Here is a 140,043-nt window from a genome sequence, read left to right as displayed (position 1 = left end):
GGTGATCTCCGCATTCTTTCTTTGACTATCTGCTTTAGTGTCCTCATCCACAGCCATCTGATTAGGATCTGTGCAGGCAGCCGATGCTGAACCTAATCCAATTGGCATATTAACCAAACTTCCCCATTCTGGCTGCAACAACTCTCGCACATTTTCCACAGAGGCACTCTCGGCTTCCATATCTGGCTTTGTGCAAGAACTCTGCAAGAGACAGAAAACATGCAGTTTCTACATTAATTTCGTAGTTTATATGTCTAAGCACAAGATGAAACACAAACTATCTCATGAATCTTTGTTTTCACCCATTTCGATACATGCAGTTCCTTCATCAGGGTGGCAGAAGAACTTATGATTTTAAAACATCAGCCTTTTAAATTAACTTATGGTAACCGATTGCTTTTGAAACAGTGTAGCAAACTGAGGAACCAGCTGAGGTAGCATAAATAACCTAACTTTCAATTAAAGCATGTTGTGCTCCTAATCAAATTGACGTAAACCAGACATTAAATTTACTTTTGTATAACCTCCATTGCCTGAACCTTTTATTCGGAAAAAGTTACAATTCAAATGAATGGTTCCCTTAAGCGTTCAACAAGTTAAAATAGTGAAACTTGCAGTTTAAAAATAAGGTACGGTTTCATCATTTCTGGTAACAAGACCCTCAAAATATGAGTCATAAAAATGAGATTAATCACATAATTTGTATTGATTTTAGTAATTATGCAGCATAATATGGTACTGGAGATGCACAGGATGTGCTTTAGCTTCAATTTTTATTCAAACACCAATTAAAGCATTTGCTACATCACACACCACTAAACTAAAGAACTAACCTGAGAACCACCCCCTTTCTCAGTGAACTCTTTATTGTTTTGAATACAAGCCCTGTCACCACTTGCACGATTACTAGCAGCATTATTCTGAGAAGTAGCTTCAGCCTTATCCTGTCCAACACTTTCCTCTCGGGAAACATTTCCTCTAGCAAGGGACTGATAGAACCATAGAAATGAATCGAGGTTCAGTTAGGGTGCAAACTCGCATAAATTTCAAAGCGACAAAACAACATAAATAACAAGGGAAATAGGCATACAGATTGTCTTCTCCATACATGCTGCCACAAATTTCTCAATTCATTTCTTCTTATGGGCTTAACCAGATAGTCAGCAGCACCTTGCAACATGCATTTATAAACTGTACTAATTGAATCTTGTGAAGACATCACTGCAAAATCACCAGCAACAATGTCAATTTTAGGTTCTGAAAACTAAAAATTCCCGAGAACACAAAATTTTTGGAAATTCATATCATACTTATAACTGGTATGTTTTTGCAAACATCATGCTCCATAATAAGAGTAAGAAGGGCATATCCAGATATTAAAGGTAAATCGACTTCTGTCAAAATGAGATCTATATCGCAGGGTCTTCGTTTCAGCATCTCCCATGCCTTTAAGCCATCAGGAACAGCCACAACTGCTCAAACAAAACAAATCCATCTTTAGTTTTGTGAATACATACCAACATAAGTGAATATATACAAAATCATATAATGAGCTTAATCAAATAAATAATTATTAACCATATCCTCTAAAATCTACTAATTAACAAGATTGACAAGCCATTGAACTCAAGACTGAAAAAACAGAAATACCAAATTCTACAAAACAGAAAAAACAATCTAGCCACTGAACTCAAGATTAACTCAAAAACTATAAACTTTCATATTAAAAACACCCTACATAAGGAACCAAATTCACAAACAAGAACACAAAACTGAATAAAAGAACAATTAAACCAAAATAAGAAAAACAAAAACTGACCTTTGTAGCTACATTTCCTGAGCAAAGCAGCAATAATTTGTCGAGTAGAATCATCAGCTTCAACCAGCAATACCCTTAACGCCATTCTTGGCAAAAGCTTCTCCCATGTCACCACCGCCCTATTTCCCCTTCTCTTCTTCTTCTTCACTGATTCCTCCATTTCTTCATTTCTTTCTGTTTCACTTTCAGTCATCATCATTTCTAAATCCTCACTACTGATCACAGCTTCTCCCATAATAATCTCTGAAAATACACTCTCTTTTTTCTTGTTTTTAGAATCTTGGCTTGTGCAAAATCTTTTTCTCTGCTATAACAAAGGAAAAAATATCTAAAATATCTACAGCCTCTAATAATATTTCAAACTTTAAATCTTACGGTTCTAAATACAATCTCAATTTGCATCCTATGGTTTAAGAATATTCCCACCCCTACTTGCTTGCAAAATATCTCAATTCCCTTCTATGGGTCCATATTATGCCACGTCAGCTATAGATATAATTCGTGCATTATAATTTATTTATTCTGTGAATACATAAAATAATGTTAACATTATTTATGAATTTTTATTTTTACATTATTTTTCTGATATTTAAAAAAAAAAGGTGTTTGTGGAAAGAAGTAAACCAACACGATCTACCAGATTGGTGTTTAGCGTTTGTATCATTTAGAGTATATCTCATCAGTTATATTAAATTTATATACTATATTGCTGTTAATTTTATTTATCAAATCAATGAATTATAATTTGAATAATATAAGCGCTTACTAATCTTTTGTTAAGATTGTAGATTTAATTCTCTCACAACAGTAAAAAAAACCTTTAAAAATATTTAACATACAAAATCGGTTAAATTACTATAAATTGTAAGTTAATATTTAATTAAATTATAGTGTTAAATATTATTTTGATAATATATTAATGTGATTAGCTCTAAGCACGTATATTTTATATATTTTTTCCTATAAAATAAAAATTTAATATCAAAAGGCGTTAGCCTATTGGTGAATATATTTTTCTTTTTGTGGTGGTTAAGTTGTGGTTGGAATTTAAAGACCCCATCCAGCCAAAAAAAATGGATATATACTGTTAAGAAAAGGCTGTGTTTTAGATATTTTGTGATATTTATGTGTGGGACCCGGTTGAGTCTTAGTAATAATAGGTCCCACTTGGTTAGATATTTATTTTGAATAATGATTTTTTATGGCGAAATTTGCATTTCCTGGACAAGAGTATGACACGTGTGATGGCACTAAATAATACTGGAATTTTTATTGGGAACAAAGGATCAATTTACCCCTTGAACTTGGCACGAAGTATCAAATAAGTCCAACCTCGCAAAACCGGATCAAATCACTCCAGAACTATGCAAAACCGGATCGGTTTCACCCTTTTGACCAAAAAAGAGAGTGTAATAACCTAATTTTAAAAATTAAGTATAATTAACTCTAACTAATCTTAATTAAAACACTAATTAATCCTATTTAATTTAAATTTTAATTACTATAAAATTAAGGGTTTTTTCTACTCTTTTGCCTAATTAAGTCCAATCATAATCTTACTTAATCTAATTAACCTAATTAAACATAACCTAATTAACCATACCCAGCCACCAGCCGCCTCCACCACTTTCTTCACCCAACTATGATCAGACCACCATCAACCACCGCCTACTTCATCAACAACCAATAAGAGCTTTAACAAATATAAGATGGACAAGTAGTAATGAAAAAAAAAATCACCCATTCAAAAAGATGAACAGATGCAATCAGATTCACATTTAAAGATATGAACAATACATCACTACAACTCAAGAAACAAAATCATTCATTTACATTTATTACATAAAACAGAAATTATCCACCAATACTTGCCGCCTTCACCCACCTGACATCTTCTGTGGCATCAGATCTAATCCAAGCCATCACCACCGCAGCACCATCGTCCCTGCCGGACAAGCAGGAGAAACAGTAGCGTCCTTGCCGGACAAGCAGCAGCAACAATATCAGTCTTCAATTCCAGCAGCGGTGGATGAACGGTAGCAGCAACGATCTTCGCCTCCGACAGAAGCAATTGACAAAGAATGAAGAAAAGAGAAGCAGTGGGTCTTCGTCCACCGGAGCAGCAGTTGTGTTCTTTTGTTCACCAGAGCAGAAACGACAGGTCTTCGTTCACCGGAGTAGCAGCTGCATTTCTTTGAACGACGATGGAGGGTAGGTGAAGAAGAATGTTCGAGTTTGAAAATGAACTGGGTTAAGTTTTTTTTTTTATATAATAATTAGGTTTAGTTTGTAAATGAAAAGGGTATAATAAGATCCCTCACTTTGTATCTAAAAAATAATTTAATTTGTAAAGTTTAAAAATATAAAGGACGCAATTGAAATTTAAAAATGATTTGATGTCAGTTTGAAAGATAAAATAAAAAATAAGGGACTATTTTAAACTTTTTACAATTGAAAACCGGAGAGTGTGTTCACTCTCGGTGGTGAGAGTGGGGAAGGGGGTATTTGATACATTTTTGCATAGTTCTGGGGTGATTTGATCCACTTTCGCGAGGTTGGACCTATTTGATCTTTTGTGCCAAGTTCAGGGGGGGTTTTGAACCTTCACTCTTTTTATTGGTGTGTAGTAGCTTTGAAGTTATCATAACGTGTTCTTTTTTAGTGCAAATTGCAAATATAATCAATGTTAAACCAAGTGCTTTCTTTTCTTATATTTTTTGTCAAAAATAGGAGGCCACCCCCATTATACAAGTATAAAACAAGTTCATATTTCATGTTAGAGGTAGAATTCGAATGGTTTAGGTAGGGCGGCTAATTCGTGTCGCCATCTATAAGGCTGTGCAAAAACTGAAGTAAATCGAATTATGTAGTCGAACCGGACCAAAATTGCAATTACAGATTGGTTTTTTGATGAATATAGTTTGGTTTGATTTGTAATTAGATAAAAGTTTGGTTTTCTGTTTTTAGTTTGGTTTGAACATTTTAAAAATCGAAAAAACCGAACATTCAAATAAAAGATAAAAAATAGTATAAATTTATATAAATTTATATTTTTTTGTTTTTATTCTTTTTATTATAGTTGATATATAAGTCAATAAATTGCATACAACATATAAATACGCTAATAAATTATATAAAAACATTTATTAGACACTAATTATATAATATATGGATTAATTTTATGATAATAAAATTAAGGTCTAATTACTTAAAAACCACTCACCTTGTAACTTTTTTTCATTTATACCATGATCTAGGAAAATTTTCAATTGTACCCTATTTTTGATTTTTATGTTTCATCTTTACCCTAATGAGTTGAATTGACCAATTTTCTTTTGAAAAAGAGTTTAAATTAATCCTTCATTTTTAACCTATATTCTAATAAAATATTAATGTTAATCATTTATGTATCTTGTTTTTAATATTTTCATCTTTAAATCAATTAAATTATCAAAAAATTTATTTTTGGGGTATAAACGAAACATAAAAATCGAAAATAGGGTACAATTAAAAATTTTCCTAGGTCATGATATAAAACGAAAAAAAGTTATAAGGTGAGTGGTTTTTAAGTAATTAGGCCTAAAATTAAAAAACAGAGAAAGTAATAAAATTCGGTTTTTAACCGAACCAAACCAAATTTTTTGGTTCGGTTTGGTTTAAGGCAAAATTAGAATTCAGTCTGGTTCGGTTTGAAACTTTTACCGAATTTTGGTGTTCGGTTTATTCGGTTCGATAACCCAACCGACCGAATGAACAGCCTACCCATCTATATTCATTTAACTAGAGGTATATGTATGTATATATACTGTATACACCGTTAAATTTAATTATAATATATCCAGTGGCGGAACCACGGGAGGGTCAGGAGGGTCGGCCGACCCTCCTCGCCGGCGAAAGACTGAGGGACTGGTGCTACTCTCGACTGGTCCCCTGTTGTTCTCGACCCTATCGTGTAACAGGCTTGGCAGCTGATGCAGGCTGCCGGCCAAGAGTGATTCATGCAGCGGGCTTTAGTCCGGGCTCCATATATAATTTTGTGTATGTAAAAATAGATAACGAACTGCAGATGACTCAGTGGATGAGGCTTATTATTCCTATCTATGTCTTTTTTAACTATTATTTTTTTCTTTATTTTAGCTCCTTAATTTAAGACAAAACTAGAAAAATTAAATCTGCAGAAAATATTTAGGTTTTACCCCTTCTTTTCTCCCTCTATTCTTATATATTTTTCAAAACCCTAATTCTAAAATTGAATCACATTCATTCAATTAATCACTTTCCACCACTTAATTCTTAAACCCATTAATATTTCTACTCAATTATCAAAATTATTTTGATTTTTTTCAATTTTAACTTAGTTTTTTCATTTGGTGAATTGATAATTTTTTTGTTAATTTTTATGTGAAATTTCGACCCTCCTGCAAAAAATTTCTGGTTCCGCCACTGAATATATCATATTATAAAATTAAATTTTATTTATTAATATTTAGTGAAGTAATTTTTCAAACCAATTAGTAAATTTCATTTGATTTTAGATTTAATGTAATCCCATTAAATTGATAAATTTAATGGTAAATTTACTAACGAAATACAAGGTGATCGACCTAGTTTATCTTATAAGAGCAAATATTGAAATATAATATAGTCTATAGGCAAGATATTGAAATATAATATAGTCTATAGAGATGCGTATATTAGGGGTGAATGAGGTGGTAGATTTTGGTCCGATCAAAAAAAATTTGAAGCCTTTGCGGATTGAGTAGCTAAAGATTTCTTGTTTTGGCCAAGATCATAGAATATTAAACATCTTCAATTTTATGTATTTGTTTTGTTGAAGTTTATTGTTGTTTATGACTATTTGCTCTTCCAGGTGTATTTTCTGTTTGGTTCGATCAAGGTTTTGTTGATTTGAGTAATCACTGATACCAACTCTTGATGAATCCATATTTTTTTAATGTGTTTTTTTTTTGTTCAAGTTTCTCTCAATATGATTCAAGCTTGTATATCACGGTTTTACTGTTTCAAAAAGTTTTTACGATGACTCGGGTTTGCTTATCGTGGTTTATACTTGAAGAGTCAGAGTTGTCTTAGATATATGCAGTTATAAAAAATCCTTTTAGGTGTGTAAGTCGATTTGTTCAATAATTTTGTGTATATTATAGCTTGTTAATTGTCAGATAATCAAAATTATTCTGATCTCCTAGTTTATGTTCGGTTCATACAATTTTACACCAGTTTTTCTATTCATACATAGGCCGTAGAAGCTATTTTCTTTGGGAAATTGCAGAAAATACTCCGTTCTTTAAAAATATTTGTAAAAATACTCCGTTTTTGTAAAATTATTTTTTTACCTTTTTTCCGAAAATTTATTTTTTTACTCTGAAAATTTGTAAAAATACTCTGTAGACTGTTTGAAACTATATTTGAAGCTGTTTTTTAGAAACCATTTGAAACTCTATATGAAACTGTTTTTGAAAACGGTTTCAAATTATTTTTTAATAAACAGTTATAAACCGTTTGAAATCCTATTATAAACTATTTTTGAAACGGTTTATAAAACAGTTTCAAATTGTATTTTTCTTTTGAAACCGTTTGAAACTGTATGCGAAAAGTTTTGTAAAACAGTTTCAAATTGTGTTTTTTGAAACTGTTTACAACTATTTGAAATTGCGGAGTAAAAAAAATAAATATTTAAATTTTTTAGGTACGTTTGCAAACTTTCAGTTTATGAGTTAAATTTTGCAATTATTTTTAGTTTTTTAGGTATTTTGCTAAACTTTCCATTTCCTTTGCCAGGTATGAAGTGACTGATTCGATAGGACCGGGACCGAAGATTCTGAAGAAGCACTCTAGAGGGTTCATCTTCAAGTTGTATTACCTGAGCTATGAAATAATATGAAATGTAATAGTCATTCTTTACTATTTACTTTTTGAGAAAGGTACTTATTTCACAAAATCATAATATAGCAATTCCGTGGAGTTAATATTCTATGAATCAAAAGTATGAAACAATTATCTTATAAGGAGTAGCTATTCTATGCCGGACATATTCCATCAACCAAATATAACCTTACATTTATAACAAGTTATATTTAAATAAATTGAATCACGGTTGCTACCTTCAAAAAGAAAAATTGAAATCATAGTACGTCATATAGGGTACAAGTATTTCTCCTCATTCAAGTTTTATACAGACTAACGAACATGTGTTTAGCTATAGTAAAGTGTTAAAGTAACTAGTTTTCTCCAAGTTCAAGCATTTGAGATTTGTGAATGAAATAACTTAAATGCTAAAATCTTCCTAAACTGTACAAAGGCCTATAATCTATAGTTACAAACCTACTCAACAAAGAATATGATTAACCTGCATTGTATTCTCCTAACTCTTCATAACACGAAGAAGAAACAATCAATCCGTAGTCTTGAGATCTAATATATGAGCCTAGCTAGTCAACAACATGAATGGCTACTGCTCGGTTTCTGCAGATGGTGGCTGCCCTTGACGAACAAATTGTCCTTTCACTCTCGGTCGCTGCTCTGCAAGCTTTTTTCTACTCTCATATCGCACCTGTATTCAAAATTTGTTTCAGCAAATGCACCATATGCGCTTTCTAAAATATGTTAGATACTCGTGATCTATGTTGCATGGAAATAGAAACGTTGAAATCGGACACTGAAATGAAAAATGGCATAACACTGTTTTTTACAAGAATTATAAATATAAACTTTCGGGATTTCAGAGGCATTTCAAGTTTCTGGGTAAAGCAGCTTGTGATTATTTATAGTCTAGAAGTAATATTATCCATAAGTAGAAGCTATGCATAGCTATAAATTGTTGCTGTTATAGTGATTATGATGAACTGAAAAGAATGATGATCATACAAACATGATACTAGTGAAGATGAAAGCGTTACCTTCTTTTCATAGCATCTATCTTTCCGCTTCAAGCGGAACTTATTTAGAGCCGCTTCTCTTTGGATGGATCGATGCGAATTGGCATTATGTAAAAGAAAGCCATCATTTATTCTCTCAACAGCAGTTCTGACTTTAGCAACCTGATCAATATTGCTATTGCTCCCAGAAGTGCTTCCATAACCCATATTAAGATGGCTTGCAGTACTATTATAGAAGCAGCTTGTTGCACTCTGATCAGCGGTATGAGAAATATGGCCTTGATCGTCAAAAGAATCCAACACCTTATCATGCTTTCGCAGATTGGAGGTGTCATTTTCTTGTTGAACTAATCGATCATAGAGATGCTCGGAATTACTTTTGAAATTGGATAGCCGGAATGGATTCACTTCACAGTTGGGCTCTGGCTGGCTGCCTGAACTTCGACTGGGTATTGTTGACGCACCAGACTGTTTAGAAACAACTGGAGGAACAGTAGAACCATTGCTGGTGCAAATATTATTGCATCCTGCACCTTCGACTGAAATCTGGAGGGGAATTACTCTTTGTTGAGCGCAAGAAATTGCAGCTTCAGACTCTTTTCTTGGACAAATAGCTAGAGATTCCATAGGTCTTTCAGTACTTGATGGTGGACCAGGTGCATCAGAGTTATAGCCACTGATATTGCTGGAAAATTTTCTTTCGGAATAAGCTCCAAGTTCTTTCTGATTAGAATTACTTGCCCAATTTGTATGCACATTCTCTAATGGACGGTTATTATACCTGCATGAAGCATCTTTAAATGTCTTATTAACTGAAAATATATTCTTTAACTAATGCCTAACACTAAAAGAGGATTTCATTAAGAAAAAAAACTTACGGTGTAAATGCTGAAGCATTAGAATGCCTAAGAGGGCGTCTGTCTTCTGCATTTTGAATCTCAAAGCCACTTTGATGGCATCTTGCCAAGCAGAGATCCAGTTGTGGAAAAATATCAAACTTTCTTTTCGTATTATCAACAGAAAAGTTAATACTGGCAGAAGTTCCCATGAAATCAATAGCTTCTCTTGAAGATTTGACTAAGAAATGACTTCCATCACAGCTCTTGCGGGTGATATCGGCATTCTTTCTTTGACTATCTGCTTCAGCATCCTCATCCACAGCCATTCGATTAGGATCCGTGCAGGCAGCTGATGCTGAACCTAATTCAATTGGCATATTTACCAAACTTCCCCATGCTGGCTGCAAAAAGTCTCGCACATTCTCCGTAGAAGCACTCTCAGCTTCCATATCTGGCTTTATGCAAGAACTCTGCAAGAGACAGGAAGGAAACATGCAGTGTCTACGTGAATTTCAAGTAGCTAATCAAAACTGAAGGAAAATTCTTTCAACCACGAGAGGTGTTACAAAATAAATTAGAACTTCTAAGCACAAGATGAAACACAAACTATCTCAAAAAGTAAGGCGACCAATGGCTTTCAAATCAGCATAGAAAACTGAGGAACTGATTGAGGTAGCATAAATAACTTTCAATTAAAGCATGTTATGCACCTAATCAAATTGACATAAACCAGACATAAAGTTTACTTTTGTATAATCTCCATTGCCTTAAACTTTTAACCGGAAAAACGTTACAATTAAAATCCATGGCTCCCTTAAGCTTCCAACAAGTTAAAATAGTGGAACTTGCAGTTTAATAAGTAAAATACGATTTCATCATTTCCGGTGACAAGCCGCTCAAAATGCTTGTCATAAGAAGAGATTAATCACAGAAATTGTATTGATTTTAGTTATTATGCTTCAACTTTTATTCATGCACCAAGTAAAGCATTTACTACATCACACGCACCACTAAACTAAAGAACTCCTGTCACCACTAGCATGATCACTGGCAGCATTATTCTCAGAAGTAGCTTCAACCTTATCCTGTCCAACACTTTCCTCTCGGGGAACATTTCCTCTAGCAAGAGACTGATGAAACCATAGAAATAAATTGAGAGTTCAGTTTGAGTACATAAATTTCAAAGTGAGAAAATTAACAAGTGAGGGAAATAGGCATACAGATTGTCTTCTCCATACATGCTGCCACAAATTTCTCAGTTCATTTCTCCTTATGGGCTTAACCAGATAGTCAGCAGCACCTCGCAACATGCATTTATAAACTGTACTAATCGAATCTTGTGAGGACATCACTGCAAAATCACCAGAAACAATGTCAACTTTATGTTCCGAAACAATCACTGACGAAAATTAGATATTCCCGAAAAGTGAAAACACGGAAATCTGGAATTTCATATCATACTTATAACTGGTATGTTTTTGCAAACATCATGCTCCATAATAAGAGTAAGAAGCGCATATCCAGATATTAAAGGTAAATCCACTTCCGTCAGAATGAGATCTATATTATTTGGCCTTCGTTTCAGCATCTCCCACGCCTTTAAACCATCAGGAACAGCCACAACTGCTCAAACAAACAAAGCCATGTTTAGTTTGGTAAATATATACCAACATAAGTTAATGCTACTTGAGACATAAAGATTGCACATATCAATTCAATACATAAACAGAATTCTCAGTTTAACAAGGTATACAAAAATACTACTACACAAAATCATGCAATGATCTTAGATCAGATGCTTATAACAAAATTAAGGGAATGGAAATATGAACTAAGTTAAGCAAATCATGCTCACCCCTTCAAACTCCAAAAAGTAATTAACAAACCATATCCTCTAGAATCTCCTGATTAACAATATTGAACTCAAGATTGAAATTTGTTTAAAAAAAACTCAAATTTACCAAATTCTCCAAAACATAGAAGACAAACTAGCCATTGAACTCAAGATTGACACAAAAACTATAGCTTTCATACATAAAAACACTCTTCATAAGGAACCCAGTTCACAAAAAAGAACACAAAACTGAATTAAACAACAATTAAACCAAAATATGAAGAAGAAAAACTGACCTTTGTAGCTACATTTCCTGAGTAAAGCAGTAATAATTTGCCGAGTAGAATCATCAGCTTCAACCAACAACACCCTTAACACCATTCTTGGCAACAGCTTCTCCCACGTCATCCCCAACTTATTTCCCCTTCTCTTCTTCTTCTTCACTGATTCCTCCATTTCTTCATTTCTTTCTGTTTCACTCTCAGTCACCATTTCCAAATCCTCACTGCTAATCACAACTTCCCCCATTAAAATCTCTGAAAACACACTCTTTTTCTTCTTCTTAGCTTATGCACAAAAATATTGAATTTTTTTCTAAAGTGTATGGTAAAAAGTAGAAGCAAATTAAAATATCTAAAATATCCAGGGCCTATAAAAATATTTGAGACTTTAAATCTTACGGCTGTAATGCAAAGTCAATTTGTATCCTATGGTTTCAAGAATATTTTATTTAGTTGCGAAATATCTCGATGCCTCCTGTTCTATCGGTCCATGTTATGCCACGTCAGCCATTCATTCTATCTTCTATACGAGAGCATACACTCCACTATGTGGGGTTAAAAACATCGGCTTAGTGAAATTTAGTTGACTTATTCCCTTAAAAAACCCTCACCTTTTACCCCCAATTCGTTTGCACCCTCACGTTGCAAAACCACCAAATATACCCAAATTACGACATTTCACTTTCAATTGTACCCTCAAACATTAAATTGATATCTTTTCACTTGAAAAAATAGGTTTATTTTTGTTTTAAATAAAATATTAAGTCATATTTCAAAATATATGCTAAAATTTAAAGTATTGATTTGAACATTTTTCAAGTGAAAAGAGGTCAATTTAATGCTTGAGGGTGCAATTGAAAGTGAAAGGTCGTAATTTGGGTATATTTGGTGGTTTTACAACGTGAGGGTGCAAATGAATTGGGGGTAAAAGGTAGGGGGATTTTAAGGGGATAAGCCAATTTAGTTTAATTTTAGGAAATGTTATTTTTTTGAGTTATCGCATTTAAATAATTTATTATCGGTTGATACTTCAATATAGTTTTTTGATTTAAAATTTTTGTGTGAAATTAAAATATGAACCATATTATTTTTTTAATAAACAAAATGACCACTTATATTTGCCATATTACATCCGTATTTCAGTTCTATATCAACTTTTTGATCAGGTTTTATTAAAATATAACCGTTAATTAACAAATTAAATTTTAATTTTTTTAAAAAAAATATACTGATTCGTAATATCTTTTACCCCATTATGTGTTCCATACACAAAATTATGAACTTCGTCCCAATTTTTAATATTTTTTTATTTACAATATTATAAAATTAAAATTTATCTTAAAAATTAATTATATTATAATAAATATTATATGACTCAATTAATAATTATTTAAAAAATGAATAATATATATAGCAATTTAAACATGCTTGTTAAAATTTGTCATATTATTATTTCATCATAAACGTCTGAAAATTAAAAATTAAATTTATAAAAAACATAACATGTTTTGTCGTTGTAAATATTTTTTATAATATACATAGTAAAATTACCTTTATATAAAGATAATATAATGGACATAATCTGTCTAAATATTTCTCAATAATAAGAATAATCACCACTGATTTATATCAAAAGGCTTCGGTTTATTGGTGAATATTTTTTTCTTTTTGTGGTGGTTAAGTTGTGGTTGATATTTAAAGACCTAAGCCAACCAAAGAAAATGGATATATACTGTTAAAAAAAGGCTGTGTTTTAGATATTTTTTGTGGGACCTGCTTAGGTAGTACTATTGGGTCCCACTTGGCTAGATATTTATTTTGATTTATAGTAATCCCTCCGTCCCAATAGAGTTTTCCACTTTGTGAATTTTTTTTGTCCCAAAATACTTGTCCACTTTCAAAAAGTAACTAACTTTTACATTCAATTTTCCTATATCACCCCTATTTAAAATTCACTAGTGAGTAAATTGAAAGTGGACCCTATATTAAATAGGGGTATGACAAGAAAAGTAAAGAAAATTTTGTAAAACCCATGAACAATAATTGCTTTTCTTAAACTGTGTGATAAAGTCAAAGTGGACAACTCTATTGGGACGGAGGGAGTAGTATTTTTTTTAAGGAGATTATCGGATCCCATGGACAACACTTTGACACGCGTGATTGCAACTATAAAATACTGCAATTTTCATTGGTCTATGTAGCTTTGAACTTATCATCAATTGACGTGTTCTTTTAGCGCAAATTGCAATTTGGTGGGATAAACCTCCTCAAAATCTCTTTAAAATATTAACTCAAAGTCTCTTTCTAATCCACGTGGACTCCTCTCTTACGATCATATTCATTTTATTTACTTATGGTGATCATTTATATTATCAACTATTTTTTGAAATAGAAACCTTCTACATTTATAAGTAGATTGTAACAAGTTACATAAGCTCATTATGTAAAATTAGTTATTTTTGGAGTTCAAATTCACATTAATACTCGCCATCTCTTTTATAAAAAAAATGAGGACAAAGATGAAAGTTTTAAATAAAAAATTATTATTTTTTGCTCTCCCCTCTCTCTCAAATAGAAAACCCTAACCGTCAAGTGTTTTTCCTTTGTTTTTCGCTTCGGCTGTCGTTAATGGTTTATTTTTGCCGTTGGCGGTAGCCATTTTTTTTATTGATTTAGAATTAAATAAATGACCGACTCCTTTTCATCTTTTTCATTTTGGTTAGTAAATCTTTCGACGAGACGCATCAATTTCAATAGATATACAAATAAAAAATCAGAGATGGATCAACCCCTTTCAAGATTGAAGATGAAATCGTTATAGGTTATATTAGTTTTTTTATTTTGATAACTATTTTACAGTGATTGTCTTTCTTTTTTGAAAGTTTTGCTGTTCTTTCTATATGAAAAATTTGTTGTTTTTTATGAAGAGTTTGTGAGTCTTCTGTTAGACAAAAGGATTGGATCTTATTGTGTTAGAGCGGTTATGTAATTTTGTTTTTGTTTTATAAGGCGATTTGCGAATCAAGGTTTATATCTTGTTCCGTGTCAGGTCATTAGAAACGGTTATACCCTTTCTAAATTCTTACACCTGTAACTGCTCTTTATTATTAATGAAAGATTATTTGATTGTCAAAAAAAAAAAATTATAGTTATTTCAATTTTTATATAAAACGAGGCTCTAAAAGTTTCAATTTTTATCAAATAAAATGAGATAAAAAATATATTAATATGTTTTTATAATATTGTTTAGGATTTACAACAATAAAATTTCTTACTATTTTATAAAAAAAAATTAAAATTTTTAGCTAGATAAAACTGCTCCATCAACTCGAGCATACTAAAAAATTTCTCTATCTAAAATTTGTGTTCTCCCTTTTCTATAAAAAAACTTCATATTTTCTTCATTTTTTTGAGGATGGGAGAATATAATTTTTTCGGCTAATATTAACTTTCTTCTTTTGTTCACCTAGCTTTATTATTGTAGAAATATGTCTTTTTATTAAAAATGGCTGAAACAAGTGCATTTAATGCTTGCAGATCCGTAACATTACTTCCTCAATAAATTCGTAGCTAATAGTGCAGATTTAAAAATTTGAATGATTTGGAGTCTAAGTTTTCTCAAGGAGATGCTAATCCTGTTTTAGACATTTAAGAGCTGCTAAATAAAACTCACTGACATTTGGTAGTGTATAATACTCACTTATTGGAAATATGAGGTGACTTCAGCAATTTATTCAGTAATGCAAATGCAGTGCTTTTGAATCATATCATATGCTCTTTGGAATATTTTCCAACTTATCAAAATGTTTCAAACTGTTTTGTTTTGTGCATTTTTCTAACAAGTAGGAAGTCTAAGTTTCACATATTGATATTGTAACTTATCCCCCTCTTTTCATTCTTAAAAATGTCATGTTTGTAACTTTTTTTATTAAATCTCATCTTAGCAAGTCAATTAACTAAATGAATTTTTTTTTAAAAATACTAGTAAGTTTGTGATTATGCATCCATTTCAGCGTTGAACTATCGAAAAACAATTTAATGTTGCGATATATAATATATATCGGAAGAAAAATTATGTATTAAAAGTCGTATCCCAACTACGGCCAAACATGTAAGGCCATCGGTTTTCCTTTCAATTGGTTTGACCGGTTCAGTTATTGGTTTAATTACCGGTTCAATCTAGGACACCTGATTCAATTCGGTACAATTCGGTTCGACTGGATTTCTGGTGTTTAGAATCAATGGGACCAGACAATTGGCCAATTTATGGTTCAACTATCTAATCACCGGTTAATTTAAAAAAAAAAACTATCTAATCACCGGTCCAAACCATGAAATGATATTCTTGGATAGTCCATAATTGAGTACTGGAAATGGATATGCTCGTAACCAAACATCATATGACTAGATTAGAACAGTGTCAGTGTGTGGGCTCTACCTCTCGTCTTCTTACTACGGATTTCTTATTGATTGAATCTGGACGAACATTCAGTCCTGGACCCCCCCACCCTTCTCATTATCCTTATCCCTTCATTTTTTCCTATTATTAAACACAAACGAGAAAATCTTTCCTAATTTTCTTTCCATCCAAACACACCATTAACCGATTCTTGAGAATTTGAAGATGACAACTCTTTTTGGGCCATTAAAAACAAGCTTCTACCATCACTCCTTATCAGCAAAGGCCACGACTACTACTACCTCATGTTCTTCTTGTTCCTCAATCTGTATTGTGGGTACCAAAAAGCTTCCATTTTCGGTGACATTGTCTGATAAAGGCAGTTTCTTGAACCCACTGGTATTGGGTGGCAACGTCAAGTATTTAGACTGTAAAAGGAGGAGAACAAATGGTGTTCGAATGTCATGGGATGGTCCACTATCCTCTGTTAAACTCATTGTTCAAGGCAAAAACTTGGAGGTTTTTTATTTACTCTAAATGTCTAATCTTGGTGTTTTATTTGTGGTTTCTTGGATTTTGATGATAATATTTAATAGGGTAGTGATGATTCACATAAAAGCATAGTCATTTTGTGTAAATCATTAATTGCAAATCTTTGTTCTTCATATATGCTCTTCAATGTATATATATTAGGTGGTTGTTTTTTGCAGTTGACAGATACTTTGAAAACTCATGTCGAAGATAAGGTGGGAAAGGCAGTTCAAAAGCATAGTCATTTTGTGCGAGAAGTTGATGTTAGACTGTCAGTTAGAGGTGGAGAGTTTGGGAAAGGGCCGAGGATTCGGAGATGCGAGGTACATCCTGCATTTAATAGCACAGACACTTCATTTAATCAATGTGTTCTGTTTCGGACATGAAACTTCATTTTTTATGTAGAAAACCTTAAAATAACGCTGTGTTGCCTTGTCTGTGTCCTAGTGTCCGTGCTACCTAGGTTGTAGCTTTCAATGGTATGGTTTTGATGTGGTGTTTTATGTTTAGGTGACTTTGTTTACAAAGAAGCATGGAGTGATTCGGGCAGAGGAAGTGGCTGAGACAACATATGCAAGTATTGATTTGGTCTCGTCAATCATTCAAAGGAAACTGAGGAAGATAAAAGAGAAGGATTCGGACCATGGCCGTCACATGAAAGGGTTTAATAGGCTGAAGGTGAGGGAGGCTGTGATTGAACCTGTGAAGGATGATATAGATGAGGTAGATGGTCTACCCCAAGATGACAATGAGGACTATATTGATAAGGTTTGTTCTTACAAACTTCCACTTTGTCAAAATGTTGAGTTTCTATTATGCATTGTCCTTCTTAATATATGCTTTTCTAGTTGGCTAATATATCATTTAGTCCTCAATTTGTTAATAAAGTCAAGTTACATATTCCACTTAAATATCTATTTGCCCTCTGAATTTGGACACGATGGGCAATTAATGCCACTATTTTATCAATTAGCCCATTGAGGCTGTCAATTAGATCAAACATATCAATTTGAAAAACAACCATTGGGGGCTAATTGAGCCAAAATTTGGATTCAGTGATCCAAATTTAAACTAATTGATAAAAATTAACAAGTTCAGGGGTCTAGTTGATAAAAAAAATTAGTTTTGGTGTTAATTGTCTGTTGTATATGAGTTTAGGAGGCAAATTCTCATATTCAAGTCTTTCTAGTCTTCCATAATTTTGGTGATCTGGTGTCTTCTCATAGTTCGGTAGCAGCAGTTTGTCCATTGAATCACTCCTTCTCTGATCTAAACATCTAATGTACTATATATTTAACCCCTAAGTTGTTTTTTAGCAGCATAAATTGAAATACTAGTTTTCATCAGTGACTTTTTGATATCATGGCTTGGCACATGACATCTATGTTTAATGCAACTGCGAGAACAAGATGGTTGCGGTCGGTCTCTCCATGTTATATGTCGACATAGTTTAATTGCTCTATATGAATTTGCAGGTTGTGCGAACCAAATATTTTGATATGCCACCTTTGACTGTTTCCGAGGCCATCGAGCAATTAGAGAATCTTGATCACGATTTCTTTGGTTTTCGGAATGAAGATACTGGTAAAGATTCTACCTAATACTCTGCAATCTGCAGTCACTTACATGAGAGATAAATTGTTTCTTGCGTTATTTCAGGTGAGATAAACATTCTCTACAGACGAAAGGCTGGGGGTTATGGCGTAATCGTACCTAAAGGAAACGGTGAGAATGAGAAAGTGGAGCCTGTGGTGATTGAACCAGCTAAAGAGCCATCCTTGGCAGAATAGATGAGCCTCGTAATGGAAGTTTTTTGCAAATTAGTGTGGACATGCCTATTTTGATGGCGATGATGGTGTATATAAGGCCGAAGGAAGCAGCGGAGACAGCATTGTATAGGATTTTGAGATTGAGTATCCACAGATTAATATGATGTTTGATGATATGTTTTTATGAGTAATTAGTTGTTCCGCTGCACCTGATATTCAGTGGCATCTAAATCTTTTTAAGATTCACTAATTAACCGAGCAGATTATTATGAGATGAAATATTTTGATATCAGTTACTTGAGCTTGTAAATAGGAATGCAAAAGTCGAACCAAACTAAATATCCGATCCAAACCGAAAAAGTCAGTTTGGTTCGGTAAGACTACAAAATTCAGTTTTTTGGTTTGGTTTTGAAAGAAAAAACAATTTAATTCAGTTTACTTCAATTAGAATCAAATGTATACGCCTTACTTGTAAATATGTTAAAAATCAGAAATTCTGAATTTTATCTTGAAAGATAGTAGATTCAACCGAACATCATTCAATCCCTCAGCAGATTTTTGAGAAATTCAATTTCTCCCAAAAATCATGGATATCAACAACTGGGGGATAGATTATACAAGGTAGTTAAAGGAAAAAGCCTTGAAACCGCAATAAAGCAATTCTCAAATGATAAAATGGAGGCAAGTAGGCTTGTTATGAATGGAACAATTCATGCCAAATTAGAAGAATTTACAACTACTCAGTTCAGTCTGTAAATCAAGAATATGACTTTTTCTTCTTCTGGGCTGAAAATCTATCAGCAGAGACACTTAAGAGCTTATTAATGGACATTTTTTCTCCTATAACATTCCTATTAACTTCAAATCTATGCTTAATCCTGTCATCAAGTTTATACCCAAGAAACGCAGGAAATGCCAATAGTTCGTCAACTTCTCGACCCATTCCTTCAACCAAATACTCCATTTTCTCCTGCAATGAACGATAGCTATATTGCAGTATCTGAGGATGCTTCTTACTCATAGCAAATATGTCATCAGGAGAAAACCCGTAACTCAAGAATAGCTCGACCACCTTCTGCAAATTTTCGCAGCTGGTTCTCGTTACAGCTCCGAGTGCAACAGCCAGTTCTTTGTTTTTATATCCATATCCGATCTTCGCCAAAACTACGAGTTTATGTGCGATGTTCTCCCTAAAGGAAAGCGCTAGAAACAATGGAGCTCTAGTCAAGAACTTAAATATCTCATCAGAACTCAAATCACATTGCTTGAGAAATTGTATTCGAGGACGCAATTTTCTCTCCCTGCTAGCACTAACTACATTTGGGAACACAAGAAAAATCTTGAATATTTGAGAATCAGTTAGTCCAGCAAATGATCTCAAGCACTCTACATGATCTTTAGTGTGCTCTACACTGTAACTCAAAAGAGCAGGAAGTTTACGCAACAGAATACCCGTAGCTTCTTCATCTCCACCACTGATTTCTTTAAGAAACTCTATTCTCGGAATCAACTGAGTATCCAAGTCGAAGTTCAGAATCATTGGCCGTCTAACAATTATATCAATCCCACCAAAGCGAGATAAGAAGCTAATTGTTCTATCAATTTCTTGAATTGACTTAAGGCACATTGCTTTAGTTAAATTCACATTGTTGAGAATGTGAACAATCTTTTCCTTCGGAACTCCATGACTAATAAGCAGGCTAACCTTTTGACCAAAACCAACTAAGAATCTTGGTTCGGTCGCAGCAAAAAGGCGTTTGAGCTGCGCTGGCTCGACATTTCCATGCAAACTATTTAAAACAAAATGCAAAAATATATGAACTTCTTCTGCTGTTAGTAGATACGGGCATTTGATAATCAAACGAGACAGTTCAACACCTTTAATGCCAGCACTCTCTATAAGAGAGACACGGGCCTGTATAGAGTCGAAACTTGCAGCTCCCAGAGACGGATTGTGCTCCAAAAGATATTCAGTTTCTTTCTCATTGAGTCCACATTCACCGAAGAACGAGTACAGAAAACCTGAAAATACGAACAGACATGTCATAATGTTTGAAAATGCAATGCCCACAACATGCTCGATGAATTGCCTAAGAGAATGCCATTAACTCACTTGTTATGTATGGGTGATTAGGAAGAGAATCGACACAACTGCATTGGACAGAAAAGTTTCCGACGAGGCGCGAATCTGTGGGAAACAAGAATGACCTGAGGTCTGATTTTGAAGTTCTATAATTAGCAGAATTTGAAATAGTTGAGCGGTGATGATGGTGGTCGGAGATTAATGGGAGTGAAGTAATAGATAGTTGAAGTTTTGTGGGATAAGAGACTAGTGTCTGTGAAATGACAGGAGTGGAAGTATGATAAATCGAAGACATAATCTAACGGCTTTCTGTGAGTTGAAGAAACTAAGCTGTTAGTTTACTGTGGTTACAAAATTAGCAAGCAGCATGAAGGAAATGTTTGTTGTTTGAACTTTGAACTTCTATAATTAAATTCCACTCGGTTCTATCCAATTATCTATAGATATTCAATCTTTTAATTTAAAAATAAAAACAAAAAATATTAACATCAAGAATAATAACTCAAGAAATTCCAACTTAAAATCAATTCGATTAACATCAAGTTGATTTCGAAATATTTTACCAGTCAATTTCGACACAATTTACAATTTGACTCGACTCCGTTACACCACAAGGGTTAGCTCATACATTGAGCGACTAGAATGAACAAACTGATGATATACTTACATGCATATCAGCAATCTTGGGTATTCAGTTTCTGAAAGTACAATAGTTTACAAAGGCACATTTCCAACAAGTTAATGAATGAAAATACATAAATCGAACAGTCTGACAATTATGAAGAAAGGGTAACAAGCTTATCGAGCTCGATTTAAATAAAAGAGTTATTACAAATGATAGTTACAAATGATACAAAAGATTACTTTAATCAATCTTTGGCTCAGAATCATGTCAATTGGTTTTATCCACCGTCAGTTTTAATCCCGGATTTCTTTCGCCTTCGCTAGAGGAAACTGATTGCCAAATTGAGCCATTTACTAATCCCAAAAAGAATTGATTAAGCCATTGCGGGCAAAATATGAGGCTTGCATTATTGCTTTTGAGCTTCTCTCGGTCGATTTTTGAGAAAAAAATCCCCGCAGTTCTTGCTCGTAGGTAACGCTTTGATAAGAACAACAGATGAGACGTTTTTCTTTGATTTTCTTGGTGATCTGGAAAAATGAATCCTGCAATGCATTCAGTAAAAGCAAAAGGAATGTCTGATGTGAAATCAGATAGCAACTGCAATATGATAAGGACAGTAACATGGGTTTGCTATTTGGAATACTTGCCTCTTTCTGGGGACTTGGAAATGATCGTCCAGTATATCTTTATAAATTTCTTCTCCTTGCTCGTCCTGTCGTTTCTGATCCTGCATAAGAAAATAGAGTAACACATTCATAAATTGTTACATTTGATGAAGGTCGATGATAAGCAAGTCTTACACGTAAGCCAACACCAAAATGGCACGGGCTATGTTGCACGTAAATGAAAACATTAAAACGGGAAAAGGCTGAAACAGAAAATGTTCCATCGGAAAACAATAAAATGATATTTTTATAAGCATTTGCAGGAATAGAAACAAAACGCTGAAATACACAACTCGACAAATTTCCGAGCAACATAACAAGCAATGCTAACTTGGATGAACAGTTCAAATAAAGATCACACTGTGAACAGATGTTTGATGGAAATATTGCATGATGCAGTTATACAAAACCAAGTGCAACAGCAGAACAAGCTACTTTTCCAAGCGGCGTCTATTTTTATAAATTTTGGATCACTTGAGAATGATAGGAAGTGCATAACTGTAGTAATCCTCCGAGTATAATAAAAGTTTCCATCCATTTGTTAAAAACACAAGGCTTCGTGATATTAGAATGTCGGACAATTGCTTAACCCAGTGCAAAGAAACCAAGAACTAACTGTTTCAATCTACTAAATTTAATTTTCATCAAGAAAATAGAGAACAAGCAAAAAGAGTGAAGTCTTTACATCTAGTAAATGAAATTTAAAACACGCCATCAATACAATTGCATCTTAGCTGCAAATGGGAAAGAAGAAACAGTTTAAGATGTTGCTGGATGTTAATGCAAAATTAGCTACTCTAGCAGGTCCTGAGCTCATTTATGATAATCAATAGAATCACATTACCACAACCATTATCATGTTATCTTAGACAGCGGAACAGTATGTACTTAATTCATATCGATCACTTAACAAGAAAACGCCACAAGAAAAATATTTTTAATTCATCAAGCTGCCTGAAAATGAGGTAAGATCATATTCATTAAGTCTATTCATAATCTTATATGATCATCACATTCTGACAATAACTTCCAAAAAACAAAGTAAACTCAAGAAATTTCAAACCTCAAACATTTCCAAATATAAATGCAGCAGCTAAGTTAATACTAAGTACTCGTTTGACCATTGAGATGCCAAAGTTGAGGGACAAAGACTAGTCTAAACTCCAAAGGAGTTCTCCATACATAGACTGAAAAATTCTAAACCACTGAAATCAGTAGCTTTGTTCAATGACCAGCATTTATCCTATAATCTAGGAGGCACCAACTAAGTTAGTAGTTTATCACAAAAACAGAACAAGGCAAAATCATATCAAGCTTCAGAATTCCTAAAAGCTAAAAGAGTATAATCGTATGCAGTAACACACTACAAAGGCAGCGACCAAAAATTTACTCCATTGAAACCGAAAATTCTCAACCATTTTAACTTCCTAAAAGCTTATTCGTTTATTCTTTCCTCTCCCTAACTTTCACTGTAACAAGCAACCATTACATATATGTTCAGAGGCAATGGTACACAACACTCTCAAGCTCTTTTAAGTCTAATGCAATAATCTAACCGAAACAAATGTAGTAAAATCCATTATCTCCAATTCAATTTATTAGCAAAAGGAAATTATTACCAAACTTACATCAGCATTGGATTCCTTGGAGGAATCAAACTCAGAACTCGAGACCTTCGCTTTTTTCCTGGAATCGAAATTCCGATCACCGGACTCTAAAGAATAAGAATTCATTTTCCTCTTCTTGAAAGAATTATTTAAATTCCAAGATTTCCCTTTCTTATCTCTAATTTTCCAAACATTCTTCCTCCTAAAAACCAACTTATCAAATTTCCAATGCTCAAAGCTCGTATCGATCACAGTAACTTCGCTTTTCGAGTACCCTTTCAACTCATTATCCTCACTGCATTTCTCCTTTTCCTCATCCAAATCAAAATCACAATCTCTCACAGCAACATTTGAATTATTATCCGAGTGAAACGACGCCGTTGCTGCTTGTACATACTCGTCTTTTCTTATAGAGTCAATGCCATCAACATTAGTGGTTAGGTGGAGAAACTTAGGGTTTGTTTGTTTCCGGGTAATTTTTTTTCTTGAAATTTGATCGCCAGAATCGTGGGCACCCATGTTGAAGAGATCGCAGAGGATATTGGTGACTGTACCGAACCATTGTTTGTCTCCGGTGTGGCTTGAGGAGTCGGGAATTGGGGGGTGGTCGGAGGTGGGTTGTTTAGTGTGAGACTGAGCGGTGGGATTGGGATGTGAAGAGGAGGTGGAGAGGAAGGTGTCGAGATCGAGATTGTCGGCGGGAGGAAAGCCTTTGGCGGAGCGGAGGCGGTCGAGCCAGTTTGAACTGGACTTGTCGGTGGCGGTGGAGACTGAACATAGCATTTGATTTTGGGTAAAATGTGGAGGCAAATGATTGGGTGTGTAGGTGAAAGTGAAAACGGGCAGTGGGAGGATTTGTGTTGTGTTCTTTTAGCTGTTAGAGCTAATTATTTTTGAACTAATTTGGTCAAAAGTTGATTAGGGGCCACTCGATAATTTAATTCAAATAAATTAGATCAAAATAGGATGCATTTGTTTCTTTTTAAAAAAAATGTTAGAGCATTTCATTCAGTGACGAAGCCAACCCTAAAATTGAGGCGGGGCACAAAATTTAACTTTTTTAAAAAATAAAATATCATACCTCAAAAAAATACATCAAATAAATAAGTTTTTTCTGATTAACTAAACAATATCATGAAAAATCAATTCGACTTTTTATTTTATTTTATTTTACATTTAATGGATTTGTCTTAATGGGAATAAAAAGTAAAAAAACGCATTAAAATTTACTATATTTGAAAAAAAAATTAAAAAATTAAGGTATTTTTTGAATAGAAATACATTGAAAAATTAAAATGAGAGTTTAATTCCAATAAGGCTTATGCAATATGAAAAAAAAAATTATGTTAATTTATATGATAATTAGGCTTCGATATACACTTCCTAATTTTAATATTATTTTAGATTGATCTAAATTGCATATTAGACTTTATTATATAATATTTTGCTACAAAATTTAATGATTTTTCTATCAAATCCAAGTAATGTATTAAATGTTATGTTGCTTTTACTATTGTGCACAATGAAGAAGTGTAATTAACCCAAAAACTTAAATTATTAGGCTATGAAATATTTTTCTTTTGATGTGAGGTAGGGCCCAGGCACAGCCTGGCCCTACCTTACCTCCGCCTCTGATTTCATTAGTAATGATCACTGGTTAAAATTTATGACAAATATATAAATTTATCTATTTTTTAAAAATTTATATAAATCATAATTATAGGCATAATTTAGATTGATTATTATGCATAACTATTAACTTTTAGTAGAATTAGTATTTCTACTAACCAAACACCCTCTAAGTTATGTGCTAAAGAACTTTTTGAAGGCAAACAAAGATGAGTCTATACTACATGCACGTATGTTAAACTTTAACTGACGGGTGATAAAATTGTTAACATCATTACACATACGGAAAGGAAGAAATTTAAAAATTATTACATGAATTAATAATAGTTAGCAAAATATGACATTACTATGGAGGTTTGAGATCATTTAGCTCACTGCCTTATTCATTACTTTTATAATGCTACGGCATATTCGTGGGATCAATTAGCTCTAATAAAATCTGTAGGACTAAGAGCATTGTGTCCTTATATTGCAGTGATCAGACAAACAAAGACTGATTCGTGTTCAGTCTGAGACTATTCTTCATCGCAACCACTATCTTTGGTTGATGCAGTTGTTAGTGATTTATTGGTTGATTAGACACGTCTTAAGTCTCATGTAGTAAAGGAGTGCATTCAATTTTCACTCTATTAGTCTTTGCAAATTGCAATGCATCCAAGACCTACGAGCAATGTTCTTTTTAAGCCTCATGAGTCAGTTGCTCGTGATGAATGTAGTTTTTATAAGTAGAATGGCCAGTAGATAGCTCAATGCGGCAATGCCGCAAGCCTGGAACAAAGGTAAACATCGGCAGCAGTTTTAACTGTTTCATGATCAACAACTTCAACTTTCTCAACAATCATAGCAGTAGAGATGCATATAATTGTATTTATCTCTCATTGAAGATAAAATGTATTGCTTTAAGTCAAGTTGATGAATTAATTGTGCAAAAAAGTCTCCATCACAATTGTTTCGAATCTAGTGAAGAACATATGAATGGTAAGTGATGAAGTTGTTTCTTTAGCCTCTTCGTCTTCTTAAATTTGTGTCCATGATCAAACAGATACCCCTGCGGTAAGTACAAACGAAACTGTCATTTCTTTATTATTAAGCGATTCTTCTTATTATTACATCATATATAAATTGAGGTAAACAACTTGATAGATATTCTTTAGATAGAAAAGTGATGTGCAGTTTCACAATATTATTTACGTATTTATCTCACACACGGTCAGATATTGCGTATAAGGTTGGTGCGGTGAGTCAATTAATGCTTGCTTCAATTGAAGATTACTTGAATATTGTACTAAGAATGTTGAGATACTTCGAAGGGGCTCTAGGTAAATGGTTGACATTCAAAAGGCATGACATTTTGTAAGTGAAAGGTTTTATCAATGCAGGTTTGGCTGGGAACATTACTAATCGAAAGTCCACTTCATGCTCCTTCACATTTGTTGCATGAAACTTTGTCCCATGAGAGGCATGATTTATGAGATATGTTAATTTTTGTGGCTAAGGATCTTGCTTACAGAGATAGATTTCAAGCCAAATGAACAATATATTATCGTATTGTGACAATCAAGCAGCTCGAGATATAGCAAATAGTTTTACAAAACATGACCGAACTAAATCCATTGAAATAGATCAACATTTTATTTTAAAAAAAATGAATTTGAAGTTGGCATTTCGTTCATTCAATCAAGTGAGCAGTTAATTGATATTTTCAATTCATATAGTCTCACTTGAAGGACTTTCTCAATCTCTACATAAGTTAAGTTGAGGATATGTTTTCGTGCTAATTTTAGAGGGAGTGTTAGCTTAAATATAAAAACTTACATGGATTTAAATATCTTCCAATTACAAATGTTAATTTTGTATTAAAAATTAATTTCTATTTATTCATTTTTATAATTTAAAATTTGCATATTACACTTGTATGGTATATATACATAAATATACATTTCTAATTTGAAATACAACACATAAATTCTAAAATTACATATTTCAAGAGAAGTGTGGCCATCAATTTGAATCTTAATCTTCCATCAGAAATTCTAGACTTGTTCATCTTTATAGACAGTTTAATTTCTTTTCTAGAGACAAAATAGAACAGAATACAGCAACATCTATCCATTTCCTAATTCATCTATTTATGATGAAACACCAAACAATTTGTCTTTAGCAAATATAATTGGAATTCAATTATGGTAATGATAATTTAAATTTCTATTAGTATTATTTTAGTGATCTACTAATGTCTCAAAACAATACAACCCATCAAATTGAGGTGCTAATTTTGGCATTTTGCCACTTTTCTTCACCTCTTCCTTCACTGTGCTAGCTCCATTTCCGCTTTCCATTTCCTGTTCATGAAATTAATTTTCATTATATAGTTACGATAATTAATCGCATCTATGTAAAATTATTTAGCAGATTTTAGTCGAAAAATATTTAGAGCAACAAAAGTATACAAATGAGATAAATAATTTTCATCTCGAAAATGATAAAGATTTTGAATATAAATGAATCTCTTTTTTTTGGCAAAAAATTGCCATTTTTCGAATCTGATAAATATTAAAATATAATAAAACACTTGTAATATTAATGATTAATTGCAAAAAAATTATGAACATTAGTGTTTTGTTACAACAGAAAATTTAAAAATTGACAAAATCTTTCACATATTTTTATTTTTTGACAAATTGAAAAACGAACTATTTTCTCTTGATAAAACGATGATGTATAGGAACAGTATATATTTTGGTGTACATATCAGGAAAAATAGGTCGATATTTCGATTTGGCAAAATATAAAAATTGATGACTAATTTTTTCAAATTTTTATTTGCAAATCACACTAAAATTTGTGATTCAATTTGCATTCAATACTAATATTAATGATGAGAAGGTATATTCATAAATTACCTGAAATATAGATTTGGTTTTATTATCCAAGAAATAGAATCCAGCAGCAGCAGCAACAGTTGGTATTGTCACTGAAATGATCCCCATAGCCATTAATTATCTTCTTCTCTAATAAAACACTAATTAATTGGCCTTTTTATGATGAGCTTAATTAGGTTATTTATAAGAGATTATAAATTACAGTAGAGAGAGGGAGAGAGAGTAAAGCAAGAGAATAATGAAATGCCTTGAAGATGAAGAGAAGTAAAGAATTGTAAATTGAAAGAAGAAATAAAAGGCAATTTAGGGTTATTAATAAACATTGCGGTTTGAAACTTTGCTTGCATTTATAGGATCTTCTTGTCTTTAACTAGAAAAAGTTTACGTTATGAGATTTTATTTTTACTACCAATCATATAGCTAAATTAATTTTAGAATCAATTTTTGAATTTTAAAAGTTGAGTTTTGAACTTTTATAAGGATTATTTTGTTTTGTTTTTAATTGCAAATAGAAATAATTATATAGCACAATAGTTGCGCTACGTTATTTGTGCAACAAACTAATGAGACGTTTCCATTATTGCAAAAGGTGACTGAGTTATTGTAAAAACAACGTGACACAATCGTTGATCGGAATAGACACTCTGCAAATAACGGTTGCACTCCCTTGTAACTTTATTTCTACCTGAATAGAAGTCACATGGTGAATAGCACTAAATATATAGATTGATTGAAAAATATAGATAAAATTGTAATAAAATTATGAAACAGGGGACAAGTTACAAATTTTAAATTTTTTGAATAAATTTATAGAAAAGTCATTTTATATTTTATTTTATTTTTTGGCACCACTGTACCATTATGATTTAGGATTTAATGGAAAAAGGGCAACTCAAACTCAGCCCTGACTAAAACTTAAGTTGCATAATGATGCATATCCCAGATAAGTCATTGTTTTAAACTGTGTAGGTTTAATAATGTCCCTTTCTTTTCTTCTTTAGAATGAAAGATGACCCAGAAAAATTCTGATTGCTCGTCGGATAATCTAACCTAATAAAAGAAACAGTTCTCTCGAACCAATTCGTGTAGTGTAAATAACACTTACTTAATGGAAGTATTATATAATAAGTGGAAATATTATATAGAAAGATACCAAATTCATAAAAATTCTACCTAATTCACTCTTTCATTTCACCTATTTCATTCAAGAAATTCAATGGTTAGATGATTAATCAATTTAAATTGCACATGAATGATGTCAATGTTGTTATGCTTTTAGGTGCAAGATTTATACTAATACTTCATCCGGCCTGAAAAAAGATTATTCGTTCTTTTGTCAAATAAGTCTAGATACAATAACCAACGAGCTGTATAGTATAAGCGCTTAACAGCAAACTGTCAAGGTCGTGTGTTCAAATTCTCCCACAAGCGCTCTTCCTCTTCAATTATCAAAAAAGAAAAGTCTAGAAACAATATATATATAATATGTTTCCATTTTTAGATAACAAAATAATGTTTTTAGTATAGGTAAATATTGAATAATTATATTAACAATGATCTTAAATGTAGATTATTTTAATAAGTTTTACATAGATTAACTCATTTTTAAAATTTATTTAAAAGTTATATATATAATTTTGGACTTATCTGACAAGAAAATAGAAAAATTAAATTTTACTTTTTATAATTTAATTTATTAACAGAATTAATTAAATAAATTAAAGTGCTGAAAGAAGAAATAATTTAATTATGGCTTAATTCCTTAAAAAAAACCCACCTTACACTTTTTCTTCGTTTATACCCTGACCTTGTAAAAACACCATTTGTACCCAATTTTGGGTTTTTATGTTTCATCTCTACCCAAAAGCATTAAATTGTACTTTTTTCATTTGGAAAAGAGTTTAAAACATACTTTTTTCTATTTTAAAATATACAAATAAATCCTTAAACTTAAAAAATAATCAAATACATCCAAATAATTAATTAATTTTTTTAATTTGATAAAATAATAAAAAATTTAAAAAAATTATTATTATTTTTAATTTTTTTTGTCAGAAATATTTTTAAAAAAATTTAAAAAAAAATTCGAAATATTTTTAAAAAAAAAATTAAAAAAATATATTATTATTTTTAATTTTTTGAAAAAAATGGTATTTTTGTACTATTAATATCTAATTCGTATATAAGTTAAAAATGAAGGATTGTTTTAAACTTTTTTTCAAATGAAAAAAGTACAATTTAATGCTTTTGGGTAGAGATGAAACATAAAAACTTAAAATTGGGTACAAATGATGTTTTTACAAGGTCAGGGTATAAACGAAAAAAAAATGCAAGATGGGAGTTTTTAAAAAAATTAAGCCTTTAATTTTTTATGTAATATCAATGAAGTATTTTGCCGTTACCAAATTCTTTATCTATGAATCATGCAATCCTCATTTCATTTCCATGTTACCACTGCCAACCAAAGCAAGCGTCGTGTATCTCGCCACTAGTTGATGTTCATTGTTCACACTTCACATTGAGCTAATAATCATCCATGCTAGTCCACCAACTTTTTGATTTTCGGTTTCGATGGTAAATCTCTGAGTTTTAATTTCGACTACAGTAAAATTCTTCCGCGCTTAGAGGTGGATTCGGGCCATTGGCATACAGCTCCGGACTAGACAAAAAATTTTAATCACATATATTCATGACGTTGTCTGTATATGTCACCTCTACCTTTAAGGTATTAAATTAATCTCTTTTCATTTGAAAAAAAATTAAAATAGTCTTTCATTTTTAGTATATATTCTAATTACACGTTAATATTATTAATTATACAAAAACACATTTTTCTTTAAAACAAATTCAACTAATTATAATAATTTATTTTATTTCAATTATTAGTAATTTTTAAAAAATTAAAAACCATAAAAAAATTTACCTAAAACAAATAAACGGATTAATTAATTTCAACCTATCACCGTAAAAATCCGCTACCAATTTTTTTTTTTTCGAACGAAGAGGAGCTTCTTTCTTTCCATGGAAGAAAGGAGCTCGCTGCACCTTCCTTCATGGAGGAATTAAGGAGTCCATGGAGGAAGCAAAACCATAAAAAATAAATAAAAAATAATAGTAATATTAGCTGTTTTCTAAATCGGAGTACGGTTATAAGTTGGAAATTAATAAAAATTATTTTATTTAAATTAAATAATTAATTAGTTTGAGGACTTATTTGAACGTTTTTAAGGATGAAATAATTGTTTGTATTTTTTTTAATAGAAAAAAATATGAAATAATCCTTATATTTAGTTGTTTTGAATAAATCTTTTTTTTTTCAAATTTAGAATAGAGGTGAAACATAAAGACAACGTCAAGGGTATATGTGACATTTTTCCTAGGTCAGGGTATAAACGAAAAAAAGATTAAAGATGAAGGTTTTTTTAGTAATTAAGCCTAAAAAATATATACAGAAAACCAGCTCCATATCACAGAAAAATGACTGCTAACTGAAGTGAAACAAAAATATTTTGATAAAGACGTTCTTCGATAAATTATCATGACTTTCAAAGTCATGTGCGCAGTAGCAATACCAAACCAAATACGACGAATAGGGATGTCCTAAACTAAAACTTGGCTAAATCTTGAAAATTGTAATGTCATAATATTGTTTTTCAAATCCTCCTACCTATTATCCTACTGGAGTAATTCTTACAAAAAAAACGCCTATGTTGCGATAATTTCACCCAAGAAGTAATGGGTTACTCCTACAGCACGTTTTTATATAATGCTCAAGATTCGTAGCTGAGTAGTAGGAGTAACTTTTAATTTATTATAAGCCCACACGATTAATTCAATAAGTTCTTGCCAATAATCACAACCACTAAATATAAACATTAAACTAAAAACTCATAAAAAATTAGCATCTAGAAAAAAAAGTCACATGCAGATAATAAAGAATCATGAGACTGAATTACCAGGGATGCTTGTGTCCATAAAAAATCGCGAAGCTAACCATTAACGATAAGATGGGAGCAACATGCATCGGAAAACATTTTGTCTATTTGACTTTTTTTATTTACAACCTCATTAATTTTAGCCTATTTTTTAAATTTTTCAGTTTTATTTGTAATTACTTTTTCAAATTAGAATAGATTTAAAAAAAAAATATGCTTTTTATATTTAACCTTTCATTAATCTTAGTCTATTTTTTTTAAAAGTTCAGTTTTACTTGTAACCATTTTCTCAAATTAGAATGGATTTTCTTTTAAAAAAATATACTTCTTATATTGTTTCATATTATTTCAATTTGTCTTTTACCACCAAGAATTTCATTTATTAAAAATATATTTGATTTTTTTACTCCAATTTTAATAAATGGATATAATAAAAACTAGAAAATGGTGTATTTATAATTATTTTATATGTTTGGAATTTTTAACGGTGAAAGGCAAATTGAAATGAAAACATTAGCTTTTTTTTCTAATGCATGAGTTAGAGAAAGAGACGGGTTCATCTTCTACATCAGACTTGGCATAGCGAATGCCCATAGCCTACTTTAACTTAACTTGTAAAATTTAAGACTTCTTTCGTCCTCTTTAAGAAATCACATATTCTATTTTGGACTATCCCATTAAAGACGTTCTATTTTCATTTTCATAAATATTTTTTCAACGAATATCATATTTCGCCCTTCATTTATAATAGAGTATATGCTGCTCTGCTCCATCAAGGCTGCTCTTCTTGATTTAATTCCAGCTCATTGACAGTTCAGAGACAGCTGTAATTACAGCTCAAAAACAGCTCAGCAAATCATGCTTAGTGAGTGTTTGGTTCAGTTTTTTGGTAGAGCTTTTAGCTTTTACTTTTCAAAAAACTCCACTAAAGTGTTTGGTGAAAATTTTCTAAAAGCTTTTTGGAGCTTTTTGAACCTCCAAAAGCTGCTTTTTGAAAAGCTCCATTTTGGAGTTTTTCGCCAACAGCTGATAGCTTTTTCAATATTTTTAATTATTTAGACAAAACTACCCCTATTAGTATATATTATTTTTTAATATATATAATCATTTTTAAATTATCTAATATTATTTATTTATATTAACAAAACTATAACTTAATTATTTTTTTAAAATAAATCATAAATTTATCAAAAAAAATATCTAAAATAAATTTAAACTAAACGTTCCTTCTTATAAAAAAATAATTTTTAATATTTTTATTGAATATTATATAATATAATATATTTATAAATTAATAAATAAAAATAAAAATTATGCCCTTTACGGTCATTTTATATATAAACAACAACAGCTAATCAAATCTCACCAAAAACGTATGTTCTATCAGCTAACAGCCAACAGCTAACAGCTATCAGCTATAAGAAACAGCTGAAACAAACAGGCCCTTATTGTGTGTTCAACATTTACTAAAAACCGTTTATAGCTGTGTATAAATAGAGCATTATTCTTAAGTTTAGTCTTTTGATTTGTAATTTTACAATTTCAATTAATATAGTTTTGGTTCTCCATATATAATTATGATATGATATCAGAGCGGGTCCAACTCCGAGAGATGGCGTTGCTACCGGTGTTATCGTCCGGTGTACCAATCTGGATGTCCAGTCCCAGCGGTCCGGTTCAATTTCAAGTTACGAGCATCGTTATCGGTGACTCGATTTCAGATTTCAGTTCATCGCTATCGGTGCTGAAAATTTCAGCCTATTTTTAATAAGTTGTTCATTAGTATCAGTTGATTTAAGGTTCAATTTCAGTTTCAGTTTATCACATTCGGCAGATGAGAAGTTCGATTCATATTTTAATTGCAGATTATCTTCATTGTTCGGTGATTTCAAGTTCAACTTCGATTTCATTTCTTCATTATCGTGAACTTAATTTCAGGTTCATTTCAAGATTCTTACCCATAAATTTCTATCAGTTCATAGATATTGATTTCAATTTTTGATTTCAGTAAATCCACTATCTGCTCTAGTTCTTGTTTGTTAATTAAGCGGATTTAGTTCATCTTCTCACAATTAATTTTAGCTCGATTTTATTCATCGTCGGTGTTGTTTTTAGCTCACATTTGATTCAAATTTCAATCTCTATAGAGTTTGTTCTTGTTTTCTAATTCATTCTTGTTAACTTCAGGATCAATTTCTATCATTTGACTTCCGATTTCAGTTTATAAGTAATAATTTGATTTAGATCTTCATGTTCATATATTCTTATCTGTTATGGATGTTATATCTTATATATTTTCATTATTTTCTCAAATTCTTCCACTTCGTGAGAGTTTGATTTCATTTTGATTTTCGTTTTCATTTCATTCGGATTTATGACCTCTTGTTCTTGTTCTTTATGTTGTGTTACTTTTAACATTTGTTTGAATCTTAATTTTTGAGAGGATCGGTTCTTTTATTTGGGGAGATAATGAATTTTCAATTGAGCATATTATGTGTTTGATAAAATTCCTCAGCGAAAATTTGATTGGTGAAATTGTCTATGCTCATTGACAGTGTATACCTTCTATAATTATTAACGTTTTGAATAAAATAAATATTAAACCATCTAAAATCGGAGAGTGTGTTCACTCTCTAAGATGGGAGTGGGAAAGAGATATTTGATATAACCAAATTCAGAGGGTTTTTTAATCCTTTACTCTATAAACTAAATTTTATACCAATCGGTAAATTCAGACATACTAAATTCTAAAATATTATTATCAAAAACAAAATCAATAATAATATTGGACTAAATTTGACTATTTCTATTACAGAAACAGTGGAGAATCAAATCATGAAATTAATTATGAAGATAGAAAAAATAATCGTACACTTCAAAATAATTAATTATAAATAGTGACTGTACAAAATACAAATTAACCCTACAGATTCAGTTAATTCAAAATGAATCAGTAAGGAAGAATAGTTTCAAAACAATGCACCCCATCCAACTCCGGCGCAAATCTCGGCCTTCTCCGCTCCTGTGGCGGCGACGGTGATCCCTTTACTTTTCTTAAAGCCGAAGAAACCAAACTTTTCTCTTTTCCTTCCGTCTCGCTCTTTTCAATCAACGAATCCAAAATTTTAGGGTTCCGTTGCTGATCACTAGAAGGACCACCGGAAAGCTTGAGTTTCTGACCGTAAAATTCAGCACACAAGGCATCAAAAGAACTGAACATCGACATCATCGTCATCGTATTGTAAATAATAATGTTTAATTTTTTTTGATTTGTGTGAGTTTTGAGAGAATTTTTGGTTGGTTTGATTTTTGTTTGGATTGAGAGAAAAAACTGGATTTGTTTATATAGGAGGGGATTTGAAAGTAACTGGAAGGATCAAGAAAAAGAAAACGCGGTGGGTAACCGCCGTGGACTTGGAATTTGAGTGGACCTTTGATTTGTTTCTATTATGTAACGTGGACGACTGGGATGAAAGTTGAGGTCGGGGAATGGGTACGTGTTGGTTGTTGATTGAGTGATGATGAGAAGCGGGGAAGTTAACGTACAGGTACATGGAAATGGAAGTTTCGATAAGCAACTAGATCAGCTTGAAGCTCAAGGAAGTGTGAACACGCAAGAGATGACGACAGAAAGGGGTGCTTTGGAGTAATAAATATTTTTAAGGAAAAAAGGCAAACATTGCCCCTTTAGTATATGGGGGATACATCTAAGTCCTTAAATCTTAATTAATCAACTAATAATTTTATATTACTCCTTGAAAGACCCAAATAACAAAAAATTATTCCGTGGTTTTCGGTCCATAGTTCGGGCGATGGAACTAATAGGTCTTCAAATCGTTCATTTGAAAAAAGGCAAACCCTTATTATTGCGGAGTTTTGTCGATGACTCCGGTGATGGGGAATACGATGAAAGCGGAGTGAGACGTATTGAAATTTAATAATTAATCATAATTAATGTTTTATTTAGGATTTATTTAAAACTTTTTTAAGCTTAAGAATTTGTTTAAATTTGTCCAAATAAAAAAAATGAAATGATCCTTAAATGTAGTTGTTTTATATATTTTAATTTTTATAATAATAAAATCATTTAATTTTTTTAACTTAAGGTGAAATTGAAAATCAAAAATTTAAAATAGGATAAACGTAAAATATTACTACATCAGGATGGAATTAAAAACCAAAATAAAAATCAGCTTTTTTTTAGTCCATTAGCCTTTTATTTTGTGTGAAGTAATCAAGTTATTTGTTTAGCAAACTGGCCTACCCGTTTTGCTGGACAAAGGACCCAGATCTGCCTACATGGCAAAACTCTATGATCCGCATATTCGTATTGGTGAGTCTACACTCTACAGCCTCAAGTGAAATCTTGTGGTCATCGATACATCATATTTAAGAAAATTTCTATCCAATTCGCAAGTACATGTCATACAAAAATTCAAAAAAATTTATTCAGCTGCACATTTTTACATGAATAAAACTATATAATCACCAATATAAAAACAAATTAACGATTATAACATATATATATATATATATATATATATATATAAAGAAATTACATTGTACTATTATTTATCAAATTATTGTGAGTTTCTCTCCAACAAAAGTCTTCACTTTGGTACATTCCATCTTTAATCTTTTAATTCCAATGTCTTTCTTTTTACCTTATTCTTTGATGCTTAATTTATGCAGGACTTTAACAAGTACCAATGGCTAGCTTATGTTCTTCACATTATAATGTTACCACGAGGTGTCAAATAAACAACAAAGCGAATGTGTCGCGACAAGAAGTGATTTTGTCGAATTATAGCTCGAGTAATTGCTGTGTCGGGTTACGGTTGAACAAGTTGGATATGGTGAAGTTGAGAAGCAGAGCTGTTATGAGGAAAATGATTAGTAGCTCCAAGAAATTTGGAGTTGTTAAATGTGGAATTGGTATGAACTTGATTTTTATTGGAACAGAGGTTGGTCCATGGAGTAAAACTGGTGGACTTGGCGATGTTCTTGGTGGTCTTCCACCAGCCATGGCAGTGAGTTTTTAGTTAACTCGAATTCTACATTTTGGTAATTTATTTTCGATTTTAGAATTTTATACCTACAACCAATCTCATTGCTAGTAGGCTCAAAATCGGGTTCCGAGTCCTAACTATACAGTTATGTTGCACGGAAAGTTATATTGCACGAAAACTTATCAGGTTCTACATTGTTTTTTTCAGCAATGCAAATAGTTTCATAAGCTAAAATTCAATTTCTTGATGTTAAATTGTCATAAAACTGTAACATTTTTTTTTTTTTTAAAACATCTCATAGCTAAAACATGTGAAAACTGTTATAAAATAGCTAAAGCTAATCTGATTTTGATGCTTCTTTTCAAGGCCAATGGGCACAGAGTTATGACAATCTCACCCAGACACGATCAGTATAAAGATGCATGGGATACAAATGTTGTCGTTCAGGTAGATACTGTTGTTTTCGGCTTTGGAAATGATAATTTTTCATATGAACCGAGTTTATCACCTAGAATTATAAATAAATTTTTCAGTAACAGTATCACAGGGGACACTGAATTGAGTAAAACGAAACAACTTTTAGCTTGTGCTATAATTTTAGCTTTTCCCTTATACTAACAGGTAAAAGTTGGGGATAAAATCGAGACGGTTCGCTACTTCCATTGCTACAAACGAGGGGTTGATCGCGTTTTTATCGATCATCCAATGTTCTTAGAGAAGGTACAAGTATTTCCGTGTTTGCTGGAGCTTTTTTTAGCTTAATTAACCGCAATAGTGAAGTATTTACTAAACTTGTAAGGTATGGGGTAAAAGCGGGTCGAAACTCTACGGTCCTCAAGCTGGAGATGATTATGAAGATAACCAACTTCGTTTCAGCTTGTTTTGCCAGGTTTATCCATTTGCTAATTCAAAATGCACTTTCTTCAATCTGATAAGAAAAACTTGCAATTTATGTTGCACGGGAACGAAAAATGCTGGAAAAACTATGCGAACGGAAATTTATAAAACCTCTTATAAGTGCAAAGTTTTTGAGTTTTCAGAAGGATCTTCTGAAACGAAAATGTGGAAAGCATAGCACTCGACTAGTTTCCGTGCAACATTGCATTGTAATTTGGTTGCATTGAATTGGAGTGTAATTTCATTTCGGGTTTCAGGCAGCTATCGAGGCACCTCGGTTGTTAAGTCTGAATAGTAGCAAATTCTTCTCAGGACCATATGGTGAACACTGAACAGCCATTTATCAGATCAAATATCTAAAATTAGGGTTTGTGATTCTGTTGCTGAGAATTTGGTATTGTATGATTGTTGCAGGTGAGGATGTTATCTTCATTGCTAATGATTGGCACACGGCTCTTGTTCCTTGCTATCTGAAAAGCATGTACAAGTCTAGAGGCATCTATACAAATGCTAAGGTATGAAATATGAATCTACCAGTATCTGACTTAAATATAGGGAGTGTAGAGTCGAGTCAGCCGTGAAATTCGAGCTCGACTAGACCTTAAGGTGTGTTTGAGTAGCTTGAACTCGAACTCGATTAATGTTGAGCCAATTTGGAATATTATTCTGAGTGAATTTCCAATAACTCGAATTGGCTCGAACTCTGCAGCACCGCTACTTAAATAATTCAATATGTTAGAATCTCTCTGGTTTCTGCATGTCATAATTGGTGGTTTGTTATAAATTTATAAACCTTTCAGGTTGCTTTCTGCATTCACAATATTGCCTATCAAGGAAGATTTGCATTTGCTGATTTTGCACTTCTGAATCTTCCTGATGAGTTCAAGAGCTCTTTTGATTTTATTGATGGGTACTGCTGCTTTTACTTTTCGACTTCCTATCAAAATTATATCAGAATCTTAATTTTTATTTCTAAATCCAAATACTTCAAGAGCTCCTAATATAGTAATCCTGGTTCCGTCATTGTATGCAGATTACGGAAGTTTGTTTGATTTTGCAGATATGACAAACCTGTGAAAGGAAGAAAGATTAACTGGATGAAAGCTGGAATATTAGAATCTGACAAGCTTGTAACTGTGAGCCCCTACTACGCGGAAGAACTTGTGTCCAGCGTGGAAAAAGGTGTCGAACTAGACAACATAATTCGCAAGTCTGAATCTGGAATGTCCGGAATTGTCAACGGCATGGATGTTCAGGAATGGAATCCATCTACTGACAAATACATTGATCTCAAATTTGATGCTGACACTGTAAGATAATCTGGAACAGTAAAAACTTATTTAGTCATTTTCTTACCATGTTTCTGACTGGAAGTAAATGACAAATCAGAATTTTTGATTTTAATAAGGTTATGGAAGCAAAGGCTCTTCTGAAGGAATCACTACAAGCTGAAGTTGGGTTACCTGTTGATAGAAATGTTCCTGTAATTGGTTTTATTGGTAGACTTGAAGAACAGAAAGGCTCAGACATTCTTGCAGAAGCCATTCCACACTTCATTCAAGAAAATATCCAAATAATCATCCTTGTAAGAATTGTACATATAGAAATTAGAGATAATTACAGTGGCTCCTCCCGAGTTTAGATCGAATTTAACTTTATTTTCGATTAGTAGATCCTTTAGTTTAACTAAGTCGATTAACATAATTTACTGACAGAAAAGAATCTTTAATTCCTTACAGGGCACCGGCAAAAAGCAAATGGAGCAACAGATATTGCAACTGGCGAAGTTATATCCCGGAAAGGCTCAAGGAGTGGCGAAATTCAACGTTCCTCTAGCGCATATGATCATAGCCGGGGCTGACTTTATATTAGTCCCGAGTAGATTTGAACCATGTGGTCTGATTCAGTTACACGCAATGCGATATGGAACAGTAAGGCCTTTCAACACTAGTACTGCACTGGAAAACGTTTTATACAAACGAAAAGCGTTAACCTGAGGCCTGTCTGAAATCTTATACAGGTGCCTATTGTTGCTTCAACAGGGGGTCTTGTTGATACTGTTTTAGAAGGTTATACAGGTTTTCATATGGGTGCTTTCAGCGTCGAGGTAAGGATACATCCTATGTAATATATAGCACGAAAATAGAAACACTTAAATGGAAAACATCCAATTTGAAAAACAGTGCTCAATGCGAAAACCGACAAACAATATTTTTACAAGAATATATTATAAATATAAGAGTTTCAGAATGATTTTAGAAGCATTTTCGTTAGGTTGGTTTCCGTACAACATACTTTTTAGCTAGTGTATTTTGTTCGAAACAAGGGTGATTAATGTTCTGTTGTTTTGCTTCAGTGTGATAAAGTTGATCCTGCGGATGCAATTGCCATTGCAAAAACAGTGAAGAGGGCACTAAGCGTTTATGGTACTCATGCTTTGGCGGAAATGATACAGAATTGTATGGCTCAAGATCTTTCATGGAAGGTAAACCAACAAAGAGAGAAGCAGCTAATAGTGTTAAGTTGAATAAATCATAAAATCATTGATTCTTGATTGTTGTTGAGTTGAAAATTAAATGGTGATGGAACAGGGCCCTGCAAAAAAGTGGGAGCAGTTGCTGTTAAGTTTGGAGGTTGCGGGAAGTGAATCCGGGATCGACGGAGAGGAGATTGCTCCTCTAGCCAAGGAAAATATTGCTACTCCGTAAACATTGTCACTTCAGATGCATCTAAGCTAACTAATAATGCTGGCCGATTTTGATAAATAAATGTTGTGTTGACTGAATGATCGATGATTTACAAAGTTCGCAAAAAGGGCATTTTCGACCACAATCTAAACACGATCTGATCTACGCGCAGTTTCAACAATAGCAATTGAAATCTTATAGACTCCTGATTTACTCAACATATGTTTCAACCAAAAAAATCGCAGTGATGCATTTTATTTGTTATTTGTTATTTCAATCTTTTTAAGAGCTAAAATCTACAAGCATAGAATAAAATTGACAACTAACACTATACAAAATAAATAGAAGATGGCATCAAAATGGTAATATTTTTAGATGTTTTATCTTTTAATCATGAAAGGGTTTGTAAATATTGAAAAGAGTTGAGATAAGTTTAGTAATTATATATAGATTTAACAATTTTATGGATAGTTTTGAATGAGAGATCTATTCGTACCTCTATTTTGATTTTATGAGCCTATTTGTGACGCTTTCAAATTCAGACACTTTTGAAAGTTACAGTTGAAATCGAGTTGATATTGAAAATTGAAAATTTTCTTTGAGTAAAATATCTGGAGTACATCTATATGTTTTTGCCATTTTTATGTTTTATAACACTTCAGCTACCGACATAAAGGATTTTTGTAAACAATTAATAAAACGTCAAGGATTTTTCTAATTGTGGATTGAAATTTAAGAATTTTGGTGGGAACATAAGAGAGAAGATTAGGGTTTAAAAACAATGCTACTACAATGCAGAATCCATATAACCATATTAAAATGGTAAGAAAATGTTGGACAAAGAAGCAGAAAATGCATATCATTTGGTTGTCTACAATGTCAACACTCCAAAGGGACAATTCCACAAAATCAAGCACAATAAACTATAAGATAGTATTTCAATGACCAATAAACATTTGCATGAAATATGAAGAGACCGAGTTGGGCAACAAGACTGCATCTTCTGATGCTTGATTTTACTCTCCCAGGTTTGTAGAGCAATTCATAACATTGTTTTAATTGACCAGACTATAAATTGTACGAGGCTGAAAAGTAAAAAAAAAAATGTAAATTTAACAAGCATTGACAGATTGCATAACAAGCATTGACAGATTGCATAACGCAAATAAGCTTGGTGCTAAGAAGATGCTCAAATAATTGTAAGCAGAACAAAGTCCACAAGTTCAAGCCTCACATCAACAACATAACAAATCAATCACTGATGAAAATCGGGAGGATTGAAAGAAAATTATCAACACTATGGCTAATAGGATCCAAAAATGTCATGGAAGGAAACAACAGGTCGAAATAAATTATTGAACATAATCCCATTTCTACAAGATAACCATTCAATGAGAACATTTTGCCGAGCACGTTCAAATAGCAGGACTTTACTATCGCAGAAAGACCACAAAACAGCTTCTAAATCCATTTTGGAACATACTTGTGCAGATAATAAGTAGCCTCACACAAATAACAAATTATTACAGCTAAATATAGCCAAGGCCAGAATATCTAAAATTCTTGATTAGCAACAAAACACCTATTATTGTATTGAATTTTTACTCGAAGCATTAAAATGCATAGCATAAAGAAGTTCAGTAAGAGATTTTCCGACAAGTGACAGAACAATCAAATCAATGGTCCAAAAGATCCACTAATTTAGAATTTGCAGTGTACAATTGAATATAAAGGAATACTTAAAAGTATACCAAGAGCGTAAATTATCTCAGATTACTCAAAACTTAACCTTTTCAACATACAACTGTTTCAATTAGTCTCAAAACACAATAAATGAAACCTATCTTTTGCCTACTTGCAGAAATAACCAAAAAGCACTAATGATTCGATAAAAAAGGATTGAAAGCACCTAATCGAACAAGCTAAAGCCCATGTCGTCATCACTTTCTTCCTTTGGCTCCTCCTGGATACAACAAAAACAAGTTACAAATAACAATCAGCAAAACAATCTTAACAAATCTCGTATATATCTAAACTAATTAATAATACAAAAACAAAACATAGCAAAATATACCTTCTTCTCTTCAGCAGCAGGAGCAGCAGCCGCGGCCGCAGCACCTCCAGCAGGAGCTCCAACAGCAACAGGAGCAGCAGCGCCGCCAGAACCGACGTTCATTAAAAGATCGTCGACATTTCTCTTTTCAGCCAGCTTGGCAAACAACCTTGGCCAGTATGATTCAATTGGCACATTGGCTTCCTTCACTAAGGTAGCAATCTTCTCCGCCTATACAATAAAATCAAATACAAAATTCACATATTAATATTAAAATTAGCATCATTTTTAAAATCAAACAAAAAATTAAGATAAGGGTAATTACAGTGATGGCGACATTATCGTCGTGGAGGATCAAGACAGCCAAAGTACAAGCGAGTTCTTGGTTAGACATTGTTAAAAACCCCTTCTAAAGATTCAATTATCTGCGATTATTAAATAAAATTAATGATAATGAAACAAACCCTAATGAAATAATATTGTGGGTATTCGAAATCAGACCTGGAAAATGGAGGAGGAGGGGCAGCAATGAAGATTAACGTGAGAGATAATTTGATGCAGTTGAATTTATAGGTCTAGGGTTTTGATTATGAATGAAATCGGAGATGGGAGACCTTGTTGGGCTTTCTCTTTCGGGGCTTATGAAGGGATGGCCCAATGGCTTATTTTTCAAAAGAAAAAAGCCCGTACCAAATTTTTATTTCCGGGTCGAACCGATTACCCTGATAGTATTTTTGAAATCGGCTTATTTTCATCTGTTGTCTTTTGCATTTTTATCATTGATGCCACGTTATCGAACATTACTAATGTTAGTTAAAAATTGGACACAGATTTTTTAATTTATCGTCAAACCGAGACTTAAAAATTCAGAAGGAAACTAAATTTTAAGAATAAAAGTGATAAAAGACTCAAATATGAGGTACCGCTAGTGAAATTAAGCCCTCGAAATCACATGTAATAGTAAAACACATATAATAGTAAAACAAGATTTATATAGCAATTTGCCCCTGGAATGGACAATTAATACATTTTGTGGCTATAACGAACTTGTAATTAATTTGTCTATAAAATAAATTTATATGTTGATTGCTCATTAGTTATAATTTAAGAGGGCAAATTGCCACTTAATTCAGTAAAAAACAACAAGTCTAAACTTTTTCATCCTTGGTTCTTAGTCCTTGGCTATAAATCACTGCTTCGAAGTAATACAACTATTTTAGCAGCCACCAAATCATAAGTACTACGTCGTTTGAATTGTCTCACCTTCTTCCACATTAACTGCCGGTCTTTATTTAACTAGCTCATCAGTGTTTATACATGCTCTCAGTGTGAAACAATTGATCGAGTACTCAATTTTCATGGCTTCACGATTTCAAGCTGCTCCACTAGCGGCTTCACCTGTATACCCTAACGCCATAGCTTGGTCCGAAGAGAATCTCATCGCTGTTGCCTGCGGTCACCTTGTCATCATTCTGGTAATTAATACAAATTTGTTTCTCCAATTGATTTTGTTTATTCTGCTGATTTAAGTTCATCTGTATGTTTGGAACTATCAGAATCCAGCATTGCCGCAGAATCCAGCATTGTCTTATGGGTCACGAGGCTTAATCACCGTTCCTACATGCAATCCTTATCCAATTGGGCTAGTTAAAAGCGAAGGTATAGTTATTGTTCTCTTGAATTTCATTTAATATGATATTTTTGTCTGTTAAATGAACATGCATTATTCTGATTTTAGTATCACAGTATAACCCATAAGTTTGGCCTGTTTTTATACCTTTAAAAGGATAAATTAGCGATTAGGCACCTCTTTTATTAGGGGTGAGCATTGATCGGTTCCGAATCGACCAGAACGGACGATGCCGGAATTTTCTAAATGGTCGACCGAACCGAAATTTTTTAATCAAACACCGAAATTTTCGGTCGGCTCGGTTTCGGTTTCTAATTTCGGTTTGGACTTATATCTAAAATTAAATAAAATCCTTTAAATTTTGGGTAAAATAACAAAAAAGCCCCTAAATTTAGATACAAAGTCAAAAAAATCCTTCTTAATTTTGAAGAGCTTGGTTTCTTCGGTTATTTCGGTTTTACAAACCCCCTAACTGCACTGTTAACCAAACTCCAAACTTTTCTAACCATTTTCATCGAACAACCGAATCAGACAACAAACTTCAGCTCAGTTTTTTGATGTGGTTGGTTTCTGCTTTCCCCTACCTATGTTTAGCTGTTTTATAATTATTGTTTGGTAATTTATGGTGTTTGCAGATTTACTTGCTGAATGCTTGCTTCCCACTGCACTATGTCGGGATCGGCGTCCATATGTTCGTTCCATTTCATGGTCTCCTTTAGGACTGGCGTCTAACGGTGGGTATGTAGACTTGTCTTTTGCTTCGGCACACAATGTATTGTCTCTGAGAATGATATGCACATGCTCAGAATTCCATTTCTCTTGCATTGCTATGCATGCAGGTGTTTGCTTGCTGTTTGCACCACAGAAGGACGTGTCAAACTTTATGGACAACCATATAGTGAATTTTGTGCTGAGTGGGTAGAGGTAGATGCTTATTAACTGCACAAGCCGTTATCACTTAACCTTCAAAATGAATCAATATATATCAATTATGGTGAACTGATATTTGAACCATGCAAGACATGTTAAAAAAAGAAAGAACTCATAAACATGGTATACCAAAATATGACTCATCAGCGACAAAATTTTCTTTTGAGTTAGTAGAATTTTAATCTGCTTTTTATGCTCATTTACCCTTTCAGCTGACAATCTGCAAAGAAACCAACTAAGTGAATGCCATCCATAATATTCCTTTTGGGCTAGCAAGCTTCTTTTTGTTGTGCTCTGGATCATGGCTTTTTTTTTTGTAACCCGCTTGGAACTTTTATTTGTTGCAAGCATTATTTGACAACTCTAATGGTTTTTATTTTGCTTTTAGTATCAAATTTTCTTCTTCTTTCTTTTTCTTAAAAATAAAATAAAAAAATCAGCTCTGATTTCATATTTAGGAATTTCACATTTAAAGTGTATAGATCAGAAATCAATTTCCTTTTCTCTGATTCTATATGTAGGTTATGGATTTATCAGATAAGCTATATGATTACCTAGTAAAGTCCAATGTTTGGGAGCCAGAAATGCCTGATTCAGAGTGTTATCATGTAAGTTCCTTTTGTACTGAACTATGAATTTGTTCACTTGGTACAATGTTTATTTGATCTTGTATTTGCTATTATATATTTGCTGTAAGTATCGTATCATATATTGAACTTTTTTATCTGCTTTACAAGGAGCAAACAACAGAGCTAGGGTGCACTAGTGATCATGCAAATTTTGTTCCAAACTCTATAAGTAAAAAGGAGCGTAAGCGAGGAAGAGATCAGGTCCCAAATGGCATGTAAGTTTTTGTTCCTTTCCTTTTTTCTTTGTTTTCATGTTTTTTGTCTTGTACTTTTCCGTATTGGTTTGCGACCTCTCTATTGAAGACTTTTGTTTCTGTTGAGGGGTTGTGAATTCATTCCAGCAGAGGAAAGCGGCACAATAAAACTATCCAAAGGACTGTTTGCTACAGTTCATTATGTTGTGTGCGCTGTGCAGAATACTTGAACAACAGAAAATTGGGTTCTTGAGAGCATGAGATTTGGGGGAGAGGGTGGGTGGGGGGGTCTTATATATCTGTGATAAAGGCCAATCAATAGTTATGTGACTTAGATGCTACTTGTTAATTGGCTCAAACTAAAATTGGTTCTCTAATAGCATGCGAACATCTGTAACAGACATTAAGAACAACTGTAATCCATTGGGAAGGAGGGGGAGTGGGGTTAGGAAGGTGGAGGAAGAAGGAGTTGTTCCGGGGTAGTAAGCTGGTTGAAAACTTGGATTAGAAATATAGCCGTTACTTCTGAAGTGAAACAACATTACTATTTATTTAAAAAAATAAAAATAAATGCTTTTATTCTCTCTTTGAGAAAAAGTTTCCTCTTAAAGGTCCTGATATGTAAAATAAGCTTATTTATTTCGAAATCACCTTTCGTCCTATATTTATGATTAAAATTATATTTTGAAGCAGGTCTAGGGATTTGTAATAATTCTCTTTGTTCTTTGTATGACCGTGTATCAGCTAACAACTTTGAATCTTTCAGGGGCCTATCAGTCGCTGCTAGCAACAGTGAGAAGCCCCATGCTGGACGCAGCTCTTATGCTAAAATGAAAGGCGGAAAGCTGAAGGTAAGCTTTTTGCTTGAAGGTAGTTTTTCTACATTTTCTTTCTCCATCGTCATTTATTTTTTAAAATAAACATCTAAAAAAAATTACTGATGTGGGAGGACATCTGCCTAAAGTACTTATTTTATAGGAGACCAAATATCAATTCAAAGAAAACTGACAGATCTGATTTACTAATGAACTATCATTTGTCCATAACAATGCAAATTAGATGGAAGAGATTTTGAGTTTAACGCATTTTTGGAGTTGGTAGAATATATTGAGAATTTCGTGCTAATAGATTTTTGGATCAACTCTCTATTGTAGAGCTTCAAATTCTATAGGTGTAGAATTTCCATACAACCGAGTCTTTCAATCACTGACTCTGAATCGTTTCTCAACCTTGTTATATTTTTCTTTTACCCCAAAAAATACCCTTCAAGATTTTCTAACATTAGCAGTTTAAAATTGTGAATTAGTTGTGCTGAAGTTCTTTACGACTGAGAGTTGTGAAACCTTTTTTTGCAACTGATTGATATACTTTTTCTAGATTGCATTTTTCTTAACGGCAATGGCCAACAGATTCTCTGTGAATCACATTATTACGTTAATGCATATGGACCACTAATTGCCTAATCCTAGATAGTTGAATCTGAACTCCTATATATAAACAAAGAATTCCTGTTTTTTTTTTTTGCCGCTAGACTATCATGAATTCTATTATGTTAAAACATTATGACTGGATATTATTTTGATGTGAACTTGTAATAGTTTGAAGTAACGTTTTTTCTGGCTGTGATTTTTATTGTCCAGTACTCTAGCTGTCATTATTTAGTTGCGGACGGTTACTTTTTTACTCACCTTTTTCTTTATTTCCAGGCTATCGATTGTGAATCTGATAAAAGGAAAAGGAAATTTCCAGAAGCCTGCTCACTCCCACGGATAACTGCTAATCAATATGCTTCTCGCAGTGCAATGTTATCATTGATTGCTGTTGCTTGGTCACCACTATTGTGTTTCTCATCTAAAACCAGTTCGGCTTCTGAAAATACACCACCCCACAAGTTCTCTATAATAGCAGTTGGAGGGAAGTCTGGTAGTATCTCATTGTGGAGAATCGATGCACCACAAAGCTACTCCGTTGAGCACAGTCAGATGCCTGCTACCATGATGCTTGTTGGGTTTATACAGGCACACGATTCATGGGTCACTGCAATCAATTTAGCAGTTCTTGGATCCAATAGCAATCCTCAAGTTTTATTGGCTAGTGGAAGTTCTGATGGGAGGTGAGTTAGGTAATTCCGGAATATCGTATAAGTTATTGAACTGGTTATCTGTGTAATTAACATTTATTTTCTTATTTAGCAATTTTTTTTTCCTGATACATCATAAGTTTAAGCTTGTAATGTCATTGATTTATTCTTCATATCCCTGCTTTTGGGTGTTTAAATAGAGTAAGTCTCGTTGAAGGTAAAGCAATCATCTAATCATAAATGAGCATCTAATGAAACTCTGTGTCAATTGACTGCTTCAATTGAACTTCTTGTACATGCAAAAAATATGGTGCCACCTTTAGTTCCTCTTTTGTTGCTGACTTGAGGCTTGATGGGTCAAATACACTTTTTTCACTTTCCTGTTTCCATATAAGTAATCTGAATTCAATCTCATTAATACAGAAAAAAAGATACATTGTTCATATCATTTCTTATTTTCTTTAGTGTAAAGATCTGGTCGAGCAACAGTGAGAAGCTGCTGGATACATCAGACTATAACGACCCTCCATTTTTTCTTCTGAAAGAGGTAGCTCTTACATTCATTTTTATAGTCAGACATGTACTGATTTATATCTAATTTGTTCATGTTCTGTTTCTTTATAAATTACCTTTTCTGATGTTTAGTTAATCAATAGGTTATCTCTAGTAATAATCCTCCAGTCTCAGTACTTTCACTACAAATCCCTGTTCAAATACTGGAAAGAGTGCTCTTAGCAGTTGGGAAAGGATCCGGTTCTTTTGAAATTTGGACATGTGACATATCTAGTTGCAAATTTTCTAAAGCTGGGTTAAGCGACAGACATGAATGTATTGTAAGTATCTCATTGTTGTTTAGTTGCACACCACATCTTTACTATCATTTATTTTCTTAATGTTTTGTCAGGTTACAGGTCTAGCATGGGCTTTTGAAGGATGTTTGTATAGCTGCGGTCAGGTATAATATCTCATAGTGAATTATTTATTTAATTTTCCTTTTTATGCTTTTTCCAAGTCAGGTCTAGGTCGAACTTGTTATTACTTTCTTTTTGAGTATTTTGGATCCCGGTCATAGTTGACAAGATTTGAGTCTCTACTCCTAGATGTCATGATCTTCACCACTAGATCTAGTATAAGGCACGATTAATAGTTTCTCTTTTGATGTTTCAATATTCTTTCTCCTCGTGTGATTTTCATGATCACTATAAGCATTTTTTTTCTCTACATAAAATATACTTTTTCCATAGTGAGATTGTGCAAAATTGGAAATTCACTAGGCATGCCACTGAATTATTGAATTATATGTAAATTTGAAAATAACATTGGTATTTTAAAGAAATTGAATTAAGGGGATGTGATATAACATTTAACTTATTTCATTTTCATGGAAAACATGCACTTATTACATCTATGGGCTGTCTTACTGATGTTATTTATCATCACCTACACTGCTTGAGGCTCAAGAAAACATTAGTTTTAAGTACATTATGGACATTAAATCTCTCATATTTAAAGTTAAGATTTGTCTATGTTATATATAGGCTATATTTTGAACATTGTTGGGGTGGTTCTGAAGTTTCAGTTGGAGCCTGAATCCCAGTGGAAATTTCAGATCATTTTTGGCTAGAGTCAATCAATGCATGTGGTTATTTGTTCCTTTTTTCAATAGAAACAAGGCTTAATCACCAAATGAAAAAGAGACCAATTTAGTACTTGAGGGTGGAATTGAAAACTAAAGGTGCGAATTAGGGTGCAACTGACAAAATTGCAACGTCAGGGTGCATTTGAAAAGGGGCTAAAAGGTGGGTTTTTTTTTGGTGATTAAGCCTAGAAACAATTGGTAAGTTTTCTAGAAATTATGGCTAATCTGGATTGTCTAATTCCAGTGTTATTTAAGATGCAAGGCAGTTAAAACTTGAAGCTGGAGCCTTGTAGGAGGTCTGTGCTTGATGAAGGTGAAGTGCTATAGAATTTAAAAATTAAGATAAATCATTATGTAAGACTTGTCATATTCATATTATAAAATTTGAGAAAAAGGGAAACAAAAGGATCAAGAAGTATCATAAAGTCTTGTTTCTAAAGGAAAAAAAAAGAAAATGACCATGGTCCACCATAAGCTGGACTCGTTGCATAAAGGAAAATAATAAATAAGAAAAGTAAGAAATAAAAGATGGATGACAGAAAGAGAGTGTGATAGTGAGACAATATTTCTGGTTATGTGCCAGGGTTTTCAAACAGTAGGTTCCTTTCTTTCCTTTTTGTAAAATATCATTTCTTCTTTTGTTGTTTTATTTTGATTTAGTGTGCATGAGAAGATGGTATGCTCTCATAAATGGCCGAGTCATTGGTTCTCTCTTTATGAGATAACAAGTAAAATGGGAAAATGATGTGTGCTAATTGTTTTGTTGGGAGGTGCTTTATGCCAGCACAAGGCAGGCACCTAATTGCAGGTTACATATCTTTTTCTGCGTTAATGCACAAGGGGTGTTCCCCTTGCATCTTGCACATGAGGCATAACTGTTATTGTGATACAATTCAATCTTGTTTGGTATTCCTTTTAAGTTAAGATGGATGCCTAAGCCCTTTATATATTGTTCGAGAGTGCTGTTAATCGTGCCAGACCTGCATGGCATAAAACCTCTGTAGCCGACCTTTTGCTAATTTTATCAGTTTATCTCTATTACTTGGAAGGTCCCTAGACATGACCTAACCCTATATGGCTTAATCTGTGGGTAGAAGAGAGAAATTTCATATGAAAATTTTCTGTCATTACATGACATTGTATGCTTTTATTACATGTTTCTATATGTTACACCAACAAAATCTATCAGTTTTACTGTTAATTGACCTTATATCTTTTTTTTTAACTTGAATGCCTTAGGATAATTATGTCCATTGCTGGCTATTGCGCGGGAATTCTCTATGTGAAGTACCTTTTCCTTCAAATACCCCTGGTCTGACGAGCTCAACTGATGTACGGCATTTAGCTTATCTTTTTCTCTGTTCTTGGTCCTTGTCTGTTTATTCTGGCTAAAGAAAATATTAAAATTGTCTGCAGCTTCCAGATACATTTCTTTCATGCCTAGGTTTAGCAGTATCTCCTGGAAATCTGGCTATTGCTATGGTATGTCGCACTTTTTCTCACATCTTTAATCTTTTAATTTGCTTTTAATTTTTCTTGACACTCAATTTCTGCGACCATTCCTGATTTTTCACCTATTTCAATATATATCTTGAAAGTTGGTAAAAATAAACTGCATGGCATCTGTTGAAAGGAAGACGATCTTATCTCGAAGATTATTACTTATTAGCCTAGCTTTTTTTTTCATTTAGTCAATGCTTGAGGCCCATAGAAGGAGTTTCTAGCTGGCAGCTATGCATCATATTTACCAAGTGTAATAAATGTGATAAAGAAGTATGGTGTCTTCTGGCCCTTGTCATATCTGTTTCATCATTTACCAAGTCATTCAAAAAATGAGACTCTCATGGAGCAGGAGGATAGTTTTGTATTGTAAATTGGAGTAATCAATATATCTTCGTTTCTAGGTTTTGTCCTATAGGGTTGCTAGTATCCCCCTTTTTGTAAGTGATTATCTTTATTGTCAATGGAATGGGAAAATTGTTCATTATTGACAATTTGACATGCTCATTGGCTTTTGCAAGTGCTAAGTTAGGATGCATAAATCATTAACTCCTTCAATTTCTGGCAAAGGATGTTGCAATAGAAGACCTGGTTGCTACTGCAGCAGATGATCAGATAGGAAGCTGTAAGTCGAGCTAGTGGATTATATATTGTTCCCATTTCCTTGGTTTTCTGTCCTCCTGGCTTAATTCTTCCTCTCCCTATCTTTCACTCCCCCCCAAATTACGCACTAGAAGGGTACTCTTGCTTCATGAGGCATTATTGTATGGACTCAGAAAATTGCATCTCTCTATAGACTGTATAGAACATACCTAACATAGTTTAGTCCTTTTTGTTCCTTAAAAGGGATCTAACATGAAAATATTCCTAAATTTACTAGTATGGATATGTTAACTAATAATTGTGAAATGAGATGAAGCGGTAGGTTGAAACAAATGGTACGTTGTATTGGTTCTGCTGTTTGATTTTGTCAATGGTGCTTTTCCCTTTCTCCTTTCTAGGTTGAAACTCATTGAATTTCTAGTATGTTAATGATGATCCTCATTATAATGATCAACAACTCTGATTTATTGCTATTATAACAAGGACACCAATGCTATTGCTCATTTATTTTCTGTGGATTAAATACTGAAATGTTTGGCTTGAGGTCTACAGGTTCGTAATGTTGATGGTGATCTGTTGGATCCTATGTATGAGGCAAGGTGAGTTGATTGGGTTCTTCCAAATACTTATAGTGCTTCTTCAGTTTTTTTGTTTGATAATTAATCGCAATAGGTGAACATCAAGATTAAGGTATAGAATAAGGGGGAAAAAATGCAGTTAAAGAAATTATTCATGTTCGCAGGCTTTTAATTTCTATTCTACTGATGACACTTATAGATAATCACATTATATGGATTCTTTTTAAAACTTAACTTTTTGCAATGGTAAAATTTGGTTATTTATTGGAGTATTTATTGTTCAAAATGAACGTTTCTAGAGCAAGGCCTTTTTCTCTTTTTCATTTTCTGAATTCATTTAGGTTTACTTTAAATTTAGTAAATAAAACTGAAATTTTGTTTTTCTAGCTATGGAATTTTTGCATATTAAGAATATAACTCATTAGACTTTAAAAAGACTCACAAAATCAGAGAACAAAAATTATGAACCAGGAAAGAGACTCGAAGAAAATAGGAAATCGAATTTCTTGTTTTAGAAAGGCATGCATACTGCGGGAACTCATGGAGAGAAAGCTTGAAAAAGAAAGAAAGAAATCTTCTGGCTTAAAAAAAACATTGTTATAGTAATCTTTACAGCAATTAAAAGTTGTACTGAAAGGAAAACACATTTCTGGAAAATAACTCATTATTTATAACTGTTGGTACTTCTGCAAACAAAAAGAAGAGGGAGGGTGAAGATGACCATTTACCAAAATAAAAAATATAAAGTATCAGACCAGGAAAACAAATGTTATGGAATGGCAAAAGTCTCAGATCTTTCTTTTAGTTGTTTTTCGAATTTTTATCCAACTCGCAACATAGAAATCCTAATTCATGCTAATCAATAAGTGTGCTGTTTTACAATTTAAGCTCAAAAGTAAATTAACATAATCAATTTCTCCAGGTGTCATCATTAGATCAAATCATCTGTATTCCTATATGATGAATAAAGTCTATCCAAGATTTGTTTTCTGAGTTCCATTCAACAAAGATGTTCCTTAACCCATGGAACCTAATCATACTAGCTACTAGTATAAGATAAGATGAAATGGGACAGAAAAGCAAATATTTCAAAATCCAGGAATGAAATCCAAACAAATTGTTTTATATCTAAATCACATATCATGATCTTAAATATGTCCAATCACTGTTCAGTTTAAAAAGTGGTGAGTTGTCATAGATGTTATGCAGGGGCACAGACATTTAGGATAAGAAGTAAACATTATCTTGTCGAAATTTGACAAGGGTGCCAAACTTGGTTTTTGTTTTCTTTTGGTATATTTTGACGCTGATTGAGACTAAGATATGTGCGTAGTATTAATCCTGCCTATTTTTAAGTTGCATTCTACCTCAAATCAGTTATTATAATCCTCCTGTGACAAGTGAGTTTAATCCCAAAATTTCGAAATTCTTGAGATCTTAATCTTAAATATGACTAATGTTCAGCTGTGATTTATTCCAAATAAAGTTCTTTCCTTGAAGTTCATATGCCCATTGTTTTTGGAGATTGTTGTCAGTGTATTTAAATGCTTGTAACCTATAGCTCCTTAAATTGAGTGATTTTGCAACTTCAATTTGTTTGTTGGCATTCTTAAATAGTTAAATCTCATTGTAGTTCTTGTAAGTGCAGTTATAGTTTGACATGTAGGAATTCTACTTGAAGCGGTAGGAGAGGGAAGCATTTATGTGCATCTCTTGCATTCTTTTTTTTTTTAAACTAGTTCTCCATACATAAATGTCCTTGTGAAAATCAATACTAGTTGCCTTTATTAAGTCTTCAATTAAATTGGGATAAAAGTTATTGCAATAGATAGGGCTATCAACCAATTATTAATCATTTGTACAAATTAATTACAAAATAAGTTTCTTTAAGTTTTTTCTTCTTCTTCTTATCATGTAGGCTTATGGTTATTGAAGTTTAAACATTGCAATTTCTAGCATTAGATTAGATGAGACAATAATTTTCAAATCTGCATCGCATATAACATTTTTTTTCTGATGATTTTGCAGAACTTTTAAGGCTGTTGTTGAATTCTTCTGGATAGGTGGGCAGCAATGGGATCCGTTGTCCAATACTTCCTTAGAATTGGCTAATGAATCATTTTTTGGGTTTTCTGAAAAGGAATTGGCATATTGGGAATCCAGTATTTTATGGTCTTTGAAAAAAATTGAGAATTCAAAGAAGCCCCAAGTTATGTGGGATAGCATAGCAGCCTTATTAGCTTTCAAGAAGCTTATACCAGAGTATGTGAACCATATACTGGCCAAGTGGCTCTCTATAACATACTTAGGTTCTCATATGAACCTTTCAGTTGATGAGATTTTGATGCGGATCTCTATTAATTTCCCCAAAGTTACTTCCCGCCTATTGCATCTCCTCAATATCATTTGCCGGTGCTTAGTACTGTCCGAGTTGAACTCTGATGAGATTAACAGGGAACTGGACTTAAGAGAACCAACTAGAACAATGGTTAAGGGACAATCTTTATGGATGGAGCTGCTTTTCAGAAGTGAAAAAGAACTACGTCAGAGGCTTGTCAGTTTGAGTTTTTATGCAATTTTAGTCAAAACTGCTTCTCAGCCTGGATATTGGTATCCTATTGGAGTTGCACAAATGGAGCAGTGGGTTGAACTTAATTGTGATCATATCAAGGATCAATTAAAAGTTCTCACAGAGGGCCTTTGGAAGCAAAGGAGGTAACTCTTGCTATATTATGATTAATCCAAACTTTTGTATAATTTACCGTATTCTTTTGATTTTATCAATTTTTGATTTAGCCACCAATTCAATCACTTTGTAGGAACATGTTAGATTTTTTCTGCAAGTCTTGCCGATTTGCTTATATTATTAATGAGATAAATCAATTTAGATTTTGTAAAAAAGTTCAATTTACAATGGTCAATTAACAAAAAAGTTTGACAAACATGCATTTCATCTCATTCTGTGATGATTCTTATCCATTATATGTTGCTTGAAACAGGCTTTCATCCGTTGACGTAGAGGAACAATGTAGCTACTGCTCGGCCTCAGTTCCTTTTAATTCTCCCGAGATAGCATCTTGCCGAGGTTTGGAGCAGAATCACAAACTGGCAAGATGTGCTGTTTCTATGCAGGTTTGCCCCGTGAAGCCATTATGGTTTTGCAAGTGTTGTAGTAGACAGATATCGAAACTGGCTCCAGAAGCTCTTTTTACAATGGCTAGATATCCTCAAGATTTCAAATCCTTAATGGACTCTTCTTGTCTGTTAGAGAAAATGTCAAAACCTTTGTGTCCCTTCTGTGGCATACTTCTTCAAAGATTACAGCCAGATTTCTTACTTTCTGCATCCCCAGTCTGATGTTTTTTAGGCGCCTTCTGTTGCTAATTTTACACCGTCGGAATTATAATCCAACGGTGAAATAGATAAAACAGACAAAAAAACAAAGTAATGAGCTGGTTCGCTGTATTATATGATTAGAGGCAGCTCATGTGTTTTATGAGGATATGTTTGAAAATGCTAATATGATTAGAGGCAGAAGCTAATGTTATTTTCAAGTATGTTGTTGCTCAAGTTTGTTTTTCTTCAATTTGTGAACTTTTTATTTTAATACATGTTAAATAAAGGATAATCTTCAAAACCATCCAAAATACTACTCCCTTTGTTCTTTTTTTTAGTTGTCCATTCACCCAAAATTGTACATATTAAGATAGTGGGATTTTTGTCTTAAATAATAGGAGTAAATACTAAAATAACCCTACTATATAATAAATGCTTTATAAATTGAGTTATAGTCATTTATTAGAGAGGGTTAAATTTGGAAGATAATAGCTATTGTTATCTTGAAATTCTAAATGAAAAACTAAATGTAGACAAATTCATTTGACTAAATGGACAACTAAAAAAGAACAAGGAGTAATGAATTTTACAAAAATGCTAACTTGAGTCATTTATTACACTAGCACGTAAAATTTTAAAAAATTCATATTTTATACCTTTCCTATGAGAGCACGACATATCAGTCCGTGTCAAAAAAATGTGTCAGTCAATGCGCGCATTTTAAACAAATGTGTAATTGGATGATCTATGAAGTGGCTAATAAGTCTTTATATCCTCATTTTCAGGAGTTATTCAGTAATTCAGTTAATTGTGGCAATTAATGCTAATAAATAGTATGTACTTCTATTTTCCCAAATCAATATAATTGTTATTTTGACAATAAAAAAAACGCGCACAGACGCGTCTTCCCCCTGGAGGACGAGCTCGACGATGGGTCCAAGGGAGGTGGTGACGGAGTCGGGAACGTTTTTAATTAATTTATATTAAATATATTTTTTAAATTTGTGTAGTAGAAGATTTATTTATGATATTTGTAACATTAAGTACTATTTAAAATATATATTAAATATAAAGAATTTATTTTAAACATTATTCAAATGAAAAGAGTTCAATTTAATATCTTAGTGTGGAATTGAAAGTCAAAAATATGAAAAAGGATAAAATTTCCGGTTTGTCAGGTGCTATTAAAAAAAGAGTTAATGTCAAAAAAAATTACGAACTTTACACGTTTTCTCATTTTAATCATTAAGTTTAAATTTTCTCATTTTCATACACGAACTACCACTTTTTTTCCAAATTCATACACGCTGCTGAGGTGGCACTCATTCATCGGTGTAAAATGACCTCCACCTCAGCGAAGTACACCAATAGAGCTGTAACACCTCAGCGCCGTGTATGAATTTGAAAAAAAGTGATAGTTCGTGCATGAAAATGAGAAAATTTAAAGTGCATGATTAAAATGAGAAAATATATAAAGTTCGTGAATTTTTATGACATCACTCCTAAAAAAAAAAGTAAAAGTCGGTATTTTTTAAAACTATTACTTTAGCCTATTAGGATTAATACATGTGTTTTGCATGCAAAATTATAAATTTTGAGCGGATTAATTTGAGTCTGGACCTAACAACTTGTATCCAAAATTAACGAAGTTCTCGAAAGAGTCCCAAACTCTAAAATAAGTATTATGTCAAACATAGTATTATATGTGGAAATTGAAGTTCAATATGAACTTTCTTTTATGGCAAATTCAACTTCAATATGATCAAATAATAGGAGAAATGTTAAGATAAATTCAGTATACTACGTCATTTGTGAACTAAACCTATCACATAATGACACATTATTAAAATGATGATAATATATTACTATTTAAATGTGTAAATAAATAAATTTATAAAATTACCATCATTTTAATTATGTGTCATTATATGATAAATTTAATTTACGGATGACGTAATAAACTGAACCTACCTAAGAATTTCTCCAAACAACACATTCAAATTCTTTGCGTTTGTCAAGCTCTTTTTTCCATATTCAAACTCATTAAAATTTACACAACGGATTGAATTTTCAACTGTTATAAATTTTCCAAATGATTCGGCAGCGTAAACTCTGGTGGAACTATACAAGTTATAAGGATGCGCACGTGAGGGCTGCGCACCAAAACCAAATAGTCTGAGTGCTGGATTTGCTTTCAACAAGTGGCAGGAAAAATATAAGTTTAATTTTATATTAATATTTAATACTAGTAAGAAAACCGCTAGCAGTGTTACCGTGCTATAAACAAGTCGTGTATATACTTAAATGTGACGTGTATTCAGCAATTTAAACACGACATGCTTAAGTCTCCGTATACTTTTTTAATTGATAAATAATATTTCATAACTTTAAAATATTAAAAATTATCTACTATCTTAATTGACATTTATCTGCTAAAGATTTTTTTTAATACTAATACTATTGTTAATTTTTTTTTGAATTCATCGGATCTCATTAAATTGAATATGAAACAGTTACATTTGTAAGAAAATCGGGATAATTTAAAAACTAAATCCGATGACCTGACATGGAACAGACAACATGCTGCCTGATTCGCAGATCTTACTTACGAAAATAAAAATAAATTACTAATTGTTTCGCGAATTAAGTGCAGTCTTCAATCACTCTTCATTCAAACTTCTCCAAACACCCGCAAACTCACAGCATCCGATTCAATCAACACTTTATATAACTCCTTTTAAAAAAGAGACAACAACTCCTTCTCCAAATACTATTGTTAATTGAAGATTATAGATACATTATAATTGATATGTTAAAAATAGAAAATCTAAATTCTAAAAGATTATATAATCTATATATTATATAATTGAGAGGACCAACGGAGCTCTCTCATTAATTCTCACCAAATAGAGCCTTCTCATAGTCTCCACTTTTATTAAAATACCTATTTTATTTTTACTACTTTTAATGAGTTACCTTTAGAGTTTATATTCATCCAAATCATCTAATCCTATTAGCATACAAACTCGAGATTTAAAATTCAATTTTAGTGCATGTAGTATAGATTGATTAACGCTATCAATATCAACCTTATCTTATTATTTGCTCTCCTTCCTCTTGATTCCAAGTCATGCAACCTTCTTTTTTTTCCAGCAAATAAAAGGTAAGTAATTGGTTTACAGATTTACTGGGACTCTAATATGCCTTCGAACGATTTGATAAATTGTGATGAATTATTGTATATACTATTGGATGATGATTAATATTATTGTCAATAGGTATCATTCATGTTTGTATTTTCTGAGTTAGACGAACTCATGAAATTTGTTGCAAATGATAGTCGTCATTTGGGTTTATTTGTGCGTACATAATCATTATGTGACCAAATATTATAAAATTATATATATTTGTACAAAAAGATATCTTTACCTTTCATAATTTTTGTGCAGATTATTATCTAGCTAACTCATTTTTTCATCTATATCTTCATTAGTTATTAAGGCAATATTGAGTTGTATTTCATCAGTATATAGGTTTAGATTTTTACCTCAAAATGATCAAGCGAAACATATATTTATCTAATCCACCGGCATTAGGTCGTGTTTATACAAGAATTTTTAGAGAGCATTTAATTTTTCTGCAAATTGGTTTGTTTATTCTGTATTTCGCATTCTTTTAAGTTTCCATAAAAATGTCAAATTTGATTTTTATCTAATATAAAAATTATTAATAAAAGAGTGTTAATATTAGATATAATCAATACTTTCAAATAATTTATTACTAACATTAAAATAGATTTTAATTTTATTAGTTTGTATCTGATTTTCTTTTTTTATGTTTTTCTATATATATATTTTTTACTAAATTTATTATCTAAATAAATATTAATTTGATTCCGCGTAAATACGCGGGGCTTACGACTAGTTTACTCTATAAACTAAAGAGGCAGAATTCAGATACTATCATCCAAATTTTTATGTATAAATATGTTTACATTGAATATAATTTAAACATTCATCAAAAAAATTATAATCGGCATTTAATATTAAGATAATAGATATTTTTTAAAATCTCTAATTGAAATACAAAACCATATAATACATTTTAATTATCAAATCATGGGTAGTGATTAAAGTCTAATATCAAAGATCAGTTTGCAATAATAATAAAAAAATTATGAAATACTGTATTTCATTAGCGAGCCGATTTAATGATTTATTGTTTTTATTTAGTAAGTAATTATGTGAATCATGCGGTGAACATATTAAGTGAATCAATAAATTCATATCAGGAGGTTTGATTTTCAAATCTTTTTGTATTATCTTTTTGTATTATCTTAACATATACAATCTAATGAATTTATTGATTTAGAAAAAAAGACAACGAGTTAATAAGTCATAAATATCTATATGTAAATCCTTGTGGTACAAAATCGTCATAAAAAGTTCAGATTAATTGATATAAATTTAATGCTGGTTTGAATAATCCATGGACATTTTATCCCTGGTTTTTTTTGCTAGATACAGTGTTTTTTTTTTGACGAAACATCGTCTCTCTAGTTAGCACATCGATTGAATCATAAGAGGGCTAAAATATCACTATTATTATCAATTTTAATTAAAAGTCTTTTGGTCTAAGTTATTAATTTTTTAAAATATTAAATAACTAAAATTTCATTTTATAAAAATTCCAATTAAATAAAATTAAGAAAAAAAATTAAACAATAATAAATGTTTTTTCTTACTTTTAATTATATTTATTAAATAAATAAATAATATATTCAATTTAATCTGTAAAATATTACTAATATAAAGAGGAACTAATTAAATTTAAAATAGAATAAAAGGAACATAAATTTAATTAAATTTTAAAGTGATATTTATCCTTAAAAAAAATAAAAAAATCAGTGCAGTGGATAGGGACTTCTCTGTCAAACTGAGCACCAGCATACGCCATAGGGACACGCGACACTATTAACATTAGTGATATTTACTTCTTTCGGTCCATAATATTTGTCGCATTTGAGAAATTTTTTTAGTTCATAATACTTGTCATGTTATAATATTAAGAGAGCATTAATTGCTATTTTTCCATGTTTGCCCTCCATTTATTTAGTGAAAGAATACAATAAACAAATGAAAATGATAGTTATGAATGTAAACAGGTTTTAATGTAGGTTTAATTTAGTAAAAGCGTTTATAAATTAAGACATATTAATTGTTTTCTTAGTTCTTGTGCCAAAGTCAAATGCGACAAATATTATGGACTGAAGGAAATATATTTTGTACCAACATCCTATCCTTTTTCATCCTCATTGTTTACTTATTATTCCTTCGTTTCAATAGAATTGTTCATTTAACAAAAAAAATTATCTCAATTTTTTTCTATTTTTAAAAAGTAATTAACTTTTACACTTAATTTATTATATTATTCCTATTTAAAATTCACTAATAAATAAATTACAAGTAGACCTTATATTAATAGGGATATGATAAAAAAAATAAAAAAAATTGTACAAAATCCATAAACAACAATTGTTTTTTTAAGCTATGTGATAAAGATAAAGTAGACAATTCTATTACGACGGAGGAAGTCATATACGTATATGATGATGACACCCTTGTATTGTTATTATTTATATTTTTTGTAATATAAATATTTTAAGAAGTTTTAAAAATATTATAGGGGTGGAACATGCGCGATAAAACAATTTATTGAAAACACTTAGAGAGAGAAAAGATATAGAGAGAAAAAGTTTTTTTTTTTTTTTTGATTTCGAGCGTTGGGGAATGTGAGCTTCGGCTTTCAACCGGATATCATCGTCTCTTAACTCATTTATTTCATTGTTTTTGTTGTGTTTTTGAATAAACGGATATGTTTTTAGAGTTTTTTTAGGCTTAATCACCAAAAAATGCCAAACCTATACGTTTTGTGTCAATTATAGCCAAACCTTTAAAAATCACCAGATTTAGCCAAACCTTATATGTTCTGTTTCTTTTTTGGCCATTTTTGAATCGAACCGGTTTTTTTGACACCGTGTCGTCCACGTCACCGCCAACTAAGCAATTGGCTGGCATGTCAGCTGAAATATTTAAATAAGGTTTGGCTATAACTGACACAAAATGCATATGTTTGGTATTTTTTGATGAATAAAACTAATTTTAAAATTAAATAATTAAATAATTAATTATATTATAATAAAATTCATATATATTTAAAAAATCATAATTTTATTTAACGCTAATTAAAATTAATTTATTTTTACTAAATTTAAATAATTATAATATTTTTTTTACATATTTGAGAGATATATAATTAATTTAAGGGAAAAGGGTCATTTATGCCCCTAAGGTTTGTTTACAGGATCAAGTGAGCCCCTAACGTCTGGAAAGGTTCAATTATGCCCTTAACGTCTTAAAAAGTAAACAACCAGGCCCCTATTTTGACTTATAAATGAGACGTTGGGGGGCCTAATTGTCAAAATCGGAGGGTCTGATTGTCCAATTTTTAAGACGTTAGGGGCATATTTGAACCTTTCCGGACGTTAAGGGCTCACTTGATCCTCGAGTCAAATGTTAAGGGCATATATGACCCTTTTTCCTTAATTTAAATTCTAATAAAAACAAAAAATGTCATATTCATCTTAAAATTTATTTTTTTAAATTCCAGTCGTCGATTCTTTGACACCGCCGCCGTTTGAGACCCAATTATTCGTCTTCCAACGAACAATCTGAGAGTAATATACACAACAAATATACGACAGTGTTCATAAGTCAACTATACACATATAAATATAAAATAATTACTGAATAGACTGCTTATTTAAAGGACGAGTTTAATTATTTTCTCATTTTTTTTCTTTAAAAAGTGAAGCTCATTGTGGTGTAATCAATATATATCATGATGTTTATAAGCAAAAACGCATATGTCATTTTACTCGGCATAGCCAAAAAATTACCTTAATTTATACATAACTATTTTATTTATTACCTAAATCCAGTCATAACAAGATCTCAACAACATTAAAAATACTAAATCAAGTTCAAAATCATCATAAACATTAAATCCTTTCACCAAATTTAATTCAATATTAATTCCTAAGTAATACGTTAATTCATTTTTTAAATTACATATTCATTAAAATTTATTATAATATAAATTTATTAGATTTAATTAGGTTTAATAAAAAATTAAAATTAATTTTAATTAGTATTAAATAGGAAATATTAATTATTTTTAAATATATATAAATTTCATAAATGATATAATTAATTTACTAATTATTAAATTTAAAAATTGGCTTGAATTTAAAATTAGGTTTATTCACCCAAAAAATACCAAATCTATATTTTTTGTGTCAGTTATAGCCAAACCTTATTTAAATATTTCAGCTGCCATGTCAGCCAATTGCTTAGTTGGCGGTGACGTGGACGACACGGTGTCAAAAAAACCGGTTCGATTCAAAAATGGCTAAAAAAGAAACAGAACATATAAGGTTTGGCTAAATCTGGTGATTTTTAAAGGTTTGGCTATAATTGACACAAAACGTATAGGTTTGGCATTTTTTGGTGATTAAGCCTTTTTTTTATTTGCTATACAGTTTGCTTTGGATCGTTCAAATTTTTTTAGCATTTGATCAAACTTTAGATTTTAATTCTTGAGGATTCAAGCGTTTCATATAATTTGAAGTATATTAGCTACAGCACAAGAGAAAATAGAAGTTTTGGTGTCAAGAATTATCAACAATTGAATTTTTTCTGATTATTTAACACATGTAAAATTTGTGTCTTTTAATTTTTATTGTTGTTTTGTTTCTTTTCGTTGGTCGATTTTATAATTTCATTTTTTTTTTGTAATTATAATCTATAATATACTTTGACAATTTAAGTTGAATTGTTGATTTCCATAATATATTATCTTGATAAATTTTTTTTTACTAATTGCTTAAATAAAATTATATATATATATATATATATATATATATTGATGCATTAGGTCGATCAATCATGCCAAAACTATAAAATGTCGCTAAACCTTATAAATTAAATTAAATAACTAAGGGCACAATATAAAGAAAATGATGGGGGTGATTACTGGAATTAAGAAAACGTTCTAATGAATTAAAATTCGGCTCAAGCTAATTAAAGTTAAATTAATTGAATCATATTTTTTGTTTAATTAAATTGATTAACTAAAATTAAATTAATTGAAAATTTTCAAAAATAAATTAAGCCGACTGGATTAATTGATTAATACGATTAAACTGATAATAATTGATCAATTATATTTAATAAAATGATAAAAATTGTGAATGTGAAAAATCATTTTATCTAAAATTTACTGATGGAGTCTGCCTTCTGAACCGGTGAGTGAACCTGCAAAACAAGGTAGAAGCTAACCGGACGGTGGTTGTCCGATTAACTCTCCGATGCTAAAGTCAGTCTAGAGCTTTGAGCAGCGTTTTGAGTATATGAATGTCATTGTGATTCTAGGCATACCTCGTGCTCCTTTTATAGTAGTCGAATATACCTAGTAGAGTTGTATTAGGCAGGTGAATCCTACTTTGTAGGGATTCGGCCTTATCGTAGAGATTCTCCTGATTTGTCGGGATCTACCTTAATCTGATAAGAGTCCTATTTAGGAACGTCTTCCTAAATAGTCTTATCTTCCTAAAGTAGAGCTTATCCTTCCATATGTAGTGTTTGTGTCCTAAATAGGACAAGATTTCCATATTTAGTCGTTTACCCGAATCCCGGGCCTGGCGCGCTCTTGGCGGATCATGTGGGATTCGGTCTTTATTAGCGTGTTACCGAATCTTAGAGATTCGGCATCTCCTTCATACCTTTTCGGTCTTCAGGGGGAGTCCGGTGTCACCTGAGAGTAGATCTCCTGCAACTCGGCTCCATTATACTTACAGTAGGATTCGGTATCCATCATTAGCCCCCCCGCAAGTGAGCTGAAGTAGTTTGGCATTTATGCCTTAGTGGATTTTGGCTCTTTTGGAGCTGAGTTCTCTTATACGGGCGAGTCGTTTTGTATTCCGGGCGAGTCGTCTCATATGTTTGTGGGTGACGTTTCTTCTTTAGTAAGATTCTGTGTTGCCACGTGTCAGCATTTAATGATTTCAACGGTTAATGATTCAAAAGCGTTTTGTATTTAATCTCTTTGTATTTCTTCTTTTCCCTCTTACTTACTTTTCGAATTTACTCTCATTTCTTGTAGCTTTTCCCTTTTCGTTCTTCGTTTGATCATTTGATTCTTCGTGACTTGTTTTCAAGAGATTTTTCAGGTATGTTTTCTTTCGTTGTTTGGATGTTAATATGGCTTTCTTCTTTGTATATATTCTTCATGGTTTATATTCTGGAAATTCCTTTTCTGTGCTTGTTGTTCTTCGATGTGTTCTTCAACGTGTTCTTCAATATATTTTTTGTTTGATCCTTATTTTGTGTTTATGTTTGTGATTCCCTGTTCTAGGATGCCTCTTAGTCGAGTGGAAGATGCATGCGCTGCTATGGCTTTTACCCGATCAAAGCTTCGTAGGGATGAAGTCTTAGATATCTATTTTAAGTATAGTTTTCCTTTCGATTATAGGGTAATATTACCCGGTGCCGATATGGCTGCGTCCGATTCTCCCGGATCTTCTTGTAGGGCGGTTCTCTTCGAAGAGCAATTTGTTGCTGGTCTTAGGTTTCCTTTAGATTCATTTTTAGTAGAAGTGTGTAGGGATTTAAAGGTTGCTCTGGGGCAACTTTACCCTGGTACGATTAGAGTAGTGCTCGCCTTTTCGGAGGCATGTAGGCTCCGGGGCTGTGCCCCTTCTCTCAAAGTGTTATATCATTTTGTAGACTTTAGGAAGTGTGATGGCTGCTTCGTTTTCGCCCTTGGTAGAGAAGGGCGATCTCGTATTTATCTTCCTTGCCTAACCAGTCGCTGGCGAAGGCGTTTCTTTATTGTCTACCATAAATTTTCTTTTCTTCATTTTTCGGATGGTTTTTCTTCTCATCCAGTTCGGAGCTGTTCTTCTCCTTTAAATTTATCCGAGTCAAAACTTGCTTTCGACATATCTTCCTGTAGTGTTGAATCGCGTCCTATTTTAGATGTCTTGGTCAATAGTCATCTTCGGCGTCGATGGCTTCCTTTGGAGGATCCTCCTCGAGGCTTGGCGGATCTTTGCTACTCTTTTGTTCAAGGTATATTAGTTTGCTTAAGTTCTTTTTAATGTTTCTTTTGTAGGATGTCTTCTTCTTCTGACGATTTCCTTTCCGGATTTCAAGTAGATTTGGACGTTCCGATGGGTGGTCCTGACGTTCCTATTGCCAACATTATTCCTGGCGACATTGACGTGGATGGGGCTCCTGTTGATATTCCCATAGCTCCTGCCGAGATAGCGTTGCCTGAGATTATTATTGTTGATGATGATGAGTCGGCTGATCCAGTAGGCGACGAGGCGGTTCCGTCACTACTTCCCCCTCTAGCATCATCTATCGTCTCGGGGGGAGTTGGGGGTGTGGCCTCAGAGGGGCCTGTTGTTGCTGATTCGGGAGAGATTTCTCTAGGTCGAGACCCGGATTCTCCGTCTAGAAAAAGACGTCGAGTTGGCGATGATTCTCCAACGAGGGAGAGTTTTCCTGGAAGCTCTTCTTCTGCTCCAGACTTGGTTCAGTGGGTCGAAGGTCAGGATCCTGCCAGTTTGCTGAATCCGAGAGTGCTAGCGGAATATATCCGGACTTTGGCGATTCCTGCTGATGTCACGTGGTTTTGTGGTAGGCCGGGTCAAGAGCTTTCCGATCTGGCTTGTTTTCATGGTTTCTCTGTAAGTGCTTTCTTTCTTGAGTATAATATATTTTTTGTATTCAGTTGTTTTCTTATTTGTTTATTTCTGTTGTGTGTAGGCTCTTCAATCTGTTTTGGTATTGAACGACCGCCGACAGTGTGCCGAGGAGGAGGTCGAGCGTCTGTCTTCTCTTTTGGCGACTTCCGAGTCTGAAAGGGCGAAATTGAAGGCCTCTTTGGAAGAGCATGATTCTCTCCTGGCGCAGCTCAAGGCGCAGGATGCGATTAATGATCGCCAGGTGAAAGTGATTGAGAAAAAGACCGATGACTTGACTCAAGAGATTGAGGAGCTTATTCGGATCAATTCCCTTGTTGGTGGGGAGAGGGACAATCTAAGATCGGAGGTTGAGGGTCTTCACATCCGTCTGCTAGATACGAAGGCTTTCTACTCTGCTTTGATAAGCGAGTATCGCCTTGCGATTGGGAGGAAGCTTCTAGAGCAGAATCCTAATATTGATCTTTCTGGGGTTAACGGGTTGGATCCCCAGGCCATCGCCCGTGATCTTCTCGCCAAGATGTCTAAAGACCGCGTCTAGTAGTTTTTCTTTTGATTGTATTTGCTGATGTATTGATTTTGCTTTTTGTAATTCACAATTTATGAATATATTTTCTATGTTTCTTCGAAATGTGCTTTCGCCTTATTTTTATGTACTTGATTTGCCTCGAGGGTTATTCTAAACCCTGTTCTTTGCTTTTTATAGAGTTAATCTAAACTCTTTTTATTTTTGTTTTTGTTGAGTTAATCTAAACTATTTTTATTTTTGTTGAGTTAATCTAAACTCTTTGTTGGCGATTTGCCTTTTCTGAGTTAATTTAAACTCATTTTTTAGCCTTTTGTGGCGATTTGCCTGGTTCGGCGATTTTGCTTTGAGTTAATTTAAACTCATTTTCTTAACCTTTGGTGGCGATTCTCCTATTCCGGCGATTTTGCCTTGAGTTAATTTAAACTCATTTTCTTGGCTTTTAACCTTTAGTGGCGTTTTGCCTATTCTGGCGATTTTGCCTTGAGTATATTCATTTTCTTGGCTCTTAGCCTTTCTTGAATTTGATCTTTCTTTTTTCTTCTTTCATCTTTGATTTAATTGTTCGTGGCTGTTCTTGATTTTCATTTCTTTATTGGTTCGTCTGGCTAATCAAATAGCAGCAAAATTGAACTTTTATTGATAAAAGATGGCATACAAAAAATTAAAGATAGATTTGACGCCATCTGGTAAGACGTGAAGTCGTTACTGATGATGGGTCTTTTTTCGTTCCTATTCTTCCTTCTTTTCGGTTTTGTTTTCTTGGAGATCCACCACTGACTCGTCATAGCACTTCTTGGCTATTCCTTGGTCTCCTCTCAGCGTCACTACTCCCTTTTCAGTTGGTACCTTCATTGCCAGCGCTCTGATGCTGGTTACCGCTGCCGAGTCATGGAGGAAAGGTCTTCCTAGGATGGCATTATATGTCAATTCCATGTCCACTATGTTAAATAGTGACATGATTTTCTTGTTTATTCCTCTTTCTGGGCCGATTATTACCTCCAAGGTGACTGCTCCCAGCGGGGTGATGGAGGGTCCACCGAGTCCTGATAGCGGAATTGGGACTCGGCGTAGCCTTGACGCTGTTCCTCCCAACATTTTGTATGCTGCGTTTGTCATGAGGTTTACTGCGCTTCCTTCGTCGATAAGGATCCGCTCCATGTTCCAATTTTCAATGATAGTAGTTACTACCAAAGCATCGTTGTGAGGTGCTTTGACGTGTTCATAGTCTTCTACATCGAAGATCACTGGCGGCATGTGAGTTTCTCGTATGTTCATTACTTCCTTCCTCTGCTTCCTCCTGATCGTGGAGCTACTATGCCCTCCACCATTAATCATGTGTATGGTTCCCAGAATTTTGGATGGGCGCTCGTCTTCCTTTTCTTTTGGCTTGTCTTCTCTGTTTCTTTTTTCTCCCTTGTCATTGCTCTTCTCTTTTCGGGCCACAAATTTCCTCAGCTCGCCTGTGTCGATCATTCTTTCGATCTCGACCTTCAAGTCTCTGTAGCTGTCCGTTTCGTGTCCGTAATCGTCGTGAAATTTGCAGTACTTTCTGGTGTCTCTTACTTCTGCTTTCATTTTTGGTGGCCATACCACGTTTTTGACGTTTTCTTTGATCCACATGAGGACATTAGTTCGGCTGGTGTTTAGTGGAGTGAAGTTATTCTCATCATCTCTGGGATCGTATCTTGATTCATATCTTGTCTGGGGGGCGAATCGTCTGCTCTCTTCGGGTCTTCCTCTCCTGTCATCAGGTTTGGACTTGGTTTTTTCTCTGGATCTCTCTTTTGATTCTTTTCCTTTTGCTTCCTTTCCGCGAATCGCCCTTCGCCCTTCGTCTAACTCGAAGTATTTCTGAGCTATGCCCATTAAGTTCGAGAAAGTTGTGGGTTTATTGACTAGCAGCTTGTCCACCAGCTTTCCGAATCGCGTCCCGTCTCGCAATGCTTCTGTCGCCATGTCGACGTTCAGGTTGTCTATCTTCATAGCTTGCTTGTTGAATCGTTCGATGTAGCTTCGCAGGGTTTCTCCTTCTTCTTGGATACAGACTCTTAGGATACTGGTAGTAGTTTTAGCTGGGATGTTTGTGAGATATCTGTTGAGGAATTCTGTTGAAAGCGAAGCGAAGCTTTTGATCGAGCCTGGTTTTAATTTGTTATACCATCTCTGTGCTGTGCCCGTGAGCGTGGTAGGGAAAACCCTGCAGAGGATGGCGTCTGATACGCTGAGTAGCCCCATGGTCGCTGTGAACCTAGAGGTATGGTCTCGGGGGTCTCCTTCCCCATTGAAAATTGGCAAGGTCGGCAGCTTCATGCTGTGCGGGATGGTTTCCTCCATGATCTCGGGCGAGAGGGGTGATCCTTTCAACCTGAGGTCATCTATGTCCAATTCTTCAGATTTTAGTTTTTTGAGCGCTTTGGCGATCTTCTCTTCTAAATCTTCTTCCACCACATATGTGGCTTTGCTTTTTTGGGGTGTCTCTGACGATTCGCCCTCTCCTTCTTGGTGTTTTTTCTTATTTTGTTCTTTCCCTGCATCTCTTTCTTGTCGCTTACTCCTTGGTGGGGCGTCTTCTTTTTCCTTCTCCCTTCGTTCGTCTCTTTTCGTATTCAGACCGCTTCGGGCGTCCTCCTGGTTGTGTTCATTTCTGGGTGCCTCCGGCGATTCCTCGTTAGATTTTTCTCTGTCCGGACTTTCCTCGTCGCTGGTTTTATTTTCTCGCTGGTTTCTTGCTTCGTTCCTTTCTTCGTTTCCTCTGGTCCGAGGTTCCTTGCTTTTGTTGTTTTCTGCCCTTGTCTCTCGTCGGCCTGGGTTTGCACTTTCTGTTCTTTCTCTTCTTCTGGGAGCTGTAGGGCTGAAGTTTTCCCTTAGCATTTTCATAGTTTCTTCGTGCCTGTCGTTTGTTCTTTTGGCTTCACTAGCCAATCTGTCAAGATTTGCCTGTACAGATTCTAGTATCTTTTTCAGCATTTCGCTGTGTGGATCTTGTGCCGCTGCATTTGGTGCTTGTTCTTCAGTGCTTAGGTTGAAAGCAATTGGGTTGCTTCCCCTTATCGGATTAGTTTGGTACTGAGGTGTTGAGAAGGAGGGTCCTCCGGTGTTGCTTTTTTCCCCGGAGTTGTGAAGCCCGTCTTCCGTCACGTTGATTATCTCCGGAGTGTTTTTTGACTCCATTGGTTGTTTGTCTTTCAGGTTTACTCTTTCAGAAGTCATCTTCTTCAATGAGATTTGTATTCGAGTTCAGAAAAGCTCATTCTTTTGAAGTTTAGTTAAGCTTTTCCCACAGACGGCGCCAATTGATGGAGTCTGCCTTCTGAACCGGTGAGTGAACCTGCAAAACAAGGTAGAAGCTAACCGGACGGTGGTTGTCCGATTAACTCTCCGATGCTAAAGTCAGTCTAGAGCTTTGAGCAGCGTTTTGAGTATATGAATGTAATTGTGATTCTAGGCATACCTCGTGCTCCTTTTATAGTAGTCGAATATACCTAGTAGAGTTGTATTAGGCAGGTGAATCCTACTTTGTAGGGATTCGGCCTTATCGTAGAGATTCTCCTGATTTGTCGGGATCTACCTTAATCTGATAAGAGTCCTATTTAGGAACGTCTTCCTAAATAGTCTTATCTTCCTAAAGTAGAGCTTATCCTTCCATATGTAGTGTTTGTGTCCTAAATAGGACAAGATTTCCATATTTAGTCGTTTACCCGAATCCCGGGCCTGACGCGCTCTTGGCGGATCATGTGGGATTCGGTCTTTATTAGCGTGTTACCGAATCTTAGAGATTCGGCATCTCCTTCATACCTTTTCGGTCTTCAGGGGGAGTCCGGTGTCACCTGAGAGTAGATCTCCTGCAACTCGGCTCCATTATACTTACAGTAGGATTCGGTATCCATCATTTACCATGAAACTTCTTTCTATGTAAAATTAATAGAAAAAAAAATTTACTACTAATTTTGATATCTCAATCTATAAATTATTTTTAGCATAGTCTAGTCATTTTTACTATAGCAATTAGATAAAAAAAAAGCCGAATATGATTAAATATTTGGCCAAATGTTGTAAAAAGGCCAAACCTTTCACAAAAGTTTCACAAAAGTCCTGACCTTTCAATTTTGTCGATTTTGGCCAAAAACTGATTATTTGGGTTCACAAAAGTCCTGACCTTTCAATTTTGTCAATTTTGGCCAAAAATGGATTATTTGGTTTCACAAAAGTCCTGACCTTTTAATATTTGGCATACCACATAGGTGCCACATAAGCATCACATAGGCAAATTGAAATCAAATCGAGAGTTGGCCACAATTGAAACCAAATAATTTGTTTTTGGCCAAAATCGACAAAATTGAAAGGTCAGGACTTTTGTGAAACTTTTATAAAAGGTTTGGCCTTTTTACAATATTTGGCCTAAATATTTAAACATGCACGAACGAACTGTAGTCTAAATGGTATAAATGTTATGCAGCAAACCATTAAGGTTATGAGTTTAATTCCTTTCACAAACGTCAATTCTTTTTCAATATAAAAAAAGATATCTATATTTAAATATGCATGATTTTTTTTTTGAGAATTACATCACTAGATATTTGCTACATATGACATGTTTAAGACAGCATCTTTTTTCTCTAACCTAATTAAGTATAAAATCACGACAAATGAGCTACTAAAGGAATATAAAGTTTGATATATACTATTAGAATAACACAATTAAATATCAAATATTATATAGTAATATAAATAAATATAGCAGAGCATGCACCTAAGTCAACCAACTCTTCACCCTTTTCATCAACTAGATCAGTTAAAAATTGAGATTTATTAGATTTGGAAAAATTTAGATGGGTATCAATAAAGAAATATGCTATCCAGGAGTATTTCTATAATATTATAGTAAAACTTTATCTCAATTAATTATAGGATTACTTACTTCTAAAATTATGACCTTTATATTAAATTTTAAAAATAACATAACTTTTAGAACGTGTCAATCATATACATTATTTTTTTTTATTTTAAAATAACTCTGGCAAATTTTAGTATACGTGGCATTTCTGTGATTGACACATTTTAAAAAGCCAAATTATTTTTTTAAACTTGGTGCAAATGTCATAATTTTATATATAATTAATCTTTAGTCATATAAAGTTTAAACGAAAATTAAAATATATTTATTTTATCTTTTGTCAGATAATCTTTACACACAAACTCTTAAAAATGATTAAATGATGCAATTTTAAAAAGCGTCGTTACAATTGAACTAAAACACAAAAATTTATTATTTTTACATGTCGTAATCCATCTTTAGATTTCTGTATTTTTTTATTTTTTATTTATTTGATCCCTAATTTATTTAGTTATGTCCCTATATTTTTCACTTTTTGTTTACCTAATTTCTATATTTTTATTTTCGTCTAAGTCATTTGTATATTTGTTATTTTTTTTAAAGTTTCATATTTTATTTACTTTGTCCTTTATCTATTTATTAAGGACCGGATTATTATGAAATTTTATTGTAAAAAAATCAAATAAATAAAAAATATAAAAACTAATTAAAAAAATAAAATAGAGTAAGCCAGAAAAATAAAAAATATAAGGATCTGAAAATAGGTTAAACTTAAGCGTTGTTACATTGAGCACATAGGAAAATGATGGGTTATAGATGGTGGTGGTTTCCTAATGCTGACCAAATGTAATGGATCATCAAATTTGGGACAATCCTAAGAACATAGCACCCCTCCCTCTCTATTCTTTGTTTTATTTGTTTACTATATTTTTCTCAAAAATTTATCAGGTAAACTCAGTTCACCACGTCATCCGTAAATTAAGCCAATTATATTATAACACCTTATTAAAATGAGCGTATTTTTGTAATATCATTATTTAAAAGTGTATGCAAATAACAAACGAAATTACAAAAATACTCTTATTTTAATGAGGTATTCTAATATAATTGGCTTAATCTATATATGATGTGGTAGACTGAATCTACATAAAAAAAAATTTCATTTTTCTCTCACACCTCTCCTTTATCTACACAAACAATATCATTGTTGCCAAAATCAATAATATCTAAATTATACAAAAATTTTGTCTTTTTTCTTCTCAAATACAAAAATATTGTTACAAATGTATAAACATTTATATATTATATTATGATATAATTAAAACTCAACAAAACAAAAATTAAAAGCAAAATCTGCTGGCTGAATACATAGTTTGACCCCTGAACTTGTACCCTTTTACCCATCAAACCCCTAAACATAACGTCTCTCCTATCGAACCTCTGAACTTGTCAAATAATCCGATTTGACCCCTGAACTTGATAAAAACGTAAATATTGAACCCCTCCATACACAATTTCTTCTAGAATGTTTCAAGTGACAGGTGGCACAGAGGGGTTCAATATTTACGTATTTATCAAGTTTAGGGGTTAAATCGGATTATTTAACAAGTTCAGAGGTTCGATAGGTGAGACGTTAAGTTTAGAGGTTAGATGGGTAAAAGGGTACAAGTTCAGGGGTCAAACTATGTATTAAGCCAAAATCTGCTCTCTATTTTACTTCTCTCTTTTCATTTTTTCTTTTGTTTCTGTTCCTCAACTCAAGTGGGTTTTTGTTAGCTCTTCTTTTTATATCAATTTCCATTAATGGAAATTCTTTAGATAAGGCAGGTTTGTCTAAATTTTATATAAAAATTTAATCTTTTTTGCGTTTTTTTTAATCTGTGTGTTTTTTAAAATTTCATTTCTTTAATTAAAAATCTGATCTTTTGTTTTTGTTTTCTCTCTCTATATATGAAAAATAGAATTTTGCAGGTGAAAAAATTATCATCAAGAACTGATCTTTTAGTGTTTCTTTGATAACAAAGACAAAAAAAAGTTGTGAGCTTGATCATCATGGCTGTTGCTGAGAATGCTGACAGCACTGTGACTGTATTATCACCAGACTCAAAAGGAACAAACGATCTTGAAAGATCAAAACCCAGAAATGAATCTGTTGTTGCTGCTGATGACAGTGTTGATGATCAGAGTGTTATGAGTGAACAGATTGTGGCAAAATCTGGTGTTAATCATCAGATGCAAAAGGGTAAACCTAGTAATGGTTTGAATGATATGAGTGATTTGGTTGAGATTTTGTCTAAGTTGAATCCTATGGCTCAAGAATTTGTGCCTCCTTCACTTGTTAACAATTTGGTTGACATTTTGGATAATGGCTTTGGCTATACTAACAATTTTGGAGTTCAGACTAATCTTGTGAATGGCAATGGGAATAGTATTAAAAGGGTATGTTTTGATTTCCTTTTTGTTTTGTTTATGGTTTTATTTGAGTTTCTAGCCTTGTGATAGAATTAATTGATTGTAAAAGTGTATTGTTTGGAACCAACTGAAGCATGATTTGCCTGTTTGATTTCCATTTTGTGCTTTGACAGAAGAAGAATAACTTCAATCAAGGAAGGCGAAGGATGAACAATAGGACGAGTTTGGCTCAGCGTGAGGACGTGATCAAGAGGACTGTTTATGTTTCTGACATTGATCAACAGGTGAAAACTTGCATTTTCGATTGATGTTTCTTTTTATCTTTGTGTGTTGCTTGCAAATTGACCTTGGGGCTTGTTGTAGGTCACTGAAGAGCAGCTTGCAAGTCTCTTTATTGAGCGTGGACAGGTATATGGCTCTGATGGTAGCTTTTTCACTTTAAGAATGATGGATATAATCCGCATCTTACTTACTTTTTTCCTTTTTCTTGGACAAAGGTTGTTGATTGTCGAATATGTGGAGATCCTAACTCTGTTCTTCGATTTGCCTTCATTGAATTTACGGATGAAGGTAATATGTAAATCTTATTTATACCTTATCCATCTTGATGAACATGTGTGAATAAATTATAAAATTGTGTTTCCGAACACGTGCTAAATACACTATTACATGTGTTTGCAGATGGGGCCAGATCTGCTTTAGGTATGTCCGGTATGATGCTTGGTTATTACCCTTTACGAGTGCTGCCTTCCAAAACTGCAATTGCACCTGTTAACCCCACATTTTTGCCAAGGGTGAGAATTTGCATTTAATGAACGATTCCTACATTGTTCCTTTTAGAACAAATTCAATGCTTTGTACTTAAATCTCCTTAATCATTTCTAACTTTTTTGTGGTTGCGCTGGGCAGTCCGTAGATGAACGTGAAATGTGCGCAAGGACTGTTTACTGTACAAATATCGACAAGAAGGTAATGTTTGGTGTTAATTTTAATTCGCAATACTTCTTTTTTTTTGTTAAAGAACAGCTTTTGGAAACTTTTCCTTTTCCCTGATTCTCTTTGTTCGATTGTTGCAGATTACTCAGGCTGATATCAGGCTCTTCTTTGAGTCTTTTTGTGGAGAGGTTTGTTGATGCATAAGTACTGAACACGAAAGCCTTTAAACACCTGGATTATGTTCTATTTTGTATTAAAAGTTTCTTTTATAGGTTCAACGCTTGAGGCTTCTTGGGGACTATCAGCATTCGACTCGCATTGCTTTCGTTGAGTTTGCAGCGGTAATTAAACCAAACTGATCTTTTGCATTTTTTAATTTGTTTGGTTGAACAAATATGGTACATTATGTGCTTGTTCTTAACTTAGATGTCGCAGTTATATCTTTTAAATAGATGTGTTTTTGTAATCTACAAGGACTTCCATTTCTGTGAATCCTTATTTTATTATGTGCTGTCATACTGTTTGGGGAATTTTTCTCTTTTCTTATCAAACTTATATTACATGTTTGCAGCGCTAGAACTGGAGTAGCGCAATTCTGCTTAAGTGGCTTTCTCATTTCAGAAAATTACAAAGTTTAGCATCTTATGACTTTTTTTAATCATAAATATACATCACATGTCGTGAGAGTAGTTGCATTTGTGTTTGATAAATATAATTTATTTTCCTAGTTACTAATTTCAGAAATGTCCATTGGATAAGATTAAACACCAAAAGATTCTATAATTAGGGGTTTGAGTTCATGAATTTGGATATGCAGATCATGTAGGGCAATTACAATAATCTTCCTACCATGATTTTTAGAGTAAAATCCACTGTAGGGTATCTTGGAATTAGAAGATAGAGTTGAGCTGAATGAAGTGAGAATATAAGTGAATTGCGTTATTGTTCAAGTTCCGTGGGTGGTAATTCAGCTCATTGCAGCTGAATGCGGTGTCTGAAAGAGAGGAAAAGAGAATGAAATGAACAAAGAAAAAAATGAGAAAGAGAGAGACCAGATAAGTCATCCAATATGCTCATAATTGAGCACATATGAATTGTATTTTACATTGGCATTAAGAGACATTTAGTTATTATTACCTGTCCCCTTAGTGTTAGTAATCCCGTTCCTAATCAATAGAGAATGTGAAACAGGAAAATAAGGTCCTAAATTGAACAACCTCTTAATTGTTTCCAAAATAGCATTAAACAATTAATTGGGTTCTAAACTGATTTATAGGATCTGATGCATATTTTGTTTCCATAATTTAATGTAAGGTTCATTTCATCTGTCTGTCCTAATTGCTACTGGATAGATAAGGATGTGTAAGAGGAAGGACTAGTTAAGTCTTGGTTATGCCAAGTGCAGTAACTTGGCGAGTTGGCAATAGTTTCTTTCTAGTATGAGATCTTTCTTTATAAGTTCTTATAACATATACTCTAACTATTGGAGTTGTACTGATATGTCTGCCCTACATTTTATTGACTTTTGGTGCGGAAAATATTGATGGAGCTCACTTCTTTTAAAATTGGCAATATTGGTTAATGATGGCATTACTGAAGTCTACATAATTCACACCCCTTTGAGCAGTTAGCTTAAACCTCTGCAGTTAACAATACTCAATTGTTTTATGTGCTCATTTTTATTTTTCACGGGACGAGTATATCTAGAGTCGTCGTCAACACAAGTAATGCAAGATTTTTCTTTATGTAAAAATTATTGATGAACTTGTTAACAAAATGAGAGGAATTATGACTTCTAAATAAGAGTGTATACGTATGCTATATCTATATACGTATGCTATATCTATATGAAAAAGTTAGGGTCAGAGAGGAATATTTGTTTGGTAGAAAACTCTACTTCCTAATTTTTATATTCATATTTGGCTAAGCATTTGCAGGAGAAAAAAAGTTTATGTTTAGAGAACAGTTAACAAGACCGTTATTTAGAGTTGGTAATTGTAGACATGATATGATTAATTACACGTTATGACACGAAATAAAGCGGTTTTGGATTTCGTATAAAAAGATTTGTGTCGTAAACAGATCATGCCGTTTATGACATGGTTAATTTTGTGTTTAAATGGATAAAAATGCTTGATCCGTTTAAACATGTTTAAACACGATTAAATTATCTATCATATTTTATAATGGTTCACTAAGCCAGGAGTTTGTTTCAAACTATCTTATTAGTTGATACGATTTGCAGAAACTTTTCTTTGTCTTTGTTTTTCCTTTGAAACAATGCAGAAATCGTTTTTTGGTTCCCTTTGTTTGACATCTGTCTGACTCATTGTTTTCCTTAACACTGTTGTTTTTATTTCTCTATTCTGTCCGAAGTGTTTCTCTTCTTTTGCAATATAATTAACATAGTATTTTGTGATGGGATACACATTTGGATAATTAGAATAGTTAAAGAACTCATTTATGCATATAAATTTTTGCTAATCTATTTGTAAATGATATCTTAGATGGGGAACAGGACCGTGTAAACCTTCGAGTCAAATGTCTATACCTTCACGTAAAGAATAATAACTTTTTTGGGATAATTACTATCATCCCTTGAGGTTATGCTGACATTGTTATCGTATCATTCTGTTCTTGCCTTGCTTGTCTGGTTACAGAATCTGGAGTTGGGTGTTAACATCAGATTGCTTTTTATACTGTTCTCTAACGCTTGCTTTTTCATGCTGTTTCCTATTTCTTGCAGGCTGAAAGTGCAATTTTAGCACTCAATTGCAGTGGTGCGATTCTGGGATCCTTGCCAATCAGGTAGTTCTCATAAAATGATTATTGACGATGCTGTTTATATACATATATATGCATCTGCGTGCATGTGTGTGTTTGTATGCGCCTATGATTAAACCCTTTTCCTCTATTTTCCTCGCATCTCATACGCCTTGGAAAAACCTCAAAACTACAAAAGAACCACTTGATTTTCAAAAATACGACGCTTTTATTTTTGCTGAAAAAATATATGATACATTATCGAGATATCCACGATACATCTATAATACATTTACAATACATCTTTGATATGTTTATGATACTTCTATGATATGAAGTGAACATTGTGAAAACTTTTAAGTACAAGAATTTTTATATTTTTGAAAACTTTGATTGTTTTTAGGCCATTTTTATAAATTTTTCCAAGTTCCTTAAAGAATTGTTTGACATTATGCACGCAGGGTGAGCCCATCAAAGACACCGGTTAGGCCTCGTATTCCCCGCTCTCCAATGATCTGAGTCAAGCTTAACACCTCCCTGGACTAATCAACTGCTGGTAGATATATTTATAAATTTATACATATAGATACTGAAATATTTTGAAGGTACTTGTGGCGTTTGTCTATGTTTTTGTCGTTGCATCACAGCGCAGCCCGGTATCTTTGTTCTTGTTGCTATAGGGGGTGGTTGTTTTCTGGTTGTTCTTAGAGTTGGATGGGATTCAAATCGAGAACAGAATCTGAACAAAGATTAAAGAGATTTAATTTAGAAAGGAAATGCTTTTTATTTGGAAAAAGAAGAGTAAAAGAGCATAAATTCATCATATCAATCTAATTCTCACAAAGAAGATTATATAGATTCCTTTTTTGGCTTATAAAATCGATTCATCTATAAATGGAGCATGTACTAATAATGTGTTTCCTTATGAATCCAATGTTTTTTTATATTTTAATTTTAGGCCAAATTACTTAAAAAAATTCCACCTTGTAATATTTTTTCGTTTATACTCTGACCTAGAAAAAAGTTCATTTGTACATTTTTTTTTATTTTTCATTTTCGTCTCTACCTTAAAGAGTTAATTTGATCTATTTTCATTGGAAAAATATTCAAAATGATCCTTTATATTTAGCTAATATTCTAATTAAACATTAATATTATTAATTATTTATAATGTTTTCATCCTTTAGTTAATTTAATTGTCAAAAATTTAAATTTTAGAGTAGAGATAAAAACGAAAAATCAAAAAAAGGGTACAAATGAACTTTTTTCTAGGTGAGGGTATAAACGAAAAAATGTTACAATATGAGGTTTTTTTAAGTAATTAGGCCTTAATTTTATAATTACTTACAAATATTTTCATGAAATATATGTAAAATTAATTTTTACTCCCTAAAAAATACTAATTTTTTGGGCATTTTAGAGTATAAATTATTTTTAAGAGGTAAACACACTTTTACTTGAGTTGCTCATAAATATAGAACTTGGAGTGTTTATTCTATGCAATGGCTGTTCCATGTTATTTTTTCAAGCCAATGAACATTTGCTATATATAATTTTTTAATTATTATTTATTTTTTATCATTAAAATTTCCATATAACTTACACACTATTGATTTGTTGCACGAATGATATGGCGCAACAATTGTGTTGTATAATTTTCCGAGAATTTGACACGAATTACTTCTATTTCTTTTTAAGATTACATAATTTGTTTTTTATTTTTCTTTTTGGGGTATATTTCTCTTTTCTTGTTTTGCTTTATTCTATCTCTGTTAAAAAAACGAAACATATATTATGAAGGGTCAAAAGCTGCATTTGACCCTTCATTTAGTAAAATAACGAATAAAAGGTTAATGGAACCCTCAAACTTGTGTCTCGAGATATTGGATTATAAACTATTAAAAATCATTAAATTGAGTAATATTATTTTATAAACAAAGTACATGAAATCTATATATGATGGATATTGGAACCATATTTAAATTTAATTAGAATCTCACTTACCTATTTTTAAACAAAATGCTAAGTTCTACTCAACCTAAGATGAATAAAATAGTAAAATTCTTGAGTAAATAAATATGTAATCAAATTGAAACTGAAATTTAGATTTATTAAATAAAAAAAGTTGGTTAAATGCTAAAAAAACTCTTTTCTCGCTTTTCTCTCTCAAATAGAATAATCTAACCGTCAAGAGTTTTCTTTTTCTTTTTTTTCGCTTCGGCTGTCGTCAATGGTTTATTTTTTCCGTTGGCAGTAGCCCTTTTGTTTTATTGCTTTAAAATAAAATAAATAGCGGACTCTTTTTCATCTTTTTTGTTTTTGCTTGATCACAAATTAGAGATAGATCAAGTCCTTTCAAGATTGAAGATGAAATTGTTTATAGGTTATATTAGTTTTTGTTTGATATCTTTATAATAGCGATTGTCTTTCTTTATGAAAGTTGTTGTCCTTCCTATATGAAAGGTTTGTTGTCTTTTTATTTATGACGGATTGGTGGGTTTTCTGTTAAATAGAGAAGTATTGGATCTTATTATGATAAACCAGTTATGTAATATTTATTTTATTTTATAAGGCGATTTGCGAATTAAGGTTTTACATCTTGTTCCATGTCAGGTCATTAGAAACGGTTATATCCTTTCTAAATTCTTACACGTGTAACTGTTTGATATTAATAGAAGATTATTTTATTGTCAAAAAAAACAAAAAAACAAAATTGTTAAACATGCTCATACTTTTAAAATACACATGAATGTCAATTTTTTTTCACTGAACACATTTTTAACCTTTCATTTTTTTAATAAAACATAAACGTTTGTCATGCGTAAGCATCAGTCAGAAAACGCATCAGCGTGTCAGCTTTGCAACGTGCACATATGTTAGTGTCAAAACATTGAAGATACATTCAGGATATATTTGAGATATATTCGTTGTACTTATAATTCGCTTTATATTTATTAATTTTTTTATGGCGAATTTAACAATTTGAAAATGTATCATATATGTTTCATATGACTGTACTTTTGCTCTTAGAATTTTTTGGAGAGATATAATAGAAACAATTTTTTTAAGGTCGGTTGTATGTTTAATTCGTTGGATGATTTGAGAATCCTGAAATTACTCAACATTTAAGGAATTCCTAGAAAAATTCCAAAATATGTCACCATCATTTGGTATCCCCCACTAATTGATTGAGTAAAGGTCAATAGCGACGGTTCTTCTTTAGACTCTCTTGGGTCGGGAGGGGGGGGGAGGGGGTGGTTCAGAGGTTCGACAAACACTTCTCGATGCACTTTTGCTTTCCCATTAGGCGTGAATTATGCTTTCGCAGGCAGCAGCTATTTGAGCAATTGAAATTGTTTGGAAAAAGAGTTGGAAATATCTTTAATTTAGATGTGACTCGATGTACGTAGTTCATCTTCTTTTTTTTCTAAGTCCAAACATGATCCTTGGAAGATGATGTACATGTGGCTTCATTGTTTAGATGTTCTTTCGAGAATGTCTTTTCGTGTTTTCCATATTTATCGAAAAGAAAATCAAATTGTAGATAAGCTTGCCAAGCATGGAGTTTCAGCAACTTTTTATACTTAGGGGATTAGCCTTAGGCTCCAGTTTTCTACAAGGTTTATATTTTTCATGATTGTAATAGGCAAAAATCTTATCGATTCAGCTAATTTTTTTTAAAATGATATATTAAATTTTTTATTTTTTATTGGCTAAACCTATCTAGAGACCCTTGTACTATATCATTTTTGTTCAAAAAGGCCTTGTACTATTTTTTTGTTCTTCAGGTCCCTGTACTTGGCAAAATTCCGATTTTCAGGTCCTTTTAAGGGACTGGAGGAACAAAAAATTTGTAAGCAGAGGGACTGGAGAAAACTTAAAAAGGACCTGAAAATCAAAAATTATGTAAGTAGAGGGACCTGAAGAATAAAAAATAGTATAAGGGCTTTTTGAACAAAAATGATATAGTATAAGGGCCTCTAGATGGGTTTAGCCTTTTTTATTTTTCATTTATAGTATTTTTAGTTTTTAAAAGCGTTATGCATATGTTAAAAAGGTGTTAATCTAGTTTATCATGTTTAGGTGCGTTTATGATTCTTAAAGTCAAACTTTTTCACAAAAAATGTATTATTTATAATAGCAAAGTGTATCATGTATTTATAATATTTCATAAATGTATCATTTAGATGTATTATATGCATTGTTATGTATGACTAGTATTTCACAGATGTGCCATTTTATGTATCATATATTTTTATATTTTATATTTTAAAGTTTAATGAATTGTTTTTTTTCATAAAAAATATATGAGCTATTTCTTAAAATGTTTTCGAGATGTATTAGAGGTATTTATGAGATGTATCTAAACTCTTTTTAAGATTTATTTAAAGTATTTTTAAAAGATAAATACAAACTGTTTTAAAATATAATTACTTACATAAAATTAAAAAAAATTATATTTTTTTATAGATTTTAAGATATGAGTTCTTCACTTAAACTGATCTTTTTATCAATAGTGATAAATTTAATGAAAAAATAATATTATTATTGGTTCAGTTTTTTGAGAGTTTTTCAAAAATATCTATACTGTGTATAAATATTTTGAAAAATACGGCTTGACCAGTTGGGGTTGATTTTTACGGTTTGACTTTTAAAAGTTGCAAAGTTACACTTTTTGAGTTGAAAAATATGGTTTTTTATTTTTAAAAACCAGTAAGTTTACTATCGGGTTACTAACAGTTTACCAACGGTTTACAAAACAAAAAGTTTACTAAAAGTTTACTAACAGTTAACTAACGGTTTTTATTTATAAAAATACGGTAAATCTCTTATCAGTTTACTAACAAAAAGTTTACTATCAATTTACTAACTGTTTACTAACAGTTTACTTAAAAATCAAATTTACTATTAATTTATTTTTTAACCGTATAGTTAATTCATTAATCGTTTAATATCAGTTTACTAAAAAATAAGTTAATTTACCATACGTTTACTAAAAGTTTATTAGTTTTACTAAAAATTGTAGATAATTTATTAAATATAACGTATAATTATATTTATTAACCGTTTACTAACAGTTTACTATCGTTTTACTATCAATTTACTATCAGTTTATTTATTTATAAATAAACCATGCCCTTAATTTAAACCCACAGAACAGAGTATTCATAATAAACCATGCCCTTAATTTAATAATGAATTTAAAAGAGCCAAATTGCCTAGTATATGGATATTTTAATCAAAAACTAAACAGAAAAGAAGAGATTTTATCTATAGTTCTATTTTCTCATTAATGGCTTCGCTAAAATAAATTTATAAAACTTTTAGTAAACTACTAATAAACCGTTAGTGAACTGCATACCCACTTACATTGCTCACTGACTCCCAAAATTATCAACTACCCATTTTAATCAAAAATCCAGCACTGAATTCATCAGATCCGCCGTTGTCAGCAAACCACCGCAACCCACCAATTCCAACAAATCCACAAAATCTGGGAAACCCTCAGCCGCCACAACCATCGATTAACAACCCATCAATCGACGATTGTTCCATTTTCATAAGATTGAGCTGTTGTTGTAGATTTAGACATTTAAATCGACAACCCATCACCGCCGCCATCGCCGGCAACCTATGAATCGGCAACTCATCGCCGTTGTAGTCGCGAAATCAGAGGGAAAGACTGCTGCGCGAAGAAGACGAAGATCAGAAGAAAGAAGAAAAATACACAACCATTGTCAAATCCACCGTAAAATCAAAAAGGAAAAAGTCTAAAATTCAAACACGCGGAACTTCAACAGTATTTCTTAAGCCGGAGATGTTGAACGGTAAAAGTGAGATTATTTTGGATTTCAACAGTGCTGGACCTAATTTCTTCCAGTTTTTTTTATGTATATATCATAATTACACAAAAATAGCATGCATTAATGTGCCGTGTCAATGAAATTAATGAAGAAATAAATTGTTCAACGCTTAATTATATTTTTTCGAGTAATGTATTTGATCTGTTTTTGAAATGCATATACAATGTATTAGAGATGTATTTTATTAGTGTAGGTAGTATTTCTATAAAATATAAAAAGTCTTTGTGTATTTAAATGATTATCCCTAAACAAAAAGTACATTTGTATTATTTAAAAATAATAAAAAAAACTCCACACATTATGACCAAAAATGTAAAAACAAAAGAAAATGATGGGTTAGAGATGGTGGTGGCTATGTATGCTGACCCAATGTAATGGATCATCAAATTTGGGACAATTAGAGAAAAAAGGTCCAAAAACGCACAAACGGACGATCCTAAGAACACACCACCCCCCCCCCCCCCCCCCCCTCTCTCTCTCTTCTTTCTCTCACAACTGTCCTTTATCTACACCAACAAGAATCATTGTTGCTCAATTCAATAATATTTATAAATATAATCTCCAAATTATATTCCACATTCAAAAAATAATTAAAACCCAACAAAATATAAATAAAACTTGCTCTCTGTTTTACCTCAACTCAAGTGGGTTTTTGTTTGCTCTTCTTTTTTTATGTCCATTTCCATTAATGGAAACTCTTTAGATAAGGCAGGTTTCTCTAAATTTTGCATAAAAATTTGATCTTTTTTGCGTTTTTTAATCTGGGTGCTTTTCAGAATTTCATTTCTTTAATCAAAATCTGATCTTTTTTCTTGGGTTTTCTCTATTTTTTTAAAGGTAGAGCTTTGCAGGTGAAAATTTATTGTCAAGAACCGATCTTTTAGTGTTTTTTTGAGGAGTTGTGAGCTTGATCATGGCTGTTGCTGAGAATGCTGGGGCAAGAAATGACACTGTGACTGTAGTATCATCGGACACAAAGGGAACAAACGATCTTGAAAGATCAAAGCCTAGAAATGAGTCTGTTGTTGTTGCTAGTGACAGTGTTGATGATCAGAGTGTGATTACCAGCAGCCAGTGTGAGGTTCAAGAGAGTGTAATTAAGGGGGCCCAGATGCAGAAAAGGTTTGATATTGGTGAACACCAGTCACAGATTGTGGCAAAATCTGGTGTTAATGGTGGTGGGTATGGGAATGGGATGAATCATCAGATGCAAAAGGGTAAACCTAGTAATGGTTTGAATGATATGAGTGATTTGGTTGAGATTTTGTCTAAGTTGAATCCTATGGCTCAAGAATTTGTGCCTCCTTCACTTGTTAACAATCATGGTTTTTTGGGTAATGGATTTGGGTATAATAATAATAATTTTGGAGCTCAAAATAATCTTGTGAATGGCAATGGGAATAGTATTAAAAGGGTATGTTTTGATTTCTCTTTTGTTATGTTTTTGGTTTTATTTGACTGATCATCTTTTAATCATTGCTGATAGAATTGATTGATTGTTGAAGTGTATTCTTTGGAACCAACTGAAGCATAATTTACCTTACTTGAGTATAATTTGCCTGTTTGGTTTCCATTTTATGATTTGGCAGAAGAAGAATAACTTCAATCAAGGAAGGCGAAGGATGAACACTAGGACGAGTTTGGCACAGCGTGAGGACGTGATCAAGAGGACTGTTTATGTTTCTGACATTGACCAACAGGTGAAAACTTGTATTTTTGATTGATGTTTCTCTATATCTTTGTGTATTGCTTGCAAACTGAATTTGGGGCTTGTTGTAGGTTACTGAAGAGCAGCTTGCAAGTCTCTTTAATCCGTATGGACAGGTATCTAGCTCTGATGTTAGCCCTTTCACTTTAAGAATGATGGATATTGTCCGCATCTTATTTACACCTTTTTCCTTTATCTTGGACAAAGGTTGTTGATTGTCGAATATGTGGAGATCCTAACTCTGTTCTGCGATTTGCCTTCATTGAATTTACGGATGAAGGTAATGTGGAAATCTTATTTATACCTTATTTATCTTAATACTTTATCCATCCTAATGGATATGTGTTAATAGACTATAAATTGTGCCTCCGAACACGTGTTAAATACACTATGACATGTTTTTGCAGATGGGGCCAGAACTGCTTTAGGTATGTCCGGTATGGTGCTTGGCTATTATCCTTTACGAGTGCTGCCTTCCAAAACTGCAATTGCACCTGTTAACCCCACATTTTTGCCAAGGGTGAGAATTTGCGAATAATGAACGATTCCCACATTGTCCCTTTTAGAACAAATTCAATGCTTTGTACTCAATCTCTTTTCTTAACATTTCTAATTTTTTTGGTTGCGCTGGGCAGTCTGAAGATGAACGTGAAATGTGCGCAAGGACTGTTTACTGTACAAATATTGACAAGAAGGTAATATTTGGAGTTCATTAAAATTCACAACTTTTTTTTTTGGTTAAGAGCAACATTTAGAAACTTTTCTTTTTGCCCTGATTCACTTTGTTTGATTGATGCAGATTACTCAGGCTGATATCAGGCTCTTCTTTGAATCTTTTTGTGGAGAGGTTTGTTGATGCATATGTACTGAACCCAAAAGGCCTGCAAACACCTAGATGATATTCTATTTCGTATTAAAATTTTCTTTTATAGGTTCAACGCTTGAGGCTTCTTGGGGACTATCATCATTCTACTCGCATTGCTTTCGTCGAGTTCACAGTGGTAATTACACCAATCTGATCTTTTGCATGTTGTTTTTATTAATTTGTCTGGTTGAAAGATTTAGTACATTATGTGCTTGTTCTTGACTTTGGTACTTTAGTCATACCTTTTAGTATAGTTGTTTTTTGTAATCTACCAGGACTTCTGTTTCTGCGAATCCTTATTTGACTGCGCTCTCTTACTTTTGGAGGAATTGTTTGTATCTTTTCTTATCAAAATTATATCTACTTGTTTGTGGCACTAGAATTGGATTAGAGCAATTCTGTTTAAGCTGCTTTCTCATTTCAGACAATTGCAAAGTTTAGCATCTTAGGACACTCCCTCTTTATCAAAAATATGCATCACATGGAACACATAGGAGTTATATTTTACATTGACATTAATAGACATTTAGTTATTATACCCGTCCCCTTGATGTTAGTAATCTATGCTCCTATTTAATATAGAATGTGAAACAGTAAAATAAGTTACTAAATTACGCAAACGGTTAATTGTTCCCAAAATAGCATTAAACAATTAATTGGATTTTAAACTGATTTATAGAATATGATGCATACTTTGTTTCCATAATTTATTCTAAGGTTCATTTAATCTGTCTGTCCTAATTGCTATTGGATAAATCAGGACGCGTAAGAGGAAGGACTAGTTAAGTCTTGGTTATGGCATAAGAAAGAAATTTTATTCATCAGCCTCAAGAAAGAAATTTTAACCAGTAGCCTTGAGGGTTTTATAATTATATGCTTATTCATTAAGAAATTTTATTGGCTTTTGGTGCTGAAACTATTGATGGAGCCACTTCTTTTATAGCTGAAATGACACTATTGGTTAGCGATGGCATTAATAAAGCCTTTTTGTTATGTTGTGTTTTCAGTCTTGTTCTGGTGTGAGTACAAATATGCTTTAATAGAGCACATAATTATGTGTGATCAGCCTACAGTGGCCTAAATTTTTAATGGCCTTATTGGCAAGGTATACCAATACATACACAATTCACAACTCTTTGAACAGTTAGCTCCAGCCTGTGCAGTAAACAATATTTAGTTGTTTTGTGCGCTCTTTTTTGTTTTTTTACTGGACAAGTATATCTAGAGTCGTTGTCAGCACAAGTAATACAAGAATTTTCTTTAGTTAACAAAATTATCGATGAACTTGTTTACATAATGAAAGGTAGTCTAACTCCTATATCAGTGTGTATATAAATGCTATATCATTATATGCAGATGTTAGAGTCAGAGAGGTTGGGCATAAATTTGATTACTTAATATCTATATTCATAATTGACTAAGCATTTGCAAGAGAAAAAAGTACATTGCACTTTATTTTTAAAGAAAAAATTAATAAGACTGTTATCTACACCTGAAAATTTTAGATACAACATGAGATTAAAGAGGTTTGAATTTGATAGAAACACTTTCATGTTGTGACATAAACTGATCAACCCATTTTTGACAGGATTAATTTCGTGTCTAAATGGATAAAACACAACTAACCGGTTTAAACACAACTAGGTTTTTTCTAATTGCTAATTTTAGTATACTTAACTATGTTTGTATGTAATTTTTTGCATTATATTTAATTTTTATGTTATTTATCTTGATCGAGTACTTTTATGTATGTAAATTAATATATGAGGCTATAGAGTACTTTTACATTCATGCATTTAATTTTAGTAAATGGCTTTTACCATTGGCTAGTTATTCATTTAATAGGTCAAGTATAGGGTTACAATCACGTTGAACAGGAAGAATGTTATGCTCGAGCTCAACTAGAGCCTAACAGTAGATGATCGAAACTCTAGTAGATGCTCTTTTGGTTTTTCAACATTCTGTTAATTTTCAGCATGTTCCATAATAATCTGTTATCTCACCCTGGAGAATATTGTTTGGACAGAGACCTTTCTTCTAATTTGCAAATCTTCTCATCAAAATGATTTGGTGTTACATGGGGTGCCTTCCATAGGAGATTGTTGCATGGCTATGCTATAGCATAAATAACATTTTTCTAGGAGAAGCTTCAACTAATTCATCTTCAAGTGATTATTTAAAAACAGCCGACTTATAGAGTTACCTCTGAAGAAAATATTAACATTTGCAGAAACTTTTCTGTCTTTGTTTTTCCTTTATTTGTCATCTGTCTGACCCATTGTTTCGCAGATGATAAGAAAAGTTAGAGAACTCGTTTATGCATTTAATTTGTTTGCTAATGTAATTTTATATAATATCTTACATGGGGAACTTGACTGTGTAAGCCTTCCGAGTCACATGTTTATACCTTCACATATAGGATATTAATTTGTTTTGCAGGTTCTTTAGGCTATGTTTGGTTCATGGAATATATATTCCACATGGAATAGCTATTCATTGATTTTGTTCGTTTTTAAACTAACAGTAATTTCATGGAGTGGCTATTCCATAATTTTTGTGGAATAAGTATTTCCTCAAAAAAGTAAAGAAGAGTTATTCTATTTCATGTGTATTCAGTTCCATGAGCCAAACATAGCCTTAGTGTAGAATGATATTAATTTAGATGTTTACACAATTACTATTGGATAATCAAATTGTAACATGATGGAATTGCTATCATATTGGTCAGTTCCTGCTTTGCTGCTATCATATTGGTCAGTTCCTGCTTTGCTCGTCTGGTTACAGAATCTGAAGTAGGGTGTTAACATCAAAATGCCTTTTATACTGTTCTCCTAATGCTTGCCTTTTCATGCTGTTTCCAATTTCTTGCAGGCTGAAAGTGCTATTTTAGCACTCAACTGTAGTGGTGCAATTCTGGGATCCTTGCCAATAAGGTAGCTTTCGAAAAATGATATTTGATTTGCTATTTATATTTGTGCGCGTATTTGCGTTTGTGTTTGTCTGCCCCTACGATTCATCCTTTTTCCTCATATCTTATAAAGTTTCTTAGAGAATTGTTTGACGTTATGCACGCAGGGTGAGCCCATCTAAGACACCTGTTAGGCCTCGTATTCCCCGCTCGCCAATGAACTGAGTCAAGCTTAACGCCTCCCTGGACTAATCAACTGGTGGTAGATATATTTATATATATATACATATATAGATACTGAAATATTTTCAAGGTACTTGTGGCGTATGTCTATGGTTTTTGTCGTTGCATCACCGCACAGCCCGGTATCTTTGTTCTTGTTGCTATAGGGGGTGGTTGTTTTCTGGTTGTTCCGTTCTTAGTTCATAGAGTTGGACGGGATCCCGAGGATATGAATGGCTTAATTTATGATGCTGAATTTGACATTTGATAAACTTCATCATTTGACAATTCTCTCTTTATATCTTCTATTTGTGAAGATGTTGGCATCAAAGTTGACTTGAATAGTTATCATTTTAGTTTAAAGTAGTCAATTCTGCAAACTTGTTTCTGGTATTATGAGGAAGGAGGGAATCATTATCAGAGTTATGATCGGTTTTTGCGGTGATTTCAGGAATTTTAGATTTAGAGTTGTCACCTGTAACACTCTATGTATACAGGTAAACATCTAAGAGAAATAAAAGAGTGGTGCCTCCATCTTCTCTGAATTATGTGTTATTCATTATGTCATATGATAAGCTCTAGGGATGTTCAAGGTTCAGTTTGGTTCTAGAGATGTGCACCGTTCAATTTGGTTTGATTTGATTTCCTAAAATTTAAAATTGAATTGTTTTATAAAAAAGAAAAAAATCAAACTATATCAATTTTTTTTTGTCAAAGGCTAAAATTTCATTGAATGAAACGTGAAAAATACAGAGATAAACGACTCCTCAACAATTTTTATAAGAAATCAAACTATATCAAATATTTCAATTAATCAAAATCAAACTATAAGTGTATCTAATATAAGGTATAAATAATACTATATCCGTCTTATTTTGTTAGTCATTTTTATGCATTATAAAAGTCTAATGGTGAGTCGAATCTTTTACTTTCGAAAATTTATTCAAGTCTTTCAAAAGTTGAAAATTTAATGGTGGTTAATCCGATGAAAATTTATTCAATTTTGCAAAATCAATGTTATATTTTGAATCATGTGACATTAAATTATAATCTATATAAGAATATATAAGAATAGAACATTAACAATATTAATAATATAAGTTACAAATTATTCATCATTCTATACAAAGAGAAAAGTAAAAATACACCACTTAATATGTTTCACACAACCACACACATACAGAAGCTAAATAAAGAAGCCTTCCTTTGAAGGTATATGCAAATTCACCCATTACTGAACGGCTGAATACATAGTTTGACCCCTGAACTTGTATCATTTTACCCATCAAACCCCTAAACATAACGTCTCTCCTATCGAACCTCTGAACTTGTCAAATAATCCGATTTGACCCCTGAACTTGATAAAAACGTAAATATTAAACCCCTCCGTACACAATTTCTTCTAGAATGTTTGAAGTGACAGGTGGCACGGAGGGGTTCAATATTTACGTATTTATCAAGTTCAGAGGTCAAATCGGATTATTTGACAAGTTCAGAGGTTCGATAGGTGAGACGTTAAGTTTAGAGGTTAGATGGGTAAAAGGGTACAAGTTCAGAGGTCAAACTATGTATTAAGCCATTACTGAACTTGAACATCAACCACCTTACGTTCCACTTTAATTTTAGGGATGGAAATATACAGAACTCCATTCTTCAACTCCGCTTTAATTTGATCCTTGTCGCAGTTATCAGGAAGCGTAAGATGCGTATTGTACGCGCTCAAACTCGTACCGGACCACGAATCTTGATCTCCACTTTCTTCCTTTCTGTGTTCTCCTTTTATGACAAGAACATTATCTTCAACAGAGACCTTGACATCTTCCTTGGACAGTCCAGGCATGTCGAACCTCATGTTGATCGCATTTTCTTCGTCTTTGATGTCCCACGGAGAGCGTAATTCTCCTCCTCCTAAGCCTCCTACTGTCCTGGTTCTTACAGGATATGTCATTGCATCCTCAAATAGCCTGTCCATTGTGTTCAGCATTTGACGCATTGTCCTCATTGGAGACAATGGATCTAGTAAACCTGATTAATATGACAATTCAATGCCTAATTAAGCTACTATTTTGTTATGATTACTATTAATTTGTACGTTAAATATGAGTTTAAAGAGTTTTGTAACACTTACCAAAAGGTGACATATCGACAGCCAGGTTTCTTCGAGGTTTCATTTCAACTGCGGTACTACTACCACCTTGTTGGTGACCTTGATTGACATGAACATCCACAGAGGTCTCCTTATTCTCACCACTTTGTTCCGCTCTCACTACCGACACCGGCGACCGCCTACCGGTACCGATGTTCAGACATCTCCGTGGGAAGCTGACTGAGCAAGGAACCATTGATTTATTAGTTGAAGCAGTGCCTTTTCTTGACACCAAAGGGACACCAGCCCATGACAATGTTGAAGAAGCCATTTAAATTAAAACTAGTGATATTACAGAAGAATTTTATGCAAACGAAAGCTTTCTTGATTTTGTGGTGAAGTGAGACATGATCAAGATTATGAATATGTATATAGAAGGATCAAATAGAGGAGGGAAGAGTATAGATGGATCTTGAAAGTTTCAGAAAGTATTTGAAACTTCTCGACCCAACTCAATTACTTTGAACTATTTGTCCACATTTGCGATGGGATTGGTATATTTATTAATTATTATCATACATTTTCTTATTATTTTTGCGTTGTCCTCTAATATGCTATGTTTTTATTAAAAAATTCATTGATTTCTATAAAATCTAAATTTAAACTTCCAGTTTTTATATTATTTATGGTAATGATCATCACTTATATATTATGATGAAATTTAAAATAAATAAAGTTTATGTGGTGATGAAATAATAATTCCATTATTTAGAAACTTTTTTTAAGTTTAATAAATTATAGACCAATTTGTTAAAAAAAATTAAAATTTAATCAAAAATTGATGAAATGATACAAATTAATGTTCTATTTATCATTCTATTTTGCAAAAAATGTATTTTTGAAAGGATCTACCACAGGCTTTTAAGCGTTTGTGCCACATACAATATGATAACTAAGTAAAAAATGGTTATATATAATTAAAACAATAAAATTTAGTTGTTTAAATGGTAATGATAAAATTGAGGTTCATAAGAGATAATTCTATCAAAATTCAAGGCATAAATCAGCATATAGCCAATCAGATTCTCTGACCAAATTAACTAACATATAATAAATTAATAAAAGAAGAATTAAAATCCTAACGTACCATGTTCCGAAACACTTCCTCAAAACAACTCAATTTAGACTAAAATCACAAATATTCTGCCGAAGTGTCAAAGTGTTGGAATTAGACGATATCACCACAAACTAAATACTATATAATCAGCCACGGAGGTAGTATCTCAACATAGAAAAAGTCAAATTACTATATACTCCCTCCGTCCCGTTTAAAAAAGGACATATTTCAATTTTTTTTGGGCTTTTTACACAAACAACCTACATTTGCTAATTATTTATTTTTATACATGACATACTTTCCACTTACTAAACTACCACACACGGAGCTAATTATAACTTTTATACGGATCTTATATATTCAGCCCTAATATCACAATTTCATTTATTTTCTCTCTCCTCATCATTCATTCTCTCTTCTTCTCAGCTCATATTTCTCTCTTTTCCTCTCACCTCATTTTCCTCTCTTTTCTCTACCGTTCTTTATTTTTCTGTTCTGTCGTCTTCCGCTTCGCCGTCCTTCGCTCCTCCGTCATCGTTCTCATCATCATCTTTGTTGTCATCTTCGCCAACGCCATCATCTCCTCTACTCGTCGTCGTCATTTATTTGATTTCAGATCTATAATTTATTCATTCTTCTTCTTTTTTATTTTCAGATCTATAGTTTTTTTACTGTTTCTCACCATTAAACATGTATAGAGATTATATTTCAAGAATATAATGCTAATTTCATGTTATGTAATATCAATTAATGGTTATATGGAATAATTTTTTGTTATTTCTGCATTTTTTTGTGTTTGGTTGTATTTCTGTGTTTTTTTATTCTGCAGCTCGATTTATTGATGATGGTTGATTGCTGAAATATTATAATATTACAGTGATGTTGATTTTATGTTGATTTTGTGTTGATAATTAGTTGGTATTTCCTTAATTTTAACATTGAAAAAATTTATTCTAAAAAATACATTAGCAAATTAGATAATTTTGTGCGTGAAATAAACTGAAAAAAAAAAACAAAATTTAAATGATAGATAAGAATATGTTAGCATTATCATGTTGACAAGTTGTTGATTTCTTGTTGATATTTTATCGATTGTCACAATTTTTCAAAAAAATATGTTTTATTTTATTCCTTATGTTGATTCGTTGTTGATTTATTGTTGAAATTATGTTGATATATATTTCAACTTTTTTTGATTTTCAATTTTATGTTGACATGTTGTTGATATACTGTTGATAACATGTTGATTTTTCAATCATTGAAAGAAAAATAAAGTTAGTCTTAAATTGATGTATTAATGAACTATTGATATGTTTTTGATAATATGTTGATTGTTTTTGACTTAAATCAATCAATGTTCTCATTTTACAAACATCTTGACTAAATTAACATTAATTGTTGATTCGTTGTTGATTTATTGTTGACATTATGTTGATAAGTATTTTAACTTTTTTTGATTTTCAATTTTATGTTGACATGTTGTTGATATACTGTTGATAACATGTTGATTTTTCAATCATTAAAAGAAAAGTAAAGTTAGTCTTAAATTGCTATATTGATGAGCTGTTGACATGTTTTTGATAATATGGTGATTGTTTTTGACTTAAATCAATCGATGCTCTTATTTTACAAACATCTTGACTAAATTAGCATTAATTGTTGATATCATGTTGACATTATGTTGATAACTTGTTAATATGATAGTAGTAATTCTACTAAAGAACAATAAAGGTACAAAATGTTTAAAATAAATGAATCAGATAAAGATGTTAGCAGAGTAAGTAATCAAAACAATATGAAAAAACAACAACAATAATTCAAATGAAAAAATAAAATTATTCTTACATATAAAAATAAAAATATATTAAATATACACCAACACAACAGTTCACAAATTAAAGAAATCTATTTCAAAATATATTTTTTTTCCTCAATTCTCTTTGCAGTTGCACAGTTTCTTCAAAATCACTTGTATAATTGTTTTGTGTTCCACCTCTCATACCTAACTAAATTTCGACAAAGACAGCTATGATACAGTTTCATTTCATCCAACTAAAGTTTATTTCACAGACAATATTATCTTATTTGTCAATGTTAAAATAAAAAGAATCAGTAGATATCAACATAATATCAACATAAAGTCAACATAAAATCAACAACACTGTAACATTACAATAATTCAGCAATCAATCATCAATAACAAATCGTTCTGTAGAATAAAAAAAACGCAGAAATACAACAAAACACAAAAAATGCAGAAATAACAGAATTTTATTATATAAAATCACAAAATTATTATATATAACATGAAATAAGTATTAGATTCTTTAAAGATACTCTTTATACATGTTTAATGGTGAATCAACAGTAAAAGATAAACAAATTACAGATCTGAAAATGAAAAAAAAGAACAAAAAATTTCAGATCTAAAATTAAAAAGATAAAAGAAAGATGGCGTGGCGAGACAAAGGCGGAACGATGGAGGCGAAACGGCGGAGGCGCAACAGCGGAGGCGAAACGGCGGAAGTGAAGGAGTAGAAATCGTGAATTTTTTTCACAACTCAAAAGAATTTACTGTTATATAAGCAAGAACGATTGAGATAATGATGAAATAGAAATAAAAATGAGAGAAGCAAGAGGAGTCGTGCAGTAATGGAGATAACGCACAACAAAATCGTGGAGAAGAGAAGCGAAAATGGCGGAGAAGAATGAAGAAACCGTCAATTGAGAAGGAAAATAAGAAAACGGTAAAAAAGAAAGAAATCCAAAAAAAAAGGTTAGGTTTCATAAAATTGATGGTGTGAAAAGTAAAGATATGCATTGGGCTGTATAAAAGTAAAGTCTAGCCCAAATCCGGTATTTTATATAAAAAGTCCATTTTTTTTCCACTTAAAAAGGCCAATTCATAATTTTTGTGCCATTTTATAAGAAATTCTCTCTTATACCCTCATTTTCTCTTTCTATAATTAAAGCTAATACTTTACACACAAATTATAAAGGTAAAATAAAAAAAGCCAAGAGTAATTATTATTTTCTTAATATATGTGTATAAAGGCGATGTCCTTTTTTAAGTGGGACGGAGGGAGTATAAAATTAAATTGTAAAATGTTAAAAGTTTTGATATTTTTGAAAAATTGGAAGGGACCTGTTAGTCCCATGCCTCCCCCTCCCTCCATCAATGTGTATAGTATATACAATTCTTTTAACCTAACAACACAGCAAATTCCAAAACCTATACACAAAAACGCCCCATGATTTAAGACCCGAACCATCCCAACTGGTTCAAGTCAGCCGCAAAGTTGAACCAGTCAAGTAGGTTCTTTAAAAAAAAAAAGACTTATCTTTTGAAAAATATCCGTCTTTAATCTCCAATTCGTTTGTACCCTCACATTGTAAAACCATCAAATATATTTAAATTACGACCTTTAATTTTCAATGGCACCCTTAAATATTAAAATACACATCTTTTAATTTCAATTACACCCTTAAACATCAAATCGACCTTTTTTCCTATACTTCAAATTTTAATAAATATTTTAAATGATCCTAATAGTTATAATTATACCAAAAAAAACCTTAAATTTTAAAAAATTAATATTATTTTTTTATTAAATATAAATATATTAATAAATAATTTTAATTTTTTTTTCTTTTAAATATAAAACAATTTTATTTTTTAAAAAAATTAAAAATTAAAAATCCATTCGTCTTTCTCAAGATCCGAGGAAGACGCTTTCGTCTTCCTCCAGATCTGGTCGTCTTCCATGGAGGAAGACGACTGGTTCACCTTCCTCGAGACGAACCCGGAATGGGTTCATATCGAAAAAGACGAACGAGTTTTAAATTTTTAATTTAAAAAAATATATTTTATAGCTATAAATGTTATTTTATTTTTAAAAATTATTGAATATAAATTTTTTTAGCGCGTCAGATAGTGTCGACAAAATCATTCACATATCAAAATATCATTAAAAAAATTATAGAGTCGAGGCGGGGTGTTTGTAGATATGTATTTTTATAAAATTAATATATTTATTTATATTAAATAAAAAATTATTATTAAGTTTTATAATTTTAAAAAAGAATAGTTTTATTTTTATTTTAAAAATAACATTGAGTCCTATTTACAATAGGCCAAATGTTGTAAAAAGGCCAAAACCTTTCATAAAAGTTTCACAAAAGTCTTGACCTTTCAATTTTGTCGATTTTTGCCAAAAATAAATTATTTGGTTTCAATTGTGGCCAACTCTCAATTTGATTTCAATTTGCCTATGTGACGCCTAGTGGCGCCTATATGGCATGCAAAATATTGAAAGGTCGGGACTTTTATGAAACCAAATAATTCATTTTTGGCCAAAATCGACAAAATTGAAAGGTCAGAACTTTTGTGAAACCAAATAATCAGTTTTTGGTCAAAATCGACAAAATTGAAAGGTCAAGACTTTTGTGAAATTTTTATAAAAGATTTGGCCTTTTTACAATATTTGACCTTTACAATATATGTTAAAATTTAAAGTATTAATCTAAACTTTTTCAAGTGAAAAGAGGTCAATTTGATGCTTGAAGGTGCAACAGAAAGTGAAAGGTCGCAATTTGGATGTATTTGGTGGTTTTACAACGTGAGAGTGCAAACGAATTGGGGCTAAAGGTGGGGTTTTTTTCCCAGAGGATAAACCTAAAGAAAAAGATATAATCCAACTTTCATATAATTTTTTTTTTGTAAAAACTTAAGATTTTTGAATGAGGATTCCCTCATCTATTCCTTCTAATAGTTTTTTCTAAACTACAAAATTGTTTAATTTTTATGATAATAAATTATTTAATTTTTTATTTATCCGTTAGAGGATTTATTTAGATTTAATTTATTATTAGATTCTTAAACCATATGTTTTTGGATTAATTGGTCCCTAAACTAACTTTTATATTTTTATGGTCTTTGAATTCAAAAAATATGTGTTTTTAAGCCCTTCAATGATATCCATTATAAATTCTTTTAGTTATGTGTCATTTTTTAAACAAGTAACTTATCATCTTTTGAGCGTGAATCGTCACAATATTAACGGAAAGACTCAAACGTTCTTTCATAAGTTCAAAAAGCAGAAAAAGTAAAATTTAGTTCAATGAGCATTTAATCAAGAAAAAATGTAGTATAATTTATAAGCTAATAATGAATATTATTCATTTATTTTCTAGTTAGAATTAAATGTATATGCTGAAATTTATAAACATTTACACATAACATGATTTTAATTTGATGGAAAGGAGAATGTGGTATGCCAACATTCCCGCCGAATCACGAATTTTAGTCTGACTCACTATTAGTAACTTTTTGATGTAATTATTATGTAAAATATAAATTGTAAAATGACTAAATAAATTTAAATAAATGAAATACAACTATATTTTTTTATAAATAAATTCTTTAACCAAAACATGAGCCTCAATTCAATTCTTTAACCAAAACATGCAAGTTGTATATCAGTGTTTTAAATATCGAACCGATATGCCATCCGGTTCAATCACTATTTAAACTAGTTAACATGTATATTTAATAATTTATATGTTCATAATTCAAATACACTCATAAAATTTTAATTAGAAAATAAATTTAAAATTAGTTAATGGATTACACTCTAACGAATTGAATAATTCTTATGAGAATGCAGCATATATTTTATTTTTGTGTTCGTTTATTTTATTTCAAAGACAAAGAAATGAAAAGCAAAAGCAAAGCATAAACTAGTATTGAATACTTTTTGACTGTGTAATTTGTTTGTCCAGCTTTCACAGTTGTCGAGAATACTAAGTCTTTGATGTTGTCCCCAACCAGCTCTGACATGTAAACTCCATTACTATTATCCCATGCCACAACAATACACCATTTCTTTCCATACCATTATTGTATACTGTATCACTTTCCTGCACATATTAACGTTGCATGGTTAAATACTTGATTAGTACTTCAATTTTCCCACATTTTTTTTGGTGAATCCAATTTTACCACATATATCATATTGGTATCCAAATTTACAATTTTTATCTTTCTAGTTTCTCATTTTTTTTTTGATTTAGATGCAAGATTGCCGATATTTTCTAACGCTAATAAACCGACTAATCCGTATTCTTAAAATACAGTAACAATTCATTTCATCCACCAACTCGGTACAAAAAAATTAAAAGTGTCTAAATTAGTACTTTTGAACAAATAAACTAACAAATTGAGAAAATTCAACAATTTGATCCTCAATTTTTTAAAAATGGACATTCTCAAGGTGTGTTTAGAAATATTCAAGAAAAAATAACTCAATTATACCAAGTTATCAAAAAGGGTCAACTTGACCACTTTTGATCTTTCGTGTCAAGTTTGAGGAATAAAATAAACTTTTATTTATTGTCTTAAAAGATAACATTAGCGGTGGCTAAACCATAAATTTTATTTAGGTGAGGCAAAATAAAATAATCGAATTATACGTCATCTGATTATTGTTTTAGACCGAACGACATATTATTTGACTTTTTTAAATGTCTAGACCAAATAGCATATCGTTAGCTAAATTTTTTAAAATTTTATTCAATTCTCTTTTAAAAAATTATGTGATACTCATCGATCTCGAATTTATTAAAACCGGAATAGAGCGGCTGTCTCATCTTACTCCATTCCGCCGATCATCACAATAGTAAGAAGTCATTTTAAGAATATGACACCATCAAAAGTGATAATATTGCAACACATATCATACATGTTAATTAACATTCAATCTTTAAGTGACATAATATTTAAAGATATGTTTAGGTAGTAATTTGAAATATATCTTATAATTTAGGTACCGCCAAAGAATTTAACCCTGCATTAGTACAATTTAAGAGTCTGCTCTCCCAATTGCATGGACTAGTTATTACTCATGCTATATAGCAGCAAGACATAATTGTTTTTCTTTCCCTTTCTCTTCATTTATATCTCTCTACATTTCACATTTAAGACCATCAGCTACTCTATCTGAGAAGCTGCAATCAATGAAACTAATGACATTGTTTTAAAGAGCCTGTATTGATTGGTTTTCTTGGTGCATATTTTCATGGGAAAAGTTGGAGCAACTTCTTGGTTGGCTGCTGTTAAAAGGGCTTTCAGATCACCTACCAAAGATAATAATAATCATACCAAGAAAACTACTAGAAGAAGAGAAGATCAAGAACAAGAAGATGAAGAAAAGGTTCAAAACTTATTTTTTTTTTCTCTTTCTTTAAATTTAATGTCTTTGATAATTTTAACAGAATGCTGTCTAGCGCTTATATCATTTGATTCGTAAGATGCATTGTAATTTCTGGGCATGTGCAGAAAAGAGGAAAAAGAAGATGGATTTTCAGGAAGTCATCAACAACAACTCCTCAAGAAACAGTTATTATTCAGCATTCTGCAGAAAAGACCATAGCTGCAAGAATTGAAGAAGCTGATGCTGAGCAGCAAAGACAGGCTCTTGCAGTTGCCATGGCCACGACAGCAGCTGCTCAAGCAGCGGTCGCAACCGCACAAGCTGCGGTGGAAGTGGTTCGGCTAGCTAGACCTTCGATTTTCGCTAAGCATCACTCGGCCGCCATTGTTATACAGACAGTATTCAGAGGATATCTGGTAAAATATTCACACTTAGCTAACTTCTTCATTAATCCTTTATAACTATGTAGCACGGAAACACGAAAACGCTGAAACTTAAGACTCGACAAGTTTTCGTGCTAATATAAAAGGTGGGATTATGTTTTTTGATTAGGCGAAAAGAGCACTTAAGGCGCTTAAGGGGCTGGTAAAGCTGCAGGCGTTAGTGAGAGGTTATAATGTAAGAAAAAGAGCAAAGATGACACTCCAGTGCATGCAAGCTTTGATGCGGGTTCAAGCTAGAGTCAGAGATGAACGTTGTAGGCTTTCTTATGAAGGAACTACAAATTCTATCTCAAATTATTCTCTTTCTGCTGATAATCGAAATCCCATTGTAAGAAATTAATTATTACTTCAGCTTCAGATATTTTTTTGTGTTTATTATGAATTTGTGTCTCTAATTGGTAGAATATTACTTTGAAACGCAGTCCAGAGATGAAATCAGTAATGCTGATGAATGGATTCAATGGGCTTATGAACATCAAGATTCATTAGAGAAGATTGAAGAAATGTTGCAGGAAACTAAAGAATTTGGGGTGAAACGAGAGGCGGATCTTGCTCATGCTTTTACTCAACAGGTTTGACTGATTTATGTTGGTGTAACCGAACTATAATTTTTTGGCCTAATCACTCAAAAATCCCTCATTTTTTTTTTTCAATTCCACCCTAACGTTGAAAATTTGTCAATTTTACCCACTTTTAAATTTTCCGTTTTCAATTGTACCCCAATATTTTAATTTTTGTTAATTTTTTTACTTAAATAATGAAATCATTCAATTAATTAAGTCTAAACATGAAATTAAATTCTTTTTTATTCAAAAAAGTACAAATAAGTCCTTTATTTTTAAAAACTAACTAAAAACCATAATCAAATTAACACTAATTTAAATTCTTAATTAATTTAACTAAATTTAAAAATATACAATTAATATATGCGAGACATGAAGAATTTTTTAAACAAATTTCCAAACGCAAAAGACGTTAATTTAATTTTTCAGGATACAATTGAAACACAAAAATGCAAAATAGGGTAAAATTGACAAATTTTCAACGTCAGAGTATGATTGAAAAGGGGCTAAAAAGTCGGGATTTTTTTAAGAAATTAGGCCTAATTTTTTTATAAAATAGTTATAGTTTTCAAACTATAATTTATTAACTGTTTTGTAAAAAAACTATAGTTCGGTAACAATTTAGCTCTACTCTAAACGTGTAATTAACCTCTTTGAATTTGCTGCATAAACTCTTACCGGTTTGATGGTTTTGTTAAAAAAGATATGGAGACCAAGTAGAGACACATATGCAAGCGAAGGAGAATTAGAAGACAATCCCAGAATCAGACATCATCATCATCATCAACATCAAGACCCTTGGACTCCATGGCCAAATTACAGATCAAGAAGAGCTTCAACAGATCAAAGAGAACTCATCAAAACAGTCGAAATCGACACGTGTCGACCTTACACCATCACCACATCTCATGATCATCACTACCAACAACAAAGGCCAAGTTCTTATTCTGTCGCCTCTCCCATTCCAAGAGTGTCACCATCCAAAGCAAGAACACCACCACTGGTTCATTCAGCCAGCCCTCGCTGCTTAAGACAGTACAGGATACCTAATTACATGGCTGCTACTGAGTCAGCCATGGCTCGAACTCGATCGCAGAGTACGCCGAGGCAAAGACCGTTAACCCCAGAAAGAGAGAAGATGAGTAGCACTACTACTACGGCTCGGAAACGGTTATCATTTCCGGTACCGGAACCGGTATATACAGGCGGTGCTGATCATTATAATTACGGTTTAAAGAGTCCGAGCTATAAAGGGATTACTGATAATGGAGAATATGTTAGAATGGATCAGAAGTCGTATTTTAATATGTCTTCTTGTTACACTGAGAGTATTGACGATGAGGTGTCCCCTCCTCGTGCCGATGATCTTACGCGGTGGTTAAGGTAATTCAAGTGATCGATATCAGCTAGGGAGGATAATGATCACTGCTGCATAATGTGCTAATATGATTAGCTTAGATTTATTGTAATAACTCTGAATATGTTACATTTGTTGCCTGTAATAGATCTTTGACTGGGTTTTTGACAAAAAAGTTCCCCCCCATAGGGGAAATTCCTTTATTGTGCCCCAGAACACAAAATTTCTCAATTTGTGCCTGGGGCCCACGCTGCCCGCAATGGCTCTTTACGGGCAGAAATCTGGCCCGCAAAGAGCCATTGCGGGCCAGTTAATCCAGCTGCTTAGCAGCTGGATTAATTCTTAAGCAGCCCGCAATGGCTGTTTGCGGGCTGCTTAAGAAGCCAATGATTGGGGAGAGAATCTCCCCAATCATTGGCAGCAGATATTTAATAAAATTCCGTAAATAAATTATTTAAACTTAATATTTTCAATTCCATAAAAATATTATCTACAATTCCGTAAATAAATTAATTATTTAATTATTTAAACTTAATATTTTCATTATTAATTATTTAAAAAAAATATAAATTATTTTGTTATTAATTTTTTAAAAAAACTTAACAAATAAAAATAAAAATATTATAAATAAAAATTATCTACAATTTCGATATTTAAAAGGAATCGAGCGTCTTTCCGACTAATATGCAAGCGATAAAGATAAATTAATAATGAAATTATACACAATTAAAAGTAACCGTAAATAAATTAATAATGCAAAAATTTACAATTGTACAACAATAACAAAACTACTCAGTAAAGTCTGATCTATCAGGACTCCGTAAGCGTGTCCTCATGTCGTAACCCCTGTTGACACGTCGACTCGTCTGACTATCAGTCAAACGGCGGTAACGTCTTCCATCTGGTCCGGAGCTTCTCTCTCCACTATCGGCGACTGGACTGGCCACATCCTCAATCTCGTCATCATCATCCACCTCAGGAGCAGGAGCAGGAGCCTGTGAGGAGGGGTCTAACCCTAATCCCAGAGAAAAAGAAGGAGCCTGCATTCCTTGGAAGTCACAAAACGGCTGTGGGTCCTGAACCAAACTGTTGATCCAAGGATCATCCAGAGAAAAATGCATCTGGGAGGGACTCTGAGTCGGGCGAGAAGAGGAGCCCGGATCTTGACCTGGCAGCATCGGAATGTAGCCCCCCTCCATAAGTCGGGACCGCTGTGAGGGAGGAGTGGTCAGGGAGCTAAAGTTCCAAGAATCGTCAAATACAGGAACAGTCGGCAAATACGTAGGTGTCTGAGGAGGAGGTGTCTGCGCCGTCTGAGTCGCCTGGAACGGGGTAAAAGCAGAAGCCGGATGCTGTGAGAACTGTGGAGGAGGAGTGGCCAGCGGCGTGATGTACTGTGCCTCCCCAAATGACGGGCCTACATAGGGTACAGACGCAGGCGGTACCGTAAAAGACGAAGCTGGATAGCGGCGAATGAAGTCCTCGGTATCCCCAAAGAAATCATGCTGAAAGAAAAGAAATTAATAATTATTATAATTGATATTAATTTGGAAAATATTTAAATTGAGATTGAAACGTACCTGTGCCGGGAGAGGGTCCGTAGGTGGTACCGAAAATGATGCAGCTGGTGGGCACTGTGTCTGCGCTGAGGTACTCCCATAATACGTCGTAGACCCGTAATACTGTCGGACGAAATCCTCAGTATCCCCGTGAAAGTCGACCTAAAAAACAAATTGTTTATTAGAATTATTGATTTAATATTCAATAAAAATTTTTTAGATTAAAACGTACTGGAGGTGGCATAGGGTTCTCTGCCATCTCGCGCGTCGCCTCGTGAGGTCTGGCTCTATCCCGACGACGACCTCGTATACGCTGTACGTCGACCGTCGGGGGATCTATATGAGGCAAGGGCTGTGGCAGAACAGCAGGCTCTGGGGGTGGCCACTGTGTGTCCCTCCGGTCCTCCATGGTGCCTAACTGGTAACTACGAGCGTAAGTACCAATACTTGACCCTGCCTCTGACTGTAAGCGAATCCTCTCCATGGCATCACGCTGAAAAAAAATTAAAATAGAAAGTCAGTTAGCATATTAAATAAAAGAAAATTTAAATTAGAATTATGTAGATTACATACAGCTGATCCAGTCTCTGCTCCGTGATGGGTAATCCATCTCCTACTGATGCGTCTGTACCACTCCATGTACTCTGAATGGAAGTGGGGCGGATGGTCCAGCAACGGGCCTTGGACCACATACAGTTCCCTGGAGTCCCAAATCGCGACATACTCGCTAAATGTGTTTTGGAAGCTTGAGCTCCCCCGAAACTGGACAGTGTGGTGGATGTGGAGCTGGGAAGGTGGCTCAGGTATAGGCTGAAGCAAACCAAACTGCGCCATCACCCTATCCGGCTGGTGCCACTCGATAATATGATAGTAAATCAGTGGCACGCGAGCACGCCAGAACTGAGCACCATCCAAAAAATAAGGATGTAGCTGGCTGATAACATCCTCGGTGTATGGTTGCCAGTCGATCTGCATTTATAAAATAAAGACTTTAGCAATGTTGTTGTGCAAATTGATAACTATAAAATAAAGGTTTCCAAAATAACTCACATCCGAGTAACGTAATACATCTAGTGCTAATCTCATGGCATCCAGATTGCGATGAAGAACCCGTCGAAAATCTAGCGGACCCGCCCATCTGCGCAAGTACAACATTGTTAATAAAAAAATAAAAATTACTAATAATTGTTCATGTAAGTATTAATAAAATGATGTACCTGTCACCCAACGGTAAGTGCGGTGTGATGGCCGGGTATCTCAACCTCGGCCTGAATGGTCTAAGGCGCTCGAATGCCCATAGCTGAAGAATCCAAAGCGGCCCCCCGATGTTTCGCCTATTCTGCGAAACCATAGTACACAAGCACATCTCGCGGTAAAGGTGTGCGAGCGCCGCTGAACCCCAACTAATGCTCCCTAATGCCGTCAAGTCCTCCAGATGTGGAAGAATCCTCAGTCCGATCTGCCCGCTGTTCGTGTCGGAAAAACACCAGGCGTGTAGATGGAACAACAAGTACGCCCGAACTGCCCAGTCGATCTGCTCATCTGAAGCCGCATCAGGTATCCGTGTGAAGCTATCAAACTCATCGACTAGCCAACTAGTGGTAACAAAGGATCCCTGACAGTTTCTACTCCCTACCATATCTCTCCCAAGCAGTCGGCGAGTAACGCTGCTCCAGCCTCTGATAGTCGGTCCGGTAACAGCAGCCCCATTTATGGGGAGTCCCGTCAAGATAGCTATGTCCTGAAGGGTTATTGTGCACTCCCCCTCAGGAAACATAAAAGTGTGGGTCTCCGGCCTCCACCGCTCAACTAATGCAGTCACCAGAGTCATGTCTACGGTGTATTGCCGCATAGTAATGAAGGGTCCCAGTGCTGTCCGCAATACTCCATCTCGAATTCGCGGATGAATATCCTCTATTCGGGTCAATGATGCACTCCTGCGCGAGCCCAAAGCCGAAGTCTCCTGAAATGAAAAATTTAAAGATATCAGTTGGAAAATAAAACAACAACGAAACGTTATCCGTTTAAAGAAATCATTGCCTACCGGATGCTGCCAAACCGTGTCGGACCTGTGATCATGCTGTCTGTGCAGTACTAAACCTCCATCCCGCGGTCCGGGAAGGAAGTAATCATATGGAGCAGGGTCAGCCATATCTGAAAATGCACAAATAGATTTAGAATAAATTAAATATATTAAAATTAGATACGAATTTAACGTATACATTAAAAACATAGATACAAATTAAAAACATAGATACAAATTAAAAACATAGATAGATGAAAGCTCCAAAAATTACATATGATAACTTCGATACAAATTTAACCGAATAAGTTCGATACAAATTAGATACGATTTTACAAATTTAACACAAGGTCCAGTTACAAATTCATCACAATAGCTTTCACCAGTTATAGCACTGTGAACAACATCTTATTAAAGTCCAGGGGAGATATTTCACAAAATCATCAGAATCACTGTCGTCGTAATCCTGTAATTCCATACTATTCCATGACTGGGGGTTACTTTCATCAACATGAAAGGTTCGACCATCGCCCAAATTTTCGTGAAATGTCTTGAGCCGTAAAGACATCACATGTATTTCAATCTGAAGGCGTTCCATCAATAATTGGATTGACGTTTCCGTGTTTCTCGAAATTGTTGCGGATATTGCCGCCGGTACAGATATGCTGTGAAAATCACAGTAGGCCTCCATCTCGCATCTGCGTTCCCACAACTTTCCCCACGAAGGCTCAGGTGAAACAACAACGTTTCCAAAATCATTCAAATTTTTTGTGTGCCGACCAACAAATATATGTCCGGCTTGTGATTTATCCATGCAAGGATGGATTGGGCTATTTTGAAAAGCTCGTTTTTTTCCATACCAAACTTCACAAAAATGATCCTCATATTTCTGCACAACTTGAATTGTCGAAGAATTTTGACGTCTTGACGAACTCATACCTATATATTACACAATGCAACATGCAAATAACATCAAAATTTGCAAGACCAACTACTAAGACTTTAAATTTCAAAAGAACAGCCATTAAGATTTCATACAATTCACATATCGTTTCCCATGTCTCGTCCACATCAAAGTCACTGAGATCGACACATCGTATGTGTTGCGGAAGTCGAGACTGGTAATGTGTAATATTACTTGGTTCTTCAGCGATTAGAATATCCTCCATATCCTCTTCCTCACTATCATAGTGCTCATCTTCTTCCTCTTCCACACTGCCTCCCTCAGACTCACTAGAACATAAATCTAGTTGCATCGAAGTTTCATTAGAAGCCGAAATATGATACTCCACGTAGAACTCTAACACGTTCAACGTCGGCATCCGAGCTGTCTGGTTCAGAATCGCAAATACGTGCTGGTCATCTTGCACTTCGAACAACGAGTATGAACATATCTCGTACCTTTCAACATGAGGTAGCCGAAAATAAATTTTCGTCACCTCCGGAGGGCTCACACTAGTAGATACTGCCGTTCTACAGATTTCGGCCAACTCCCCAAAATTTATTCTTCCATTAATCGGCACATGAACATATCTACCCCCCAAATATTCAACTCCACGAGGGGAGTTTATGATGCTACCATCACACCATATCACAAATAATATGGTGTTTGACGCCATTACAACAAACATGCGTAATAAATTAATATTTTAGTAATTTCTATAAATGTACATTTCTTGGCTTAATTAATATTAAAGTAATTTCTACATATATATTTATAAAGTAATATTTTTAACAATTTATAAACAGTTTATTTAAAAATTTAAATTAATTTATTTAACTATTTAGCAAATCGTCCACATTTTAACCAAACTATTATATATTATATTAAATATTTATGAGTAATGTTCATTCTATAATGTTTTTGTGATTTATATTCATACAAATCGTTTTAATATTCTAAATCTAAATTTAATAATATAAATTTTAAATCTAATATTAACTAAATTCTAAATCTAACAATACACATTTATTATTCTAAATCTAACAATATACATTTATTATTTATTAAAAAAATTAGCTATAAAAAATAAAAAGTAATACGGACTTACCTCTTGTAGTCCTCGCAAAATAATAATAATAAAATATTAAGCTCCAAAATAATCCGATTAAGCTCCAAAAATAAACCGCCAAATTACTCCAAATCCGCCAAATTACTCCAAATTACTCCAAATCCGCCAATAATCCGATTCTAAACATTTTTATTAGGTTTGAGTGTAAGTGTGAGGTTTGAGTGTAAGTGTGGTGATTATTCACCACACACCCCTTTTTATAGGGGATGTCGCCCGCAAACAGCCATTGCGGGCGACATTAAATTCCCTGCCATGTGGCAGGGAATTTAATTACTGGCCCGCAATGGCTGTTTGCGGGCCAGTTAATCACCCTTAATCAGGGTGATTAACTGGCCCGCAAACAGCCATTGCGGGCAATATTGCTGCCCGCAATGGCTGTTTGCGGGCAGCGTGGGCCCCAGGCACAAAAATGTAATTTTTGTGCTCTGGGGCACAATAAAGGAATTTCTCCTATGGGGGGGGAACTTTTTTGTCAAAAACCCTCTTTGACTCTAATTAGTGTAACATTTTTATTAGTTTTAGTCCAAAAAAAAAATTATCTATCTATAATAGCTATGACCAAATTGACATAACTAAATCAGAAAAAAATTTGACAATATCATCCGTTTATTTTATAAATTCTGACAATTACATCCAAGAATTAGAAAAAATGAAAGATCTAGTTGCTAAAAGTAAAATAATTTTATCTCTTAATTTAATTTTATGATAAATTATATTTGATTGAAAACCCATAAAATTTTAAATTTTTTTGAGAAAAATATGCTCCACCTTTAAGGTTGATGATTATTTACCTTCCTAATTTAAATAATATCACTCTCTATATCTATTTTATAGAAGAATTAATGATACAAAAAAATTCAACTATTCACCTTTTTTTTATCATTTCTAACCAATTTTTATGTTTTTCAATCATAATCTGATTTGAAAGATTTTTATTATTATTATTATAGCTAAACTTTTCTAATTAAATAACGCATGCACAATTTTATTGACCTGAAGTTTGTTTAAGGTAAATCCATCCAATTAAATAAAAAAATATACAATCATTTTGATTCTATTGATTGATTAATTAAACAGACTTAGCTATATGTCAAATAAAATTTTAAAATTTGTATTATAACATGACAAAATTAATTTTTTTTGTATATCTATACTATACTAGTTTCGCATTACGTGCTATGCACGTGGCTCATAACGTAACTCGCCAATGAATATATTAGTAAATTTTTTATAATTATATCAATATTTTATTTATAATTAATATTAAATTAGTTAAGAATTTTTATAAAAGTAAATATAATATATTTTATTGTTAAATTTTTTTTCATACTGAATTTATTCTTCTTTTGGTTTTATAATAACCATAATTAAATCATTAACTTAATTTTATTAATAATATCTTTAAAAATAATAAGATAGAAATTTAAATAATATTATATTGATCAAATACAGTATTTTAATTTTGTAATTCAATCAAATTAAAAGATCGATATTCCTACTAATTAGGAGACAATTTAGTTATTTTTACATATTAAAAACTAAATTGGAGTTCGCTACCTATTCTAATTAGGACTTTAATTACAATAGTGATTAATTAAATAACTAATTAGTTAATGACTATAAAACCTTTATATAGTAGTAAACTGAAAAGGATTATATTTACTTTTATAAAAATTCTTAACTAATTTAATATTAATTATAATTAAAAAAATTGATATAATTATAATAAATTTACTAATATGCTATGTTACGAGTCACGTGCACAGCACTTAATGCGAAACTAGTAATAGATAAAAGCAGCAAATATATTTGAATTTTTTTGGATCTTATATGTGTTTATAGAATAACCTATATAGAACAAATAATATAAGCGCCGTGCAATTATATAGTTGTGTGTTCAATTTCTTTCATTATAGGACTCCTCCTCTCTTTTAATAAAAAAACTAGTTTCTACAAAATAAAAAATCTAGGTAAATTCTAATGAATACGACTAAATAAAATTCTATAATAATGTTCATGTTCCTTCTATTTAATTAAAGATATTAGAAGCACATGATGAAAAGAAAAGCAAAAGCAGCCTGATCCTGCAAAATGCTCAATTATATATGCATTTCTTGTTGAATGCCTTTTTTGATATAACTTCTGCAGGGTCATTTCTTTATACAGTGTTTGTGCACAAAAAGCATATAAAAATTGATGCTTTTGCATGTTGTTTCTTCTTAATGTTCCCAATCATGCAACGGTATCATTCATCTGTTGCCATAATATATTGTAAGACTTTAAACCAAATAGCTTTAATAAAGATTCTCCCAGTATGTGTTTGTCTTTAATTATATCAAAGTGAGAGCCTAATTATCAAAGTGGGAGCCAAATATGCGCATCAATAAAAACCATATACTAGTATTATAATGGTAACGGCGCATGCCTTCTATGTATAAATATATACTACTATATTGATTATTTTTTTATTAAATTAAAGATTGTTTAATGTTATTTGATGATATAATTACTTTAAAGTATTGAATTCTGTAGACACTTGGATTGGATACAAGAAAGACACAAACAAAGAATTGAAAAAACCGCAATGAAACGAATAAAATAGCCAATTGTAATCAAGTAAAATTGACATATTTGATCCATGTTTATAAAACGCTTAATTACTCAAAAATCCCCAACCTTTAACCCCTTTTACAGTTACACCATAACGTAGAAATTTCTCCAATTTTATCCTAGTTTATGGTTTTATGTTTCAATTATACCTAAAATATTACATTAACCTCTTTTCACTTAAAAAAATTTTAAAATAATCCTTCATTTTTAGCCTATATCTTAAATAGACCCTAAAGTTATAAATAATATAAAAGAAGTATTCTTTCTTACTAAAATTAACAAATAATTTTTTTATTTATTTATGGGTCTGTTCTTATAAAGTATAGCTTTTTTTGTCACCACCACTGATTAATTCATTCTCAATTACATTTGCCTCAGCCGAAACCCTAACTTTTGTCTTGAGAGAGAGAGACTATGAGATCTGCCACCCCCAACAGTCTGATTATAATGGGCTACTAAGCTTATAAATATGGGTCTGCTACTGAATTCACCCGTAATACAGACGATGAATTGAAAAAAAATCAATTAGCACAACAAAAGAAATCAATTTCTTTTCTAAAAAGTTAACCAACAAAAGTAGAAATTATTCATTCTCAATTATATGGAGGGGAAAAGTGCATCAGGCTTCGTGGTCTGTTCTTCAATGGAAGAACATTCCCAGATGTGGGTTTGTTCTTTCATTGAAGAACAGACGCGATGGCGGGACGCGGCGGTTTTTCCGGTCGGGTTTATAAATCAGAAATGGTTTTGATTTATTTAATTTTAATAAAATTAGAAAATAGTTAATTAATTGTTCATTTGAGACTTATTTGAATGTTTTTAAAGATTAAGGATTTATTTGTATTTTTTCAAATAGAAAAGAATATGTTATTGTCCTTCTATTTAATGTTTTTGAATTTGTCATTCTTAAAGTAATTAAATTGACAGCAATTTTTTATTTAGGGTACAATTGAAACATAAACTCCCAAACTAGAGTAAAATTAGAAAAATTTCTATATCAGGGTGTAATTACAAAAAGGATTAAAAATGGGAGGTTTTTGAGTGATTAAGTCATATTCAAAATATAAATACTTTCAATCAGCATTTGTTGGTACATAAAATTGAATTTGAAAAGATAAAAAAAAGAAAAGTGCTAAGTGAGAGTAAAGAGAGTATTGTGGAAATCCCACATTGCTTAGGAGAGCTCATTTAATTGAGCTTATAAGGGTGATCTCTCACACTTGGGTTTGGGCCCCAAGGGGTACCCAGTTTTGTGAACGGGCTAGGAGTTACATCCTACCCGATTTACCACACGCGCGTCGTCCGGCTGGTCAGGTCAGGTTTTAGCACTTAATAAATTTTTTATTTTTGAAATCTTTTTTGTAACGGTTTTATTTTTGAATAAAACACAATCCCTGATTTTTCTCCCACGTTTTGACTGACTGCTTTAATAAAGAAAAACGTTTTGATTTACAGTTTTATTATTGCTATAAAACTGCTGTCTTCCCATCAGATAAAATTAGTTTTTACAGAACAGCTATTTTTTACAAAAACAAAACTGAGTTCTTGAGCAATAGAAAGAAAGGTGTAATTGACCGCAGAATACAGTGCAGTATTCATCGGAGTTCGGCTGTTTTATCCTGGGGGCGACGTGGTACGTACGACTGCTTGCACAATCAGAGGCAGAGCCGCGAAACGTCTTAAAGAGAGCGACCTAGTCCGCGACTCAGCCAGAAACATTGTTTGGTAATTTCGTTCCATTTCATAAACTGTTCCAACAATTTTAAGACGTATACAGTTTCTGCGATGGCTAATGATGATGTTTCTGGTTTAGATTCTGGTCGCTTTGATGTTAACAAACCGTTCCGTTTTGAGGGTCTCCATTTCAAAAGATGGAGGCAGAAAACTTTATTTTTTCTTACTATGAAAAATGTTGCTGCTGTTCTTACTACTCCTTTACCTGTTGTTGCTGATACTGCCGATGGTGATGAACTGGATAAACAAACTGATGATGTTCAACAGTGGCTTAACAATGACTATTTATGCAAAAATTATATTCTGAATGCTTTGTGTGATGATTTGTATGACTATTATAATTCAGATAATTATAAGTCAGCTACTGAAATATGGGAGGCGCTGCAAAGGAAGTATGATACGGAGGAGGCTGGAACAAAGAAGTATGCTGTCAGTCGCTATCTGAAATATCAGATGACAGATGAAAAATCAGTCGAGGCTCAGTCACATGAATTGCAGAAAATTGCACATGAGATAATATCTGAAGGTATGGTCCTTGATGAACAGTTTCAAGTTGCTGTATTGATTGATAAATTGCCCCCTTCGTGGAAGGATTTTAAGAATTCTCTCAGGCATAAAACCAAAGAATTTTCGCTGGAAAGTTTGATTACTCGCCTTCGTATTGAGGAAGAGGCGAGAAAACAGGACCAGAAAGATGAGGTGCTTGTTGTTTCTAACAACACCAGAAAGTTCAGTTCTGCGGTTCTGAAGCCAACTGGCAAAAATTTTAAGAATCAGAATCGCAATGGGAACTCGAACCAAAATGTGAACCGTAACAGAAATAATCAGAATGGTAATCCTGCTCGGAACCATAACGTGAGACAGCAACCACCTGTCAGAAATGATCCGCCACAGTTTCTGTGTTTCAGCTGTAGAAAACCGGGTCATATGGCACGCAAGTGTCGGAACAGACCAGGGGCAGCCCCTCAGGCTAACCTGACTGAAGAGCCGTTTGTGGCTATGATCACTGAGGTGATGTCGGAGATCAACCTTGTTGGTGGATCAGAAGGGTGGTGGGTAGACACGGGCGCATCTCGCCATGTCTGTCATGATCGTGCTATGTTTAAGACATACACTGCTGTTGAAGACAAGAAAGTGATGTTGGGTGACACTCACACCACTACTGTTGCTGGAATTGGAAGTGTCGAACTGAAGTTCACTTCAGGGAAGACATTGATCTTGAAGGATGTAATGCATACTCCTATGATGAGGAAGAATCTGGTGTCTGGCTATCTTCTCAACAAGGCTGGGTTTTTTCAAACTATTGGGGGTGATTTGTACACCATCACTAAGAATGGTATTTTTGTGGGAAAGGGTTATGCTTGTGAGAATATGTTCAAGATGAATGTTGAAATTAATAAAGTATCTGCTTCAGTTTACTTGTTGTCTGATTTTAATGTTTGGCATGCTAGACTTTGTCACGTTAATAAACGGATAATTAATAATATGAGTAATCTAGGATTAATTCCTAAAATGACTTTAAATGATTTTGAAAAATGTGAATTTTGCAGTCAGGCTAAAATAACAAAAACGTCACATAGATCAGTAATTAGAGAATCTGAACCATTAGATTTAATTCATTCTGATATATGTAAACTTGATGGAACTTTGACTAGAAATGGCAAACGTTATTTTATCACTTTTATTGATGATTGTTCTGATTTTACTCTTGTGTACTTGATGAAAAATAAGAGTGATGCACTTGATATGTTCAAGTTATTTGTTACAGAAATTGAAAATCAATTTAATAAGAAAATCAAAAGATTTCGCAGTGATAGAGGTACTGAATATGAATCAAGCTTGTTTATAGATTTCTATAACTCGCATAGTATAGTACATGAAAGAACTGCACCTTATTCTCCTGAAATAAACGGTAAAGCCGAAAGAAAAAATAGAACATTTACAGAAGCTGTAGTGTCTATTTTATTAAACTCAGGTGCTGCTTCTTATTGGTGGGGTGAAATATTATTGACTGTTTGCTACGTGCTAAACAGAGTACCAAAATCGAACATTAAAATTTCACCTTATGAGATTTTAAAGAAAAGACAACCAAATTTGTCTTATTTGAGAACATGGGGCTGTTTAGCCTATGTTAGGATTCTTGATCCAAAACAAATAAAATTAGCAAGTAGAGCCTATGAATGTGTGTTCATTGGGTATGCAGTCAATAGCAAGGCATACAGATTTTATGACTTGACTGCACGAGTGATTATTGAATCCGTGGATGCTGATTTTTATGAACAGAAATTTCCTTTTAAATTAGGAAATAGTGGGGGCGAATCATCTAGTAGCATTCCTGTTGTCAGGAATAATGAGATTACAGATGATATAGAACCAGAGATCAGAAGGAGTAAAAGAGCTAGAATCTCGAAAGACTTTGGTCCAGATTTCCAAGTCTATTGTTTAGAGGAGGATCCTGCAAACCTCCAGGAAGCTCTAACTTCTTTAGATGCTGATCTTTGGCAAGAAGCCATAAATGATGAGATGGAATCTTTGGAGTCCAATAAGACTTGGCATTTGACTGATTTACCCCCCGGTTGCAAGACCATAGGTTGTAAGTGGATTTTGAAAAAGAAAATGAAACCTGATGGCACAGTTGATAAATATAAAGCTCGACTAGTGGCTAAGGGTTATAGACAACGTGAAAACGTTGATTTCTTTGATACCTATTCACCAGTTACTAGAATAACATCCATTAGAGTGCTGATTTCGATCGCTGCACTTTATGATTTGGTAGTACACCAAATGGATGTTAAGACCACTTTTCTGAATGGTGAATTGGAGGAAGAAATTTACATGGACCAACCTGAAGGTTTTGTGATACATGGACAGGAACATAAAGTGTGCAAGTTAGACAAATCCTTGTATGGTCTAAAACATGCACCTAAACAATGGCATGAGAAATTTGATAATCTTGTCATCTCAAATGGTTTTAAAGTGAATGAAAGTGACAAATGTATATATTATAAATCTGAGAATGAGCTTTGTACTTTCATATGTTTATATGTTGATGACTTGTTGATTTTTGGATCAAATATTCATGTTGTGAATGCTGTGAAATCAATGTTGGGTGCCAACTTTGATATGAAAGATCTAGGTGAAGTGAATGTCATTCTTGGCATAATAATAACTAGATCTGAAAAAGGAATTTCTTTAGATCAATCTCACTATGTTGAGAAGATTCTAAAGAAATATAACTACTTCGACTGTAAACCTGCATGTACACCTTATGATCCAAGTGTAAAACTTTTTAAGAACACTGGTGATAGTGTACGACAGTCTGAATATGCGAGCATCATTGGCAGCCTTCGATATGCCACTGATTGTACTAGACCCGACATTGCATATGTCGTTGGATTACTGTGCAGGTTTACTAGTAGACCTAGTATTGAGCACTGGCATGCTATTGAAAGGGTAATGAGATACCTTAAAAGAACCATGAATCTTGGACTACATTATTTGAAGCATCCTGCTGTACTTGAAGGGTACAGTGATGCAGATTGGAATACATTGTCAGATGATTCCAAAGCAACGAGCGGCTATATTTTTAGTATAGCTGGTGGAGCTGTTTCTTGGAAGTCAAAGAAACAGACGATTCTGGCTCAATCTACGATGGAGTCAGAAATGATAGCACTAGCTGCTGCTAGTGAAGAAGCAGGGTGGCTAAGAAGCCTGCTAGCTGAGATTCCTTTATGGGAAAGACCGATACCAGCTGTGTTGATCCATTGCGATAGTACCGCGGCTATTGCAAAAATTGAGAACCGTTATTATAATGGTAAGAAACGACAGATACGTCGTAAGCACAGCACTGTTAGAGAATTTATCTCAACAGGGGCTGTTAGAGTGGATCATGTACGCACTGATGATAACTTAGCAGATCCTTTGACGAAAGGATTAGCTAGAGAGAAAGCCCATAAAACTTTCAAGGGAATGGGACTATTGCCTATAGAATGAATCATTCATAATGGTAACCCGACCTAACTGACTGGAGATCCCAAGAAATAGGTTCAATGGTAATAACAAGTTATGAATGATATGAGCCAGAACATGCAAAATTGAGGCATGATTCCTGAAGCGATTAGAGGATGAGTTAATAGAATCTCTTAATGAAGTCTATCCTCCATTTGGAGTGGAGTACCTAGCTACGGGAGTACTCTTGATAGCTTCACCTTTGTGAATGTGAAAGTGGGGCCGCTTTCTATGAAATTTGAGGCAAAATTTCTAGAGCGTTCACTAAACTGGGATAGACGTGCATGGCCATAAACGCACGGGCTTTTGAATACACTCTTAGAAAAGGTTGTGTGTGGTTAGATGTCCGAGATAGAGTTCAAGACTACGAGTCACTCTTGTTGAATCAGAATCTAACACACTACGCAAAGGTTCAAATCGAAAGATACCTCTGCTTAAGCGCAATCTTACTGGATCAGAAATTGCTCGAGAAATTATTTTTAAAATTCAAAGTGGGGAATTGTTGGTACATAAAATTGAATTTGAAAAGATAAGAAAAAGAAAAGTGCTAAGTGAGAGTAAAGAGAGTATTGTGGAAATCCCACATTGCTTAGGAGAGCTCATTTAATTGAGCTTATAAGTGTGATCTCTCACACTTGGGTTTGGGCCCCAAGGGGTACCCAGTTTTGTGAACGGGCTAGGAGTTACATCCTACCCGATTTACCACACGCGCGCCGTCCGTCCGGTCGGTCGGCCGGCTGGTCAGGTCAGGTTCGGTTTTAGCACTTAATAAATTTTTTATTTTTGAAATCTTTTTTGTAACGGTTTTATTTTTGAATAAAACACAATCCCTGATTTTTCTCCCACGTTTTGACTGACTGCTTTAATAAAGGAAAACGTTTTGATTTAATTTTACCGTTTCAGTTTTATTATTGCTATAAAACTGCTGTCTTCCCATCAGATAAAATTAGTTTTTACAGAACAGCTATTTTTTACAAAAACAAAACTGAGTTCTTGAGCAATAGAAAGAAAGGTGTAATTGCCCGCTGAATACAGTGCAGTATTCATCGGAGTTCGGCTGTTTTATCCTGGGGGCGACGTGGTACGTACGACTGCTTGCACAATCAGAGGCAGAGCCGCGAAACGTCTTAAAGAGAGCGACCTAGTCCGCGACTCAGCCAGAAACATTGTTTGGTAATTTCGTTCCATTTCATAAACTGTTCCAACAGCATCACATAATACGGTTATTTCTTTCTTTTACTGTCGGGTATTATAATTTCTTATAAAATAATTTTAGCGAATTAAATGGAACCTTAAATAGCCTTAGATATAATGAAATAATTTTATTGATGAGTAATGGAATGACGAACAACATATGATATAAAGCCTAGGAAGAAGGTAGCAGCTCCAAGTATAACACTAGTACGAACCCAATAATAGGAAACAAAAGCTTCATAAACAATAGCATGCCATAACCAAGACCATATTATGGAAAAGGTGCAGCCAATAGTAGCACCAATAACCACTTGGCTCCTTGTATGAAACTGTTGTGAAACTCGTAACCATGACTACAAAAGGTAAATAAGAGCCATAAGCATCACCATTCAGCAAATAACAATGATCCATTTTTGGGACTTAATATACAAATTCTAAAGAAACTTACAAGATATGAGCCACATGCCAAGGAAATTGTTGTAATCATCATTGTAAATTCATTCACTCCAAGCTTTTCTATAACTATGACCCAAAAAAAGTGGCAAAAACAATTAATATGTTGCAATAGAAATATAGATAAAATAATTACAAAATAAAATCTTTATATATTTAGCTTAATCATCCTAAAATATTTTACCTTTTTGACATTTATCATTTATATTTCAGACATTGAAAATTGTCAATTTTATCCTATTTTTCAATTTTCGGTTTCAATTGTATTATTTTTTTCAAATTTAACATATATTTTCAATTTTTTTACTTTTTAAAATATTAAAAATTTATTTAGACTAGGTGCCAAATATAAAAATATATTTGAAATTTTTTCGGAGTTATTAAATTCCAGTTTGAAAAATTGATACAACTGAAACCAGTGTTTTTAAAAACCGGACCGGACCGGCCGGTCGGACCGGTTGACCGCGAACCAGCCAGTGGTCCAGTCTGAAACTGCATAAAACTGAATCTTTCGGTTGGACAAGGTTGAACCGATTGAACCGGTAAAAATTGGATGTTGAACCGGATTGAACCGGTAAAAAACCGGTGAATCATAAATTTTTTTAAATTTTTTTAAATTAATTAAACCGGTTGAACCGGTCATTGAACCGGTTCAACCGGTCATTGAACCGGTTCGGCCACCGATTCGGTTTTTAAAACACTGACTGAAACTCAACATTGAAAATTGAGAAAAATTTGACGATTTTTAAAATTTGTAATATAAACAAAAAAGTTAAAGATAGGATATTTTTAGATGATTTGGCCAATTATTTATAATGTTTACTTATGAATACAAATGAAATATAAACTACAAAAATAACTATAACAGAATTTAAATTCAGGCATAATGACTCAAAATTCCAATATTTGCGGCTTTTATCAATTTTAGCCAATCTTTTAATTTTGTGAATTATATCCAAATTTTAATGATTATATTTTAATTATAACCAAGTTTTCATGATTAAATAAACTAAGCATGATTTTTCTCACATTGTAGTTATTGAATGATGGTTTATATAATGAAAGATACATCCAAATTAATAAAATAAATGGCAAGCACAAAAAGATATAATTTCAAAATTATAATCAACTTATTTAATTAGACCGACTTATCTACAATTAAAAAAAATATTTAAAAAAAAAATTAAAGTCATGTTAGAATCGATAAAAGCATGGGCCTTAGATTTATGAATAAAGTTATATCTTTTTTGAAAATAATTGGTTGAATCTTATCTTGTCTTTTTTTTATTCATGGTTCAAACTTTCAAAATTTTCAATTTTACACTATTTTTTAATTATCAGTTTCAACTATAATCATTTGTTTAAATTGGATTGAACAAATGTTTACATATACACTTCATATTGCGTCATGTTTAAAGTTCTTGATAATAAAAAGACAATTGAAACAATATGAAGTAATATGAAAGATATATTTGAGCGATTTTCCACTTCAATTTGAATAGCTATAATTGAAACTGCAAATTAAAAAAATGGATTAAAGTTGACGATTTTTTGAAAAAATGAGCCATAAACAAAAATATCAAAAAATTGAGATTTTTTTTATGACTAAGCGAAAACGATTTCTACAACTAATGTAAAACAATAACAAAAAGAGGAGAGATAGACTAGTTACTTGAGAAAATAGAAATCAGAGAAATGTAGAAGATGCATTGAGCATGTGCAGATGGCATCCCAGGGTCATATTTCATCGTCGTAATAGGTCTCCGTTGATTGAGTGTCTTCTTCAGTGTTAAACATATTACAAAATTAATAACGGACCCCGTTGCAGCCCACAAGGATTCAGCATCATTTCTCCAAAGAAGAACAGCAAGAAAATATATATTTACGAGCCACTTGGTCTATCCTGACATCAACTCAACCATATCAGACCATTATCCTTTTAGGCAGCACGGACACATAATTAAACGAGACACGTGGACACGGACATTGTAAAACAGTGTTATTTTAAAATTTTCTATGTTGAAAATGAAATTTCATGTCTAAAACGTTAATGTCGGACACGTTTCCGAAAATGAAACATCGATTGAATTAAGTATTCGTGCTACCTAGTTATTTCACTAATGCATAAGAAACTACAAACCTGGCTATTGAGCGTGGCTTCAAATTTGTCAACCGCCGAGACAGAAGGAAACTCAACGGAGTCCTTAACAAAAGCTTCATGGCCAGACATTCTTAAACTTGTCTTCTTCTCTTTGCTGCTCAAACCAGTTTTTTTAACCAATCCAACCTTTGATAAGCCTATCTTCGAATTTAATTCACTCAAGCAAACAAATTTTGAATGTGAAAACGAAGTGGCGTTTAAATATCGGAGCTCAAATGATCGATTCAAGCAGTGGTTGAACCTCGGTTGATTGCTAACAAGCGAATTTATTTCTACCATTTTTTGAGGATGACAATTGAACCATCTTGAGATGTCGCCAACAATTTTTATATGGATGACAAGATGATTTTTCAAGTGTGTTCAATTTATGACTTAAGTTTATAAAAAAAAGTTATTAAATGTGTGACACATTAATTTTTTTTTTTTATCAATATAGACCAAATTAATTAATAGTTATTCAACTAAAATTAAATATTCTTTATTGATTAAAAAATTATTTTATTAAATTATGTCATATTATTTGTGAAAAATTAATACGTAGGTGTGACAAATTTGACTTATATAAGAATATTTCGGATATAACAGAGATGTCAGCATAAAATTTTGTATTATTTTAGAAAGTGAAATTGATGGTGGTGGAAGATAATCCAAAAATGGTATTTGTGCCTACCGCGCCAAAGACCCAAGTCGGCATCTTTCTCCGAGGCATGAGATTGGGGTTAATTATATGACTAGTACCTAAACTTTATCAAAGCTTAAAATCATAATTTTAGCAAGACTTCCTGTTTTATATATCTAGCAATTCTTACCTCAATAACTCAAATTTCACACAAATTCTTTTTCAATTTGGATTAATCTTTCAATCTATAGTAATTCTTTTTAATGATAATAAATACAATCATATAAAACATAGATAAATTAAACTGATTTTTTAATAAATTATTTCAAATTGTGCAATACATATTGTTTAAGAATCTTGATATTCTTGAAAATTATAATAGTTTATATATAATTTTAAGTATGAAATCTTCAGTTCGGTTTTTGCACACCCCTAGTAACAAACAAATTTGTAAATCATTGGATGCAATGTATAATTCATCCAGCAGAAGTGCAAGCTCAAATCTTCAGGCAGAGTTTGTCATATTGGAGTATAACATACATAATGGTTTTGAGAAATTATTTTCTTTTTTTGGTGAAGATAAAAAGACTACAGAGAAGTTGATTGCACAGTTACGAAAAACAGGTCTATGGTCAAAACTATTAAAATTCACCGAGGTGCCTACTCGGCTGCTGGTGCAGGTTGAGAACCTTCGGATTGCTTCAGTGTTTCCAAAGCAGAGATACGTTTATCCAGTGATTCATGAAGCCCTTTAACCTGAACAATAACAGAATAGTCAAAAATAAATACTATATCAAAGTTTGTCCCATGCACACCAGAAGACTGATTGTTTTATCATCCATGGAATACAAAAATATAGAAGAACTGCATACGGTTAGCCAGCCTTGTGGTGGCCAAAGGATCAGTACTAAAACTTAATTGACTTGAATAAATAAGAAGCATAATTCTATCTTTGGGAATTGGGATACATACTCTAGATTTGGCCAATAGGGCAGCATGCACAACTCAAATGAATGTGGAAAATGTTTTTCATTAAAAAAATTAAACTTCAAGATCGTATCCACATTGTTATTGAAAAATCTGAGGAAGTTCATATTTCAAGGACGGGCTTGCCTACATCAGCGAATTCTCGATAAAATCATGTATCATATTGCAAGGAGAGGTTAAGTGAAGGGAATGTCTAAAGCATCAACATGACAAGCTTACTATCATATATATGTGAAAAATGTATACTGTATAGATTGTAGTATTTTCATTTTCTCTCATCACCAATTACATATCTACCAAAAAACTTTAAACAAAAAATCGGAAAGAAGAAACAAGAAGAAAATTGAAAAGAAAGTTGGTTATGCTCCTAGTTACTTTTCACTCCTATACCAAATTATTCTCTAGATAATGAAGCTTGCAACTTTTAAAATATATGACGTAAGTAACTGCATCCGTTAGAAGGCAGATTAGAGAATGTAGTGTTCCTAATAGAACAGCACGCTGCAACTGTTCATTCTCATCAAACAATCACAGTTATTCAAACTACTATAAATGGCATTTGCTATCTCTAGATTGTGGAGAAAAGGTGAACAAAAGAAATCCAAAACCATAGCCATCATCATAACCTAATATCATGTGGATTTTCGGTTATACAAGCCTTCTTTACATCATTACCATTTGCATCTTTCTCCATCTAATTCCCATTCTTTTTTCAATGCAATCTCGTCACAAAAGAAGTTCAAACATAAAAAGGAAAACATGCGTTAAAGGACCACTATGAATAAAATACTCTCAAAGCCACCAACATAACAAGCACAAGTGACGACTCAGTGATTATTCAATGAACCGTGGTCATTCAAGTAACATCTCACCTTGAACTTGACGGGCAGATGACAATCAAATTACTCGTCCTCTTTTTCCCTACCACACTTTCCCTAAAACTAAGTATTTAAAGTTCAAAGATTGTCTCATAAGAGACTCAAACATTATACATGGACATATAGTCCGCATACAGGGCCAAGCCACAAAGTTTTTGGTAAGCCACAGGACGAATTATAGTGTAAGATTAAGCTACCTATTCACTTGAAACTATATTGTATGTAAACTTCTTAAGTCCTATAATTCAGCACTCCATTTGAAACTCCAAAACTCTATTTGTATAACCTATTCTTATAAAAAAAATACCGTTTTCCCGTTCAGCATTTCTGTTTCCATGCTACATAGAATGGAAGCTAGGCATTGCAAATGAGCTAGCCACATTCGCGCAAATTGACCCAATTAGACAATTAAACAATTTTCCCATTTAATCCTAAATGGCATAAAAATTTGTAATGTCTCAGACAAATTCTACAAAAAACACAACAATTCTTTTTAAATATATTTGCAAATTCTATTCATTGTAAGAGATCATATAACTACAATTAAACGCCCCTCCCTTCAATTACATCAAAAAAATAATCAAATTGATGTATGGGTAATTTACCTGTTGAGAAATGGAATCATGGGCAACCTTGTAATCCTTGTAAAGAAAATAGAATCCAAAAAACGACGCCGTTGCTGCTCCGGCGAAGAATGAAGCCAATCTTACTCTAAATACGTAACCCATCACTTCTTCTACCTATTGTTTCGCCTTTGTGTTATTAAAATGTGCACAGATTCTTCCCTTTTCGATTCTGTAAATGGCTTTGCCTTGTTTTGGTTTCAGTTCCTGTTCTACGACGCCGTGTTAATTAATACGACGCTGTCTTTTCTTATATTCTCCTTTCGTAGTTTGGGCTTCATTCCCATCAGAAAGCTTGACTCACTTGTAACTTTACAATATAGTTTTTACAACAAAAAAATTAATTTATAATTATTAAATTTCTGATTTTTAAATTATTTATACCTACAAAATAATTTTCAAATACATAACAATTGGGCACACCTAATTACTGAGATAATAAATACCATATTAATTTTTTTATAATATCAAAAAATTATTAACTTTTACCAATATATCAATTTTTTAATCAATTAATGCAAATATTTAATTAATTATCCTAAGTTTTTTTTTGAATGAATGACAAATATTTCTATTGTTGTATTCAAAATTAACATAATAAAATTGATAAGTAAAAATTAATTGATAAAAAAATTATTTTAATATTAATTGCTTGGAGCAAGCACCGAAATTTAAAAATAGATAGAAAATAAGATGGATTTCTGTTCTTTGAAGAACAGAGGTCCATAAAGAATGGATTTATGTTCTTTGACGAACATCTTCAAAGAACATGTCGGAGAAGATAATCGGAACGGAAAATTTCCAACAGTGGTTGGGTGACGGCGGTTTGAGGTTGATGGTGGATGGGTTGAAAGGTATGATTGGGTTAGGTTTCAAAAAAAAATTAATTCTTTTAAGGGTATTTTGAGGGTTTCAATTTTTTTAGATATTTGATGACGTTCAGCTGACATATAGTGCCGTCTATTTTTTTTAAAAAAAAACAAATTACAGCCGCCAAAAAAAGACAATGCTAAGAGGTATTTTCTACGAGGACAGTGAATGACGCCGCCATAAAGGCCCCGGGGTCTACTAACCGTTTTAGGGGTTTAGTGAAGATCAGAGTAAAAATTAGGATCCATGGGTGATTTTATAAGCCATAATAGTTAAACTAAATAACTAAAGTCCCCTGCATCAAAGGATAAAAATGAAGCTCCAACTCAAGTTAACTATCAGATAGAAATAACCTAGAATGTTGTGCCTTGTATCATAAACCAGGTTATGCTTTTCTTTTTCTTTCTCATTCTCTTCAAATGCATCAAATAAATAAGAAATAAGATTGGAAGTTCAATGAAGAAATATTTTTTCTCATAAACAAAAGCTGAATTTGTTTTTTGTTTTTCATAAACAAAAGCCATGACTGGCAATTTCAATCAGGAATAAGAGTTTGGCTCCAATCATCCATATATAAAGCTTCAAACAGGTTACTCCGCATCATTTGCATTTCCTCCTGCCAAAACAGGATACAGATTTGGTTACTTGATTCATAAACTACTTCCAGGCTATATAATTCAATCTTTATTTTCCGAACAAGATAAAAAAGGATGGACTTCAGCAACCTATAGAATACTCCATCAATTACAAGAAATAAAATAATTGTATGTTGCATGGAAATGTGGAAAATGCTGAAACGGAAAACACTAAACAATAATACAATAACATGGTATAAATTTGAGGTTTCTGAGTTTCAAAAGCATTTTGGAAACAACAAAATGGGACGCAGAAACATAGGAGGAATCCGCCAGTTTTCATACAATACAGGAAAAAACTGTCATTCGGACAAAATTTATTACCTGAATATGACTAATGACGGCATTAGGGTAACTGTCTATATTGGAGTTAATCTGAATAAAGTTAAAAAAAATCGCCAACCGATAGGGCACGAAGATAGTAAAAATTGCATGCCAATTATAAGCTTATACCATGACTCCATAAATGAACAATGACCCAGATTCCAGAGCAAGAGAACCTACTTCTAGATGACTAAACTCTTATGACATAATGCCAAGTAATATCTCATAATATGGCACCTATGTCCTATGCAAAAGTTTCAGAGACTGAATAAATAATAATTTGTGGATAATGAAATATTCATAATTAATATTCTTATACATACTCATGATCTGCCAGAGGTTAATGAGGCACCAGTCATCCTGCAAAAGTTCAAAAGTTTTAACATCATTCACCTTTTCATCTACAGATGCACAACTACAGACTCATTCAAAAGAGCAGCAGCAACATTTAGAAAAAAATTATACCTTCCCTGCTGCTTTCCAGTAATGCTCGAATTAGACTTCCTATGAATTGCACCCTTGCTTTGTGCAATAGTTACGTTCAATCTATCAAAATCCAGTTCATCCATTTTCGGAGATTCTTTTGGTTTGCTCAAAATTTTCACATTTGAAATGCCACCAGCAGCACCAAAACTAACACCATTGGGATGTTTAGAATCAATTGATGGGACCTTCCTGAGCCGGTGAGACTGTGCCATTGGAGTAACAGCCACAGAAGACATATATGATGAGTAAGGAGAAGATGCAGCTGCTGCAGCAGCAACTTTAGCGACAGCTGCTGTAGCAGCTATCATTTCCTGAGCTCCTTCTCGAAGCTGAATATTTTCACCCTCGATTGAAAACAGCTGAAATCACAATTCACAAGGTTCAAATACAATGATGAAAAATCTAATGAAGAATTTTATCAAACTCCAAAAACTCACTTCTGGATGACCAGCCACAAAATCATCAAGCTTCCCAAACTTCTTCTTGTAATCATGCCAATGTAAAGGTGCAAGCATCTTGCCTAGCCTATTTGGCAGCTGCAGTAGAAGGAACTATTAATTCTTGACTGATGTGAAAACTGTCTAAGATGGAAAGTATGTATTAAAGATACAAACCGTCGAATTGATCCGAATTCTACCACCAGCTGGAATTGTGCGAACAATGCAAGCTAGCAGAGATCTTTCATCAAGAAGGACAGTCTCTGAAATTTTTCCTGCATTCACCGCATTAGTCTGCCCAGTTGACACCGATGCCTCAGCCAAACCTTTACCAGCATTGTTACTGATTGTGGCTTCACTAAGATTAACTGAAAGCGCAGATGCTTCAGACAGTGATAAACTGGCAGAACTGGCTTGTTCTTCTGTCAAAACTTGCCCATTTAGTCCCTTATCATCCAATTTCAACAAGTTCTGCTCCTGCGCCAGTTCAAATTCAAGTTGAGCCAAATCTCTGTATCATATTTAAGTATTAAACAAGCCAAACAATGCAATCGGGAAAGGATAGGAATATAGGAAGTGATGAACCTGTAATTGGTTGTTTTGTTCAGGAGAATTTAGTTGTAACGAATCATTAAAATGCGAAGAAATCTGTTGTAATCCCTGGTCAGGTGAGGAGGATACCAAATAACTTCTATCCATCGACTCAAGAGCCTGTAGAAGAAAGCATTTATATACCGTCTCTTTTCTCATGAAAAAATATTGCATGCAAATAGCTCATTAAAGTACATAACCTGTGCTTCCCCAGTGGATGATGAGATTACAGAATTAGGCTTTGTTCCGTTGCTCATATTGACGTCCAGATAATCTGGATGAAAGCCCTGTCCAGTAACAGTTTCATACTCATACTTCGCATCTGCTCTTATATGGTTGTGATCAGTTTGGGAAAACTGTGCACCCTCTGACACAGCCTGGAGAAGATGACAAATGGAAAAAAAAAATTACCAACTGTAGTACTACAAGTAGAGCACCTCAAACCCTCATCCATGAACAGTGAACTGAATCATTGCATTGAAGCCTTGTTTTTATTTGGTACAGATTTAGGTACACTTATCACATCCCAAAACCAAGAGTCATGCTTAAAGAAACCAACGGAAATTTCAAAATTTTCAGCTGGTAATACCTGTTGGTTATGCCACTGTGGATGGGATGACACTGCAGGTAATGAGTGGAAATGCCCAAAATGAGATTGAGGAACATGTGATGGCATAGACTGGGGAATCCCCTGCTGATGCATAATATATGGATGAAGTGCAGTGACCTGTCCAGGTGGAAGGTAGCTGGGCATCCCAAGTAAAGATGATGGAGCAATTGGAACACCAGCAGCATGATCGGTCTAATGATTAACACAACAAAGCATTGAAAGTCATGAATACAGCATTGAATGACTTATCACACGTGACATTGTTTCCCCGATTGATGTATGTAAGAAACACATCATTGCAAGGACAGACAATCACAAAGCACATCATACAAACATTGGATTGGAACTAATAAAATATTAAATGGTCTTGCATGCTCTCTTTTCGAACCAAAAGGTCTTCACACAAAGGACAATACTAACAGCAAAAATAACCAGCCTGTCCAAATTTTGGTAAAAACAATTAGGAGTACACGAAATTTTTCATTCTCCACACTTGTTGATAACAGAATTTGAGATACTTTAAACTGATAGCTTAGCTATGTTCATTAATCCCTTTGTTCCATGTATAACACTAGACTCAAATGTCAAACTTCTCATATCGTTTATACACCAGATAAACCAGCATTTACCTTCATAACATGTCATTTACATATATATTATCAAGCTAGAGGCAGATATCCAATCATAAGTTCTGCAAACTCTTCATTATAACAATCACTTGAACTTACCTATTGAGCAGGAATTAACCAGAAGAAGCTAAACTTTCTAGGAAAAAAATTAATAGTTGCATTTAGAGTGCAAGAAAACAAAAGGTCAAAAAGGGTTCTAAAATAATCAACTCAGTCAAAGTAGCTTCAAAGAAGATAAATCAAAAGGCTTAACTGAAGTAAAAAAATTACTAAATGACGCTTCTGCGTAGTTATTCCATTTTCATCATCTACTAGCTCTACAATTACAGCTTCAATGTTGCTTCTCCTTTTTGAAAGATCCGTAAATATACATTTGGAATAAGGATTAGTTCTTTTAAGTATGTAAAAGCAGATATTATTACTGACAGTAATACCCAAAATAAACCAAAACTATCTCAATCTCACTTTATGTTCTCCTAAATCTCTTCCATGAACCACAACATCATTACAAAATCATAATACTTTTGAAATATTTGTGCAATATACAATCCCTATATCTATGACAACAGTCATAAGTTCAAGACTCGTTATCAAACAGAAAACTGAAAGGAGATGTAAGAAAACATAAGCCACTTGATCAAGAGAAAGATTCAAGCACTACACATGATCATGCATACAACTACAAGAGGTAAAAATATCCTAATAGTCTCAGGCAATCTTAGGCACAATCCATGAGCTGGAGACACTGTTTTTAAAAGAGAGAGATTAAATAATGCATATTGCTTGCACAATGCCTTGGACAAGCAATTAATTTAGGCCTAATGTCTTAAAAAACCCCGACCTTTTAGCCCCTTTTCAATCATACCCTGACGTTGCAAATTTGTCAATTTTACCCTATTTTGCATTTTTGTGTTTCAATTGTACCCTGAAAAATTAAATTAACGTCTTTTGCGTTTGGAAATTTGTTTAAAACATTCTACATGTCTCGCATATATTAATTGTATATTTTTAAAATTTATTTAAATTTAGTTAAATTAATTAAGAATTTACATTAGTGTTAATTTGATTATGGTTTTTAGTTAGTTTTTAAAAATAAAGGACTTATTTGTACTTTTTTGAATAAAAAAGAATTTAATTTCATGTTTAGACTTAATTAATTGAACGATTTAATCATTTGAGTAAAAAAATTAACAAAAATTAAAATATTGGGGTACAATTGAAAACGGAAAATTCAAAAGTGGGTAAAATTGACAAATTTTCAACGTCGGGGTAGAATTGAAAAAAAGTTTAAAGGTGAGGGGGTTTTGAGTGATTAGGTCATTAATTTATTAGACGGAAGCCAAATATGGAGCACAAAGAGACAGAATAGCGAGATCTAGTATCATGCACAAACCAGTTAAGATTGCTCGGTGACAAACCACTAAATTCCATCAGAAACAATTTGCAAGCAATAAGCAAAATTATCCCAAGAGCAGCCTCAAACAAAATGGAACAAGCCATAAGATACTAACTAATAATTAATAACAAAATGGCTTGAATGGAAGATTTTAGAATAAACTATTAATAGAGTAGAAGTTGTACAGTAAGAGTAATCCTTGTTTACCCTATCCAACTAGGACCTAGTGAGAAAACCACCCACTTGGAAACCTAGATAAAATTTGAATAGTTTAAAGAATGATCTGTTTAATTACCGTAAACAAAACCATTAATTCTGCCTTAAAAATAATAGAACATAAGTCTTGGGTACTTCCATATGAAGCACTGCCACAAATATGGGTACAGACACGGCAAACGGTATTTTTTACAAAAAAAACAAGACATGGACATTGCGGGAACACGGAAGATTAATTATACATGTATTGTTATAGAAATACGAAAAAAATTAAAAGTGAAAAATTAAAATAAAAGAAATCTATAAAATTGGAGAGAAATTATTAAGTTGGTATGTTTTTAGTGTTAAATTGAAAAATAAGAGATTAGAAGAAAAAAAGAAAAAAATAGGATTGAAAAGAGAGCTGCAATTTTGTTTTGAAAAAGATAGGATTTTGTTGATGTTTTAAGGAACCAGTAACATATCAAGCATTGATATGTTACACTTGTCAATGATGAATAGCAATCCTACCTGGTTTGATGCATTATCTGCATTTCCAATTGTAAGTGCTCCATTATTAGCACTTGTTGCACCACTTCCACTAACATCAAGTTCGATTCCGTTATTTAGAGCATAATTTGATGCTTCCTTTGAGCTTGCCTGAGATATGTGTGACTCGTCCGGATAAGATCCATTCCTTTCTCTTGCATCAGCTAGCTCTAGATGAAGCTGTTGTATGGTGTGCAAATGATGTCTCTCAATTTCTGCTAACTGAAATCAGTAACCAAACAAGAGGGACCATTAAATCAAACCATATTACTTAACTTTGGCCAGAAGATAAGCTGCATCACATCATTTATCATGTAGTAAATACCAATATATCTTGCATCAATAAAGGTACGCCAAGAATAAGAATATTTTTTGAAAAGAAAATCAAGAAACCATTTCGTAATAAACATGAAAGACAGACTATTATGTAACAAACATGCATAAGTGCACAAGCACACACATTAGAAATAAAAGCCAGCAACTATAAGAGTGCACAAGGAAAATCAACCTGTCTTTGGCAACCTAGCCAAAGCTGATTATATTGCTCTGTACGCTCTCGTAATTCAACTTGTAATGAGTGGTTTGTTGTAGATTGCATCGCATCCATCTCCTGAACACGTGCAATCCAGACTTTCAATTGTTCATCCTTCAAAAAAATGGCCTCCTGATCAGCCCTACGCTGAAAGATAAGATTAATGTCAGACATGGTCAACACACAAGTACCACAGCTTCTGGTCAATAATTTATAATCATATACTCCAAACAAAATACCAACTACAGTTCTCTGCCTCCAAATTCTAATAAGCAAAATAGATCAATCTCAATAGAGAACCATATATGCAGAATTTCAATCAACAGACCTGATCCTGCAACTCAAGGATTTGCCTCTCTTTTTCTTGAATATGTTCTTGAAGGTCATGTATTTGCTGCATATGCTGTCCCCTTTCAGCTTCTGAATGATCACGCTCTCTTCTGCATGAAAAATAACATTAGTAAGATCAATATAAGGTTATTTCCTGGTTACTAAATGCATCTATTGCTGCCTTCATACTTATCCACAATAAAGAAATGTAAACGCCGCAATATATTATCTGGGCCGCCATTTATAATAATTAAACTATTTTATAAGCTTTAATTTTGAAACAATTTCAAAATCAAATAATGAACTATTAAAATGATTACACCAACAATGGAGAAATTAAAAGCATAATACACTACGGCTACGCTTTAGAATCTAAGTGGTGCTTCCTATTGTTATCTTATTTTAGTTCATTTAGTTTCTTTTTTTTCTTTTTTGCCACAATTGGGAGTTCCACCAACTTCTAAAGAAAGTCATTTGCAAAGCATGGCTAAAAAACTATTGTTTTGGTAGGATTCCCCTAAAAACACATACCTATATGTCGCCAATTCTTTGTTTTGTTCTCTGAGAAGACCCTCTTTGGCCCAGGCCTGAAAGATTGAAAAAAACAGACGATATATAAAACATGTATCACGAAAATAACTTATCAAACTGCATATGAAACACAAGAACAAACCGCTTCATTATCCAATTTAATGGCATGCAATTCTCTCCCTTTCTCTTCCATTCTCCTTTCTAATTCATGTATAGCCTGTTCCCTTTCATGAAGTTGTTCCTACAAAACAGAGAAAGCTGGCATTTAGGATGAAGCCATATAAATATAAATTGTCAAGTTGTCGGTATCTAAGATTATTCTGTAGCTAAACAAATTCTATAAGATTACATACCTCGGTAAAAATAACCAGTAAATAATCAGGCAGCAATATTTAAAAGATTAATGAAGTTCTGCCGATAAAATACTCTTAGTACTTTTACTTAAAAAACTGCAGTTAATTCACAAAGAAGCAGATTTAACTAATCATTACCACGGATGAACATAGTTATAAAAATTGAACCTGAAGTTTCGCTGCAGAATCTTTATGCTCTTTGATTCGGGAGTCAAAGCTGTTTTGCATTTCTATGATATCAGATCTAGCTATCATCTGAGCTTTAAGTTCAATCTCCATCTGTTGTAGCTCTTCTCTTTGTCTAGTGATAGCATGAATTCGCTGCTGCAGAATGTTATTGTCCAAACTACCATCCACAGTGATCGAACAAAAGTCTACATCAGCAGGCTCCCTTCTATGCTGCACCTTGATAAACATCAAATCAAGTTCACTTTCCCTTATCATCAGCTAAACAAATATACTCTTACTAAACAAATTTAATTATTTCTTTTACCTCATATATTGTTCTCTCATCTGATTGCCCCAAGTTTGATCTTTCCATTTCCTGTCATTCACAGCCCACAACATTAACAATCAAGAAATCAGCATATTATACAAACAACCTAAAATCAAATTATTAACTATTCCATTAATTAATCAATCAACCGAAAAAGCATATGTGACTGAAAGTAAAGTATCCAGTGCTCAACCAATAAAAACACAGCCTACAATTAACTTCAAAATAAAAGACAATGCTGAAGCAGACATTCTATTATACAAAAGCATATAAGTGCACTAATCAAACCCTAAGTTTGCCGTCCAAACCTAAACACTAGCTCACCAATTTTCTCCAGAACTCAAAACCAATTTTATAAACAGGAAAAAAATACTCTCACCTTCTACATTTTCTCGGGAAACAAACAAGCTCAAACTAAAACAAGAAAACAATAAAGATGTCAAAATAACAACCTCATCAACGCCATTTCGAACGGAATGATGATCAGAAATAGCACGCCACTCCTTCCTAGACGAAGAAATCGGCAAAGAGCTACCGCGTGAGGAGGCAACGACACCACTACCACCACCGGTTGCCGTAGCCTCCATTTAATCGAAACTAAATAAAACTCCGATACTACACTTTCCTTCTCCCGATATCTAACCACACACTACACGCAAATACTGAAACCCTAGCTTCTATAAAAAAATGAAGAAAAATAAACTTCAAAATTGAAACCCTAGAATTTCATAAATTTACAAACTAGTGTGCTTTCAGATGGAAATGGAGAAATATAGGCATCGGAAAATGGGATTCAGGTGAAAAATTTCCGGGGTTTTGTAAGATTGAGAGGGTTTTATAAGCGCTTGGAGTGTAAATTAGCTACAAATTTGACGCTTTGAGAAGGAGAGAGTGAGGTAGAGATGATTGGATGGGGGGAAATTGGGCACTAGATGGGCTCCCGCCATTTATAGGCCAACAACATTGCCAACGCATGGCTTTTTTTCACGCGATTGTTTTCGCGTGTATCGCACTTTCTTTTGTACTTGTGCTTGGATTTGGATGATTGTTGTCTTTGAGTTTTGGTCAAAGTTAGGTCTTTTTGGTTATAGCATAACTGATTGGATGGAAATTTCTTAGCCCCAGTGCAGGTTCCATTAGTTTTAAGCAGTATTAAAAAACTCGGACGCCAGTAAAGGCTAGCCCTAATGGCCAGGTCCTTCCAGTCGCATCCTGAGGTCGGAGGGTTTGATCTACTCTCGCTGACATAATCCGACGTAATCTATCTATCGAGAAAGAAAAAAGATCGAACCGTTGACATAATTAGTGTAGCCAACGGTTCAACCGTTTAAATGAAAATTTAAGGTCTGACATAACAAAATAATTTTAAAAATCTGATTTTTGAAAACTAATAAAAGTTTGATATGCTTAACTTAAAATTGAGATTGAAATAGTAATTTTTAGAAAATAGACTCGGAATTCTTATATTGACATCCATATCTCAAATACAATCATTATATTGGGTGTTTCCCTAAAAATAGTACTTAAATTGAAATGCATGTGGGTTGAATCATTGGAATTTGGGAGTAACCGGTTTAAGGTCCCCATAGAGAGAGATATTTTTGATGAGTCTTCTCAAATACGAATACAAGCGACTAAGATACTAAGAGTGATGCTACTCCGCATAAGACGTTCTAGACGATGAAATGCAACGCCAAAATGTGAGATCGGTTATGAGTATCGGGGTTGAATATGAACTCTTAAAGAATAGGTGAAAAGAGAAATTTCTAACTTTTTATGCAGCATGTGCGATATATCCGGTAGATAAGGTGATCGATAAGGCGCAAGTCGTACGATTATATCCATGGAAACCGTTTTTGAAAATAATTATGAAAACATTTTTTATATTTATGTTTTAAAAATAATTGGTTTTTATCTTCCCAATGGAGTCGCTACTGTGAGCGGAGCGGAGTTCGGAGGCCGCTCGCCCGGACTTATGGCAAATCTCTATTCTGAAAATGGTTGAAAAAATATGGAGTTGCCATCTAGTTCAGGTAGAAAATGCTTTTTTACCGATTAGATAACCTCACTCACTTGTGGTTAAGATTATCGTACGTCGAACCAAAAGACTGAGTTCGTGGACATTCTACCGAAATTTATGTACTTGACTTATCATTTATGTTTATCTATTATACCCTTTTGTTTTATCCTCATTCGACATTCATGCAGTTCATAGTATAATTTGCTAGAAATTAAACACGTGTGGAAGCAGTTAAGAGACCCAATTTAAGACGCTCATATGACTCGATCTGGCATGTGAGACAAGTAACAAGTACTTCTAAGCATACATCTAATCCTGGTGGTGTCTATCATGTATCAGATAATGGCTGGTCTATATCGTTTTACATGCATAAAGCTAAAAACCGGATGTCTAGGTGTAATTATTATTAGTCATCTTGAATAGCCTTTACAACCTCTATTTACATTTTTGTGGCTGCCCTAAAATTTATAGGTGATTTACTGGATTTAATTACTAAATTAACGTGATTAGTCCTTTAGCCTGTTAGTGATTGGATCTGGCATACTTTTGGAAAGCTTTTAAATACTGTTGACATACACACAGGGCATGTCATAAACATATAGGGTTAGAAGTACTTTTTTAACCTTATAGACCGGAGTGTCTGGCACTCGATGCGTTTTGACCTTCGGTGTAGTCTGAATCGAAACTCGGTTAAAACACGGGAGTTTTTAGTCTTGTTGATACGGATCCACTGGTTCTAACCGCAGTCGATTTCAAGTTCGAACAAACCCGGAATGGCTTATGGAAGTCGCTGGTTTCAGCGGATGTGGGCTTTGAGGCCCAATTGGCTTGGCAAATTACAATTGTGAGTTTCGAGACCCGAAATAAATTGGGGTTTGATCTGTTACAACATATATTATAATTCTACAACTAAATACAATTATGTGGGATCAAACGGGGCCTAACTATGAGATTAAACAAACTCGGAAACATGAAAAACGATTGAATCAAAGTCTGGATGATCTGGAAAGCATTTTCGGTTGAATAACTAGAGGCCACCACGGCGCCACAATGAGCGGCAATGGTGCACCTCCACGCTGCCAGCGGCGGCGATGTGTTTTGGCGGCGGCGGCAATTTAAGGGCAGGGCGGCAGTCTGTCGTATGTCTCAGGAATTCATGAAAAAAGTACTCTGAAATGCACCAATTTGTTTCTAATGATCAATCAAAGCAATTAGATAACGAGCATGTTTATGGCAAAAGAAGTATAAAACACACCTAACATGCATTTTAAGTACTGGAATCAAACATAAACTGGAATTGAGTTATAACACGTACTAAAACGACATAATATCATATTTATTATTAATTTTGCATGACATCATGGCAAGGATACTAAATTTAGTAAATACAACAGTTTATGACAAAAGTAGATAGAACGATTTAAACATGCATTATAAATACACTAAGTCAACATTTATAATTAAAACAACATGTAAATAGATAAGAGGTGATTATATAGGTAATCAGAAGTACCATTCTAAGTTATTGGCTTGTTTCTGGTGATCCGGATTTGAAATCCAGCTTCGAATCGATGAGCAACACTGCGTTTTTAGTGATTAAAACATCTTAACTTGTTTTTTGGACTGATTTGTGTGTGTGTGTTTGGTTCGGCTATGACTCTAATTAGGGTCATTTGTAGCCTTTTCCTTTTAGATTTAAATGACGAACATTGTAATTAACCTTATGGAGTTGCATGCGGAAGTATCATAATGAACTAGTAATCGCTAGTCAAATGATAATCATCAGTGGGCGATTATTATCGTGATAGCCTAAATTCTACATTTTTTTGAGAGAATTTCTTATTTGTATTTAATTATTTTTTTGACAAACATTCTCCAATTTATGTTTGTGTTTTTTATTCACTAAATCTGAATAGTCAAGTACATTCAAATAACTTTCCTTTTCGACTTCCATGAAGAGTTGTATAAAAATGAAAGTTCAAGACCGCCATAAAAATAAGAGTTTTTTTTAGAATCAAAAGATAATTTTTATATATTGAGAGAGGTTTGTGTAAAGAAAAAAAGGAAAAAAAAAGTAAATAAAGATTTAAGTTTTTTTTATGATAATGTTGTATTTTTTGTTTTATCAAAGGTAATAAAAATGCTACTTTATAGTTTATTTTTTTAATTGCAAGTCATTTTTTTAAGGCCTAATGTCTTAAAAAACCCCGACCTTTTAGCCCCTTTTCAATCATACCCTGACGTTGCAAATTTGTCAATTTTACCCTATTTTGCATTTTTGTGTTTCAATTGTACCCTGAAAAATTAAATTAACGTCTTTTGCGTTTGGAAATTTATTTAAAACATTCTACATGTCTCGCATATATTAATTGTATATTTTTAAAATTTATTTAAATTTAGTTAAATTAATTAAAATTTAAATTAGTGTTAATTTGATTTTGGTTTTTAGTTAGTTTTTAAAAATAAAGGACTTATTTATACTTTTTTGAATAAAAAATAATTTAATTTCATGTTTAGACTTAATTAATTGAATGATTTCATCATTTAAGTAAAAAAATTAACAAAAATTAAAATATTGGGGTACAATTGAAAACGGAAAATTCAAAAATGGGTAAAATTGATAAATTTTCAACGTCGGGGTAGAATTGAAAAAAAGTTTAAAGGTGAGGGGTTTTTGAGTGATTAGGCCTTTTTTTAAATTATTTATGTTAACTTGATAATTAGAATAAGAGAAAACTATATAAAAATATTAAAATGGACAAAATTTTTAAGAACACTTTAAAAAAAAAATCGTGCCTAAATATTTGCACTTTATCCACTTCATATTAAAAATGTATTAGAGACGTATACTTTGAGGTATCAAATATGATATATTTTTTGCAGGTAAAATTATAATTAAAAGTATAAGTTTTTTATTATTTTGTACATCATATATTAGAGATGTATTAGAGATGTATGAGTAATATATATTTACAATATATCAGATTAAAAGTATAAGAAGTGACAAATTTTTTATTTTCTGAATAAAGATGAGCCTTTTTAAACTTAGAGCATGTTTTGAAATTACATAATTTTTTTGATAGTTTTGTGTTTTTTGTTAAAATAATTATGATAATTCAAAATTTCATATTAAATTAATATACATGTGAATTATAATATTTAAATTATACTGTTTTTATAGTGAATCATTATATCAATACAAAATTTGTTATAGTGATATAAAACATTTATTATTAAATCACTCTTTGTTTTTTATAGTAAATTCTCCATAAGCTAATAATAAAAACTAAGTAGAATTTTGCACCCTCGACTTGTAAGCAATAGACAGTTACCATATAAATAACTTTGTAGGAAAATCAGCCATAAAATTAATAGTATAGTCAATTAACCCTATTTTAGCAAATTAACTTTTAAATTGAGCGGGCAAATTGCCAATTGAGGGGGATAATTGCCTACAAATTAAGGGGATAAATTGTTAAAATAGAGTTAACTGATCAAATCACAAATTTTATGATTGTTTTGTTCATAAAATTATTTTATATGCTAATTATCTCTTAATTATATGTTGAGTAAATTGTAGGGGTGAGTATTCGGTCGGTTCGGTCAAAACCGATCTGAAAATGGCCAAACCGACCAAACCGAATGTTGTAATATTTTTGACTGAACCGATCGAACAAAAAACATAACCGAATTTGTTTCAAATGAATTTTTTTTTGGTCAGTTCGGTCTCAATTACATATGCTTTAAAGATCAATTTTTTTTTTTCATAAATTCAAATAATTGAATTCTATGAAAATTAGAAAGAAATCAAGCATTTTCTCACAAATCCAAACAATATACCATAGCAAGAATTAAATTCAAAAAAATATCAGCCTACTTTTCATAATAAGCATTCAAAATTTTAAGTTTTTGGTCGGTTTGGTTAAAGTGTAAATTTTAAATTATTAACCGAACCGTTAACCAATAACAAAAAATTTATATTTTTTAACCGAACCGACCGAATGAAAATTTATCACCGAACCAAACCAATCAAAATTCACCAGTTCGGTCGGTTTAGTCGGTTTTTTCAAAACTTTGCTCACCCCTAGTAAATTGCTATATAAATTGCTAACAAAATATAGGTCGATGAAGGCTTCGCTTGGTTAGGGGTAAGTTCATTAAGAAAGTCTAACTTTCCGGAAAATAACATTTTATTTTTACTTGATTCATTTTTGCCAATCTACTTCCCAAAAAATTGAGGAGTTGACTTCCCTTTAACTAGAAAAATGACTTTCCTAGATTACAGTTATATTTTTATTTTTAACTAGTCAATTTACTTACGACGCGTAATATTATCTTTAGACTTTTAATTAATTAAAAATAAGAAAACAACTTCCCGGGAAGTTATTAAGTGAATCAAATACTCCCTTTGGTTTATAATATTTGTCGCATTTGAGAATTTTTTTTGCTTAATACTCCCACCGTCCCATTTTATTTGTCAACTATTTTATATTTGTATGTCCCAAAATGATTGTCACATTTGTATTATATACACATATGTTCCTCTTTTACCCTTAATATAAATGGATATAATTTATAGAATATTGTGTACGATAAATACATATGTTTGACTATCTTACATTTTTAATGCAAAAATTAATGACTATTTCTTTTCTAATATAATAATTCTAAATTAACTCAAGAATCAAAAAGGGTACAAAGAGAAGAATTGTTAGTAATTAAAGTTTTCTTAATATGTATGAAATTAGAAAGTGGACAAATAAAATGGGACGGAGGGAGTAATATCTGTCATTTCAAGAAAGCATTAATTTCTATTTTTTTTAAATTTATCCCTAATAATAAATAATTTAGCAAGGGCAAAAAGACCAGTTAAACATAAACTAGTGATAATTAATATAGACAATTTAGTAAAATTATATACAAATCAAGATATATTTATTAGTTTCTTAATTTATGTGAAATGGTCAAATACGACAAATATATATTATAAATTGGAAGGAGTAATAAAATTATTTATTTTCTTCACACTAATTTTTTCAGCAATTATTTTTTTTAAAAAATATAATTTTCATAAATTATACACTTTTCAACTAAGTAAGGCCGAATTATTATGAAAAAAAAACGATGTAATTGATTATAAAATTATTTTAATCCAAAAATCAATCTTAAACATTTTTTAGAGTTAGAAGAAGAAAACGCGTTTTTTCTCTTTGTAAATCCTTAATAAAAGTCACTTCCTTTGGATCCATCAACCCATCCTGTCTCAAACCTATAGAACTTATGACAAATTACGATAAAATGCTTAATGTTCGACATATTTACCACTTTAATTCGTATATGTTGTTTTTAGTCTCAAATACTGATAATTAGCTTTTAATAAATAACCAAATAGTACATTTGTTTCATCTAAAATTGCATTATTCGACAATGTTCTAATTGATTGAATTACCAATTAACCTTTAGATTAATTTGATTTGATATTAGGGTTGAAGCAGTCGATCTATTTGAATAATACAAATTTATCTGAATTAGACTTTAAGCTTATTTGAGTTAATTATAATTATATTTTTTTCGGCATAAATAAATTCCGTCAAGTTTTTTGAATATAATCTTCTAATATAAATAAACATAAGTTGTGCTTTAATTATTTAATAATTCATTTAGACTCTATTTTCTGAATGATATAATATTGGTCATTCTCAAGCTTAATCAATTTTTTGAAAATCACTTAAAAACGAATTTAAATTATAATTATTATAAAAGTAAGTTGAACAAAATTTAAATTTAGCATTTTAATATCACCAATTCAGTTCACGCTTAAGTATGCACAAATGAAATTTAATTTAGTCAAACTGAATTTCAAGTCACATTTTGTAATTATAGTATAAATCTAATCTAGCATATGTTGACTTTTTTTAATCATAACAAACTTTTAG

The 140,043-nt window shown here is 32.7% G+C and overlaps 17 protein-coding genes and 1 long non-coding RNA gene across 27 annotated transcripts in view; 6 read left to right on the top strand and 12 right to left on the bottom strand.

The window, feature by feature from the left end:
- The window catches only part of LOC126685890 (two-component response regulator-like APRR9), a 4,097-nt gene extending 1,909 nt beyond the window's left edge, over positions 1-2,188 (bottom strand). Inside the window, exons 1-5 of the mRNA XM_050379876.2 lie at positions 1,820-2,188; positions 1,311-1,472; positions 1,091-1,221; positions 834-989; positions 1-201 (exon numbers count right to left, since the gene is read on the bottom strand). The exon at positions 1-201 is cut by the window's left edge and continues 230 nt beyond it. Of these exons, the coding sequence (XP_050235833.1) occupies positions 1-201; positions 834-989; positions 1,091-1,221; positions 1,311-1,472; positions 1,820-2,054 (885 nt within the window). The 5' untranslated portion in view covers positions 2,055-2,188. The remainder of the gene's footprint in view (positions 202-833; positions 990-1,090; positions 1,222-1,310; positions 1,473-1,819) is intronic.
- A 5,743-nt stretch (positions 2,189-7,931) lies between these two features.
- On the bottom strand, positions 7,932-12,028 carry LOC126685894 (two-component response regulator-like APRR5). The gene is made up of 7 exons (XM_056106307.1): positions 11,682-12,028; positions 11,013-11,174; positions 10,772-10,902; positions 10,568-10,681; positions 9,591-10,063; positions 8,734-9,493; positions 7,932-8,387 (listed from the first exon to the last, which is right to left on the bottom strand). Exons 1-7 carry the CDS (start codon positions 11,911-11,913, stop codon positions 8,286-8,288), a joined length of 1,974 nt encoding a protein of 657 aa, XP_055962282.1. The 5' UTR covers positions 11,914-12,028; the 3' UTR covers positions 7,932-8,285.
- A 4,164-nt stretch (positions 12,029-16,192) lies between these two features.
- Positions 16,193-18,657, top strand: LOC126685896 (ribosome-binding factor PSRP1, chloroplastic). The gene is made up of 5 exons (XM_050379890.2): positions 16,193-16,584; positions 16,776-16,919; positions 17,107-17,364; positions 18,072-18,180; positions 18,256-18,657. Exons 1-5 carry the CDS (start codon positions 16,291-16,293, stop codon positions 18,384-18,386), a joined length of 936 nt encoding a protein of 311 aa, XP_050235847.1. The 5' UTR covers positions 16,193-16,290; the 3' UTR covers positions 18,387-18,657.
- A 384-nt stretch (positions 18,658-19,041) lies between these two features.
- Positions 19,042-20,863, bottom strand: LOC126685892 (transcription termination factor MTERF8, chloroplastic). Its single transcript, XM_050379883.2, has 2 exons — positions 20,479-20,863; positions 19,042-20,387 (listed from the first exon to the last, which is right to left on the bottom strand). The coding sequence occupies exons 1-2, from the start codon at positions 20,741-20,743 to the stop codon at positions 19,123-19,125; spliced, it is 1,530 nt and encodes a 509-aa protein (XP_050235840.1). The 5' UTR covers positions 20,744-20,863; the 3' UTR covers positions 19,042-19,122.
- Positions 20,864-21,091: 228 nt separating this feature from the next.
- On the bottom strand, positions 21,092-24,221 carry LOC126685895 (uncharacterized). Of its 4 annotated transcripts, none has more exons than XM_050379888.2 (3): positions 23,358-24,221; positions 21,721-21,800; positions 21,092-21,600 (listed from the first exon to the last, which is right to left on the bottom strand). In XM_050379888.2, the coding sequence occupies exons 1-3, from the start codon at positions 24,126-24,128 to the stop codon at positions 21,480-21,482; spliced, it is 972 nt and encodes a 323-aa protein (XP_050235845.1). In that variant the 5' UTR covers positions 24,129-24,221; the 3' UTR covers positions 21,092-21,479. The 4 variants fall into 4 exon arrangements, with proteins under 4 accessions (XP_050235845.1, XP_050235842.1, XP_050235843.1 ...); XM_050379885.2 differs by having other exon boundaries at positions 21,092-21,615; positions 23,358-24,220; XM_050379886.2 differs by having other exon boundaries at positions 21,092-21,615; positions 23,367-24,219.
- A 2,734-nt stretch (positions 24,222-26,955) lies between these two features.
- LOC126685901 (uncharacterized) lies at positions 26,956-28,384 on the bottom strand. The gene is made up of 2 exons (XR_007643746.2): positions 27,878-28,384; positions 26,956-27,316 (listed from the first exon to the last, which is right to left on the bottom strand). It is a non-coding gene; the product is annotated as an uncharacterized LOC126685901 (long non-coding RNA).
- A 5,323-nt stretch (positions 28,385-33,707) lies between these two features.
- On the top strand, positions 33,708-40,535 carry LOC126685891 (granule-bound starch synthase 1, chloroplastic/amyloplastic-like). Of its 3 annotated transcripts, none has more exons than XM_050379882.2 (14): positions 33,708-33,729; positions 36,484-36,821; positions 37,167-37,247; positions 37,422-37,520; positions 37,600-37,689; positions 37,955-38,018; positions 38,112-38,212; positions 38,498-38,607; positions 38,758-39,007; positions 39,106-39,282; positions 39,437-39,628; positions 39,718-39,804; positions 40,054-40,182; positions 40,289-40,535. In XM_050379882.2, exons 2-14 carry the CDS (start codon positions 36,501-36,503, stop codon positions 40,403-40,405), a joined length of 1,818 nt encoding a protein of 605 aa, XP_050235839.1. In that variant the 5' UTR covers positions 33,708-33,729; positions 36,484-36,500; the 3' UTR covers positions 40,406-40,535. The 3 variants fall into 3 exon arrangements, with proteins under 3 accessions (XP_050235839.1, XP_050235838.1, XP_055962240.1); XM_050379881.2 differs by lacking the exon at positions 33,708-33,729 and adding an exon at positions 36,310-36,409; XM_056106265.1 differs by lacking the exon at positions 33,708-33,729 and adding an exon at positions 36,356-36,376.
- Positions 34,530-35,388, bottom strand: LOC126685900 (uncharacterized). Its single transcript, XM_050379894.2, has one exon. The coding sequence runs from the start codon at positions 35,024-35,026 to the stop codon at positions 34,742-34,744; it is 285 nt and encodes a 94-aa protein (XP_050235851.1). The 5' UTR covers positions 35,027-35,388; the 3' UTR covers positions 34,530-34,741.
- A 1,595-nt stretch (positions 40,536-42,130) lies between the features above and the next one.
- On the bottom strand, positions 42,131-43,048 carry LOC126685899 (60S acidic ribosomal protein P1). The gene is made up of 4 exons (XM_050379893.2): positions 42,939-43,048; positions 42,763-42,862; positions 42,459-42,668; positions 42,131-42,347 (listed from the first exon to the last, which is right to left on the bottom strand). The coding sequence occupies exons 2-4, from the start codon at positions 42,829-42,831 to the stop codon at positions 42,294-42,296; spliced, it is 333 nt and encodes a 110-aa protein (XP_050235850.1). The 5' UTR covers positions 42,832-42,862; positions 42,939-43,048; the 3' UTR covers positions 42,131-42,293.
- Positions 43,049-43,578: 530 nt separating this feature from the next.
- Positions 43,579-55,790, top strand: LOC126685889 (uncharacterized). The gene is made up of 16 exons (XM_050379875.2): positions 43,579-43,912; positions 43,994-44,096; positions 44,703-44,805; positions 44,907-44,991; positions 45,519-45,605; positions 45,735-45,841; positions 46,587-46,671; positions 47,527-47,933; positions 48,366-48,447; positions 48,557-48,733; positions 48,805-48,855; positions 50,779-50,871; positions 50,956-51,021; positions 52,195-52,241; positions 54,249-54,935; positions 55,220-55,790. Exons 1-16 carry the CDS (start codon positions 43,796-43,798, stop codon positions 55,575-55,577), a joined length of 2,655 nt encoding a protein of 884 aa, XP_050235832.1. The 5' UTR covers positions 43,579-43,795; the 3' UTR covers positions 55,578-55,790.
- Positions 55,791-73,460: 17,670 nt separating this feature from the next.
- LOC126686257 (polyadenylate-binding protein-interacting protein 11-like) lies at positions 73,461-78,681 on the top strand. 2 transcript variants are annotated; one of them, XM_056106288.1, is made up of 11 exons: positions 73,461-73,570; positions 73,709-74,186; positions 74,333-74,443; positions 74,523-74,567; positions 74,657-74,729; positions 74,841-74,953; positions 75,069-75,128; positions 75,236-75,283; positions 75,368-75,436; positions 77,842-77,903; positions 78,320-78,681. In XM_056106288.1, the coding sequence occupies exons 2-11, from the start codon at positions 73,800-73,802 to the stop codon at positions 78,375-78,377; spliced, it is 1,026 nt and encodes a 341-aa protein (XP_055962263.1). In that variant the 5' UTR covers positions 73,461-73,570; positions 73,709-73,799; the 3' UTR covers positions 78,378-78,681. The 2 variants fall into 2 exon arrangements, with proteins under 2 accessions (XP_055962263.1, XP_050236260.1); XM_050380303.2 differs by having other exon boundaries at positions 73,462-73,574.
- A 5,499-nt stretch (positions 78,682-84,180) lies between these two features.
- On the top strand, positions 84,181-89,970 carry LOC126686256 (polyadenylate-binding protein-interacting protein 12-like). Of its 2 annotated transcripts, none has more exons than XM_050380302.2 (11): positions 84,181-84,430; positions 84,564-85,136; positions 85,312-85,422; positions 85,502-85,546; positions 85,638-85,710; positions 85,838-85,950; positions 86,066-86,125; positions 86,230-86,277; positions 86,363-86,431; positions 89,167-89,228; positions 89,371-89,970. In XM_050380302.2, the coding sequence occupies exons 2-11, from the start codon at positions 84,636-84,638 to the stop codon at positions 89,426-89,428; spliced, it is 1,140 nt and encodes a 379-aa protein (XP_050236259.1). In that variant the 5' UTR covers positions 84,181-84,430; positions 84,564-84,635; the 3' UTR covers positions 89,429-89,970. The 2 variants fall into 2 exon arrangements, with proteins under 2 accessions (XP_050236259.1, XP_050236258.1); XM_050380301.2 differs by having other exon boundaries at positions 84,181-84,434.
- Positions 89,971-90,522: 552 nt separating this feature from the next.
- LOC126688261 (small heat shock protein, chloroplastic) lies at positions 90,523-91,918 on the bottom strand. Its single transcript, XM_050382894.2, has 2 exons — positions 91,554-91,918; positions 90,523-91,450 (listed from the first exon to the last, which is right to left on the bottom strand). Exons 1-2 carry the CDS (start codon positions 91,840-91,842, stop codon positions 91,005-91,007), a joined length of 735 nt encoding a protein of 244 aa, XP_050238851.1. The 5' UTR covers positions 91,843-91,918; the 3' UTR covers positions 90,523-91,004.
- A 7,606-nt stretch (positions 91,919-99,524) lies between these two features.
- LOC126685689 (protein IQ-DOMAIN 18-like) lies at positions 99,525-102,360 on the top strand. The gene is made up of 5 exons (XM_050379616.2): positions 99,525-99,839; positions 99,965-100,255; positions 100,392-100,610; positions 100,705-100,854; positions 101,549-102,360. The coding sequence occupies exons 1-5, from the start codon at positions 99,705-99,707 to the stop codon at positions 102,230-102,232; spliced, it is 1,479 nt and encodes a 492-aa protein (XP_050235573.1). The 5' UTR covers positions 99,525-99,704; the 3' UTR covers positions 102,233-102,360.
- A 585-nt stretch (positions 102,361-102,945) lies between these two features.
- Positions 102,946-104,736, bottom strand: LOC126687471 (pollen-specific leucine-rich repeat extensin-like protein 2). Its single transcript, XM_050382034.2, has 4 exons — positions 104,335-104,736; positions 103,994-104,254; positions 103,783-103,923; positions 102,946-103,707 (listed from the first exon to the last, which is right to left on the bottom strand). The coding sequence occupies exons 1-4, from the start codon at positions 104,734-104,736 to the stop codon at positions 102,991-102,993; spliced, it is 1,521 nt and encodes a 506-aa protein (XP_050237991.2). The 3' UTR covers positions 102,946-102,990.
- Positions 104,737-117,517: 12,781 nt separating this feature from the next.
- Positions 117,518-120,364, bottom strand: LOC126653533 (lipid phosphate phosphatase epsilon 2, chloroplastic-like). Its single transcript, XM_050347436.1, has 4 exons — positions 119,996-120,364; positions 119,528-119,753; positions 117,851-117,924; positions 117,518-117,755 (listed from the first exon to the last, which is right to left on the bottom strand). The coding sequence occupies exons 1-4, from the start codon at positions 120,293-120,295 to the stop codon at positions 117,531-117,533; spliced, it is 825 nt and encodes a 274-aa protein (XP_050203393.1). The 5' UTR covers positions 120,296-120,364; the 3' UTR covers positions 117,518-117,530.
- Positions 120,365-121,071: 707 nt separating this feature from the next.
- LOC126686189 (uncharacterized) lies at positions 121,072-123,350 on the bottom strand. The gene is made up of 2 exons (XM_050380236.2): positions 123,106-123,350; positions 121,072-121,391 (listed from the first exon to the last, which is right to left on the bottom strand). Exons 1-2 carry the CDS (start codon positions 123,226-123,228, stop codon positions 121,296-121,298), a joined length of 219 nt encoding a protein of 72 aa, XP_050236193.1. The 5' UTR covers positions 123,229-123,350; the 3' UTR covers positions 121,072-121,295.
- Positions 123,351-124,445: 1,095 nt separating this feature from the next.
- LOC126686516 (uncharacterized) lies at positions 124,446-133,021 on the bottom strand. 3 transcript variants are annotated; one of them, XM_050380589.2, is made up of 16 exons: positions 132,540-133,021; positions 132,085-132,135; positions 131,760-131,996; positions 131,381-131,479; positions 131,239-131,294; positions 130,706-130,817; positions 130,354-130,524; positions 129,828-130,067; positions 127,056-127,268; positions 126,667-126,843; positions 126,461-126,586; positions 126,053-126,352; positions 125,876-125,974; positions 125,418-125,797; positions 125,276-125,312; positions 124,446-124,609 (listed from the first exon to the last, which is right to left on the bottom strand). In XM_050380589.2, exons 1-15 carry the CDS (start codon positions 132,672-132,674, stop codon positions 125,276-125,278), a joined length of 2,433 nt encoding a protein of 810 aa, XP_050236546.1. In that variant the 5' UTR covers positions 132,675-133,021; the 3' UTR covers positions 124,446-124,609. The 3 variants fall into 3 exon arrangements, with proteins under 3 accessions (XP_050236546.1, XP_050236547.1, XP_050236548.1); XM_050380590.2 differs by having other exon boundaries at positions 130,706-130,814; XM_050380591.2 differs by having other exon boundaries at positions 131,760-131,990.
- Between the last annotated feature and the right edge of the window lie 7,022 nt (positions 133,022-140,043).

The sequence above is a fragment of the Mercurialis annua genome, linkage group LG6, assembly GCF_937616625.2.
Source record: "Mercurialis annua linkage group LG6, ddMerAnnu1.2, whole genome shotgun sequence".
Classification (NCBI taxonomy): domain Eukaryota; kingdom Viridiplantae; phylum Streptophyta; class Magnoliopsida; order Malpighiales; family Euphorbiaceae; genus Mercurialis; species Mercurialis annua.
Note: the sequence above shows the minus strand (reverse complement) of the source record. Positions and strands in the feature narration are given on the sequence as shown.

Excerpts from the sequence above, each read along its gene's own strand:
- LOC126685894 (XM_056106307.1), bottom strand. The coding sequence starts at position 11,913 with ATGGGGGAAGTTGTGATTAGCAGTGAGGATTTGGAAATGGTGACTGAG. Across the intron at positions 11,175-11,681 it reads CAGGAAATGTAGCTACAAAG|TTGTGGCTGTTCCTGATGGT; the intron begins GTCAGTTTTTCT and ends TTGTTTGAGCAG. Across the intron at positions 8,388-8,733 it reads ATAGATGCTATGAAAAGAAG|GTGCGATATGAGAGTAGAAA; the intron begins GTAACGCTTTCA and ends TTTTGAATACAG.
- LOC126685896 (XM_050379890.2), top strand. The coding sequence starts at position 16,291 with ATGACAACTCTTTTTGGGCCATTAAAAACAAGCTTCTACCATCACTCC. Across the intron at positions 16,920-17,106 it reads CGAGGATTCGGAGATGCGAG|GTGACTTTGTTTACAAAGAA; the intron begins GTACATCCTGCA and ends TTTTATGTTTAG. Across the intron at positions 18,181-18,255 it reads TTTTCGGAATGAAGATACTG|GTGAGATAAACATTCTCTAC; the intron begins GTAAAGATTCTA and ends GCGTTATTTCAG.
- LOC126685892 (XM_050379883.2), bottom strand. The coding sequence starts at position 20,743 with ATGTCTTCGATTTATCATACTTCCACTCCTGTCATTTCACAGACACTA. Across the intron at positions 20,388-20,478 it reads TAATCACCCATACATAACAA|GTTTTCTGTACTCGTTCTTC; the intron begins GTGAGTTAATGG and ends TCGTATTTTCAG.
- LOC126685895 (XM_050379885.2), bottom strand. The coding sequence starts at position 24,128 with ATGCTATGTTCAGTCTCCACCGCCACCGACAAGTCCAGTTCAAACTGG. Across the intron at positions 21,801-23,357 it reads CCAATGCTGATGTAAGTTTG|GATCAGAAACGACAGGACGA; the intron begins GTAATAATTTCC and ends TTTCTTATGCAG. Across the intron at positions 21,616-21,720 it reads TTCCAAGTCCCCAGAAAGAG|GATTCATTTTTCCAGATCAC; the intron begins GCAAGTATTCCA and ends AATGCATTGCAG.
- LOC126685900 (XM_050379894.2), bottom strand. The coding sequence starts at position 35,026 with ATGACGATGATGTCGATGTTCAGTTCTTTTGATGCCTTGTGTGCTGAA.
- LOC126685891 (XM_050379882.2), top strand. The coding sequence starts at position 36,501 with ATGGCTAGCTTATGTTCTTCACATTATAATGTTACCACGAGGTGTCAA. Across the intron at positions 38,019-38,111 it reads ATTCTTCTCAGGACCATATG|GTGAGGATGTTATCTTCATT; the intron begins GTGAACACTGAA and ends TGATTGTTGCAG. Across the intron at positions 39,283-39,436 it reads ATATCCAAATAATCATCCTT|GGCACCGGCAAAAAGCAAAT; the intron begins GTAAGAATTGTA and ends AATTCCTTACAG.
- LOC126685899 (XM_050379893.2), bottom strand. The coding sequence starts at position 42,831 with ATGTCTAACCAAGAACTCGCTTGTACTTTGGCTGTCTTGATCCTCCAC. Across the intron at positions 42,669-42,762 it reads ACGATAATGTCGCCATCACT|GCGGAGAAGATTGCTACCTT; the intron begins GTAATTACCCTT and ends TTTATTGTATAG. Across the intron at positions 42,348-42,458 it reads CTGCTGCTGAAGAGAAGAAG|GAGGAGCCAAAGGAAGAAAG; the intron begins GTATATTTTGCT and ends TGTTGTATCCAG.
- LOC126685889 (XM_050379875.2), top strand. The coding sequence starts at position 43,796 with ATGGCTTCACGATTTCAAGCTGCTCCACTAGCGGCTTCACCTGTATAC. Across the intron at positions 45,606-45,734 it reads CTGATTCAGAGTGTTATCAT|GAGCAAACAACAGAGCTAGG; the intron begins GTAAGTTCCTTT and ends CTGCTTTACAAG. Across the intron at positions 46,672-47,526 it reads TGAAAGGCGGAAAGCTGAAG|GCTATCGATTGTGAATCTGA; the intron begins GTAAGCTTTTTG and ends CTTTATTTCCAG.
- LOC126686257 (XM_056106288.1), top strand. The coding sequence starts at position 73,800 with ATGGCTGTTGCTGAGAATGCTGACAGCACTGTGACTGTATTATCACCA. Across the intron at positions 74,444-74,522 it reads TTTCTGACATTGATCAACAG|GTCACTGAAGAGCAGCTTGC; the intron begins GTGAAAACTTGC and ends GGCTTGTTGTAG. Across the intron at positions 74,568-74,656 it reads TCTTTATTGAGCGTGGACAG|GTTGTTGATTGTCGAATATG; the intron begins GTATATGGCTCT and ends TCTTGGACAAAG.
- LOC126686256 (XM_050380302.2), top strand. The coding sequence starts at position 84,636 with ATGGCTGTTGCTGAGAATGCTGGGGCAAGAAATGACACTGTGACTGTA. Across the intron at positions 85,547-85,637 it reads TCTTTAATCCGTATGGACAG|GTTGTTGATTGTCGAATATG; the intron begins GTATCTAGCTCT and ends TCTTGGACAAAG. Across the intron at positions 85,951-86,065 it reads ACCCCACATTTTTGCCAAGG|TCTGAAGATGAACGTGAAAT; the intron begins GTGAGAATTTGC and ends TGCGCTGGGCAG.
- LOC126688261 (XM_050382894.2), bottom strand. The coding sequence starts at position 91,842 with ATGGCTTCTTCAACATTGTCATGGGCTGGTGTCCCTTTGGTGTCAAGA. Across the intron at positions 91,451-91,553 it reads TGTCGATATGTCACCTTTTG|GTTTACTAGATCCATTGTCT; the intron begins GTAAGTGTTACA and ends CATATTAATCAG.
- LOC126685689 (XM_050379616.2), top strand. The coding sequence starts at position 99,705 with ATGGGAAAAGTTGGAGCAACTTCTTGGTTGGCTGCTGTTAAAAGGGCT. Across the intron at positions 99,840-99,964 it reads AACAAGAAGATGAAGAAAAG|AAAAGAGGAAAAAGAAGATG; the intron begins GTTCAAAACTTA and ends GGGCATGTGCAG. Across the intron at positions 100,611-100,704 it reads CTGATAATCGAAATCCCATT|TCCAGAGATGAAATCAGTAA; the intron begins GTAAGAAATTAA and ends TTTGAAACGCAG.
- LOC126687471 (XM_050382034.2), bottom strand. The coding sequence starts at position 104,736 with ATGCAGATCGACTGGCAACCATACACCGAGGATGTTATCAGCCAGCTA. Across the intron at positions 104,255-104,334 it reads GAGCAGAGACTGGATCAGCT|CGTGATGCCATGGAGAGGAT; the intron begins GTATGTAATCTA and ends ATTTTTTTTCAG. Across the intron at positions 103,708-103,782 it reads CGGACCCTCTCCCGGCACAG|CATGATTTCTTTGGGGATAC; the intron begins GTACGTTTCAAT and ends CTTTTCTTTCAG.
- LOC126653533 (XM_050347436.1), bottom strand. The coding sequence starts at position 120,295 with ATGGTAGAAATAAATTCGCTTGTTAGCAATCAACCGAGGTTCAACCAC. Across the intron at positions 117,925-119,527 it reads TCTGATTTCTATTTTCTCAA|TTATAGAAAAGCTTGGAGTG; the intron begins GTAACTAGTCTA and ends TTTGGGTCATAG. Across the intron at positions 117,756-117,850 it reads TGGCATGTGGCTCATATCTT|TCATGGTTACGAGTTTCACA; the intron begins GTAAGTTTCTTT and ends TACCTTTTGTAG.
- LOC126686189 (XM_050380236.2), bottom strand. The coding sequence starts at position 123,228 with ATGGGTTACGTATTTAGAGTAAGATTGGCTTCATTCTTCGCCGGAGCA. Across the intron at positions 121,392-123,105 it reads ATGATTCCATTTCTCAACAG|GTTAAAGGGCTTCATGAATC; the intron begins GTAAATTACCCA and ends GTTATTGTTCAG.
- LOC126686516 (XM_050380589.2), bottom strand. The coding sequence starts at position 132,674 with ATGGAGGCTACGGCAACCGGTGGTGGTAGTGGTGTCGTTGCCTCCTCA. Across the intron at positions 131,295-131,380 it reads TTAAATTGGATAATGAAGCG|GCCTGGGCCAAAGAGGGTCT; the intron begins GTTTGTTCTTGT and ends TCAATCTTTCAG. Across the intron at positions 130,818-131,238 it reads AAAGAATTGGCGACATATAG|AAGAGAGCGTGATCATTCAG; the intron begins GTATGTGTTTTT and ends TTTTTCATGCAG.